This window comes from Oncorhynchus mykiss, chromosome 22, assembly GCF_057628025.1.
Source record: "Oncorhynchus mykiss isolate SJ-2025 chromosome 22, ASM5762802v1, whole genome shotgun sequence".
NCBI lineage: Eukaryota > Metazoa > Chordata > Actinopteri > Salmoniformes > Salmonidae > Oncorhynchus > Oncorhynchus mykiss.
The window spans coordinates 47,237,798-47,381,976 of NC_143043.1; the positions used below are offsets into that span (position 1 = coordinate 47,237,798).

At 42.4% G+C, this 144,179-nt stretch overlaps 1 long non-coding RNA gene across 1 annotated transcript; it reads right to left on the reverse strand.

The window, feature by feature from the left end:
* Window positions 1–5,617: 5,617 nt before the first annotated feature.
* On the reverse strand, window positions 5,618–106,222 carry LOC149972873 (uncharacterized). The gene is made up of 3 exons (XR_016490676.1): window positions 106,082–106,222; window positions 105,837–105,916; window positions 5,618–5,901 (listed from the first exon to the last, which is right to left on the reverse strand). It is a non-coding gene; the product is annotated as an uncharacterized LOC149972873 (long non-coding RNA).
* Between the last annotated feature and the right edge of the window lie 37,957 nt (window positions 106,223–144,179).

A 144,179-nucleotide genomic window follows, 5' to 3' on the forward strand; every position in this document is an offset into this window, starting at 1 on the left:
GTTTTTACTACTATAGTGTGAGTGTGACCCACTATATGTTTTTACTACTATAGTGTGAGTGTGACCCACTATATGTTTTTACTACTATAATGTGTGTGACCCACTATATGTTTTTACTACAATAGTGTGAGTGACCCACTATGTTTTTACTACTATAGTGTGAGTGACCCACTATATGTTTTTACTACTATAGTGTGAGTGACCCACTATATGTTTTTACAACTATAGTGTGAGTGTGACCCACTATATCTTTTTACTACTATAGTGTGAGTGTGACCCACTATATGTTTTTACAACTGCAGTGTGAGTGTGACCCACTAGACATTTTTAATAATATAGTGTGAGTGTGACCCACTATATGTTTTTGCTACTATAGTGTGAGTGTGACCCACTATATGTTTTTACAACTGCAGTGTGAGTGTGACCCACTAGACATTTTTAATAATATAGTGTGAGTGTGACCCACTATATGTTTTTACTACTATAGTGTGAGTGTGACCCACTGTATGTTTTTACTACTATAGTGTGAGTGTGACCCACTATATATTTTTCCACTATAGTGTGAGTGACCACTATATGTTTTTACTACTATAGTGTGAGTGTGACCCACTATGTGTTTTTACTACTATAGTGTGAGTGACCAACTATATGTTTTTACTACTATAGTGTGAGTGTGACCCACTAGACGTTTTTACAATTATAGTGTGAGTGTGACCCACTATTTGTTTTTACTACTATAGTGTGAGTGTGACCCACTATATGTTTTTACTACTATAGTGTGAGTGACCAACTATATGTTTTTACAACTATGGTGTGAGTGACCCACTATATGTTTTTACTACTATAGTGTGAGTGTGACCCACTATATATTTTTACTACTATAGTGTGAGTGACCCACTATATGTTTTTACTACTATAGTGTGAGTGACCCACTATATGTTTTTACTACTATAGTGTGAGTGACCCACTATATGTTTTTACTACTATAGTGTGAGTGTGTGTGTGAGTGACCCCCCCTTGATTTTACACTGCTGCTACTCGCTGTTTATTATCTATGCATAGTCACTTTATCCCTACCTACATGTACAAATTACCTTGACTAACCTGTACACACGCACATTGACCTGTATATAGCCTTTTTTTATTGTGTTACTTTATTTGTTCTAATATTTTCTTAAGTCTATTGCTTGAACTGCGCTGTTGGTTAAGGGCTTGTAAGTAAGCATTTCACACCTGTTGTATTCGGCACATGTGAGTAATACAATTTGATTGTTTTTACAACTATAGTGTGTGACCCACTATATGATTTTACTACTATAGTGTGAGTGTCACCCACTATATGTTTTTACAACTATAGTGTGAGTGACCCACTAGACATTTTTAATACTATAGTGTGAGTGTGACCCACTATATGTTTTTACTACTAGAGTGTGAGTGACCCACTATATGTTTTTACAATTACAGTGTGAGTGACCCACTAGACGTTTTAATACTATAGTGTGAGTGTGACCCACTATATGTTTTTACTACTATAGTGTGAGTGACCGTCTAGATTTTTTACTACTATAGTGTGAGTGACCCACTAGACGTTTTAATACTGTAGTGTGAGTGACCCACTAGACTTGTTTACTACTATAGTGTGAGTGACCGACTAGACGTTTTTACTACTATGGTGTGAGTGACCGACTAGACGTTTTTACTACTATAGTGTGCGTGATCCACTAGATGATTTTAATACTATAGTGTAAGTGTGACCCACTAGACGTGTGTCATTCCTTGTTTCAATTAGCCTAGAATGGATATTATGACACCGGAGGGGAAGTCTACCTTTTTTCAGGCTCCTAACCAACAGTGCTATTTTGTGGGGGTTTTTCCCCGCATTGTTTGTAACTTATTTTAAACATAATGTTGCTGCTACCATCTTTTTTGACCGAAAAAAATCTTCTGGATATCAGAATAGTATTAAGGAAGTCTTGAGGTGTTTCTTGCATTAGGCACAGTACATCATGATAAGCAGGAGACTACACTATCTACCTAGAGATTTTTCATCTACATTTTTCGTAGCCGTCTATTTACCACAACAAACCAATGCTGGAACTAAGACCTCACTCAACGAGTTATTTATGGCCACAAGTAAACAAGAAGATGCTCATCCAGGAACAGGGCTCCTAGTGGCTGGAGACTTTAATGCATGCGAATTTAAATACATTTTACCTCATTTCTACAAGCTTGTCACATGTGCAATCATAAGAAAAATAAACTCTAGACCATCTTTACTTCACACACACTTTAATTCCCAAGTTCTCCCTTGCTCTCCATTTGGAAAATCTGACCATAATTACATACTCCTGATTCCTGTTTACAAGGAAAACATAAATCAGGAAGTACCAGTGACTTGCTCATTAAGGAAATGGTCAGATGACGAGGATGGCACGCTACATTAATGTTTTGCTAACACAGACTGGAATGTGTTCTGGTATTCATCCAATGGTATTGAGGAGTATACCACCTCAGTCACCGGGTTCATCAATAAGTACATCGATAATGTCTCCCTCACAGTGACCACACGTACAAATCCCAACCAGAATCCACGGACTACAAGCAACATCCGCATTGGGCTAAAGGCAAGAGCTGTCGCTTTCAAGGAGCGGGACACTAATCCGGACGTTTATAAGAAATCCCGCTATGCCCTCAGATGAACCATCAAACAGGCAAAGCGTCAATACAGGACCAAAATTGAATCCTACTACACCGGGTCTGACGCTCATCGGATGTGGCAGGGCTTGCAAACTATTACGGACTACAAAGGGAAACCAAGCCGCGGGCTGCCCAGTGACGTTAGCCTCCCAGACGAGCTAAATGCCTTTAATGCTCGCTTCGTGGCAAGCAACACTGAAGCATTCATGAAAGCACCAACTGTTCTGGACGACTGTGTGATCACGCTCTCCATAGCCGATGTGAACAAGATCTTTAAACAGGTCAACATTCACAAGGCCGGATTACCAAGATGTGTACTCAGAGCATCCACAGACCAACTGGCAAGTGTCTTCACTGACATTTTCAAGTCTAGGTCCAAAATGCTCCTGAACAGCGTCTACCCCCAAGCCATAAGACTGCTGAACAATTAACATTAAATTGACCCCCCCTTGATTTTACACTGCTGCTACTCGCTGTTTATTATCTATGCATAGTCACTTTATCCCTACCTACATGTACAAATTACCTTGACTAACCTGTACACACGCACACTGACCTGTATATAGCCTTTTTTTATTGTGTTACTTTATTTGTTCTAATATTTTCTTAAGTCTATTGCTTGAACTGCGCTGTTGGTTAAGGGCTTGTAAGTAAGCATTTCACACCTGTTGTATTCGGCACATGTGAGTAATACAATTTGATTTGATTTGAATACATTAACTGCTATCAATGCTGTAATGTCAAGTTTTGATGCAATGGTCCCTTTATTCAGTATGAAAAGTCAATTGGAATCAGACCATACAATTTACAAGTAGATCCAGTTGAAGTCACAGTTTTAATGCTTACAGAGACGATCTACCTCATTTGGAAGTTCACTGAACTTTTCCAACTTCCGGGGCAATGTGTTACTGATAAATGCTTGGAGGCTAATAACCATTTCATTAGAACAGTCCTACTCTGAGTGAGTTTGTGATTGGCTGGATTAATGCATGGTTGAAGATTCCTCATCTCCAAGCCACAGCTGGGCCAATCGTGCATAAAGATGACCAAAATTGAAAAGCGTAATATTCATTTTGAATGCTATTTTTCCCTCTTGTGTAACATGTGAAGAAGTTAATTATGTCCACTATAATAACCACTTTAGGAGGTCATATCATTTTACCACACATGATGATTTGTCTGCTTAACATTTGGATGCTCAATGTCCATAAGAAGAACAAACAGGTGTGTCAACATCAATGTATTTAACAACTCTGATACAGCATACACATTACGGCTGATTGAACTCTGGAATTATTCTCATTCTCAGACCAGACGGGTTCACCAAGGGATGTTTTTTGTTTTCTTTCCTTTGATATGGACCGTTTTTGACTCAGTTTTAATTGATTAGATTCAGTGTGGCTTGATATGAGCTATATTCAGCAGAGCGTGACCTTGGGGATAGACGAAACATTTCCCTGCAATCAAATGCTTGCCTCTCTTGCTAGCTTCTGATTACATGTCTGAACACTCAGCTCTAGGTATTCTGCTTGTTGTCAGAAGCAGAACAGCAGAAGTACCTAGCCAAGTGCCAACTGTCATCTGAATGCTTATGATGTGTTGTGGTAAACAATTCAAACGATTTAGAATGATTGTCTCATATGATCATTGAATCATATTTGTGGAAATCTGACTTGAAGAACTGATTAAACTCTAATTGTGTTGAAATGATTTTGTTGAAATAGTTTTCTTTTCAGAAAATGTGAATAATTTAAGTTTTACAGTGAACAGTGGTGTCTACACACTGAATATGTTTTCTATGGCAGCCATCATTTTTATTAATCAAATGACCATAAACAATTGGTTTGAAAGTTACTGTTCCAAAATGTATAATCCATAATAGTTAGCATGCCACCCAAATCCAGAGTGTGAAGCTAGCTGACTGTTAAATGAGAATGGCTGGAGTGTACTTAAGGAGTACTGGGAGGTCGAGCCGGCATGCTTGGATGCAATTATGACAGCACATTAATAATTAGCCTGCCTCAGTAAAGTGGAGCACATTTCTCACCGACTGATGTACTTTACACAGTGGTCAAGTGTTCTGAGGAGATCGGCTATGAATTGGTGTAATTGTGTAAGTCTTTTGCACTATTATGAGGGCCTAACTGTAAAAGCCTTGGCCTTTCTCCCGAGGTCTTCCTCCTCAACAGTCATGTCCTCATAAATCACACAGCTATTTCTTTCAATTGGTCTATCTTGCCATCTTAATCCCTTCCAAATGTCCATACTGACCCTGGAGTGAACTGTGTTTCCTGCCTCCTTGTATCCAGTGACAAAATGTGAATGCCTAGCAAGGTCCAACTGGACAATGCCATGTGCCATTAGACTAGTGTCAGTGACTGCTGTAAGCAACACTGCTAGGAGCTTGGTAGGGGTCAGCTGGAGAGATTAGATGTCTCCTTCAATAAGTAGACGCTTGCAATATCCGTCACTTTGTGCCAGATCAATTTCACTAGACTTTAAGACAAAGTCACACCTTTTCTGCCAATGGAAGACACCTCCACCCACTACTACTTTCTCCCGAGTGGCGCAGTGGTCTAAGGCACTGCATCTCAGTGCAAGAGGTGTCACTACAGTCCCTAGTTCAAATCCAGGCTGTATCACATCTGGCCAGTGATTGTGAGTCCCATAGGGCGGTGCACAATTGGCCCAGCATCGTCCGGGTTTGGCCAGGGTAGACTGTCATTGTAGTTAATAAATAAAGGTTCAATGAAGTAAGCCAGTTTAAGGGCCCAGTGTGATCCAAAATTAAGCTTTGAAATGTCTTTTACAATTTGAATCTCTCCTGAATTATAATATGTTTTGCTTCAGTTTTCTTTCTCTCTGTTATGGTCCTATGAACCAAATAAGCCAGTCATTAATGAAGTCTAGTAGGGCAACATTTGTGCTTCTCAGTAGAATTAGTTTTATTCCTGCTGAGCATCAATTAGACACTAATTAGTAAGTCCAAATGCTTAAGGGTTACAGTCTGATTCAATATGTCTTTGAAATAGTGTCCGAAATTAAAATAACACCTGGAAACTTTCAAATAGCTACCGGTAATACTTCAAATAGTCCAACTGTGGCAATTTAATTGAACCATGTTAAACTCAGAGTGGTTGGTTGAAAATGAAAACCTGCACACACAGCGGGTCCCCTGTTGAGAAACCTGGAGTCCATGCTGCCCTGTGAAGGAGAAAGCAATTGTTATTGAGAGAACCATTTTATGACAGCTACAATTTCCAGGTTGGATGAAGTCAAGGTCAGCAGGAAAGTAGAGGACAAGGAGCAGTATGGTCTGCTAGGCTAAATGTTATTGATCAGAACACTAGGCCATTAGTGTTCTAAGATCTGGTGTGGGGAAGCCAACCCATGCTTCATCTGACCAGGTGACATTCAATGAAACCTCCAGATGATGACATATGAGGGGCCAAGGAAACAGTGACCTTTAGACGTTACCCCATATCCCCAATGAGGTTTGTCAAATGTTATTTTGTTCTCCCAAAGACAACCTTTATCATACTTGGCCAAGTCTTTTGTTGAGATGTGTATGAGTATCTCAAGTCTTTTGCATAAACAATGCCTTGATATCAATGGACGATTTGTGTTAAATGTTTTGTTGCCCACATACAGTATAATCATCACTATAATCATTATCATGATCATAATTGAGATAAAAAAGTATGCACATAATCATTATGCACATATGCGTGAGTGAAAACCACATGTGACGATTACAGGTGAGACGTGAAATAAATTGTATCTACCATGTAGCGCATTTTCTCTCTAGCAAATTCTTTAGGAGGACGGTAAATTGGTTTCACAAACCTTGGATTACAAACCCCCTATTATGGATGCTGTCTATGAGTGATTTATACATGCTGAGATGAAAGGGTAGCCTGGGAACTGAGGCGATGAGGCGAATGAGATGTGATAATGAAATTAAATGAAGCGTGAATATTGGCTGTGGCTGTTATCACTTAAGAACATGGGAAAAAGGGGAAGTAGAGTCCTACTGGAAGGACCTGAGTGATCTTTGCTGTTCAGCCCTGTTCCCTACCACCTTAATGTACCTGCTTGCATCTGGGAGTTTATCAGTTAAATATGCATTTTATCCCTCTTCCTTAGGGGTCAAAGGGAAAAGTGGAAATGAGTGAAGGGAAATGTGAAGTTCAAAGATTCTTTAGCTGCCTCTCTGTCTGTTTGAAAAACTTTCAGAGTTAAATAATCCTACTCAACTTCTAGGAGCTGTATTGCATCTTGTGATTTTAATTATAACAGTATTTTTCTTTCAAAGAAGGGACTTTTTTGGGTTGAAAATTAAGCAAAACGTTTTTTGAGTTTCCCATAAAGTTACTTTGATAGTCAAAACTTGACTTGAAAACACATCAAGAGGACGCAGGCGATGTGAGCACATATACCACTATTAATTATGTACTTTTGTCACACTAAAATACAGAAAACCTCTGATAAGACAATCACAGTTACCATCCATGAGGGCATGGAACTGGATTGTGCACGGCCTCTTTCCCTAACAATGCTTGATGAACATTTGAAATCATTTGAAATACTGCCAACATAGTTTCCAGCTAAAGGACTGTTACACTGCGTGATGCTTTGTCCTCTCGCTACACTTGCGGACCCAGATCCACGTGAATGAAATAGACACACGCGGTGGATTCATAAGGGATTTAATAATGGTCATTCTGATCGCAGACCAGGGTAAATTAAAAAAAGGTTGAGCCATAGCATAAAGGCATGCCTTGGTCAGTCCTGAAGGACCAATGATTATTACACCCTCGCAGATTTAATGAGGAGTCGATTTCTATTCTGCCCTTGATCAGACTGTTACAAGTCCACTAGCTCTTCGAAGGTTGCTTCTCTGGCCAGCCATACAGCCAGTGTGTGAGGGAGAGGTGCCTGAGGGAATGGCTACCGGACTACCAAGACATCATTTCTGACTTCCCTTACCCTCAGGAAAGACAAGTCAGGGGCATGCTGGGAAAGTTCTGCACTTGCCATAATAAGCTAATAAGATACACACCAACTTTTACCTAATCATTACAATAAGGTCAACTTTAGTGTAATTATTCGTAACAGTATACCTTTTGGCTGTGGTTAACTTAGGTTGGTGTTAATTATTTCACTTAATTTTACCATAAAAATCATGCCTTGATTGGACACTGTATGAAACATGAGATTTCACACAGGATTCCACACTTTGTTACATAGCAGCTTTCTTTTCATATCTGTGATGATGTTTTTTTTTTAAACAAGTTCATTATTAATATTCCTCTGTGTGATGTGAGCCTATAAAGTTCTGGTATTTGATCTTATCTACCCATTAATCGCTTCGTCTGTCTCTTTAACTGTGAGAAAAATTGAATAAAAAACAACGTAACTTTTTCATTTTAAGAGTTTATGCCTTATTGATGAATAAAGTTGAGGGTTGCCATGTTTGTGATTTATTGGGGTAAGTTTCCTGAGCAAAATATCTGAAAGGAAATTATGCAAAATACCCAAGATCAATCCCAAATTCAACAACAACGATCAAACAATCTCCTTTATTAATGCAATCTCCTTTGAGCTGTATAAATTGGTATTTGCTTCAATTACTTTCATTAAGCGACTAAACACTAAACCTTTAAGAAGGCTCTTAAAGAGGTAGTTCGCCATACAATGGTTTCAAGTCAAACTGAGTCCATATTCTCTGCTACCTGTTGTCTGTCTCCTACTATACATGTTAGGCCTCAATCAGAAATGAATAGGACTGATTGGCACCATCTACATGAAGTTGATTGTGTGATCTACCCAGTATTCATTTATGGTCTCACCTTGAATATGATAGCTTGTGTTTTGTACTATCTCTACCTTAATTTGGGGCGATATGTAGGCTACTGGTTAGAGTGTTGGACTATTAACCAAAAGGTTGCATGATCAAATCCCAGAGCTGCCAAGTAAAAGACTGCTGTTCTGCCCCTGAACAAGGCAGTTAACCCACTGTCCTAGGCTGTCATTGAAAATCAGAATTGGTTCTTGCCTAGTTAAAGACAAATAACAATTTCCAGTCTTACCTACCCAGATATTGTTAAAACACTGCTTCTATAATATATTCTAAAGGCAAGCATGTCTGTGTAAATCCTTTAAAACCTTGAATTTCAGCATTATCAGACTCTTGATTTATGGTGTCACATCCCCATTTAAATAATAGTTGTTACGAACACTGTGCCACTAACATAATGCATGGTAACTAACCACAAGCATCAGCAATTTACTCATGTTTTTGTCTCCTCTTTTGTCTCCTCGGGTAATCACTGAAGCTAACAAATTCACTCAATACATCTACTGGCAAATGGTAACTCAGCACAACACATTTTAAGAGAACGGAAGAGAATGATGGTATCCATTGAATTTCGGCCTATATGATTCATAAAGAGTGTTTCCTAAGGCCAAGTCTAACACTGCTACCAGGTTACAGTTTGAAACTTGAATGTCTGGAGTAGAAGCCAAAAAAGAGGTCACTGCAGTAACCACAATCCAGGAAAATATGATACATTTCACCTTAGCAAAGCAAGCGATGGATAAGAGCTGTTCTCTCAACATCATTTGTTCAGCTTTGTCTGGATACATTTTTTTTTATGTGAGACACAATCCCCTGGTTCTTGGACAAGATCATTTTGATCGTTGAACTCTCGAATGTCATGGTCTCTGACGGATTACTCTAACACAACCAACTGGGCACAGACGTCAATTCAACATCTATTCCACGTTGGTTCAACATAATTTAATTGAAATGACGTGATTATTTGTTGTTGATTCAACCAGTGTGTGCCCAGTGGGAAGCTCTTTCATTTTACCAGATACACCGCCCGCCATGCCATTTTAACCTGTATGAAAGCTAGTTGGCAGTGCGCGCTAATAACGTTTCAATGGATGATGTCACTCACTCTGAGACCTTGATGTAGTTGTTTCCCTTGTTCTGCGGGTGCTGCGGCTTTTATGGAGCGAAAGGTAACGATGCTTCGTGGTTGACTTTTGTCAATGTGTTCAGAGGGGCTCTGGTTCAAGCCCAGGTTGGGGCGAGGAGAGGGACAGAAGTAACACCGTTGCACTATTAAATTCAAGAGTTGCTGTCAAAACATGATTTATTGCAGCAACACACTGAGAGAGGAAGCCGGTTGGAATTGGAGGAGGCTGGTGGGAGGAGCTATTGGAGGATGGGCTCATTGGAATGGCTGGAATGGAATATATGACTCCATTCCATTGAATCTATTCCAGCCATTTCAATGAGCCCATCCTCATATAGCTCCTTCCATATGGTCCTAGTATGGCTATTGTGTTTCAGATGTGCTCACACTGTAGCATGGGTATAAATATCAGTTACTTGTCAATAATAAAACCTGCCACACATGGAAAAAAACTAGCTCCCAGATGGCTTAACACAATGTCAATCAGTCAGAAATATAATTTCTGGTATTTATTGGCCTCTTTTTTTACACTCAATTGATTGAGCAAGGCCAAAGCAACATTACATGTTCAATATCTAAGCATAACTCAATTTGAGCCATGAATGCCCTTGTTGCAGAAAAGAGGGCAATTAATCTTGTTGTTTGTGCACACAAACCATTTGACAGGTCCTTATTTGGCTAGGTTTTCATTATAACCCTGCATCCAGAAAGTAAAGGATTGCAATTGATTCATTGTGCAATTATCTACCCATCCTCATGTTGCAATGACTATGTAATGTGATAAAAGCCTGTTAAATGTGCAGTATAGTTCTCAGCTCGCTGGTATGCATTTCCTTGTGTGTTAATTCAATCTTAAGTGCCTTTTTCAAATAATAGAACTATTGGTTTAGTAGAGCAAGCAGAAAAGTGGATGTGAAGCTTCAGGTCCACCACACACTAAGACATGTGCACCGCTCCATTACCTATTGTCATTTCCATAACTGGATAGTCTTGTGTAGGTTGTATATCTTTTGTTGGCGTTTCCAACAACTCTAAAATGTGTGCCATTTTCAAATCCTACTCAAATTTCTAACGACATTAGAATGGAGTGTTGTTAACATGTGCAAACTGATACAGCCAGCATCAATCATTTTGACAGAGATTATCTATGAACTATTTTGAATATTGATTCAGCACTGGCTTGAGGGGTATCCCACGAAGCAGGTTTGAGGAGTTAACAAGGTAATTTTGGGCAAGTCAATTGGTTCAACTCGGAATAACTGGTCATACGAAAGTGGCTCACCTTTTAGCCAGGTACATTTCCTTGGCAACTAATCCTTCAGAACTAACCTACTCTGTGACAGGCTAACTCACGGCTACCTCCACTTACCCTGAATTAAATGACTGAGCCATGAGTTGAGGATAGAGGTCCACCGATTATAATTTTTCAACACTGATACCGATACCGATTATTGCTGCTGCCTACCACCGCTCTGTCAGACTGCTCTATCAAATATCAAATCTTATACTTAATTATAATATAATAACACACAGAAATACAAGCCTTTGGTCATTAATATTGGCAAAACCAGAAACTATCATTTCGAAAACAAAACGTTTATTCTTTCAGTGAAATACGGAACCGTTCCGTATTTTATTGAACGTTTGGCAACCTTAAATCTAAATACTGCTGTTACATTGCACAACCTTCAATGTTATGTCATAATTATGTAAAATTCTGGCAAAGTAGTTCGCAAAGAGCCAGGCCGCCCAACTGTTGCATATACCCTGACTCTGCATGCAATTAACGCAAGAGAAGTGACACAATTTCCATAGTTAATATTGCAGAGTCGCCCTGCAGCCCAGAGCCTCCAGTCGCCCTTCAGCCCAGAGCCTCCAGAGTCGCCCTCCAGCCCGGAGCCTCCAGAGGCGCCCTCCAGCCCGGAGCTTCCAGAGGCGCCCTCCAGCCCGGAGCTTCCAGAGGCTAGAGGCGCCACCTAAGTGGGCCAAGCCAGAGGTGGAGTGGGGTCTACGTCCCGCACCAAAGCTGCCACCGCAGATAGATGCCCACCCAGACCCTCCCCTATAGGTTTTTTGCAGCCGGAGTCCGCACCATTGGGGGGTGGGGTACTGTCACGCCCTGACCTTGGAGATCCTTTTAATGTCTCTATTTTGGTTTGGTCAGGGTGTGAGTTGGGTAGGCATTCTATGTTTTGTGTTCTATGTTTTCTATTTCTTTGTTTGGCTGGGTATGGTTCTCAATCAGGGACAGCTGTCTATCGTTTTCTCTGATCGGGAACCATACTTCGGTACCTGTGTTTGTGAGAAGTTGACTTTGTTTAAAGCACTTTGCTTTTGAGCTTCACGATTGGTGTTCGTAGTGTTTATTGTTTTGTTTGGCGTAATTTTTGATAATTAAAATAAAATTTACGCTCAGCACGCTGCACCTTGGTCCTCTCATTCCAACAGCCGTGACACATACATAAGGTATTTGGCCTTGAATAACAGATTCAGGGATGTTTGCTCTGAAATGTCTGTCCAATATCTTATTATTATTACATACAAAAAAAAGAAACATCCCTTTTTCAGGACCATTTTTTTTCAAAGATAATTAGTAAAATCCAAATAACTTCACAGATCTTCATTGTAAAGGACTTAAAAACACTGTTTCCATGCTTGTTCAATGAACCATAAACAATTAATGAACACGCACCTGTGGAATGGCTGTTAAGACATGAACAGCTTACAGACGGAAGGCAATTAAGGTCACAGTTATGAAAACTTGGGACACTAAAGAGGCCTTTCTACTGACTCTGAAAAACACCAAAAGTAAGATGACCAGGGTCCCTGCTCATCTGCGCGAATGTGCCTTAGGCATGCTGCAAGGAGGCATGAGGACTGCAGATGTGGTCAGGACAATAAATTGCAATGTCTGTACTGTGAGATGGCTAAAACAGCGCTACAGGGAGACAGGACGGACAGCTGATCATACTCGCAGTGACAGACCACCTTTAACAATACTTGCACAGGATCGGTACATTCAAACATCACACCTGTGGGACAAGTACAGGGTGGCAACAACTGCCCGAGTTACACCAGCAACGCACAATCCCTCCATCAATGGACTGAGGGCTTGTAGGCTTGTTGTAAGGCAAGTCCTCACCAGACATCACCGGCAACAACGTCGCCTATGGAAAATGTCCGGGAACTTGCAGGTGCCTTGGTGGAAGAGTGGGGTAACATCTCACTGCAAGAACTGGCAAATCTGGTGCAGTCCATGAGGAGGAGATGCACAACAGTACTTAATGCAGCTGGTGGCCACACCAGATACTAACTGTTGCTTTTGATTTTGACTCTCCCTTTGTTCAGGGACACATTATTCCATTTCTGTTAGTTACATGTCTGTAGAACTTGTTCAGTTTATGTTTCAGTTGTTGAATCTTGGTATGTTCATACAAATATTTACACATGTTAAGTTTGCTGAAAATAAACAGTTGACAGTGAGAGGACGATTCTTTTTTTGATGAGTTTATTTAATGTTTTATTTTTGTCAGTGAACATTCTCCATATATACTTGCATTCATTTTTAATCTGGTACCAGGGGACCTTCAGATGACTCTTGTGAGACCTGTGTTATCGTCCTAAAGCAAAACAACTGTGAGAGTCTCACCTTTCCACAGAGGGGTAATATTAGTGCATAGCCCAAACTTTGTGGACACTACAGATAGAAGTTGGCAGATCAGCTGTACCTACTTCAGACAGATTCCCAAGACGCTTGTAGGCCAAACCGTACAGATGCTACAGAGGATTTTGTGAGAAGACCAATTTTCGGGATGTCTCATGGTCTGACAAAAGCCTGCTCTCAGTATGTCACCTTTCATGCGGCAGTGCGACATAGGTGGATGCTTTGACGCATCCAATGCAAAAAAACTGAGCTGTAGCTTAAACGGACAGATTTTGATGGGGATTTTTTTATTATGCTAATTGGATTGGGAGGATAGGTTTGTGTATTAGGCGAACATCTCGCAACCCAAAAGTCATCATGGACAACTTTTGCATTTTTTCAACTTTTCAACTACTTACTACTTTTCAGTTATTTTGCATCTACTCTGCATGTTAGCGAGCCCTTCCCCTTCCCCTAACCCTTTTAGTTAACCCTTCCCCTTCCCCTAACCTAATTCCTAAACTTAACTCTAAACTTAACCCTAACCCCTAGCCCAAAGCCCTAGCCTAGCTAATGTTAGCCACCTTGCTAGAATTTGTAACATATCATACATTTAGGAAATTCGTAACATATTGTACGTTTTTGAAAATTCATAAAATATAACAGAAATGGTAAATTAGAACACATCATATACGAAATGGGTGATGGACATCCACAAATGAATACATACCATATAACATAGAATCCTAAATGGAGTGTTTCAGATTTACGTACAGAATAATACAAAATGCTCTGAGACCAGGTTAGCACAGTATTTGATGGGCAGTTATCACTTTTACTGAGCATGCCCATCAACTTATCAACTGATTGTCATCATTCACTAATGATTGAGGAAAATTCATGTTGGAATTGAACTTGGGGACGATTTAGAAAATCTATAAATATATAAGCAGTGAGTGAAAAACAAAGACAAACAAGAGATTAAGATTAGAAAGCCAATGCACATCAATGTATAGTTTTTTTGTTTGACAAAACCATATCAAACCAGGCTCCAGACAGAGAGGGGCTGCTTGACATTTGCTCCCCCCACAACGTTCAATCACGAGTTAGCCTGTGATTTCTTAGTTCCCCCCTGCCTGGCTCCTTACCTGGCCTCTCAAGACATGATGGATGAAAACAATCACCCTGGATCATCAATCAGGCCTGCTACTGCCCTAGGACAAAAAACATTATTACCAAAGGGTGATGCCAGGTGAAAGATTGATGTCTGTTGTTTTTTTTGTTTTTTTTTACAATCCACCACAACTTTCCCAAACCTTTGTGCAGCAAACCCAAGTCTTCACAATGGAACACAATGTGTACTTATAGAGAATGCTGCCAAAAAGCACATTAAATGCTTTCACGTTGCTCTTAATACCTACAGTTAGAATTAGCATATTTTAACCTTGTCTCTCTTGTGACATCAGCTGTATTTCCTGTTCCTTTTACATGCTTTACATTTATTCTGTTTTAAATATTTTTGGATATGGATATTGTCCCTCTTCCCTAAATTATTACATGTTCATTTGTATAGCAGACGCTGTTATCCAGAGCGACTTACAGGAGCAATTAGGGTTCAGTGCCTTGCTCAAGGGCACATCGACAGATTTCTATGCGCCTCTGAAAACAGATTCCCACAATGAAATTGGGCTCTTTCAAAGGTCATCAGTTGCTATGTTACTGGGGACGTTTTGTTCCACTGTCACTGGTCTGAAGGCTAATTCTGTACATCACAGACAGCTGTAGGATACTCAAAGTTCTGTCAAGATTGGACTACGATAAACCAGCCAATGGATGGGGGTGTCAGTCAACTAGGAAAAAGTCCCAGGATGCAGCTGTGCTCTGGACTGCTCAAGAGTAAAACCAATCTCTAGAATCAGGTCCAATAGCCACACTGCACAAAACACTAGCTACTTTACAACCAAGTCTCAGGGCCCTGGGAGATTGCCCACTTTTTCTTTGATTTAGGAATGTGTCAGTGCAGTGATGGAAATGCAATGTGTGCCCACTCTTGTTGCTCACCTGAAGATGTTTAAGTCCATATTTAATGTGGTAACAAACATTTGCAGATAACTTCATGTTGTTATTCATCTACATTTTGAGAGGATGCTGACTCATGAAAAAAGCCAGAGGGAGTCACTCAGTGAAAATATATCAATAATTAAACATTTCACTTACAAAAGCACCTTACTACCCCCATCAGGTGTGTAGATACCACACAAAAAAAGCAGCCATATCTGCAACTTTACAGGGCCTGTTAATCCCTGTGATAAGTTATAACAATCCTTGAATCAATTACAATTTCCTGATTCACAAATAAAGAATATAACGTATTACTTTCAAACGTATTACGATATTGTAGTTAGCCAGCTGTTAAGATCTACAATATACTTGTAAAATATGGTATTAGAGTAAATCTCATGATTTATGGATGTGATTCTCATTTTATTTGAAAAATAAATGAATAAAGTTGATTTAATGATGGAAAGTTATGCTTCTGTCTTAAAACATTAAACTTTACAGATTGAACTTTGAAGATGAAGTAAACTCACTGGGAAAAAAAAAGTCATGCTTCACTGCTATGAGCTTCTGATCCAGATTTCATATTGAGGCTGCCTCCTGGGCATGAGCCAGGCTCTGCGCTCAAAGCCCACGGTGAAGTTGGCTCAAAGGAAAAGTTGCGTAGCCTCGGCTAGAATAAGCACGTGGAGTAATGAGTAGGATTCTGTGTTGTCACATGCAAAAGTGATTGATTTTTTTATTTTCCTTCCCACTGAGAACTAGTTAGAAAATTAAAACATACAGTATATTCCATGTAGAAGAGATGTTATGTTTCTGAATGATGCACCATGCTGCTTTGTTGACAACATGACCGAGTGGCACAGATTACTGTTCCATTTGAGAAGGGCGCTCCTCCCTCCCCGTGTTTGCCCATTCACACCACAGGCCATAAACCGGTGCTCCACGGCTCCAGTTAATAAACCCTCTCTCATTATTGCCAAGAAGCTGTCACTGTGAAACACTATCTCTTGAAAAATTGATTTTATATAGCGGCTTGCGAAAGTATTCAACCCCCTTGGCATTTTTCTTATTTTGCCTTACAACCTGGAATTAAAATAGATTTTTTTTGGGGGGGGGTTGTATCATTTGATTTACACAACATGCCTACCACTTTGAAGATGCAAAAATATTTTTCATTGTGAAACAGACAAGAAATAAGAGTAAAAAACAGAACTTGAGCATGCATTACCATTCACCCCCCCAAAGTCAATAATTTGAAGAGCCACCTTTTGCAGCAATTACAGCTGCAAGTCTCTTGGGGTATTTCTCTATAAGCTTGGCACATCTAGCCACTGGGATTTTGGCCCATTCTTCAAGGCAAAACGGCTCCAGCTCCTTTAAGTTGGACAGGTTCCACTGGTGTAAAGCAACCTTTAAGTCATACCACAGATTCTCAATTGGATTGAGGTCTGGGCTTTGACTAGGCCATTCCAAGACATTTAAATGTTTCCCCTTAACCTCTCTACTGTAGGGGGCAGCATTCGGAATTTTGGATGAAAAGCATGCCCAAATTAAACGGCCTGCTACTCGGGCCCAGAATATATGATATGCATATAACTGGTAGATTTGGATAGAAAACACTCTAAAGTTTCCAAAACTGTTGCAATAGTGTCTGTGAGTATAACATAACTGATTAGGCAGGTCGAAAACCTGAGAAAAATCCATTCAGGAAGTATTTTTGTTTTTGTAGTTTTCTATTCAATGCCATTACAGTATCCATTGACTTAGGACTCAATTTGCAGTTCCTATGCCTTCCACTAGATGTCAACAGTCTTTAGAAATTGTTTCAGGCTTGTATTATTATAAATGAGAAAGTAAGACCAGTCTGAATGAGTGGACCCTACCGTGTCGCAGAGCTTTTTTATGCGCAATCCCGAGAGAGTGCATTTCTTGTTTACCTTTTATATTGATGACATTATTGTCCAGTTGAAATATTATAGGTCATTTGGGCTAAAAAAAAACAACCTGAGGCTTGAATATGAACATCGTTTGACATGTTTCTATGAACTTTACGGATACAATTTAGATTTTTTTTGTCTGCCTGTTTTGACTGAGTTTGAGCCTGTGGATTATTGAAGAAAATATGCTAACAAAACGGAGGTTTTTGGATATAAAGAGAATTTATCAAACAAAAGGAACATTTATTGAGTAAATTAATGTCTTCTGAGTACCACCTTATGAAGATCATCAAATATAAGGGATTAATTTTATCTCTATTTCTGAGTTTTGTAATGCTTCGGCTTGGCTGGTTACTGTTTGTAATAATTTGTCAACTGGGCAATGTTCTCGGCTAGGTATGTTCTGGGCTAGGTGTGCTTTCGCCGAAAAGCATTTTATAAGTCTGACACCGTGGTTCGATTAACAAGAAGTTCATCTTTAAACCTATGTAAAAAAAAAAAAAAAATCTGAATTTTTATAATGAGCATTTCTGTATTTGAATTTGGCGCTCTGCAAACTCACCAGATGTTGGCCAGATGGGACGCTAGCGTCCCACATACCCTAGAGAGCTTAAATAATTTGAGTTTTGCTTCAGCAGTATGCTTAAATTCATTTCCTGCTGAAAGGTGAACCTCTGTCCCAGTCTCAAATCTCTCGAAGACTGAAACAGGTTTCCCTCAAGAATTTCCCTGTATTTCGCGCCATCCATCCTTCCTTCAATTCTGACCAGTTTTCCAGTGCCTGCCAATGAAAAACACCCCCATAGCATGATGCTGCCACCACCATCCTTCACTGTGGGGATGGTGATCTCGGGGTTATGATAGGTGTTGGGTTTGCACCAGACATAACGTTTTCCTTGATGGCCAAAAAGCTCAATTTCTGTCTCATCTGACCAGAGTACCTTCTTCCAAATGTTTGGGGAGTCTCTCACATGCCTTTTGGCGAACACAAAACGTGTTTGCTTAATTTTTCTTTAGGTATGGATTTTTTCTGGCCACTCTTTCATGAAGCCCAGATCTGTGGAGTGTACGGCTTAAAGTGGTCCTATGGACAGATACTCCAATCTCCGCTGTTAAGCTTTGCAGCTCTTTCAGGGTTATCTTTGGTATCTTTGTTGCCTCTCTGATTAATGCCCTCCTTGCCTGGTCCGTGAGTTTTGGTGGCCGGCCTTCTCTTGGCAGGTTTGTTGTGGTGCCATGTTACTTCCATTTAAAAAAATCATGGATTTAATGGTGGTCTGTGGGATGTTCAAGGTTTCTGATATTTTTTAAATAATATAATCCATATTACTTCTCCACAACTTTGTCCCTGACCTGTTTGGAGAGCTCCTTGGTCTTCATGGTGCCACTTGCTTGGTGGTGCCCCTTACTTAGTGGTGTTGCAGACTCTGGGGCCTTTCAGAACAGGTGTATGACGTCGGTAGCCATTTAGTGCTTTGAAAGGCTGGTAATGGCTCACATCAACACTATTATCCCAGAAACCCTAGACCCACTAGTTTGCATACTGCCCAAACAGATCCACAGATGACACAATCTCTATTGCACTCCACACTGCCCTTTCCCACTTGGACAAAAGGAGCACCTATGTGAGAATGTTATTCATTGACTACAGCTCAGCGTTCAACACCATAGTACCCTCAAAGCTCATCACTAAGCTAAGGATCCTGGGACTAAACACCTCCCTCTGTAACTGGATCCTGGACATCCTGACAGGCCGCCCCCAGTTGTTGAGGGTGGGTAGCAACACATCTGCCATGCTGATCCTCAACACTGGAGCCCCCCCAGGGGTGTGTGCTCAGTCCCCTCCTGTACTCCCTGTTCACCCACGACTGCATGGCCAGGCACGACTCCAACACCATCATTAAGTTTGAAGATGACACAACAGTAGTAGGCCTGATCACAGACAACGACGAGACAGCCTATAGGGAGGAGGTCAGAGACCTGGTCGGGTGGTGCCAGAATAACAACCTGTCCCTCAATGTAACCAAGACTAAGCAGATGATTGTGGACTACAGGAAGAGTAGGACTGAGCATGTCCCCATTCTCATCAACGAGGCTGTAGTGGAGCAGCTTGAGCGTTTCAAGTTCCTTGGTGTCCACATCACCAACAAACTAGAATTGTCCAAACACACCAAGACAGTCGTGAAGAGGGCACGACAAAGCATATTCCCCCTCAGGAAACTAAAAAGATTTGGCATGGGTCCTCAGATCCTCAAAAGGTTCTACAGCTGCAACATGGAGATCACCCTGACTGGTTGCATCACTGCCTGGTACGGCAATTGCTCGGCCTCCGACTGCAAGGCACTACAGAGGGAAGTGCACACGGCCCAGTATATGACTGGGGCTAAGCTGCCTGCCATCCAGGACCCCGACACCAGGCAGTGTCAGAGAAAGGCCCCACCCCAGTCATAGACTGTTCTCTCTACTACCACATGGCAAGCGGTACCGGAGTATCAAGTCTAGGACATAAAGGCTTGTCAAAGTTTTTACCCCCAAGCCGTAAGACTCCTGAACAGGTAATCAAATGGCTTCCAGGACTATTTGCATTGTGTGCCCCCCCCAACCCCTCTTTTACGCTGCTGCTACTCTCTGTTTATCACATATGCATAGTCACTTTAACTATATCTACATGTACATGCTACCTCAATCAGCCTGACTAACCGGTGCCTGTATGTAATCTCACTACTGTTATAGCCTCGCTACTGTATATAGCCTCGCTACTGTTATTTTTCACTGTCTTTTTACTGTTGTTTTTATTTCTTTACTTACCTATAGTTTACCTAATACCTTTTTTGCACTATTGCACTATTGGTTAGAGCTTGTAAGTAAGCATTTCACTGTACGGTCTACACCTGTTGTAAACTTTGATTTGATTTGACTTCTGCAGGTAATTGGTTGCACCCGATCGTATTTAGGGGCTTCATAGCAAAGGGGGTGAATACATATGCAAGCATCACTTTCCATTTATTTTTATTTTATTTTTCTAATTTTTGTCATTTTCGGGGTAATTTTTTAAAATTCACTTCACCAATTTGGATTATTTTGTGTATGTCCAAAACCGCCAAGGGGGTGAATACTTTTGCAAGGCACTGTATCAATGAGACTAACCTGTATTAATAAAGGTGCCTATGAGGCAGTATTTGTTTAATGTTGTAGACATGGGCGTGGTTGGAAGCATGTCCATCCCACAGGTGCCATCTTGAATTCGGCGATATCGTAAAAATTAATGAAAACAAAAAGTAGCTTTTTTGGTCTTAATTTAAGGTTAGGGTCAGACATAAATTTAGCAGTATGGTAAAGGTTAGGATTAATGTTAGGTTTAAATCACATTTTAAGAAGAGAAATTGTGGAAATAGGTGGGCTTTATGACCTTGTGGCTGTGGTAACCCTAGCATTTGTTTCTCTTTTCTCCAGTATCTCACCCTCCTTTAGTGGAGAGTAGACATAGAATTTAAAAAATAAAATACTTTGTAGATTACATTTTTGGCCATTAGCTCTGACAGGACCATCCATTTACTCATTATTGAATCATTATTGTGTTGCTTTGTTGTTCATGATTTTGCTGTCAATACACCCACCAAGTTATTTCCGACAAGTTTGTGTGGTTTATGCAAGTGTGTTACAGTTCCATTTGAATGGTCAACCACATCATAGTGTTGTGTAGAACCCTCAGAATGGTCAACCACATAACACAGTGTCTGTGCATTGTCTAGTCCTGGCTGTTTGTCTTGTTTACTGACTGGGTGAAGGACATGTTTCTCATTAAGTACAGAGAGCTCCTTTAATTAGCCGTGGAGCAGGCGGGAGTCCTGCAATCTCTGTATTGACTGGGCCGTGTTCATTAACATGATGTCCCGATGGGAATAATTGGAATAGGAGTAAATTAGAACATTAGCAACAATGTTGATCTGATCTCCGTCAAACAAACTTCACAGAGGGGAAGGTTCCAAGGTAAATTGTAGTGCTGTGTTTGAATGGGAATGATTTTAGCACCTGCTTCAGTTAAGGCTTCCTGAATTTTCTCTAACCAAATTACAGTCTTACGTAGAGACAAACATACTCTCCAAATGGGTTGTCCACTTTCCATTTTCATAGGATATCCTCTTGAAACGAATGATATTTCAGAAATAATAACTTCACAGAATGCTATAACTGCCATCAAATATCATCAGAAAATTGTCAAATGCAACTTGCTAAGATGAAAAGAGGAGTGAAAACTAATGTAAGGAGTGACGGTGAAACTGACTGAAATATAACCAATGTATAGAATGACAGTGACTGAAATATAGCTAATGTATAGAATGACAGTGACTGAAATATAACCAATGTATAGAATGACAGTGACTGAAATATAACCAATGTATAGAATGACAGTGACTGAAATATAACCAATGTATAGAATGACAGTGACTGAAATATAACTAATGTATAGAATGACAGTGACTGAAATATAACTAATGTATAGAATGACAGTGACTGAAATATAACGAATGTATAGAATGACAGTGACTGAAATATAACTAATGTATAGAATGACAGTGACTGAAATATAACTAATGTATAGAGTGACAGTGACTGAAATATAACCAATGTATAGAATGACAGTGACTGAAATATAACTAATGTATAGAATGACAGTGACTGAAATATAACTAATGTATAGAATGACAGTGACTGAAATATAACCAATGTATAGAATGACAGTGACTGAAATATAACTAATGTATAGAATGACAGTGACTGAAATATAACTAATGTATAGAATGACAGTGACTGAAATATAACTAATGTATAGAATGACAGTGACTGAAATATAACTAATGTATAGAATGACAGTGACTGAAATATAACTAATGTAAGGAGTGACTGTAACTGACTGAGATATAACTAATGTAAGGTGTGACTGTGCAAATGACTTAAATAAAACTTATGTAAGGAGTGACTGTGTTGACTGAAAAATAACACATTTAAGAAGCAACTGTGTAACTGAAATATATTTCCAACTGTGAAAGTGGGGCATAAGTTGTGCCAGGCCCACAGCTTTAGAAACGCAGCTCTGATGAAAATTCTAGATCAATTGGTTTGTTTTTGGAAATTTGCTGGCTATGTTAACACCACCGAATAATGCAAGACGTTCCTGAGTGCATTCTATCGCACAGTATACTTTGATTTGATTCAACTCACAAAGTCCACTAGCTATTTCACTGAGGAACCACAGTGTTATGTATAACATTAATCCAATAGAGTTGAACTGGAGCAGAACTGTTGTTATCCCTTCACTATGGCTGACAGTAGCATTCATAGCAGCTCTCCAGGGCAGTCAAATTGTATGTTTCCTTAGGTTTTTACTCTTCTGCAGGACCCATGTCAATTTAGTTCCTCTTTACTAAGGACATGGACATGCTGATTTGGGGTGGGGGAAGGGCCGTCGGGTAGAGGTAGAAAATGGCATAATCTGTCCCCTGGGCCACTATTACAAACAGGGGCTCATCACAGTTGGAGAAGTCATTGGGGTACTCTTTCACCCTCTGTCCTCGCTTCTGCTCCATTTCCTGGCTTGTTTTCTGCACTCCCAGCGGCATAGTGGAATGGCCGGAAAGACTGCTTTTATCCTCCTCTGATGCCACATGAGGGGTGAGATGAAACACCTGGCATTAGGCTTGTTGAGAAGAGGTGCCAAGACCACCACCAAATCCCCAATGTCTGTGGTTCCAGCAAGGGATTTGAACAAATAGCGGGGTATGAATGCTTTTAACAAAGCCACCTCTTACTGGACAGACTCAGCATCTTGGCAACTTGAAGGAGGAAATGATAGATCCCCCACATGGTAGTAGAAACCTCACAGTGCACAGTGGCTGTGCACTCAGCTGAGTGGATGCTAGTCGAATCTATGTACTGCCTCCGGATTCCCCTCATGGCTATGAGTGGTATGATACTGTTGAGGGGATAAAGTGAGAGCCGACTGGTTGTGACAGGGCATGATGTACCAGAGTGAGCTGTAAAAGCCCCAAATGGCTCTTTTGACTCAAAGGTCAGGTTGTGATCATGGGCTAGCTCATCGAGGATAGAAGGCAGTCTGAGAAACTTGAGATGCTTGCTGTTGAGGCTTGGCCGAGAGAGCTGGTCTCTGCAGTGAGACGAGGGAGCATCAGGTGATTCATGTGGATGGATGGATGAACAGATCTGCCCATGGGGAGAACCAAACCGGATGACGAGTGAGAGAGGAGGAGGAGAGCAGGAGACATGTCAAAACATTTGACACACTACATCCATTAAAGAGCAAAAGGGTGGGATTCACTTTTGAACAAACTAGTAAGATCAACCGTCTAGTCAAAGAAAGAGGAATGGGGAGAAAAGATAGAGAGAAACCTTCTATGTTGCTCCAGACGGATTGTAAATTGTCATCTTATCTTCTGTTGTCTTCTTCTAATGCCCATGGATCATGATAGACCCAGACACCATATAATTAGCATAGACATAGCATCACGTCAGTGGTACTGAGAAGATATCCCAAGGACATCAGACATGAGACCTCAATGCAGTCCTAGACACCTGCATATCCAACGTAACCAGACACACTCCTTACACTGCAGCAAAATCAATTAACGAGGTCATCTATAATTTAAGAGTATTGATTTGCAGCAGCAGCTTAGCTAATTGCCAGAAGACTCATCTTGCATTGTGTGTGAAAAGCATGTCATATCATATAATGGCTCCGGAGGGCATGGCGGACGTTTACCGGGCTCCTGATCAATTGTGTATTTTGTGTATTTTTCGGCTCTGATCTTAACTTTTTTTTGTAGGTAAAGTTTCAGCCATCGTTTCCTATAACCAAAAATGGCTTCTGGACATCAGAATGGCTATCACTAACCTCCATTTGAAGACGTGTACTTTGATGAGTCAGTGGCGGAAGACGTATTGATTGAGGACCATGCCAAATCACTGACACACGAAGGAGGAGACAGCACTTTAGATGTCGGCACATGGGAGAGTGGATACATTTCCTCTAGCCTCCGTTCTATTGTGCAATCAGTGCCTGAAAAAAGTATTATAATAATCTAGAACACCTTGACTCCACACACATAGAAACACACACAAAGCTCTCCTTGCCCTCCATTTGTCAAATCTGACCATAAATCTATCCTCATGATACCTGCTTACAAGCAAAAACAAAAACAGGAAGTACTAGTGACACACTCAATACAGAAGTGGTCCAATGAAGAGGATGCTAAGCTACAGGAATGTTTCACTAGCTCAGACTGGAATTTGTTCCATCATCTGATGGCATTGAGGAGATTACCACATCAGTCACCGGCTTTATTAATAAGTGCATTGATGACGTCGTCCCCACAGTGACAGTACGTACATATCCCAACCAGAAGCCATGGATAAAATGCAACATCAACACTGAGCTAAAGGCTAGAGCTGCCACTTTCAATGAGCGGGTCACTAATACAGGACAAGAACGTATCCTTCTACATGTGACAGGGCTTGCAAATTATCACGAATTACAAAGGGAAACCCAGCCACTAAGTGTCCAGTGAAGCCAGCCTACCAGATGAGCTAAATACATTATATGCCTGCTTCGAGACTAGAAACACTGAACTATGCTTGAGTGTTTCAGCTGTTCTGGACGACCGTGTGATCACGCTCTCCGTAGCTGATGTGAGACCTTTAAACAGGTTAACATTCCCAAGGCTGCAGGGCCAGACAAATTGCCAGTATGTGTACTCAGAGCGTGTGCTGAGCAGCTGGCAAGAGTCTATTGTACTCCCTGTTCACCCACGACTGCATGGCCGTGCACGAATCCAACAACGATGAGACAGCCTACAGTGAAGAGGTCAGAGACCTGACAGCCACAGTACCAACACTACAACATCTCCCTCAATGTCAGCAAGACAAAGGAGAGGATAGTGGACTACAAGAAACAGAGGGCCGAGCACTCCCCCATCCACATTGACGGAACTGTTGTGGGACAGGTCTCAAGCCTCAAGTTCCTCTGTGTCCACATCACTAAGGAACTATCATGGTCCACACACATCAACACAGTCGTGAAGAGCCCCCTCAATAGGCTGAAAAGATTGGCATAGGCCCTCACATCCTAAAAAAGTTCTACAGCTACAACACTGAGAGCATCTTGCCTGGCTGCATCATCGCCTGGTACGGCAACTGTTTGGCATTCAAACACAAGGCGCTACATAGGTTTGTATGTACAGCCCAGTACATCACTGGGGCAGAGCTCCCTGCCATCCAGGCGTTCAATATCAGGAGGTGTCAGAGGAGGGGCCTAACATTTTTCAAAGATTCCAGCCCCCCAGGTTATAGACTGCGCCCTCCTCTACTGCACAGCATGAGGTACCGATGCACCAAGTCAGGAACCAACAGGACCCTGAACAGCTTCTAAGCTGTTTAGCTATGAGACTGAGACTGAGACTGCTTAACACTTTGTTAAAAAATTGAACCAATAGCTACACGGAATATCTGCATTGACCATTTATACACTAACCTCTGACTCATCACATATGCTGTTGTTACTGTGTATTATCTATCCCATTGCCTAGTCACTTTATCCCCACCTACAGTTGAAGTAGAAGTTTAAATACACCTTAACAAAATACATTTAAACTCGGGATTTCACAAATCCTGACATTTAACCCTAGTAAAAATATCCTGTCCTAGGTCAGTTAGGATCACCACATTATTTTAAGAATGTGAAATGTCAAAATAATACTAGAGATAATTATTTATTTAAGATTTTATTTCTTTCATCACATTCCCAGTGGGTCACAAGTTCACATAGACTCAATTAGTATTTGGTAGCATTGCCTATAAATTGTTGAACTTGGGTCAAACGTTTCGGGAAGCCTTCCACAAGCTTCCCACAATAAGTTGGGTGAATTTTGGCCCATTCCTCCTGACAGAGCTGGTGTAACTGAGTCAGGTTTGCAGGCCTCCTTGCTCACACATTCATTTTCAGTTCTGCCCACAGATTTTCTATGGGATTGAGGTCACTCCAATACCATCACTCCAATGTGATGGCCACTCCAATACCTTGACTTTGTTGTCCTTAAGACATTTTGCCACAACTTTGGAAGTATGCTTGGGGTCATTGTCCATTTGGAAGACCCATTTGTGACCAAACTTTAACTTCCTGACTGATGTCTTGAGACGTTTCTTCAATATATCCACTTAATTTTCCTCCCTCGTGATGTCATTTATTTTGTAAAGTGCACCAGTCCCTCCTGCAGCAAAGCGCCCCCTCAACATGATGCTGCCACCCCCCGTGCTTCATGGTTGGATGGTGTTCTTCGGCTTGCTAGCCTCCACCTTTTTCCTCCAAACATAACGATGGTCATTATGGCCAAACAGTTCTATTTTTGTTACATCAGACCAGAGGACTTTTCTCCAAAAAGTATGATCTTTGTCCCCATGTGCAGTTGCAAACCGTAGTCTGGCTTTTTTATGGCGGTTTTGGAGCAGTGGCTTCTTCCTTGCTGAGTGGCCTTTCAGGCTATGTCAATATAGGACTCGTTTTACTGTGGATATAGATACTTTTGTAACGGTTTCCTCCAGCATCTTCACAAGGTCCTTTGCTGTTGTTCTGTGATTGATTTGCACTTTCTGCACCAAGGTACGTTCATCTCTAAGAGACAGAACGCGTCTCTTTCCTGAGCGGTATGACAGCTGCGTGACACAAGGCACTGTTTGAGGGTAGGCCTTGACATACATCCACAGGTACACCTCCAATTAACTCAAATTATGTCAATTAGCCTATAAGAAGTTTCTTAAGCCATGACATTTTTCTGGAATTTTCCAAGCTGTTTAAAGGCACAGTCAACTTAGTGTATGTGATATTCTGACCCACTGGAATTGTAATACAGTGAATTAAGTGAAATAATCTGTCTGTAAACAATTGTTGGAAAAATGACTTGTCATGCACAAACTAGATGTCCTAACCGACTTGCCAAAACTATAGTTTGTTAACAAGACATTTGTGGAGTGGTTGAAAAATGAGTTAATGACTCAGACCTAAGTGTATATACAGTGCCTTGCGAAAGTATTCGGCCCCCTTGAACTTTGCGACCTTTTGCCACATTTCAGGCTTCAAACATAAAGATATAAAACTGTATTTTTTTGTGAAGAATCAACAACAAGTGGGACACAATCATGAAGTGGAACGACATTTATTGGATATTTCAAACTTTTTTAACAAATCAAAAACTGAAAAATTGGGCGTGCAAAATTATTCAGCCCCCTTAAGTTAATACTTTGTAGCGCCACCCTTTGCTGCGATTACAGCTGTAAGTCGCTTGGGGTATGTCTCTATCAGTTTTGCACATCGAGAGACTGAAATGTTTTCCCATTCCTCCTTGCAAAAGAGCTCGAGCTCAGTGAGGTTGGATGGAGAGCATTTGTGAACAGCAGTTTTCAGTTCTTTCCACAGATTCTCGATTGGATTCAGGTCTGGACTTTGACTTGGCCATTCTAACACCTGAATATGTTTATTTTTGAACCATTCCATTGTAGATTTTGCTTTATGTTTTGGATCATTGTCTTGTTGGAAGACAAATCTCCGTCCCAGTCTCAGGTCTTTTGCAGACTCCATCAGGTTTTCTTCCAGAATGGTCCTGTATTTGGCTCCATCCATCTTCCCATCAATTTTAACCATCTTCCCTGTCCCTGCTGAAGAAAAGCAGGCCCAAACCATGATGCTGCCACCACCATGTTTGACAGTGGGGATGGTGTGTTCAGCTGTGTTGCTTTTACGCCAAACATAACGTTTTGCATTGTTGCCAAAAAGTTCAATTTTGGTTTCATCTGACCAGAGCACCTTCTTCCACATGTTTGGTGTGTCTCCCAGGTGGCTTGTGGCAAACTTTAAACAACACTTTTTATGGATATCTTTAAGAAATGGCTTTCTTCTTGCCACTCTTCCATAAAGGCCAGATATGTCCAATATACGACTGATTGTTGTCCTATGGACAGAGTCTCCCACCTCAGCTGTAGATCTCTGCAGTTCATCCAGAGTGATCATGGGCCTCTTGGCTGCATCTCTGATCAGTCTTCTCCTTGTATGAGCTGAAAGTTTAGAGGGACGGCCAGGTCTTGGTAGATTTGCAGTGGTCTGATACTCCTTCCATTTCAATATTATCGCTTGCACAGTGCTCCTTGGGATGTTTAAAGCTTGGGAAATCTTTTTGTATCCAAATCCAGCTTTAAACTTCTTCACAACAGTATCTCGGACCTGCCTGGTGTGTTCCTTGTTCTTCATGATGCTCTCTGCGCTTTTAACGGACCTCTGAGACTATCACAGTGCAGGTGCATTTATACGGAGACTTGATTACACACAGGTGGATTGTATTTATCATCATTAGTCATTTAGGTCAACATTGGATCATTCAGAGATCCTCACTGAACTTCTGGAGAGAGTTTGCTGCACTGAAAGTAAAGGGGCTGAATAATTTTGCACGCCCAATTTTTCAGTTTTTGATTTGTTAAAAAAGTTTGAAATATCCAATAAATGTCGTTCCACTTCTTGATTGTGTCCCACTTGTTGTTGATTCTTCACAAAAAAATACAGTTTTATATCATTATGTTTGAAGCCTGAAATGTGGCAAAAGGTCGCAAAGTTCAAGGGGGCCGAATACTTTCGCAAGGCACTGTAAACTTCCGACTTCAACTGTACACATCTACCTAAATTCCCTTGTACCTCTGCACATCGACTCGGTACTCGTACCCTGTCTACGTTATGTAGCCAAGTTAGCGTTACTGATTGTGTATTTATTCCTTGTGATATTATTTTTCAAAAAATGTTTCTTCTCTTAATAAAATTTTCCTCTCTTTATTGTAATAATTTATTGTAATTTATTGTAATTTGGACCAAATGGAAGCATTTCACGGTTATTCTACACATGTTGTTAACGAAGCATGTGACAAATACAATGCAAATTGTGGCTCCTTGTCTTTTTCCCATTGAGGATAGAGTATGATATCTGAAGGTTTCTGTAAACGTGTTCTTTGAGACAATTCTCTTTGACCTTCTGTTCAATTGTGTCAGTATAAATGTAAAGTCCCCTGATTAGGAGATCTGCGTGGTTCAGGTACCGGTTCCGACCATCATTTTTAATTTTGATAAGACATCGGCCCATCTCCCAGCCTGCTCAGTGGACCCTATGATCAGTCGGCTACACAGCTGATGCCTCCCGGACTCTTCACTAACATGACTAGAAGCCACTACATCACCGGATTCCTGCCGTAAGCTCTGGACCTTTGCATCGCATCATCAGCTAGCACCAGTTAGCCTCGAGCCAGCCACATCTCCCGGCTAGCAAACAAAATTACTCCAGCTACAATACCTCTGGACCCTTTGTTGACACATAGCCCCGCCGTTCCATCACGACTGGTCTGCTGATGTAATTCCATCCGTTGTGCCCTAAACCGGCCTTAGCAGACGTCGGTGAAGACGCTTCTGCTAGCCCCGTGCTGCTATCTTTACGTACGCCGTGTTTATCGCTTGCTAGCATTGTAACGACTCCCTAATGGATTCCCTGTTTCATCTATTGCTGTTCAATGGACCCTATGATCACCTGGCTACATAGCTGATGCCTGTTGGCACTGTTCATTAATCATGGTTCTCCATTTTGTTTATTTTGTTTATCTGTCGGCACCAGCCTCGAACACAGGCCCTGTGTGTAGTTAAGTGACCCTCTTTGCCCATTCATCACCATTTTACCTGTTGTTGTAGTCTTAGCTGATTAGCTGTTGTTGTCGTCTTACCCGTTGTTGTGTTCGCTAGCTCTCCCAATCAATACCTGTGATTGCTTTATGCCTCGCTTTATGTCGCTCTCTAATGTCAATATGCTTTGTAAACTGTTGTTTAGGGTAGTTATCATTGTTTTATTTTACTGCGGAGCCCCTAGCCCCACTAAACATGCCTCAGATACCTCTTTTGTCCAACCTCCCACACAGGCGGTGAACTCACCTAGCATGACTCGAGCCTCCAGAGATGCAACCTCTCTCATTGCCACTGAATGCCTGGGTTTACCTCCATTGTACCCGCACCCTACCATACCGCTGTCTGCACATTATGCCCTGAATCTATTCTACCACACCCAAAAATCTGCTCCTTTTATTCTCTGTCACCAACGCACTAGACAACCAATTTTGATAGCCTTTAGCCGTACCCTCATCCTTCTCCCCCTCTGTTCCTCGGGTGATGTGGAGGTTAACCCAGGCCCTGTGTGACCCCAGGCACTCTTATTTGTTGACTTCTGTAACCGTTAAAGCATTGGTTTTATGCATGTTAACATCAGAAACCTCCTCCCTAAATTTGTTTTACTCACTGCATAAGCACACTCCGCCAACCCTGATGTCCTTGCCGTGTCTGAATCTTGGCAGAGGAAGGCCACCAAAAATTCTAAGATTTCCATTCCCAACTACAGCATTTTCCGTCAAGATAGAACTGCCAAAGGGGGAGGAATCTACTGCAGAGATAGCCTGCAAAGTTCTGTCATACTTTCCAGGTCTATGCCGAAACAGTTCGAGCTTCTAATTAAAAAAATGTATCTCTCCAGAAACAAGTCGCTCACTGTTGCCATCTATTATAGACCCCTCAGCTCCCAACTGTGCCCTGGACACCATATGTGAATTGATTGCCCCCCATCTATCTTCAGAGTTTGTTCTGCTATGTGACCTAAACTGGGATATGCTTAACAACCTGGCCGTCCTAAAATCCAAACTAGATGCCCTCAATCTCACACAAGTTATCAAGGAACCCACCAGGTACAACCCCAAATCCGTAAACATGGGCACCCTCTTAGATATCATTCTGACCAACATGCCCTCCAAATACAACTCTGCTGTTTTCAATCAGGATCTCAGCTATCCCTGCCACATTGCCTGCATCCATTATGGGTCCCCGGTCAAACGATCACCCCTCATCACTTTCAAACGCTTCTTAAAACACTTCTGTGAACAGGCCTTTCTAATCGACCTCCCCAGGTATCCTGGAAGGATATTGACCGCATCCCATCAGAAGACGATGCCTGGTTGTTCTTTAAAAGTAATTTCCTCACGATCTTAAATAAGCATGCCCCTTTCAAAAAAATGTGAACTAAGAACAGATAAGAGCCTTTGGTTCACTCCAGACCTGTCTTCCCTCGACCAGCACAAAAACATCCTGTGGCGTACTGCACTAGCATTGCATAGTCCACAAGATAAGCAACTTTTCAGGGAAGTCAAGAACCAATAAACACAGTCAGTTAGGAAGCAAAGGTTAGCTTTTTTCAAACAGAACATCCTGCAGCTCTAAATCCTAAAGGTTCTGGGACACTGTAAAGTCCTTGGAGAATAAGAGCACCTCCTCCCAAATGCCAACTGCACTGAGGCTAGGAAACACTGTCACCACCGATAAATCCACGATAATCGAGAATTTCAATAAAAAAAATTATACGGCTGGTCATGCTTTCCTCCTGGCAACCCCAACCCCGGGCAACAGCTACACCATCCCCCGCAGCTCCTTGCCCAACCCTCCCCAGCTTCTCCTTCACCCAAATCCAGATAGCAAATGTTCTGAAAGAGCTGTAAAACCTGGACCCATACAAATCAGCTGAGCTAGACAATCTGGACCCTCTCTTTCTAAAATTATCCACCGCCATTGTTTCAACCCTTATTACCAGTCTGTTCAACCTCTCTTTCGTATCGCCCGAGATTCCTAAAGATTGGAAAGCTGCCGCGGTCATCCCCCTCTTTAAAGGGGGTGACACTCTAGACCCAAACTGTTACAGACCTATATCAATCCTGCCCTGCCTTTCCAAAGTCTTCGAAAGCCAAGTTAACAAACAGATCACTGACCATTTCGAATCCCACTGTACCTTCTCTGCTGTGCAATCCGGTTTCTGAGCTGGTCACGGATGCACCTCAGCCACGCTCAAGGTACTAAACGATATCATTACCGCCATCGATAAAAGACAATACAGTGCAGTCACTGTACTGTTATCGGCAGACTCAACAGCCTTGGTTCCTCAAATGACTGCCTCGCCTGGTTCTCCAACTACTTCTCAGATAGAGTTCAGTGTGTTTAACCTGAGGGCCTATTGTCCGAACCTCTGGCGCTCTCTATGGGGCTAACACAAGGATAAATTCTAAGGCCGACCATTTTCTCTGTATATATCAATGATGTTGCTTTTGCTGCGGGTGATTCCTTGATCCACCTCTACACAGACGACACCATTCTGTATACATCTGGCCCTTCTTTGGACAATGTGTTAAAAAGCCTCTAAACAAATGCCATACAACACTCCTTCCGTGGCCTCCAACGTGGCCTAAAACTAAATGCATGCTCTTCAACCGATCGCTGCCCGCACCCGCCTGCCTGACCAGCATCACTACTCATATTATTAAGCATCTCCAATCCAAAATTAAAGCTAGAATATGCTTCCTATTTTGCAACAAAGCCTCCTTCACTTGCGCTACCAAACATACACATGTAAACCCTACCAATCCCCGACATCTGCAATGTCGTTTACAAAATAGCTTCCAACACTCAACACCAAATCCCCATTTACCACCCACCACAATGACCTGTATGCTCTCGACGGCTGGTCCTCGCTTCATATTCTTCCCCAGACCCACTGGCTCCAGGTCATCTATTAGTCTATGCTAGGTAAAGCTCCACCTTATCTCAGCTCACTGGTCAACATAACAACACCCACCTATAGCATGCGCTCCAGCAGGTATATTTCACTCTTCATCTCTATAGCCAAGACCTCCTTTGGCGGTCTTTCTTTCCAGTTCCTTGCTACCAGTGACTGGAACGATTTGCAAAAATCGCTGAAGTTGGAGACTTATATCTTCCTCACTAACTTTAAGCATCAGATATCTGAGCAGCTCACAGATTTATAAATAGCCCATCCAACTACTACCTCTTCCCCATATTGTTTTTTCTCTTTTGCACACAATTTCTACTTGCACATCATCGTCTGCACATCTATCACTCCAGTGTTAATTTGCTAAATTGAAATTACTTCGCAACTATGGCCTATTTATTGCCTTACCTCCTTACTCCATTTGCACACACTATATATCTATTTTTTTATTGTTATTGACTGTACTTTTGTTTATCCCATGTGGAACTCTGTGTTCTTTTTTTGTCGCACTGCTTTGCTTTATTTTGGCCTGGTCGCAGTTGTAAATTAGAATTGTTCCCAACTGGCCTACCTGGTTAAATAAAGGTGAAAAAAAAATGTATAATCAATTATGTTATTTTGTCCTATATTGGCTAGGTCATCAACAGCTATGGTTTCACTTCAACCCAGAATTCAACAAAAATAGACAATACAATAGACCTAGGGTTTGAAGCTCTAGTTGAGTTGAATTATAATGATATTGAATTGTGTTTGGTTGTTAACATGACCAAATATCAACATTTGAAGGAGATTTATCTTCTGCTTGCAGGGTTCTCTATAACGAATGTAGAAGGGACACTGTGGACCTAGTGGACTAGCTGTGCCACTATGTAAAAAACTATATTTGTTATCATATAAGGCCAGGCACTACACCCTAACATGTTTTCTTTGCTCTAGATTTCAGGAAATGGCAGTTTCAGAAGTTGAAAAATGAAAAAATCTCTGAGTCATGGGAAGAACCCTGTGCTTGGATTTTACCATCTCTGCCATTGACTTGGTCTGGCTTTTGTATACAAATTAATAGTTTATATGTTGAATTCACATCTACTGTACATATCAATCAAAAATCTAAGTTAAAAGAATAAGACTAAATAAAATTAAAATAAAAACAATTTCAAGTGCATTTAAAGGTTGATTTTCCTATTTTTTAACTGATATTATTTGTTGAGATGGAGAAGTGAATCCAACATATACAGTGCATTGCGAAAGTATTCGCCCCCCTTGAACTTTGCGACCTTTTGCCACATTTCAGGCTTCAAACATGAAGATATAAAACTGTATTTTTTTGTGAAGAATCAACAACAAGTGGGACACAATCATGAAGTGGAACGACATTTATTGGATATTTCAAACTTTTTTAACAAATCAAAAACTGAAAAATTGGGCGTGCAAAATTATTCAGCCCCTTTACTTTCAGTGCAGCAAACTCTCTCCAGAAGTTCAGTGAGGATCTCTGTATGATCCAATGTTGACCTAAATTACTAATGATGATAAATGATAAATACAATCCACCTGTGTGTAATCAAGTCTCCGTATAAATGCACCTGCACTGTGATAGTCTCAGAGGTCCGTTAAAAGCGCAGAGAGCATCATGAAGAACAAGGAACACACCAGGCAGGTCCGAGATACTGTTGTGAAGAAGTTTAAAGCCGGATTTGGATACAAAAAGATTTCCCAAGCTTTAAACATCCCAAGGAGCACTGTGCAAGCGATAATATTGAAATGGAAGGAGTATCAGACCACTGCAAATCTACCAAGACCTGGCCGTCCCTCTAAACTTTCAGCTCATACAAGGAGAAGACTGATCAGAGATGCAGCCAAGAGGCCCATGATCACTCTGGATGAACTGCAGAGATCTACAGCTGAGGTGGGAGACTCTGTCCATAGGACAACAATCAGTCGTATATTGGACATATCTGGCCTTTATGGAAGAGTGGCAAGAAGAAAGCCATTTCTTAAAGATATCCATAAAAAGTGTAGTTTAAAGTTTGCCACAAGCCACCTGGGAGACACACCAAACATGTGGAAGAAGGTGCTCTGGTCAGATGAAACCAAAATTGAACTTTTTGGCAACAATGCAAGACGTTATGTTTGGCGTAAAAGCAACACAGCGCATCACCCTGAACACACAATCCCCACTGTCAAACATGGTGGTGGCAGCATCATGGTTTGGGCCTGCTTTTCTTCAACAGGGAAGGTGGTTAAAATTGATGGGAAGATGGATGGAGCCAAATACAGGACCATTCTGGAAGAAAACCTGATGGAGTCTGCAATAGACCTGAGACTGGGACAGAGATTTGTCTTCCAACAAGACAATGATCCAAAACATAAAGCAAAATCTACAATGGAATGGTTCAAAAATAAACATGTCCAGGTGTTAGAATGGCCAAGTCAAAGTCCAGACCTGAATCCAATCGAGAATCTGTGGAAAGAACTGAAAACTGCTGTTCACAAATGCTCTCCATCCAACCTCACTGAGCTCGAGCTCTTTTGCAAGGAGGAATGGGAAAACATTTCAGTCTCTCGATGTGCAAAACTGATAGAGACATACCCCAAGCGACTTACAGCTGTAATCGCAGCAAAAGGTGGCGCTACAAAGTATTAACTTAAGGGGGCTGAATAATTTTGCACGCCCAATTTTTCAGTTTTTGATTTGTTAAAAAAGTTTGTCGTTCCACTTCATGATTGTGTCCCACTTGTTGTTGATTCTTCACAAAAAAATATAGTTTTATATCTTCATGTTTGAAGCCTGAAATGTGGCAAAAGGTCACAAAGTTCAAGGGGGCCGAATACTTTCGCAATGCACTGTAAATTATTAATTGTGGACAAACTGGAATCAAAGCAAGACTAAGTCAGTGGCACAGATGGAACTATCCAAGCAGAAGATACATCTCCTTAAAATGGTTGCGTTGATAACCAAACACAATTCAATGTCACTTTTGAAGTACAATAAATAGCTTATTAACTTGTCAACAGATTTTTCCATTAGTAATCTCAGAGAACATGTGCACTAAATGACATTTATGGACATGAATGGGTTAAAGGTTCCTTGAGGTACAATGAAAGTGCAGAGCTAAGGGTTTAATTTCTCCCGCATTTTAGCTTGCCTCTTAAGTCCAAACATATTGATCACAATCAGCCTTCACTGAAGCCATCGAACTTTAAGGTTTGTTTTGGTCTCTTCCCCCTTGATGAGTGACAGGCTGCTTTTACAGAGATTGCCTCCATTTGATGAACTACAAAGACTAGCGATTACGTTGTTCCCCAGACCACAGAATGACTCAAATGACTGGCCGATGTCTTTCATTGTATCGACATCGAGGCTATGCTTTGCATTTGATATTAAAAGACTTACTAGAGGCTTGATGATGTGGTGTTGGTCTATAAATTGGTTGGAGATAACAGGTCTGAGATCTTGGATTTAGTTGTCATGAAACGCCAATTGTCTTAAGAAAAGTTAATTAGAAAAGGGACTATAGCCTTCATCCTGTCGGTATTGATACCTACATATTGATGTTCTTAGCTCACACGAGAGTACCATTCCACCTACTGTAATCATGTCAATTAATGGAGTTCTATTACCATTGACAAAAGTATTGATACATAGAATCAATTAAACTCACATTATAATCAATCAATAAATCAATGATGTGCAGTTCTTGTCACCAATAAAGCAGACACTTTAGTACTATATGCACGTGATGCCTCAGAGTGAAGCAAATATTTACACTATGACCTAATGCTTTTCATGGACAGTTCTGGGCTTTTAAAGGGGAATGGAAACACTTGGCTATAGAACATTAGCTACCTGGAATTGTAAATCACTATATTGACATTGTTGCATCACTGGCAAAATGTCCCAAACATGGCTGAATCCAAAAACGTTCTGAAACACCATGAACTCTGTGTGCATTAATGAGCTAAATCTGCTGGTGTCAAACCATACACACTGCCGTTCAAAAGTTTGGGGTCACTTTTTTTTTTTTTAAAGAAAAGCACATTTTTGGTCCATTAAAATAACATCAAATTGATCAGAAATACAATGAAGACATTGTTAATGTTGTAAATGTCTATTGTAGCTGGAAAAGGCTGATTTTTGATGGAATATTTCCATAGGCAAACAGAGGGACCTTTATCAGCAACAACTCTCTTGTGTTCCAATGGCACGTTTTGTTAGCTAATCTAAGTTTATCATTTAAACTGCTAATTGATCATTAGAAACCCATTTTGCAACTATGTTAGCACAGCTGAAAACTGTTGTGCTTATTAAAGAAGCCACACAACTGGCAAAACACCAGTCTCAACATCAACAGTGAAGAGGCAACTCCGGGATGCTGGCCTTCTAGGCAGAGTTCCTCTGTCCAGTGTCTGTGTTCATTTCCCCATCTTAATATTTTATTTTTATTGGCCAGTCTGAGATATGGCTTTTTCTTTGACTGGTGTTTTGCGGGTACTATTTAATGAAGCTGGCAGTTGAGGACTAGTGAGGCGTCTGTTTCTCAAACCTGCCTCAGTTGTGCACCGGGGCCACCTACTCTTTTTATTCTGGTTAGAGCCAGTTTGCGCTGTTCTGTGAAGGGAGTAGTACACAGCGTTGTATGAGATCTTCAGTTTCTTGGCAATTTCTCGCATGGAATAGCCTTCATTTCTCAGAACAAGAATAGACTGATGAGTTTCAAAAGAAAGGTATTTGTTTCTGGCCATTTTGAGCCTGTAATCGAACCCACAATAGCTGATGCTCCAGATACACAATTAGTCTAAAGAAGGACCATTTTATTGCTTCTTTAAATCAGGACAACAGTTTCCATCTGTGCTAACATAATTGCAAAAGGGTTTTCTAATGATCAATTAGCCTTTTAAAATGCTAAACTTGGATTAGCTAACACAACGTGCCATTGGAACACAAGAGTAATGGTTGCTGATAATGGGCCTATGTGGATATTACATTTGAAAAAATCTGCCATTTCCAGCTACAATAGTCATTTATAACATTAACAATGTCTACTCTGTATTTCTGATGAATTTGATGAAAAAAATCAACTATGACAGACAAAATGAGAAGAAAAAAATGCAGAAAATCACGTTGTAGGTATTTTTAATGCTTGTTTGTAGGTGACCAAAAACTTATTTTCCACCATAATTTGCAAATAAATTCATAAAACATCATACAATGTGATTTTCTGGATTTTTTTTCAAATTTTGTCTGTCATAGGTGAAGTGTACCTATGATGAAAATTACAGGCCTCTCTCATCTTTTTAAGTGGGAGAACTTGCACAATTGGTGGCTGACTAAATACTTTTTTGCCCCACTCAATGCTAATTTGGTATAGAGCAGACCTAACGTACTCTATTAAATTAATCAAAACAGGAACATTTTAAATATGTCTGGAAATTAATAAGGAAATTCTCAACAGAGAAATATGTCCTCATGTGTGCTACCTATACCCCTCCAATAGAATCCCCATACTTTAATGATGACAGCCACTCCATCATCGAGGGAGAGATCAATAATTTCCAGGCCCAGGGACATGTACTAGTCTGTGGCAACCTAAATGCCAGAACTGGACAAGAACCTGACACCCTCAGCACACAGGGGGGCAAACACCTACCTGGAGGTGACAGCATTCTCTCCCCAATATTCCCTGCTTGACACAACTACGATAAAACAACCACCAAAAACAGGTCAGAACTCCTGCAGCTCTGTGGCACGTGGGTCTGTACCACAGGCGCCTTCTGAGGGGACCGGAACGAAGCAAATGGAATCGCATCAAACACCTGGAAACCTGTTTGATGAATTTGTACATTGTAAATTGTAGGCTTAGAGGGGATTCGGTAGGAACTCCTACAGCTCATCTCTTGGCATCAGTATTGCAGACTACTTTATCACCAACCTCAACCCAGAGTCAAACTGCAGACTATTGAGAAATTATGCAGATGGAAGGAAAGTAGTGTAGAAACTTACCAAAATTCAATTAGCCAACAACAAATTACATACCTTTTAGACAACTTCCCAGACAAAACATTTCACTGCAATAGTGAAGTTGTAAACTTGGCAGTAGAAAGCCTAAATAGTATATTTGATCTCTCAGCTTCCATATCAAATCAAAACAATTCAAAACAGACAACCTATGAAAATGAACAACAATGACAAATGGTTTGATGAAGAATGCAAAAAAATAAGAAAGTAATAGAGGAACCTATCCGATCAAAAACACAGAGATCCAGAAAACCTGAGCCTATGCCTTCAATATGGTGAAACACTAAAACAATACAGAAATACACTACGGAACAAGAAGGAACAGCACGTCAGAATCAGCTCATGTAATTGAAGAATCCATTTAACCGAAACACTTATGGGAAAATTGGAACACACTAAACACACAACAACACGAAGAGCTATATATCCAAACTAGATATGTATGGATAAATCCCTTCTCAAATTTTTTGGGCCCTATAACAAAGACCAAACAGCAAAAACATGATACATGATCAATTACAAATCTTAGAGTCAGCTATTAAAGACTACGAGAACCCACTGGATTCTGAACTACAGGGCGAAATACAAACCTTCCAATCCAAAAAGGCCTGTAAATGAATATATAAAATATACAGACCACAAATTCCAATTGGCGATACTTAAACTTTTTAATTTCATCCTTAGCTCTGATATTTTCCCTAATATTTGGAACCAAGGTCTGATCACCCCAATCTGCAAAAGTGGAGACAAATTCGACCCCAATAACTACCATGGGATATGCGTGAACAGTAACCTTGGGAAAATCCTCTGCATTATCATTAACAGCAGACTCCTACATTTCCTCAGTGAAAAAAATGTCCTGAGCAAATGTTAAATTGGCTTAACAAATGACCATACGACAGACCACGCATTCACACTGCACACCCTTATTGACAAACAAAACAAAGTAAGTCTTCATTGCTTTGTTGATTTCAAACGAATTTGGCGTGAGGATCTGCTATATAAATTGATGGACAGCAGTGTTGGGGGAAAACATACAACATTGTAAAATCCATATACACAAACAACAAGTCTGGGGTAAAAATGTGCAAAAAACACAGATTTCTTTCCTCAGGGCTGGGGGGTGAGACAGGGATGCAGCTTGAGCCCCACCCTCTTCAACATAATGTATATGCCAGGCCTGGGCAACTCTAGTCCTCGGGGGCCTGACTGGTGTCAGCTAACACCCCTGACTCCAATAATCAACTAATCATGATCTTCAGTTAAAAATGCAATTAGTTTAAATCTGTTTGCTAGTGATGGTGGAAAAGTGTGACACCAATCAGGACCCCGAGGACTGGAATTTCCCAGGCCTGGTATATACCAATGAATTGGCAAGGGCACTAGAACAGTCTACATCACCTGGACTCGCCCTAATAGACTCTGAAGTCAAATGTTTACTGTTTGCTCATGATCTGGTGCCTCTATCCCCAACCAAGGAGGGCCTACAGCAGCACCTAAAACAGATTCTGACAGTTCATCTCAGTAAGAAAAATATAATGGTGTTCCAAAAAAGGTCCAGTTGCCAGGACCATGAATACAAATTCCACCGAGACACTGTTTTTCATTTGATTTATTTCACCTTTATTTAAGCAGGTTGGCCAGTTGAGAACAAGTTGCCATTTACAACTGCGACCTGGACAAGGTAAAGCAAAGCTGTACGACAAAAACAACCGCACAGAGTTACACATGGGATAAACAAACGTACAGTCAATAACACAATTGAAAAATCTATATACAGTGTGTGCAAATGTAACACACACACAAAAACACACAAAAAACTATTCCTACTTTGGCCAAAGCATCAGCACCACAGGTAACTTCAACAAAGCTGTGAAAGATCTGATAGACAAGGCAAGAAGGGCCTTCTACACCATCAAAAGGATCATACAATTTGACATCCCAATTAGGATCTGGGTTAAAATACTTGAATCATCTATAGAACCCATTGCCCTTCATGGTTGTGACGTCTGGGGTTCACTCACCAACCAAGAATTCAGAAATGGATTGAGATCCTGCATTCAGAATTCTGCAAAAACACCAAATAATGCATGCAGAGCCGAATTAGGATGATTCCCACTAATTATCAAAATCCAGAAAAGAGCAATTACATTTTTCAACAACCTCAAAATAAGTGATTATCAAACCTTCCAAAATAAGCCCTCACCTACAGAGAGATGAACCTGGAGAAGCGTCCCCTCTGCTAGCTGGTACAGGAACTCCACTCACAAACAGATCGCACAGAGCACCAGGACCGCAACACAAATAGACCCAACCATGAGAAAACCAAAAGATAATTACTTGACACATGAGAAAACCAAAAGATAATTACTTGACACTTTGGAAAGAATCAACAAACAAACTATAATGTTATTTGGCCCTAAACAGAGAGTACAGAGTAGCAGAATAACTGACCACTGTGACTGACTCAGAATTAAGGGAAGCTTTGACTATGTAAAGACTCAGTGACCTTGCTATTGAGAGAGTCCGGTATTGGCAGACCTGGTTTTTAAAATCATGGCTATTTTTAATTGTTTTTTTTAAACCTTTTTGTGAAGGTAATATATTAGAAATCAAAACGAGATGGAAACCGAGCTGCACTTCCTAACCCCCTGCCAACTGTATGACCATATCAGAGACATATATTTATCTCAGATTACACAGACCCATAAGGAATTTGAAAACAAATCAAATTTTGATAATCTCCCATATCTATTAAGTGGAATACCACACTGTGCCACAACAGCAGCAAGATTTGTGACCTGTTGCCTCAAGAAAAGGGCAACCAGTGGAGCACAAACACCACTGTAAATACAACCTATATTTATATTGTTATTTATTTTCACTTTCATACTTCAACTATTTTCACATTGTTACAACATTGCCAATAATATACCATTTTAAATGTCTATATTATTTTAAAACCTTTCTGAGTGTTATGTTTACTGTTAATTTTGTATTGTTTATTTCCCTTTTGTTTATTTTATATTTCACTTGCTTTGGCAATAAAAAGCCTTTTGAATTGAATAGAGAGAGAGAGAGAGAGAGAGAGAGAGAGAGAGAGAGAGAGAGAGAGAGAGAGAGAGACAGAGAGACATTTATTAATTTTTTCAACTGATACTGAACCTTCAGATGAGTCTGTGTGGCCTGTGGGCGCCCTAGAGCCGACGACATGTGTGTGTTAGTGAGAGTCTCAACCTTTCCACATGGGCGTTATATTATTGTGTAGCCCAAGCTGTTTGGATGCTAGAGACAGAAGTTGGCAGATCAGCTGTACCGACTTCAGACGAGTCCCAAGACAGAGAACACTATCATGTTCGGGAGAGTCTCATCTTTCCATAGAGGTTTCCAGGCCAAACCATTCAGAAGCTAGAGGCAATTTTGTGAGAATACCTATTTTCAGAATGTCTCAAACACTACTCTAGCTCTGTCACCTTTCATCGCAGATGCGGAAATGCAACATCTAGATTAAATTGACACATTTTTATGGGGATTTTTGTATTATGCTAATTCGATTTCTGTGGAGGCTAGATAAATGTTTTTTTGCAGGGACTGCATCTCAATCCACAACATCGGCCTTCCACATCTGCGGTGTCCTACCTTGTCTCATTCTTTGGCTGACTATATAGTCTGCTTGTTATCAAAGGTTTATTCCATAGACTCATTTTATCAATTAGAAAAAAAATCTTTAATATGACAATATTATAATTTCAAAGATAAAAACAAACTGTATATAGTTTCTTAGCTTAATATTGTTGTCCTGATCTCAATAACAGAGCAGTGTAAAAGTTGTTAGAAAACGTGCTTGGAGAGTTGAGAGTTCAGATAAAAAATGTTGAGGGTGGAGAGGATCATGTTGATAGTGCCATTAATTGGCTAGCTAAATGGAAGGCAGGACTCATACAACTTGATGTTAACATCCCCAGGTCCGTACCTAACCAGTAGTCACATTGCAACATGGCGGATTCCCAAATCAAATCCAAGTTTATTTGTCACGTGTGCGGAATACAACAGGTATTTTCAACCTTACAGTGAAATGCTTACTTACAGGATCTAACCAACAGTGCAAAAAAACGTGTGTGTGTGTGTGTGTGTGTGTGTGTGTGTGTGTGTGTGTGTGTGTGTGTGTGTGTGTGTGTGTGTGTGTGTGTGTGTGTAGGTAAGTAAGTAAAGAAATAAAACAGTAAAAGACATTTGAAAATAACAGTAACAAGGCTACATACAGACACCAGGTAGTCAGGCTGATTGAGGTAGTATGTACATGTAGATATGGTTAAAGTGATTATGCATATATGGTGAACAGAGAGTAGCACTAGTGTAAAAATAAGGGTTGGCGGGTGGTGGGACACAATGCAGATAGCCCGGTTAGCCAATGTGCGGGAGCCCTGGTTGGTCGGGCCAATTGAGGTAATATGTACATGAATGTATAGTTAAAGTGACTATGCATATATGATAAACAGAGAGTAGCAGCAGCGTAAAAGAGGGGTTGAGGGGGCTCACAATGCAAATAGTCCGAGTAACCATTTGGTTACCTGTTCAGGAGTCTTATGGCTTGGGGGTAAAAACTGTTGAGAATACTTTTTGTCCTAGACTTTGCACTCCGGTACAGCTTGCCATGCGGTAGTAGAGAGAACAGTCTATGACTGGGGTGGCTGGTGTCTTTGACCATTTTTAGGGCCTTCCTCTGACACCGCCTGGTGTAGAGGTCCTGGATGACAGGCAGCTTACAGCTTATGCATGCCCGTGGGCCTCTTGCCTAAGCACTCCCTAGGTGCCTTCCCCTTCCCCCCTGGAAACAAATGAAACACAATAATACAAACTACTTCACAACAAAAACGGAGAAAAAACTAACTCAGGACATTAAAGAAGCTGTCTCTCTCTGAGCAACAAACTAACACAGAACATAAAAATCAGCTCTCTCAGCAACAACTAACATAGTACCAAATCTCTTTCTGAGAAACAACCAACATATGATATAATAGTTTGCAAGCCATGCCACATATGACGCGCGTCAGAGCCGGTGTAGTATGATTCAATCTTAGCCCTGTATTGACGCTTTGCCTGTTTGATGGTTCGTCGCAGGGCATAGCGGGATTTCTTGTAAGCTTCCGGGTTAGAGTCCTGCACCTTGAAAGTGGCAGCTCTACCCTTTAGCTCAGTGCGAATGTTGCCTGTAATCCATGGCTTCTGGTTGGGGTATGTCCTGTATTTTAGCATCTGCGTCATCTGACCACTTTTTTATAGACCGAGTCACTTGTGCTTCCTGCTTTAAGTTTTGCTTGTAAGCAGGAATCAGGAGAATAGAGTTGTGGTCGGATTTACCAAATGGAGGGCTTTGTAGCATCTCTGTGTGTGGAGTAGAGTACAGGTGATCTAGATTTTTATTTCTCTGGTTGCACATTTAACATGTTGGTAGAGATTTGGCAAATCGATGTGCTTCTTGTCAGGTAAGGAAGCTTGCTAGCTAATTCAGCCAAATGCTATTTCAACATGTTTTTGATGTTCTCATTTATGTAAAGATTTGTCATTGGATATCTGTAATAGTAAGTTAGACTCAGTAATTGCAGTTTAATACATTTGTATTATCTATAAAGACGATTAAAAAGCCATTAAATTGCTAGCTAGGTTGAAACTACCGGGGAAGAGATAGCTAGACAGCTAGCTAACTCCCACAATAAACAAAATACATCAATGTAGCTAAAATAGTTGTTTTAAAGACTTAAGCACACAACACCCAGACAGATGTACTGTAGAACTTTAAGGACCTCCCGAATACCAGGAACATCTCCTTGTTCTTGAGATTTATTCTAGAGTTTATTCAGGAAGGACCAACATGTTAGAAGAAGCCACTTCTGGTTATAGGTCCAACTCCTTATGGGTTTGGCTCCCTACTGATTCTATTTGAAGAACAAATACTCCACTCGTAAGGAGTGGAGAAGCCCTGTGCACCATAAACCTATACTGAACAAAAATATAAACGTAACCTGTAAAGTGTTGGTCCCATATTTCATGAGCTGAAATAAAAGATTGCAGAAAAGTTCCATACGCAAAAAAAGGCTTTATTTCTCTCCAATTCTGTACACAAATGTGTTTACATCCCTGTTAGTGAGCATTTCTCCTTTTAAAGATAATCCATGCACCTGATAGGTGTGGCATATCAAGAAGCTGATTAAGCAGCATGATCATTACAAAGGTGCACCTTGTGCTGGAGACAATAAAAGGCCACTCTAAAATGGGCAGTTTTGTCACACAACACAATGCCACAGATGTCTCAAGTTTTGAAGTAGCGTGCAATTGGCATGTTGACATCGGGAATGTCCACCAGAGATGTTGCCAGAGAATGTAATATTAATTTATCTACCATACGCTGCCTCCAACATCATTTGACAGAATTTGTCAGTACACCCAACCAGCCTTACAACAGCAGAACACGTGTAACCATGCCAGTCCAGAACCTCCACATCTGGATTCTTCACCTGGGGGATCGTCTGAGACCAGCCACCTGGACAGCTGACGAAAGTGAGGATTATTCATGTCGGTAACACAGCCATTTTTGTGGGGAAATAATCATTCTGTTTGGCTGGGTCTGGCTCAACACGGGCCAATGCCCTCCCAGGCCCACCCATGGCTACGCCCCTGCCCAGTCATGTAAAATCCATAGATTAGGTTCTAATTAATTTATTTTCAATTCACTGATTTCCTTATATGAACTGTAACTCAGTAAAATTGTTGAAATTGTAGCATGTTGTAATTATATTTTTGGTCAGTGTCAATACTGGAGTAACTTCCTGTCAGAGAGACTGTGATCCAGGCTGTATCATATCCGGTCGTGATTGGGGGTCCCATAGGGCGGCGCACAATTGGCCCAGCGTTGTCCGGGATTGGCCTGGGTAGGCTGTCGTTGTAAATAAGAATTTGTTAACTGACTTGCCTAGTTAAATAAATGTTAAATAAAAATAAAAGACGGTTAGACAGGAAGACCTGGGCCAACATTTTAGACCATTTCATTGGTCCTTAAGTGAAATGTCCACCCATCTTGGGCCATGCAAAACAAACTGGCCCAGTAAGATACAACTTGAACCCCAGAGTAAGTCTACCTTCAAATCAAAATGCATGTAACACATGTTCAACGAAGCAATGTTGTGAGATCGATACATCTTTGAAACTTTTATAGCCGTCTCTCCCAAAACACTCCACACATTGTTTTGCTGCGTCTTGTATACATCCATTTGTCTGATTTAAAGGCCACAACAATGTAGTACTTGTTACATTGTAACTATCTTGGTATTTCATTCAAGCACACCGTACTTTTATCCATCTCTCTCCAGTTGCTACAAAGACAGAATATTCCAAGGACCTCCAGAGCTTTCTGACCAACTACCTGCCAGAGCACAAAGAAGTAGGCTCCACTCATAATGGTATACGTATACACTGTCACTAGTGCTGTCCTTGTGATATAACAGATAATCAAGGTCTTCACTATTGCTGTCCATGTATCTGTGGGATTTAGCAGATAATCAAGGGTGTCTGGTTAGATTTACTGAACTTGTGCTCTCTCCCTCCAAGTCTCCCAGTCTTTAATAAAAACGAACATGTATCTTTCTTCCGGTCCCCAGGTGAGTCTGCTGAGCCATTGAACTCTAGAGCAGCACATCAAAACCATGTTTTCAGCTGTCAGCAGGCCGTGGAAGGATGCAATGGCCAAATTAAATGCAATAAAGCTGTGTAAAACAACGCATGTTAATTTTTAATAGTTAGGTTACAAAATAATAACTTTCATAGCCTGTCGGTCTTCACATTTCTACTAACTACTATGGTAACTTAAGCAAACATGCAGACTGTATTAATCAAGTTAACCGAGTTTATGATTCAAAAGTTCTGAAAATCAAGTCTCATGTCTAGGGTGAAGGCATTTTTGTTCATGTATATCAAACATCACACACAAAAAAAAATACACTGAAAATACATTTAAAACTGCTCTTTTAATTCCGTCCGGTGGGGGGAAAATAGTGACTCAAATAGTTCAGAAGTGAGCTGGGAGTATTTAGGCAGAAAAGTTGTTATAATCTACAATGACTTGTCAAGTGCGATCGAAAGGAATTTGCCTCGGTTGTGAGTCTATACTGGTGCAGATGGAAGGGGGGTAGGCTTCATAACTTAGGGAAGGGTGAAGATGCCTTAACGAGTGTGCAGCACAACGCAGTGGAGAGTTTTGGCAGGGAGTGTGTCACGTTCTGACCTCTACTTCTGTTGTTTTGTATTTATTTAGTATGGTCAGGGCGTGAGTTGGGTGGGCAGTCTATGTTTGTTTTTCTATGTTTTGGGGCATTTCTATGTTTTCGGCCTAGTATGGTTCTCAATCAGAGGCAGGTGTCATTAGTTGTCTCTGCCGGAGCCTCCCGCCTGTCCGGCGCCTCTGCCGGAGCCTCCCGCCTGTCCGGCGCCGGAGCCTCCCGCCTGTCCGGCGCCTCTGCCGGAGCCTCCCGCCTGTCCGGCGCCGCTGCCGGAGCCTCCCGCCTGTCCGGCGCCGCTGCCGGAGCCTCCCGCCTGTCCGGCGCCGCTGCCGGAGCCTCCCGCCTGTCCGGCGCCTCTGCCGGAGCCTCCCGCCTGTCCGGCGCCGCTGCCGGAGCCTCCCGCCTGTCCGGCGCCTCTGCCGGAGCCTCCCGCCTGTCCGGCGCCGCTGCCGGAGCCTCCCGCCTGTCCGGCGCCGCTGCCGGAGCCTCCCACCTGTCCGGCGCCTCTGCCGGAGCCTCTCGCCTGTCCGGCGCCGCTGCCGGAGCCTCCCGCCTGTCCGGCGCCTCTGCCGGAGCCTCCCGCCTGTCCGGCAGCGCTGCCGGAGCCTCCCGCCTGTCCGGCGCCTCTGCCGGAGCCTCCCGCCTGTCCGGCGCCGCTGCCGGAGCCTCCCGCCTGTCCGGCACCTCTGCCGGAGCCTCCCGCCTGTCAAGCGCCTCTGCCGGAGCCTCCCGCCTGTCCGGCGCCGCTGCCGGAGCCTCCCGCCTGTCCGGCGCCTCTGCCGGAGCCTCCCGCCTGTCCGGCGCCTCTGTCGGAGCCTCCCGCCTGTCCGGCGCCTCTGCCGGAGCCTCCCGCCTGTCCGGCGCCGGAGCCTCCCGCCTGTCCGGCGCCGGAGCCTCCCGCCTGTCCGGCGCCTCTGCCGGAGCCTCCCGCCTGTCCGGCGCCGCTGCCGGAGCCTCCCGCCTGTCCGGCGCCTCTGCCGGAGCCTCCCGCCTGTCCGGCGCCGCTGCCGGAGCCTCCCGCCTGTCCGGCGCCGCTGCCGGAGCCTCCCACCTGTCCGGCGCCTCTGCCGGAGCCTCTCGCCTGTCCGGCGCCGCTGCCGGAGCCTCCCGCCTGTCCGGCGCCTCTGCCGGAGCCTCCCGCCTGTCCGGCAGCGCTGCCGGAGCCTCCCGCCTGTCCGGCGCCTCTGCCGGAGCCTCCCGCCTGTCCGGCGCCGCTGCCGGAGCCTCCCGCCTGTCCGGCACCTCTGCCGGAGCCTCCCGCCTGTCAAGCGCCTCTGCCGGAGCCTCCCGCCTGTCCGGCGCCGCTGCCGGAGCCTCCCGCCTGTCCGGCGCCTCTGCCGGAGCCTCCCGCCTGTCCGGCGCCTCTGCCGGAGCCTCCCGCCTGTCCGGCGCCGGAGCCTCCCGCCTGTCCGGCGCCTCTGCCGGAGCCTCCCGCCTGTCCGGCGCCGGAGCCTCCCGCCTGTCCGGCGCCGCTGCCGGAGCCTCCCGCCTGTCCGGCGCCGCTGCCGGAGCCTCCCGCCTGTCCGGCGCCGCTGCCGGAGCCTCCCGCCTGTCCGGCGCCGCTGCCGGAGCCTCCCGCCTGTCCGGCGCCGCTGCCGGAGCCTCTCGCCTGTCCGGCGCCGCTGCCGGAGCCTCCCGCCTGTCCGGCGCCTCTGCCGGAGCCTCCCGCCTGTCCGGCGCGGCTGCCGGAGCCTCCCGCCTGTCCGGCGCCTCTGCCGGAGCCTCCCGCCTGTCCGGCGCCGCTGCCGGAGCCTCCCGCCTGTCCGGCGCCTCTGCCGGAGCCTCCCGCCTGTCCGGCGCCGCTGCCGGAGCCTCCCGCCTGTCCGGCGCCGCTGCCGGAGCCTCCCGCCTGTCCGGCGCCGCTGCCGGAGCCTCCCGCCTGTCCGGCGCCGCTGCCGGAGCCTCCCGCCTGTCCGGCGCCGCTGCCGGAGTCTCCCACCTCTCCGGCGCTACCAGGGCATTCCTCTTCTCCAGCGTTGCCGGAGCTTCCCGTCTGCCCAGCGCCAGCTGAGCTTCCCGTCTGCCCAGCGCCAGCTGAGCTTCCCGTCTGCCCAGCGGCGCCAGCGCCGTCCGTCTGCCCAGCGCCGCCAGCGCCGCCCGTCTGCCCAGCGCCGCCCGTCTGCCCAGCGCCGCCAGTGCCGCCCGTCTGCCAGGAGCCGCCAGTGCCGCCCGTCTGCCAGGAGCCGCCAGTGCCGCCCGTCTGCCAGGAGCCGCCAGTGCCGCCCGTCTGCCAGGAGCCGCCAGTGCCGCCCGTCTGCCAGGGGCCGCCAGTGCCGCCAGTCAGCCAGGGGCCGCCAGTGCTGCCAGTCAGCCAGGGGCCACCAGTGCCGCCAGTCAGCCAGGGGCCGCCAGTGCCGCCAGTCAGCCAGGGGCCGCCAGTGCCGCCAGTCAGCCAGGGGCCGCCAGTGCCGCCAGTAAGCCAGGGGCCGCCAGTAAGCCAGGGGCCGCCAGTCAGCCAGGGGCCGCCAGTAAGCCAGGGGCCGCCAGTGCCGCCAGTCAGCCAGGGGCCGCCCGAGCAGCTGCCCCTCTGTCCAGAGCAGCTGTCGCCCCTCTGTCCCAAGCTGCTGCCGCCCCTCTGTCCCGAGCAGCTGTCCCTCGGTCCCGAGCAGCTGCCCCTCTGTCCCGAGCAGCTGCCGCCCCTCTGTCCCGAGCAGCTATCGCCCCTCTGTCCCGAGCTGCTATCGCCCCTCTGTCCCGAGCTGCTATCGCCCCTCTGTCCCCAGCTGCTATCGCCCCTCTGTCCCGAGCAGCTGCCCCTCTGTCCCGAGCAGTTGTCCCTCTGTCCCGAGCAGCTGCTTCACCTCTGTCCCGAGCTGCCCCTCTGTCCCGAGCAGCCCCTCTGTCCAGTGGGGTCATTGAGAGGGGTGGCCATGGTGAGTAAGCCAGGGAGGCGGACAATAAGGCGGACTAAGACAATGGTGAAGTGGGGTCCGCGTCCCGCGCCAGAGCCGCCACCGCGGACAGACGCCCACCCAGACCCTCCCCTATAGGTCAAGGTTTTGCGGCCGGAGTCCGCACCTTTGGGGGGGGGGTACTGTCACGTTCTGACCTCTATTTCTGTTGTTTTGTATTTATTTAGTATGGTCAGGGCGTGAGTTGGGTGGGCAGTCTATGTTTGTTTTTCTATGTTTTGGGGCATTTCTATGTTTTCGGCCTAGTATGGTTCTCAATCAGAGGCAGGTGTCATTAGTTGTCTCTGATTGAGAATCATACTTAGGTAGCCTGGGTTTCACTGTGTGTTTGTGGGTGATTGTTCCTGTCACTGTGTTTGTTGTCACAGGATAGGCTGTATAGGTTTTCACGTTCCGTTTGTTGTTTTGTAGATTTGAGTTATTTCATGTATCGTTCAGTTTTCCATTAAAGAACATGAATAACCACCATGCTGCCTTTTGGTCCGCTTCTCCTCCTACAGACGAACGTCGTTACAGAGTGCTATCAATTGAAATGTTGGAAATTAACTATGAAGAGGTACTTAGCTTTGGGAAGGGTGACCCATTCACCCTCCTAATTTCCATAAAGGTCTCCTTGAAACGGAAACTGGTTGGTCTGCTCCAGCAACAGCACGCGTTCTCCTCAGTCTTCTAGGCTCCGGATCTGCAACCAAGATGCTCCCAGCTAACATAGATGGAGTCCTACTTCTGGCATTCACCTTAAATAAAGAACAGGTGCAAGCCACTCCCAGGTCCAAATTAGTGACACATCAATTGATTACTCCCGTGATCAACCGGGGGAAGAGTTACCATGGGCAAAAGAGGTGCACACCTTATATTTGTCTGGGTGAAACCCATACCAGCTGAGTTAGTTTCTGGGCATATAATGCAATGTATGGTGGGCAGCTTCTAAGAGATACATAGTGGCCTATGTGACATCACCATTCATCACCAAAACTCTGTTAGCATTTACTATTCATGTTGCTGAACAATCCAACCCTTTTGTCAGAGCCGATTAAATAAAGGGGCAATTCACACAATATTGCATTGACTGTAATACCTTCGCTGTGCAACAACCACTTTCTTCCTGGTCTGTCAGCATTCTCCTTTCTGGGGATCTTACTCTCTCTCCACCTGATATGCAATATCAACAAAACAACAACAATACACTAACAAAAAATGAATAACAACAACACTCAGTAACTTAGCTAACTAATTAATATATGTATATAGATGCATATAAAAAATATATTATTTAACCTTTGACAACCCTTCTCTCTCCCCCTGAAACATTCAACTTGACGTCACTTCTTTCCCTGAAACATTCAACTTGACGTCACTTCCCTCCCTGAAACATTCAACTTGACATCCCTTCTCTCTCTCCCTGAAATGTTTATTTACCTAGGCAAGTAAGTTAAGAACAAATACTTATTTACAATGATGACCTACCCTGATCAAACCTGGACAACGCTGGGCCAATTGTACGCCGCCCTATAGGACTCCCAATCATGGACGGATGTGATACAGCCTGGAACCAGGGACTGTAGTGACACATCTTGCACTGAGATGCAGTGTCTTAGTCTATTCTTTATCAGCCACATAGTACCAAAACAGCCTCGTTGCCACTTTTTCGTTACCAATTCATCAATAAACAGTCAGGGGAACTAGCTAACTCGTTTGGCAAAAAGTGTTCAATAGTCAGTAGCAAGTCTTTAAACATAGTTTGCAAATAAAGTTTTGATTTTATAAAATCATTAGCTAGCTACATCGATGAACTCAGCTGATGGTGGGAGTTAGCTCTTCCCCAGTAGTTTCAACCTAGACCAGACCAGACAGCCTGACCAGACAGTTTACTCTAGCTAGCTACCTAGATACCTAATGGCCTTTTTATAATCTTCATAGATAATATAAATGTATTTGTTATCTCCTCGAATCTGGAGCTGCATAATATAGCAAACCAGTTGATAGTAGCTTGGATGAATGCAATGTGTGACATTAGTAGCTACAGTATATCAAAGAGTTTTAGCTCATTGTTCTGTGGCAATATGGCCGGGCAACATTAAATAATTGAGTGAGATTAAATCAAAAGGAATGACTGATCACATCAGAAAAAGGATAGCTAAACTGGAATTACTGAGTTTACCATACAGATATCCAATGGCAAATCTTGATGTCATCAAAAACACGTACAAATGGTAATTGATCACATTGTTTGGGCCCCGCCTTCCATTTAACCAGCCAATCAATTGCATTGTAATAAAAAGAAGTGCTATGATTGCTCAATAAGGCTGCCAGTTATATTTGAGTAACATGTCATTGTAGATTTGCGAGCACACAGAGATCATATCGCGTAAGCATAGGTGAATTTCGAGAAGGCACAGGCAAGTATACCATGAGCAGGAAGAAGGGTGCTTGTAAGTCTTTGAATTGTGAGACGGAAGTGCAATCCGGCCAATGACACATTGGTGTCAGTCGTTACTATGGCAATTCAAGTTGGCGCTACCCATATCTCTAATAAACATTGTTCAATATCAAAATCTTTAAAAAACAGATGTTTCTAGAATACATCTCTTTGCTTTCTAATGTGTTATACTATCCTCGTCAAAGTGTTGATCATGATTTCTTATTTAAATGTCCTGCCTTTTGTATGTCCTGATTTTAACCACCAACCTTTCAGTTACTGGCCCAACGCTCGTAATCTCTAGGCTACCTGTGGCCCTTCTACTATGATGGCAAAGTACTAAATCTCTGAGAGTTGTCAGAAAAAGACATCTTGAATTTTTGACATATTGAAACCCTTTAGATTTAATTTTGACCCTAAGCCACCCAATCCTTCATGCAAGTGATGTGAGAAGCTTTTGAAGCTTACAGAAACTCAAAGAATTTGGCACTGCAATCTCACTTTGGTTATAAATCATTTAAAATCAAGACAGGCCTTCATTAAGTCCACTTTGAGAGCCTAATTAAATGTTTGTCTTTCCTCAATAGTTTCATTGCATACAACATTAGCAGCATAATGAAAAATGTATGGAGAAAATTATGGAGACCACAGAAGTGTATACTAAAGCCACGGAAGTGTATACTAAAGCCAGGGAAGTGTATACTAAAGCCACAGAAGTGTATACTAAAGCCAGGGAAGTGTATACTAAAGCCAGGGAAGTGTATACTAAAGCCAGGGAAGTGTATACTAAAGCCACGGAATTCAAAGTTAAAAAAACAATTGACACATTTACTCCATAAGATCCAATATCGTATACATATGCTACAATGTTTGTAGACGGTACATTACCTCTTGTAGTCGTTCATTGCATGTACTTTAAAACAACGACGGTGACATAATCATAACAATGATTGCTGAGACAATGACGGTATGTATTCTCCTAATCAACCTGTCAATCATTCATTCCAAAGCAATTCTAAAGTAAGTGTTATTGTGTGTCGATACAATGTAGCTCATTGCTTTGTGAATAGTAAGTACTGTTCTCGACAGAATCTACCCATTATTCTCAAATATGCATAAAGTATTCACCAATCATTGCAAGCTTCATACACAGGAAAACCAATTCTGATATTTTTCCACTAATTGGGCTTCTGACCAATCCGATCAGATCTTTTGCCAATAATTAAGCAGAGTAAATGCAGCCTCATAGAGAATTAATTTCACTAATGCATGCAATTTCACAGCACGGAATATAATAATTCTTGCCATGTAAGGGAATTTTGAACGTGCTCCATTTTGTGAAGATTGGTTATTGGCAGCATTCACAGTCTCAGCAGTTCTAGTCATGATAGATGTGCCAGGTGGCTCCGTCTGTCCTCTGGGTGCAGAGAGAATTGCTGCTCCATCATTTTTCATGACCTTACATGCTTAATTATGCCGCTTGCAGCAGGTTCTTTGTACTCAAACATTCCTGTCTGTCTGTCTGGCCGTTGCATTAAGCAAGTATCATTTTATATGTGCTGATATACCTAACGATCGAAATAGTACATCAGTGTTTGATGTCTGCAAATTCATGATTATTTTGTATTTCGTAGGATGATTGACATATTCTTCTTCTTCTTCTTATTATTATTATTATTATTATTATTATTATTATTCGTTATTCATTATTCTATTGTTCTGAACTCATTTCAAAGTGCTGTTCTGAACTCATGTCAAAGTGCTGTATCTTGTTTATTATGATGTGAGTGCATGACACTATAATCATAAACACTTCTTGGCACAGTGATTACGATGGGAAAGTCAAGAGTTTTGTTGGTTTGATTTTTCCTATACCTCTCTGCTCATAGTCGAATGGCTGTCCATCAAACCGCAGCATGCGGTGAGATCAGAAAACTCTGTGGGGGAGCGAAAGCCTGCTAATCAAATTACACTGGAGATAGTGCTGTGTTGTGGTGTGTAAAGGCATGACGTCTTGAAAACCAACGGAAGATGCTGGTGGTACAGCATTAAAACTACTACTCCTCCACACCGCACAGAGATTTGTGAACAAGATGCTGGAATAGAATGATATGTGATGTGAGTAGTGGACGGTTAGAACATCTTGGGTTTATCAATATATTACCAAATTAGTTAAGCGTTTTCCCTTATGAGTAATGCCGAAACAACACAAAAGTTTGTCTGTAGTAAAATGGCCTTGTGGTTGGTAAGGTAAGAGTTTCCTCTATGTGAGTCTAGAGGGGGATCATTAAGGGTCGCATACATCGCACCGAATGTGAATCCAGAGTTTGTCTGCCAATCTTTCAGCCTGCTGTGGGGACCACCCGCTATAGACGTCTGACTGCCAAAATATTTCAAGTGATTCTACATGTAAAATTGGTTCGCACTCGGTTCTCAAAATTATGTTCAGAGCTGCTAAGTGTTCTCATCCAGCAAACGCTATTGGCATGTCTGAGCCTTTAGAGACAAGAAACAGGGGATCCAGGAAGCCCATTATGAGACAACAGCTCCAGGAATGACAGTTTTTGGAGAGGCAACATTCTATCTGCTAGCAGGGCTCGAAAATGTTGCTACACCTCATATGAAACATGGTACCTACTGAAACTGCTGCACAAGATCATCATGGCATAATGATGCCAAATAGAACTCTGTTATCTTGCCTATGAGGTGAATGTTGTTTCTTGACACCCCAGAGACTGAGGAGTTAATGTTGGTACTATCCCCAGACATAAAATTACACTATTCCTGTGAGTAATTGCCAGGATGTCCAGTCCAAGATGTTCAAGTATCATTTTCTGGCCATCTGGCCATAATGTCAATGTTAACTTCCTCCAAATGATACGTCAGAGACGTAGGATGTGATCTATAGTGAGTGTATAAAACATTAGGCTTTTTCCGTGACATAGACAGACCAGGTGAATCCAGGTGAAAGCTATGATCCCTTATCCACTTGTTAAATCAACTTCAATTAGTGTAGATGCAAGGGAGGAGACAGGTTAAAGAAGGATTTTTAAGTCTTGAGACAATTGACACATGGAGTATGTGCCATTAAAAGGGTGAATGGACAAGACAAAATATTTCAGTGCCTTTGAACGGGGTTTGGTTTGAGTGTGTCAAGAACTGCAATACTGCTGGGTTTTTAATGCTCAACAGTTTCCCTTGTGTATCAAGAATGGTCCACCACCCAAAGGACATCCAGCCAACTTGATTCAACTGTGGGAAACATTGGAGTCAATGTGGGCCAGCATCCCTATGGAACGTTTTCAACACAATGTAGAGAACATGTCCTGACGAATTGAGGCTGTTCTGAGGACAAAAGGGGGTGCAACTCAATTTTAGGTACACTCAGTGTATAATTTTGATTTATTTCACATTTATTTAACCAGGTAGGCAAGTTGAGAACAAGTTCTCATTTACAATTGCGACCTGGCCCAGATAAAGCAAAGCAGTTCGACACATACAACAACACAGAGTTACACATGGAGTAAAACAAACATACAGTCAATAATATAGTAGAAAAATAAGTATATTTACAAAGTGAGCAAGTGAGATAAGGGAGGTAAAGGCAAAAAAAGGCCATGGTGGCGAAGTAAATACAATATAGCAAGTAAAACACTGGAGTGGTTGATTTGCAGTGGAAGAATGTGCAAAGTAGAGATATAAATAATGGGGTGCAAAGGAGCAAAATAAATAAATAAATACAGTAGGGAAAGAGGTAGTTGTTTGGGCTAAATTATAGATGGGCTATGTACAGGTGCAGTAATCTGTGAGCTGCTCTGACAGCTGGTGCTTAAAGCTTGTGAGGGAGATAAGTGTTTTTGTAGTTCGTTCCAGTCATTGGCAGCAGAGAACTGAAAGGAGAGGCGGCCAAAGGAAGAATTGGTTTTGGGGGTGACCAGAGAGATATACCTGTTGGAGCGTGTGCTACAGGTGGGTGCTGCTATGGTGACCAGCGAGCTGAGATAAGGGGGGACTTTACCTAGCAGGGTCTTGTAGATGACCTGGAGCCAGTGGGTTTGGCGATGAGTATGAAGCGAGGGCCAGCGAACGAGAGCGTAGAGATCGCAGTGATGGGTAGTATATGGGGCTTTGGTGACAAAACGGATGGCACTGTGATAGACTGTAACCAATTTATTGAGTAGGGTATTGGAGGCTATTTTGTTAATGACATCGCCGAAGTCGAGGATCAGGTACCATGGTCAGTTTTACAAGGGTATGTTTGGTAGCATGAGTGAAGGATGCTTTGTTGCGAAATAGGAAAGCAATTCTAGATTTAACTTTGGATTGGAGATGTTTGATGTGAGTCTGGAAGGAGAGTTTACAGTCTAATCAGACACCTAGGTATTTGTAGTTGTCCACATATTCTAAGTCAGAGCCGTCCAGAGTAGTGATGTTGGACAGGCAGGCGGGTGCAGGCAGCGATAGGTTGAAGAGGATGCATTTAGTTTTACTTGTATTTAAGAGCAATTGGAGGCCACGGAAGTAGAGTTGTATGGCATTGAAGCTCGCCTGGTGGGTTGTTAACACAGTGTCTAAAGAAGGGCCAGAAGTATACAGAATGGAGAAAAGAGTCGGCCCGAGAATTTAACCCTGTGGTACCCTCATAGAGACAGCCAGAGGTTTGGACAACACGCCCTCCGATTTGAAACACTGAACTTTATCTGAGAAGTATTTGGTGAGGCGAGGCAGTCATTTGAGAAACCAAGGCTGTTGAGTCTGCAGATAAGAATGTGGTGACTGACAGAGTCGAAAGCCTTGGCCAGGTCGATGAAGACGGCTGCACAGTACTGTCTTTTATCGATGGCGGTTATGATAACGTTTAGGACCTTGAGCGTGGCTGAGGTGTACCCATGACCAGCTCGGAAACCGGATTGCACAGCGGAGAAGGTACGTGGGATTCGAAATGGTCAGTGATCTGTTTGTCAACTTGGCTTATGAAGACTTTAGAAAGGCAGGGCAGGATGGATATAGGTCTGTAACAGTTTGGGTCTAGAGTGTCACCCACTTTGAAGAAGGGGATGATCACTGCAGCTTTCCAATCTTTAAACATCTCAGACGATACGAAAGAGAGGTTGAACAGACTGGTAATAGGGGTGGCAACAAGGGTGGTGGATAATTTTAGAAATAGAGAGTCCAGATTGTCTAGCCCAGCTGATTTGTATGGGTCCAGGTTTTGCAGCTCTATCAGAACATCTGGTTTGGGTGAATTCTCGATTATCGTGGATTTATCGGCGGTGACAGTGTTTCCTAGCCTCAGTGCAGTGGGCAGCTGGGAGGAGGTGCTCTCATTCTCTGTGGACCTTACAGTGTCCCAAAACTTTTTGGAGTTTGAGCTACAGAATGCAAATTTCTGTTTGACAAAGCTAGCCTTTGCTTTCCTAACTGACTGTGTGTATTGGTTCCTGACTTCCCTGAAAAGTTGCATATCGCGGGGACTATTCGAGGCTAGTGCAGACCGCCACAGGATGTTTTTGTGATGGTCGAGGGCAGTCAGGTCTGGAGTGAACCAAGGGCTCTATCTGTTCTTAGTTGTACATTTTTTGAAAAGGGCATGCTTATTTAAGATGGTGAGGAAATTACTTTTAAAGAACAACTAGGCATCCTCTACTGACATGATGAGGTCAATATCCTTCCAGGATACCCCGGCCAGGTCGATTAGAAAGGCCTTTTTGCTGAAGTGTTCTAGGGAGCATTTGACAGTGATGAGGGGTGGTCGTTTGACCGCAGACCCATAACGGATGCAGGCAATATGGCAGTGATCGCTGAGATCCTGATTGAAAACAGCAGATGTGTATTTGGAGGGCAAGTTGGTCAGAATAATATCTATGAGGGTGCTCATGTTTACGGATTTAGGGTTGTATCTGGTGGGTTCCTTGGTGATTTGTATGAGATTGAGGGCATCTAGTTTTGATTGCATGGTTTCCCTGTGGACATGGTTTCAATATTGCTTGGAAAAAAGTGGAACAAGGAATGCTTTCATAGAACAAAATGCAAAACCAGCTGTCAGATGGATTGCAGCGCTGACAACATATATTTTTAACCCAATTAAGAGCAACCACAGGGTACCTAGAACTACCATAGCCATTACACTGACAGTTCCAGCTGCTGACCTGCTGAGCTGTTGAGGTACTCCTAGGAAATATGCCAATATGCAGTAGGAGCTCGTACTTCTACGATAATTTAGCATATGTAGTTTCTCCCTGTGGAAAGTCACAAACTTGTGATCAGCCTCATATAAAGTGCTTGGCCAATCAGTTTCTGTAATCTCAGAAACTGATAACATCTATTATCTTTTATTTATCTCTCCTCTCTCTCTGCGTCTCTCTCTCTATGCCTCTCTATTTCTCTCTCTCTCTCTCTCTCTCTCTCTCTCTCTCTCTCTCTGCCTCTTTCTCCCTCTCTCTCTGCCTCTCTCTCTCGCTCTGCCTCTCTCTCTCGCTCTGCCTCTCTCTGATTCTCTCTCTCTCTGCCTCTTTCCCTGCCTCTCTCTCTCTGCCGCCTCTCTCTCTCTGCCTCTCTCTCCCTCTCTGCCTTTGACCCAGCACGCCTAAGGGATAAAACTACTTTCGCTGTTCTGCAAAGTTCAATACTTCAAAGAAGTATAGACTTAACCTATCAACAGGGCAGACGGGATGGAAAGGGACTGTTCGTTGAAGTCTACAGGAGCATAATAATTCATAACACTATGTCCTACTACATATTGATCTCAAACTATAGCCATTATACTGTATATCTACCTCACAAAGCTTTTAAATATATACAAATTCAAACAGTTAGGGTGTTTGTTAGCAATTAGCATCTATACAATTATGAAGAAAACAGGTAAACTGGCAATACCTCTGTAGGATTGCATCTTTTTTTTAACCTTCTATGTTGTGGTTTTCACACGATGACATCTCCACAGGTGTAATACCTGCTTGAGGTAGACAAAACATTAACACTTAGCATGGGGTTACTTTCGAAAGTCAGAGGAACAAGAGAACTGTATCATTGCAGTCCATAATAACACAGTTCAGTGTTCCCTGCTGTTTCCAGATTCTCCTTCTCAGGGGTGTAATCCTCACAATGGGGTATTCCTTCTCCTTCTCCCACTCCCCCACCCCCCTCTCTCTTTTGCCCTTTCCCACCACTCTATACCCCCATCACTCTCTCTCTCTCCCTCCGTCCCTCCACACACCCCTCTCTCCCCCTTTCCTCTCTCTCTCCCCCTTTCCTACCCTCTCTATCAACCCCCATCAATCTCTCTCTCCCTCCCTCAATCGCTCTATACTGTATCTGTTATCTGTACATTTATTTTCTAAACCAGTGGACTCTCTCCTTTGACCCACCATGGGTTATTGTTAGAAATATAAAGGATTTTCTGTTAGGATTAATCAAAAAAGGCAGCCTATATCTTCCATGATGCCAGTTAATCTGATACCAATGTGCAATCTCAGTAAACACTTTCCCAACTGTAGAAAGCCTGTCAGATTGTATTAGCCGTTTCACTCAGAAAATGGCAGTTCTTCAAGTTATCCTGATCATGCTAGTGCCAGCCTCATCTCCACTGACTTTCTGTTGCTGTCATCACATCAACAGTGTAGTTGTGTGGTTTTATACTCTACATGCAAAACGTCATTGTCCCAGAGGAAAATGAATGTCACCGAACAACTTCCATTCTTGTAAATCAGGAGTGAAGACCAAACGCTCAGCTTTGAAGGATCTGACAGCTGCTGATTGATCTTCAGCCTCATGCTGATTATGCTCACTTGATATTCAGATATGTTTTGTTTTTCTCTTTGTGTAATATTTAGTTTTCTTGAGAAAGGGAAACAACTGCCCCGATGATATTCACATCAAACAGATATTTTACAGTCAAATCACTCAATTTACATCATAACCTAACACTAATTATAAACCGGGTAGTTTTGGTCCTAAACGCTGACTGTGTTGTGGCGTAAAGCAGGTTAGCTACCAGGGGGAGACTCGTCGAGGCAATGGCTCCCTCTGCTGGACGTGCCAGGTCTCGACGGGCTCTCCGGCCAGGACTAATTGGGGCTGATTGTGTTTGGTGAGTAATCAAGGGGCTGATTGCTCACCAGCTGGACTATTCCCATGGAGCTGCCGGAAGGGCAGCACTGGGGGAAGAGAGGTTACCCCCGTATAGTCGTGCTCAGTATCAGAGATAACGGAGGGAGCTCGGTTTTGTTCCCCACAGGATACAGCAAGACCCCAGAAGACGGTACCCAGAGGTCTCCTGGAGGAGACCTATTATTTTCTCTTTGTTTGTTATTTAAATAAACACCTTTGAATCCGAGGTAATACGACTTTGTCCATGTCTGATCTGTGTAAACATCTTGACCAAACCCCTTGGTCTGCCACAAGTGGTGGAGAATGCAGGCATTCTGATAACGTGGTCAGATCAGGGTTGACGTTTACGCAGCATCAGCATGGACAAGTTGATAGCTCAGTTTGCCTGGGCCCAAAAAGTACAACTGGCGGTTCAGGGACGAACGCTGGAGAAACAGTGGCTCCAAAATGTCCGCCTCGTTGTGGAAATCAGGAAACTACAAGGACGAGCGTCTACTGAATTGCATCCAAACCAGTTATTAATCAAGCTAATGGAGAATGACGACATCGTTTGAATGGACAGCACTACGGGAAAGATGGCCAAGCCCGAAGTGGGAAAGTCTGCTGGCCCCATTCCTGTCTGTGAATGCACAACAGGCGTATTGGGACCTTAACTACGAACAGGCGGCTAACTATGATTGTCTCAAACGGAAGATACTCAGCCCGAGTGACTGGCGATACCCCCATTTCCAAATCAAGATTAAGCTTTCGTATCCTGTGTCGCGCCAAAGGGGGAATTTTGAGAGTTACTGTTGTTGCCCGGACTGTACATGGGAACCGATCTTCAGTTGGTCCACACCCATCTCTTGGGGGCATACCTGGGAATGGAGAAGACCCGGGAACGGATCGCCGCCCGATTCCACTGGCCAATGACGAGGGTCGTGGAAGACTATTGTCGCAGCTGCTTAAGTGTCAAATCACTGCACAAAAAGCACACTTCCGAAACCCACTGGTCCCCCTACCAATCATCAGGGTGCCCTTTGAACGCATCGCCATGGACATACTGGGACCCCTGGTTAAAACGGCGTGAGGACACCGGTACATCCTGGTAATAGTAGACTATGCCACCCGGTATCCCGAGGCCATTCCCTTACGGGCAGCGGTCTCCAAGGGAATCGCCTGGGAGCTGTTCCACCTCTTTAGCCGGGTGTGCATCCCGAACGAGATCCTGACCGACAAAGGTATCGAGTTCACGTACCGCCTAATGAAAGATTTGTGTGATCTCCTGCAGATCAAGCAGATCTGGACCTCCGTATTTCACCCGCAGACAGGTGGGCTCGTCGAGAGGTTCATTAAAACGCTCAAACAAATTCTGCTGAAGGTCATGAGGACGGGAAGAACTGGGACCAGCTACTACCCTACCTAATGTTCTCAGTCCGAAAAGTGCCCCAGTCATCCACCAGGTTTTCCTCTTTCCATCTCCTCTGCGGGAGGAGGCCACGCTGACTACTGGACCTCGCCAAAAAGTACTACCCTTAGCAGTGTGGTAGAACATGTGGAAAGGATGAGGGAGTGGAAGACAGTCATATGGCTGTTGGGCCAGTAACCAGAAGCTTGCTAATCTGAATTCCCGAGTTGACAAGGTAAAAATCTGTCATTCTGTCCCTGAACAAGGCAGTTAACCCAGTGTTCCTAGGCCATCATTGTAACAAATAATTTGTTATTAACTGTCTTGCCTTGTTAAATAAAGGTTAAATTAGAAAAAGAAAAAAAGAAAGAGAAGACTCAATGCGTCCAAGCTCAGGTCTACAATCAGGGAACCCAGCCCAGAGAATTCCAGGTGGGAGATAAGATACTGGTCTTAATCCCCATGGCAGAAAGTAAGTTCCTGGTAACATGGCACGATATGATAGAGAAGCTGGGACACGTCAATTACCGCGTTTGGCAGCCGGGGAGATGGAAACCCCAACAGATTTACCATATGAACCTATTTAAGAGGTGGCACAAGAGGATGGCCTTGGCTGCGTTATGGCCGGGACCCAGGATTCCAACATTACCAGTGGTGGTCCCGAGCAATGAGGACCTCGACCAGGCCCAGAAGCAAATGCTCCGGGAGCCCAATGATCGGAACATGGCAGTGTTCTCCGAGAAGCTGGGTCGCACAACTCTCATTGAACACCATGTCCACATCTGGCCCGGGGAAAGGGTACGAAACAGGCCATACCGGATCCCGGAGGCCCGAAGGAAGGCCGTGAAGCAGGGACTGGAGGTTACCCTGAGGATGGGGTCATCGAAGAGTCCCACAGCACATGTTGCAGCCCCATCGTGTTGGTGCCCAAACCGGATGGTAGCCTGCTTTTCTGTAATGACTTCCGGGGTGTGAACGACATCAGCTTGTTCAACACGTATCCCATGCCAAGGGTGGACGAACTCAATGACCGATTTGGACAGGTCCGGTACATCAGCACCCTCGACCTGACCAAAGGATATTGGCATGTACCGTTGGCAGCCTCCTTGTGGGAGAAGACAGCGTGTTCAACACCAGAAGGCTTGTAACAGTACCGGGTGCTCGCATTCCGTCTCCACGGAGCCCTGCCCACGTTCCAGCACCTGATGCACCAAGTCCCCACCAACAGCACGCAGTGGCCTAGTTGGATGATATCATCATACACAGCCAAGGTTAGGAAGAGCACCTGACGCACCTCCAGGCGGTGCTGGACGCGCGTAGGCATTCCGAGTTGACAGTGAACCCCAAGAAATGCAAGCTAGGGTTTGAGGAGGTGGAGTACCTGGTGTATTTGATCGGCCGGGGGAACGTCAAGCACCAGGAGAGGAAGATCTATGCGGCACGTGACTGTCCCGTTCCATGCACGAAGACAGGTCAAGTCCTTCATGGGACTGGCAGGATACTCCAGCCGGTTTATCCCCAACTTTGCGAGTATAGCCTCCCCCCTTACTGATCTAACCAGGGCGCGCATCCCGAAGACAGTGAAATGGACGGGCGAGACTGAAGTAGCATTCAAGCGCCTGAAGGAAGCGCTGTGCTCCCACCTGAATCTCGTAATGCCCAATTTCCAGTTACCGATGTTGGTCCAGACAGACGGATGTGAAACGGGACTCGGGGCTGTCCTGTCCCAGGTACACGATGGGAAGGAGCACCCCATGATGTACATAAGCCGAAAGCTGATACCTAGAGAAAAAAATGACTCTATTATGGAGAAAGACTGCTTAGCGGTTAAGTGGGCGTGCTCCCCTGGTCTGGATGGCCAGCGGAAGGGACACAAACGATCGGGTCACAAGGTGGTTCTTTTCCCTTCAACGCTTCTCTTTTTCTGTTCTGGACAGGTCAGGGGCAAGGCATTGGAACGCGGCTGCCCTATCGAGAAGGGAGACGTACACCACCATTCAAAAGATTGGGGTCACTTAGAAATGTCCTTGTTTTTGAAAGAAAAGCATCTGTTTTGTCCATTAAAATAACATCAAATTGATCAGAAATACAGTGTAGACATTGTTAATGTCGTAAATTACGATTGTAGCTGGAAACTATTGGTTTTAAATGGAATACCTACATAGGCGTACAGAGGCCCATTATCAGCAACCATAACTCCTTTGTTCCAGTGACACTTTGTGTTAGCTAATCCAAGTTTCTCATTTTAGAAGGCAATTTGATCATGAGAAAATCAATTTGCAAATATGTTAGCACAGCTGAAAACGGTTGTTGCTGATTAAAGAAGCAATGAAACTGGCCTTCTTTTGACTAGTTGAATGTCTGGAGCATCAGCATTTGTGGGTTTGATTATAGACTCAAAATGGCCAGAAACAAAGACCTTTCTTCTGAAACTCGTCAGTCTAATCTTGTTCTGAGAAATGAAGGCTATTCCACGCGAGAAATTGCCAAGAAACTGAAGATATCGTACAACATTGTGTACTACTCTCTTCACAGAACAGCACAAACTCGCTCTAACTAGAATAGAAAGAGGAGTGGGAGGCCCCGTTGCACAACTGAGCAAGAAGAAAAGTACATTAGGGTGTCTAGTTTGAGAAACAGAAGTCTACAACTGGCAGCTTCATTAAATAGTACCCACAAAACACCAGTCTCAACGTCAACTGTGAAAGGGTGACTCCGGGATGTTGGCCTTGGCACAGTTGCAAAGAGAAAGCCAAATCTCAGATTGGCCAACAAAAGGAAAAGATTAAGATGGGCAAAAGAACACAGACACTGGACAGAGGAACTCTGCCTAGAAGGTCAGCATCCCGGAGTCGCCTATTCACCTATTCGCCTATTCACTACTCACTGTTGAGACTGGTGTTTTGCGGGTGCTATTAAATGAAGCTGCCAGTTGAGGAAGTTGCTAACTAGCAATTGCTAACTACTGTAGCATTAGCGCAATGACTGGAAGTCTATGGTAGCATGCTAGTAGATACCAAAGACTTCTGTTTAATGCGCTAACGCAAGTTAGCATTCACTCGCGACACTACACCTAACCTCCTTCATGCAGATACATACTAATGGTATCAGTGAGTTCATCTGACTCTGGGGAAGTAGATAAAAGGATTTATTGTAAAAATCCCAACGTATCCCTTTAAATGTACCACACCCCCCTGGGCCCTATTGCTCAATAATGCCACACTTTTTGTATTTATAATTGATCTTCTTAGTTTTGTCATCCCCATTGTTTCACCAAGTAGTTCAGCTACTTGTTTCAGGGTTTGCATATGATTCCAGGCAGGCATAGGAAGTACTGGGACGTTTTCATAGTGAGAAGAAGCTCCATCTGGCTAGTTTTGAACGGGGCTCTATGTTCCTAGTGGGAACAGCTGCTTTCCCAGCTGTTATCATTGCCTCCATCCAGAGTGCTTACTTTACTGTGGACCACCTGAGAATTCCAGCTAATATGAACTGGTGATCTGAAAAGCATCGCTGAAGCATCGGGATGCGTTTACAGTTTAACAAAGTAAAATAAATGGCAACCCTCCAAAATGTAAATACAATTGTTTAAATTAAACCACTATATGGATATGGTCAGTTGAATGACATTCTGCTCTTGTGGTTTACATATTGAATGAAAGAGTGACAGTGAAAGGTGCGGGGAGGTGTACAGTATATATCTTATCACTGGGTAATGACAGGTCTCACTCTGTGGTCCTGCCCTCCTCTCCTCTCCTCCTCCCTCCTCTTGTCCTCCCTCCTCCCCTCCTCCCTGCCCTTCACCTCCCTCCTCTCCTCCCTCTTCTCCTCTCCCTCTTCTCCTCCTTTCCTCCTCTCCTCCTGCAGGTGGGGGCACAGTCAGCCGCAGAGGCAGACCATGTACTGCTGGTTAATGAGCCATCGTCTAAGAGACAGAACTCAGCCATGCGGCACTGAAAACTCCTCAGCTATAGCTCCTATACAGCTCCAGGCTAGAGGAGGTACAGTTCTGAGACTAATCTAATCCAGGGACCAATGTTGATTTCTGTATGCTTTTTGTCCTCGTACATAACACATGCTTGTGCATAAAAGCTTTATTTTTGCTGTACTGTAGCCTGAGACAAAGCAATAACATGCTGTGATGATTGAACAGCAAGCCAATAAAACAACCCAGTATCACAGATTATTGGGGAATTGACACAAATTGTTTATTGGAAATTTGTTACAGAATTGTTTATTTTTCTCATGCAGTACACGATTTTGTGTATTTTAATCACAGATAAAGACAGTAGGTTGTGGATGTATATGGGTAGTTGTATAACACAACTGTCTTAGCTAATTAGCAACTTTTTTAAACAATTTACTACTTTTTAATTACTTAGCTAGCATGTTAGCTAACCCTAACCTCAACCCTTTAACTAATGTTGCTTAGCAAACATTTAACCTAATCATAAACTTACTCTAACCTTAACGCCAAGCCCCTATCCCTAACCCCTAACACTAACCATAACCCCTAGCCCAGCTAATTTCCACCAACTAGCTAACTTAGCTAACGTTAGCCACAACAAATTGGAATTTGTGTAAAGTACACGTGTTATGGAGAATTCAAGTTGTGTAATACATTGTGTGTGCCTGTCATGAATTCCGAATAAGTCATCTGTGTCTGTTTCACAATAAGCTGTGATAGTGCATTGCAATACGAAGATGACATGATGCACTTGTTGGAAAATTCCCCATTCAAGTTCACATGTGTTGTGTTCGAAGATAGCTACATAAGTATTGTACATCCACATCACTCTCAGTAGCAGCATCATCATCCAAAGGTTTCTTTTTATTTTGTCATATGGGCCTTGCTAGTATATTGCTGCTTAGAGATGAAATGGCTAGAGGACAAGCAAATGACTGATCTCATATTAACCTTCGAGAAACAAAATGGAGAAGCCTTGGATCTGTCATGGGAGGTTTGTGTGGCCCCTGTGTCAGGTGACAGAGATAATGGCAGCCACATCCTCTCAGAGAAGCATGTCCTCATTGCACTCCACCCTTGTCCTTAGCTCCGTCTACCCCATGAAAGCAACTCGATCTGCTGTGGTGTGGCTTTTGGGACCGTGGAGAAAGCCCCTACATGACTGATAAGCCCTGCTTTAGTCAAGAGGGGAGACAAGAGAGTAAAGGCATCCGCATGCTTCCAGCCAAAAATAGTTTGGAGAGTTTGTGAATATGTTATGATGACATTTTTGCTAGTTTTGGACTTCGGTAAGGGTTTTTGAGGCCGTTTGGGCACACAATGTTTTTTCTTGAGGCAAGATGATGTTGGTAGCTGTAATGCGTCAGTGTGTAGCTGGTAAGATGAGTCAGGCACAGGACAGCAGATAAGTGTAATGAAAGCAATTTTACTCAATAAATTAACAATACACGTCGTATGAGTACAAGGCCGCAAATACGGACCGCAATACAATAAACAATTACTCACAAACAAACATGGGGGAACAGAGGGTTAAATAATGAACAAGTAATTGGGGAATTGAATTGAAACCAAGACATTGAAACCAAGACAAAGACAAAACAAATGGAAAATGAAAAGTGGATCGGCGATGGCTAGAAGGCCGGTGACGTCGACCGCCGAACGACCGCCCGAACAAGGAGAGGGACCGACTTCGGCGGAAGTCGTGACAGTAGCCGAAGTCTACACCCCTTCGTCTGCGATTGGTCACCAATAGGGATTCTTCAATTAAGTCTTTGTTGTCGTTCAATGAGAGACGACTAATTTTCATGCACTTTTCTTCATTGAGAAATGCACCAAACATCTTAGTTAGATGTAAAATTGAATCACTCAGATCTCCTTGGCAAAAACGTTTCAATTAATGCCAGATTTCTTGAGTTATCTGAGTTTATTTCAAACTATTCTGAGGCTTCTCAAAATGGACAAACAGTACTATTGCCACATTTTTCAAGCGTTGGGAGTAAGCTGAACCGAAGCACGTTGATGCATTTAGGTGGCCTCAGACTAATGGTGGGGCCATTGTTTCGCACCCTCACATTTTAAACAATCCCCACTCAGCCTCCATCACAGGCCTGACAGCAGGGACAAGGAGGACCCCTGGCTATTACAGACGGTCTATGGAAATGTTCCTCTCAGTGCTTGAACCTCAATGGGATCTTGGTTTGATTGTCATATCGGTAATTTTCTCTGCTATGCTTGGGTCCATATCCTACCTCTATGGATAGTTGCCATCATTTGACCAGACCATCAGTACCATGAAGTCATTTGCTTTAAAATGTTCCTGTCAGTGTCAATAGTGTCAGTTTGAAAGAGAGATGCTAAGTATGGTTTAGAAATGGAAGCAGCGTGAGTTTTTAAACCTTTGACACGCTTTATGAATGGCTATGAAAAATGCCCAAAGTGTGCCAGCCAGTGGCATCATTACTGATCTGTTAGAAATGAAGAAAAACGCTTTAATTTTAAATATAAAAACGGTTGAAAACAAGGTCAGGGTGACGTTTCTTTGACATTTGTTGGAAGAATCTGTAAAAAGAAGAAAGGAAAAAATAAGTAAAAGAATAGTGTTACATCCCAGTGATATTTTAAATTGGTCATATCAATATTTTTTAAGATACTGAGCTATCTGGCTTTAATGGAGTCATATAATGAGGAGATGTGTCATTATAGACCGCAAAGTTCCGTTTTCAGCAGGAGATCTCTAAAATTCCCATGCAGATTAATGCAAATGTTCTCTGTTTAGTAATTCAGACTGTGGCACTGAGCCCGCGAATGGCTGATGAATTCATCAGGGGAGAAATGAGGCAGAACTCCACACCAGTAGTTGTCAACATTCCACCACAAGCTCTAAAATGCAACTATGTGAGACAGATGCTACAGATACTGTACCACTGTTGTTCACTCTTTGGAGATCCAGACTGGGTTTTGAGCCTGTATTTTGGAACATTGTCTATCTGCTCTAAATCCAGTAGACGCGTGCAAATTTCTCCCTAGTGCTTTATTCGCTGTAATTGAAAACCTATTGAGAGATATTGAGTCACGGCTGTGGTTGGTGACCTAACGTTCAAAACCCAATGGCTAAAGTCAACATGGTCATCTGTACTACAACAAGTACCCTGTGGCATGAGCAACATCAAGGGCAACAGCACGTGTGCTTTTTTCACACAGTTGTGCAGTTAGTCAATGCAGTCTCACATGAATCATGAAACAACTAAATCAGTGGTTTAGCCTGGGAATATTCTCTGTTTATGACCGACCACTATATTGTACAGTAAATGTAGGATCAAAGTATATCTGATTGTATCTGTCTCTAATAAGGTTTTATAGTCATCAGGATTAATTTTCCTCCACATGCTCGACAGTCAATAGGATAATTTTGAACAAATCAAACTCCAATCTGATCCTTTTTTAAAGTGAAAACCAGTGTTGGCATTGTATTCAGAGAGCCTTTAAACCACAGATTTTATAAAGCCATTGGAATTGTCATATTCACAAGCCTCAAGGGGATTCAGTAAAGCCAGCATTTTCAACCCCAGGCCTGTGAAGATCCTCTTTATTTGAGGTTGGCGTTTTGGTCAGGCTTTGGATTGATTTTTAATCGGCACCATTATCTCCCTTCACCATCCCACATCAGCTGATGTGACTGATATTGTCATTTTTTTGTTGTACAGGTAGAGAATGTGGCAATACGGCCTCCCCAATAAATGGTATCACACTATGATGAGCACTCCCAAATCAATGGCATCACACTGTGATGAGCACTCCTAGATCAATGGTATCACACTGTGATGAGCACTCCCAGATCAATGGTATCACACTGTGATGAGCACTCCCAGATTGACGGTATCGCACTGTGATGAGCACTCCCAGATCAATGGTATCACACTGTGATGAGCACTCCCAAATCAATGGTATCACACTGTGATGAGCACTCCCAGATCAATGGTATCACACTGTGATGAACACTCCCAGATTGATGGTATCACACTGTGATGAGCACTCCCAGATTGATGGTATCACACTGTGATGAGCACTCCCAGATCAATTATTATTTGTTTAATATTTTTATTTATTCCACCTATATTTAACCAGGTAGGCCAGTTGAGAACAAGTTCTCATTTACAACTGCGACCGGGCCAAGATAAAGCAAAGCAGTGCGACAATAAACAACAACGCAGAGTTACACATGGGATAAACAAAAGCACAGTCAATATCACAATAGAAAAATATATATACAGTGTGTGCAAATGGAGTAAGGAGGTAAAGGCAATAAATAGGCCATAGTAGCGAAGTAATTACAATTTAGCAGATTAACACTGGAGTGATAGATGTGCAGATTATGATGTGCAAGTAGAAATCTTGGTGTGCAAAAGAGCAAAGGGTATAGTAATTAATAACAATATGGGGATGATGTAGGTAGTTGGATGGGCTATTTACAGATGGGCTGTGTACAGCTGCAACGATCGGTATGCTGCTCAGGTAGCTGATGCTTCAAGTTAGTGAGGGAGATATAAGTCTCTACAACACGTCTAATGGAAGTTGAAAGCCGTCTAAAGCTAAGCCTGCTTCAGTTGGTCTACACACATGTTGCCTGAACATCTCCTCCGGACCGTCAATCACCAATAGCTAATGATGTTTCTCATTGGGTTTTTTTTCTCCGACTTTACATTTTGGTTAGCAAAATGTGCATTTGAATGTGTGACAGAAAACAAGCACAAATAATGATCTACACAACCTAAACATGTCATATTTATCTTTTTTCTGTGGCTCCGACTCTGGTTTGATATGCTGCATTCATCTGCTCCCATGGTGGTGTGTCCCAGCCCTAAGCAGCTGAGTAATGAACCTTCCTGCCAGAGCTGACCTGTTTCTTCAGCTTGATGAGTGAGCAGCTGTGGGGCTTCAACAGATCTTTATAGAACAACGCAAGGAGTTACGGTGTCACCTCTCCTCTCTATTGGGGCAATTCAATAAACACCCTGGACTCAGGGTTAGACGTAGCATAGTATACCAATTAATATGATATTTTAAGTTTCGTACGGTATATATATTCATTTGTGGATGTCCATCATCTATTTCGTATGATACGTTACGAATTGCAATTCGTACAATTTGTTATGAATTTGCTAAACATATGATATGTTACGAATTCCAATATGTTGTGGCAACGTTAGCTAGTGTGAAACCACAGTGTGATACCATTGATTGTAGGATATTAGCGCAGAAGTAGAAGCACAAGCATTTCGCTACACTCGCATTAATTTTTTTTTTTTGTGGTGGTGTGGTTTTCATACATTGATTTTATCTGTATTATTTGTGTTGTTTATCACTTGTTTTATTTGGTGCAAGTAAATTAAACTTAAACTAAATCTAATGTTATCTAGGCTCGGGATTAAGGTTAGGGTTAAGAGTAGGAGTTAGGGGAAGGGTTCGCTAACATACTAAGTAGTTGCAAAGTAGCTAAAAACTAGTAAATTGTTGCAAAGTTGCTAATTAACTAAAATACTAAAGTTGTCCATGATGAGATTTGAACGTGCTATACATTTGTGTTATACGCCGACTCATCCACTCTACTTTTGTTTTTGCCTCAAGTAACTTTCTGTCTTATGTAACCGTACTGTATCAAATGTAACATGCAGTGCATTCAGAAAGTATTCAGACCCCTTCACTTTTTCCACATTTTGTTACATTCCAGCATTTTTCTAAAATGGATTAAATTAAACATGTTCCTCATCAATCTACACACAATATCCCATAATAACAAAACGAAAACAGGTTTTTAGATTGTTTTGCACATTTATTAAAAATAAAAACAAAAATACCTTATTTACATAAGTATTCAGACTCTTTGGTATGAGTCTCGAAATTGAGCTCAAATGCATTGATCATCCTTGAGATGTTTCTACAACTTCATTGGATTCCACCTGTGGTAAATTCAGTTGTTTGGACATGATTTGGAAAGGCACACACCTGTCTATTTAAGGTCCCACAGTTGACAGAGCATGTCAGAGCAACAACCAAGCCATGAATCCGAGACAGGACTGTGTCGAGGCACAGATCTGGGGTAGGGTACCAAAAAATATCTGCAGCGTTGAAGGTCCCCAAAAACACAGTAGCCTCCATCATTCTTAAATGGAAGAAGTTTGGAGCTACCAAGACTCTTCCTAGAGCTGGCCGTCCGGCCAAACTGAGCAATCAGGGGAGATCCAGATGGTAACTCTGACAGAGCTCCAGAGTTCCTCACATGAATATGGGAGAACCTTCCAGAAGGACAACCATCTCTGCAGCACTCCACCAATCAGGCCTTTATGGTAGAGAGGCCAGACGGAAGCCATTCTTCAGTAAAAGGCACATGACAGCCCGCTTGGAGTTTGCCAAAAGGCACCTAAAGGACTCTCAGACCATGAGAAACAAGATTCTCTGGTCTGATTAAACCAAGATTGAACTGTTTGGCCTGAATGCCAAGCTCCACGTCTGGAGTGAAGCATGGTGGTGGCAGCATCATGCTGTGGGGATATTTTTCAGCGACAGGTACTGGGAGACTAGTCAGGATCGAGGGAAAGATGAACAGATGATACAGAGAGATCCTTGATGAAAACGTGCTCCAGAGTGCTCAGGGTCTCAGAATGGGGCAACGGTTCAACTTCCAACAGGACAACAGCCAAGACAATGTAGGAGTGGCTTTGGGACAAGTCTCTGAATGTCCTTGAATGGCCCAGCTGGAGTCCGGACTTGAACCCAATCAAATATTGCTGGAGAGACCTGACAGAGTTTGAGAGGATCTGCAGAGAAGAATGGTAGAAACTCCCCAAATACAGATGTGCCAGCTTGTAGCGTCGTACCCAAGAAAACTTGAGGCTGTAATCGCTGCCAAAGGTGCTTCAACAAAGTACTGAGTATAGGGTCTGAATACTGATTAAAAAATTGTATTTGTTATAAATTTGCTGAGATTTCTAAAAGCCTGTTTTTGTTTTGTCATTATGGGCTATTGTGTGTGGATTGATGAGGAAATAAAACATTTGAATCCATTTTAGAATAAGGCTGTAACGTAACAAAATGTGGAAAAGGTCAAGGGGTTGGAATACTTTCCGAATTTGATTGTCTCAGATTTACGTTTACTATGTTGCGACAAGTCCAGACTAATATGTGGTTGTAAAGGGCTGTAGATAGAGTGGATCCAAATTTGTCAATATGCTGCAGAATTTCATGGCTGAGGAGCTAAACATTTTGAGATAGTCATACCCACAAAAACCAGACAATAAATGCACCCACACAAGCAATGCAGAGTTGTCTGACTGAGTGCTCGGCAACTCAAGTTTATGCAGCACAAGCCCTCTGAGAAGTGGTTATGATAATTCATTCCCATTTTAGCAAAGTATTGTAAATCAAGAGAAGCTCCTCGAAGTGTTGGATTTATCAGTTATTATTGTTGTTGTTGTTTAAGCTCTGTTGATCAGAATGTAAAGCACACCATGAGACAGACCGGGTATAGTCATGAATCTGATTCTGTGCCAGACCACAGAAGGATGTTTACCACAGACTGAATAAAAACAAAATTGTTTGATCTGGTAGGCGGCTGAGAGTGGCATTCACAGCTTTACCTCGTCTGATGCTGAAGTTTAAAGTGTAACGAAAGTTCTCAGACAAAGCAGGAAATACAGCAATAGCCAAAAAAATCTGGCCCTTTTCTATGTCTCCCAAAATGTACTTTATATCATTTGAAAAAAATGTTTCACCTTTCGTGTATTTTGTTTATCTGTGATGTCATGGGAAACTAACTTCGTGACAAGGGATATTTCTGTTGTTTGGGCATTGAACCTGTGTCTTCCAGCATCAAATAAGTACATCAAACTCCTCTTTATGCTGCATCATCATCTCATACATTTAAATAGGAGTTCATATACCCCGTAAGTTAACAAACACCAGTCAGGTTCCATCCAGCTGTGTCTACTCTCTAATGGGGTCAGAATGTAGATAGCAGCAATGCTTTCCAGCAACCAGAGAGGACAGACATACTGTTGTTCTGTTTCCACTTGCCATTTTTACCTCTGATAAATCTACAGTGAGCACTTTGTGAGAATGATTAAGTGCTCAAAGCCTTCAAAGTTCCTTCCTAGGCAGAGAGGGTTTTGCTATGACTAATTCAACTAAGCATAGTAAGAGATGAGAGGATGTTTTAATCTGGTTTACTGGGACTCCCTTTGGCCTCTCACTGACTCACCTCTTCTCTACCTCTCAACAGTCATGTTCAAACATTCCTACAGGCCATAACACTGGCTCGATGCATAATGCATTATTCTCAGCATTATGGCTATAGCTTTGGACAAGGTGCCAATTATGCAGTGCTGCCTTGTGCATAGGGTTGCATGGTGCTTCTCCGCCCAGATAGAGAGAGACTGCTGTGTCAAGCTGCACTCTGGGTTTCGTTACCATGTGTGCATAATTGAATTTAACGGAGGAAAAATAAATCTGTTTGTTCTTCCCACTGTTGGGGTGTAGGCATGAATACCTCATACCCCATTTCGATGCCCCAGTTAAGTGAAGTGCTAAAAAAATTACTACAGCTGTTGGCACCTGGAAAAAAAGAAGTTGACAGTGGAAAAAGTGTGCTTGATACACCTCTGGCTTCTGCCAGTGCTGGTAATGAGCTCCAGAAGTATTGGGACTGTGACACTTTTTGTTGTTTGGCTTTGTAGTCCAGCACTATGTATTTGAACTAATACAATAACTATGAGGTTGAAGTGGAAACTGTCAGCTTTAATTTGAGGGTATCATCATCCATATCAGGTGAACCGTTCAGAAAATATAGCACTTTTTGTACATAGTCCCCCAATTTTAGGGAACCAAAAGTATTAGGATAAATTCACTTATATATATGTACTGTACATAGTCCCCTCCAGTATTTTGTGCCCAATAGAAATGAATGGTAAATTATGTATTGTGTCATTTTGGAGTCTATTGTAAATAAATAAAAATAGAATGTGTTTCTAAACACGTTTACATTAATGTGGATGCTACCATAATTATGGATAATCCTGAATAAATTGTGACTATAAATTGTGAGTGAGAAAATTACAGAATCACAAATATCACGCACCCATTACATGCTAACCTCTCACAATTACAACAACGGTGAGGTTAGCATTTTTGGGGAGGTATTATAGCATTATTCATGATTCATTAAAGATGATCTGTAATCATGGTAGCATCCACATTAACCTAAGAATGTTTAGAAACATATTATATTCTTATTTATAATAAAAGTGACTGCAACAATTCTCTACTCCTCATGGCAAATTGCAGGAAATTGAGTTTAAAACTAAAATGTTTCTGTTCACTGTCAAGAGGGAAGGGGGGGCCTTAAAATGTCCCCTTTATTTGAACCAGTCTGAATTTGTATAATTTAAAATCCAATGTGCTAGAGTACAGATTCAAAACAACAACAAAAAATGTCACTGTCCCTTTACTTTTGGAGCTCACTTTACTTTAGGAGCCAAGAACAGTAAAATCCTCACCAATATATGTATTTTCTGTTGTCTTGTATGTTCATTTGTATGTATATTATGTCCAAGGACAGTGCTAGTCATTGTGAAGAGATTTGCAGTGACACTACATTATAGAACTTTGAGGGGAAGACAGCACTGAGGTTCACAGTCTGTAAAGCCAGAGGTGACATATCTATCTCAGGGGTGACATAGCTGTCTCAGAGGTGACACAGCTGTCTCAGAGGTGTCAGAGCTGTCTCAGATGTGACATAGCAGTCTCAGAGGTGACAAAGCTGTCTCTGAGGTGACACCGATGTCTCAGAGGTGACATGGCTGTCTCAGAGGTGACAGAGCTGTCTCAGAGGTGTCATAGATGTCTCAGAGGTGACAGAGCTCTCTTAGAGGTGACATAGCTGTCTCAGAGGTGACAGAGCTGTCTCTGAGGTGACAGAGCTGTCCCAGAGGTGACAGAGCTGTCTCTGAGGTGACAGAGCTGTCTGTGAGGTGACATAGCTGTCTCAGGGTTGAAAGAGCAATCTTAAAGGTGACAGAGCTGTCTCAGAGGTGTCATTGAGCTCTCTTATAGTTGATATAGCTGTCTCAGAGGTGACAGAGCTGTCTCAGAGATGACAGAGCAATCTTAAAGGTGACAGAGCTGTCTCAGAGGTGTCATTGAGCTCTCTTATAGTTGATATAGCTGTCTCAGAGGTGACAGAAATGTCTCAGAGATGACAAAGCTGTCTCTGAGATGACAGAGCTGTCTGTGAGGTGACATAGCTGTCTCAGAGGTGACAGAGCAATCTTTAAGGTGACAGAGCTGTCTCAGAGGTGACAGAGCTCTCTCAGAGGTGACAGAGCTGTCTCAGAGATGACAAAGCTGTCTCAGAGGTGACAGAGCTGTCTCAGAGGTGACAGAGCTCTCTCAGAGGTGACAGAGCTGTCTCAGAGATGACAAAGCTGTCTCAGAGATGACAGAGCTGTCTCAGAGATGACAGAGCTCTCTAAGAGGTGACAGTGCTGTCTCGGTGGTGACAGAGCTGTCTCTGAGGTGACAGAGCTGTCTCTTGAGGTGACAGAGCAGTCTCTGAGGTGACAGAGCTGTCTCAGTGGTGACAGAGCTGTCTTAAGGTGACAGAGCTGTCTCAGAGGTGACAGAGCAGTCTTAAAGGTGACAGAGCTGTCTTAGTACCTCAACAACTGCAGTAATCTTTTTGAGACAGTGTATAATATGTGGTCCACATAAACCATTGGGGAGCTGTTCATTTCCTAGATGGTGGAATTAATCATTTGTGCATAGATACTTATGTAAATTGTGTGTACTTAAGTCATCTAAGGTCTACATGAGCTGGCACAAAATGTCCCAGTGTTGAAAGTTCATAGTTACTAAGCTGAAGTATAATCACTGGAACAACTTCCACAGAGACTATTTTATTTTTACCTAAAAGGGATCTTCCATGTATGTCATACCTGTTTAATTACAGAGGAAAATAGAAGGTGAGTGTAAGAGATGGTTGGATTTCACCTGACAGTAATCCATGCAATCCCGGCATAGACCCTTTTTGAACCTGGGACTGTAATGTATTCAAGCGTCCCAGGCCTCAGCCTCACACCGATGTGGGCAACTGACAGTAGCATCTCCTCTTGGGCAGGGGCTCCTGAGGGTCAGCACCATATTCACACTTTGCATTTTGCGATTAACAGGCTGTTGCCATGGCAGCTCTCAAGGTCAGGCTCATCCTTAGAAATGCCACATCTCATTGGCATTTTAAATCTCCAGCTTCGTAGATAATGTGTGTTCCGTAGTACATTAAATGCTACCAGTTATCTTTACAGATATTTGAAAATGCTTAACTCTGTCTTACTAGAGGCACGTAAACATATTACAATGAAATGTAGTTGCAGTTCTGTGGGTTTAGCCAGTGATGAACATGGTCTCAAGTCATAGAGAACGTTGGTATTGCCTAATACTCAATACCTGCAAAGAAATAAACTACCTAAGCACTTCTGCAGCCTATTACATGATAATCAATGAAGAGCCATATATCAGAGTAATACCCAGTACTTTTAGTCGTTAGAAGATCATATTATAATCAGTCCAGGCGTTGGAACATTAGATCAAATAAGGTGTACTATCAAACTGCCAGTCATCTATAGTGTAATGCTTCAGGGGGGGTTCAATTACAAGAGGTCTGCCCTAAAAGTCTTCTCCTGAACGACAGGGAGTGTAATCACTCCTCCACTGACAGTAATGACATTGTCAAATGTTAAAACAGTAATTTCTGGCGGACAACATACAGCTTTAATGGAGGCATGTGTCTGTGTATGTCATACCTTTGTTCAATACATGTTCAAGATAGGTGAGATGGACGTGTCACTATTCTTTGTTTCATGCAAACATTCCAACAGGCTTTGCATAGTTTTAATATTTAATATATTTGTGATGCATAGCAACATAGAAATACATATACGTTATGGAAAATATAAGAATATTTGGCGTTCGTACTGTCCACTGTTAGCCATTATCTAAGATGACACAAGATTGTTTCTCAAAGTAACTATTATTTTGTTCCATTGCCATCCCACAGTTCTCCATGAGATCAGCTTGACATTCCAACCGAGAGGTGATTTGTCAGACAGAAAAATGGAAATTTCAGTAAAAAACCTCACGGAAGGTAACAATTCCATGAATATCGGTCAAATATCCAGTGCTCTCTTGGCAACATGCAGGATGTAATTCTTACAGTATATATGCAGATTGCTTCTCACTTCAATATATTTGAGCAAATCTTATCTGGGATACAGTAGTATTGGCACTTCAGACTTAAATGACTGCTTGTAGTAACTTCAGATGGATAGTTTCAGCCACAGTAAATGGATGTTCTAAATGCCAAAAGAAGCTGTTTCATCGATTTAGGTTCTGAGAACGGAGCACAAACTAATTTAGCAGGAATATTCTAGACTGCCAAGACATTTCCATGCATCTTCAAGCCAAATCAAAAGTGTGAAATGTAGATTTCACAATGCCTGCCGTTTGTGAAACAAGACCCCATATCCAATTTCCATCAAACAATTTTCTGTGCCATCCCGGATGCATCTCAATTTCCCTCAATATCACTGTTTTATTTCAAGAATTTCATGTTACTTTTCATTTGAATTCCTCACACACCTTGTGGATGAGTTTATTGTCCCGTCTCTATTGGGAGTTTTTAGAAGGACACTGACACTGTGGACAAAGTGCTCCAGACGCAACACTGGCATGGATTGATTTATTTATTTAATGAATGTATTAGATATTTAGAAGTAGTAAGCTACTCCAGACATTTGCGACATAAGCAGTCACTTAGGACCCCTGTCCACTAGGAGGCACCGACCGGGCTAGCCAAAAATAAATAAATATACAGTATACAGTTGAAGTCGGAAGGTTACATACACTTAGGTTAGAGTCATTAAAACAATTTTTTCAACTACTGCACAAATTTCTTGTTAATGAACTATAGTTTTGGCAAGTCGGTTAGGACATCTAATTTTCCAACAATTGTTTATAGACAGATTATTTAACACATAATTCACTGTATCACAATTCCAGTGGGTCAGAAGTCGGCATACATTAGGTTGACTGTGCCTTTAAATAGGTTGGAAAATTCCGGAAAATGATGCCATGGCTCTAAAAGATTCTGATAGGCTAATTGACACCATTTGAGTTAATTGGTGTATTTGTGGGTGTATTTCAAGGCATACCTTCAAACTCAGTGCCTCTTTGCTTGACACCATGGGAAAATCTAAAGAAATCAGCCAAGACCTCAGAAAAAAAATTGTAGACCTCCACAAGTCTGGTTCATCATTGGGAGCAATTTCCAAACGCCTGAAGGTACCACGTTCATCTGTACAAACAAGCCGAAGCACACCATCCCAACCGTGAAGTACAGGGGTGGCAGCATCATGTTGTGGGGGTGCTTTGCTGCAGGAGGGACTGGTACACTTCACAAAATAGATGGCATCATGAGGCAGGAAAATGATTTGGATATATTGAAGCAACATCTCAAGACATCATTCAAGAAGTGAAAGCTTGGTTGCAAATGGGTCTTCCAAATGGACAATGACCCCACACATACTTCCAAAGTTGTGGCAAAATGGCTTAAGGACAACAAAGTCAAGGAATTGGAGTGGCCATCAAAAAGCCCTGACCTCAATCCTATAGAAAATGTGTAGGCAGAACTGAAAAAGCATGTGAAAGGAAGGCGGCCTCGAAACCTGACTCAGTTACACCAGCTCTGTCAGAAGGAACGGGGCAAAATTCACCCACCTTATTGTGGGAAATTTGTGGAAGGCTACCCTGTCACGCCCTGACCATAGAGAGCCTATTATTCTCTATGTTGGTTAGGTCAGGGTGTGACTAGGGTGGGTAATCTAGGTTGTTTTATTTCTGGTAGGTTTCCCAATCAGAGGCAGCTGTTTATCGTTGTGTCTGATTGGGGATCATATTTAGGCAGCCATTTCCCCACTGTGTTTTTTGGATCTTGTTTATGTGTAGTTGCCTGTGAGCACTCCATAGCTTATAGTTTGCTTTTTATTGTTTTGTGCGTTTCACGTCAATGAATATGTGGAACCCATATCACGCTGCACTTTGGTCCGAATGTTCTTACAACGATTGTGACATACCTGAAAAATTTGACCCAAGTTAATCAATTTAAAGGCAATGTTATCAAATACTATTTGAGTGTATGTTAACTTCTGACCCACTGGGAATGTGATGAAAGAAATAATAGCTGAAATAAATAATTCTCTACTATTGTTCTGACATTTCACATTCTTAAAATAAAGTGGTGATCCTAACTGACCTAAGACAGGGGATTTTTACTAGGATTAAATGTCAGTTGTGAAAAACTGAGTTTAAATGTATTTGGCTAAGGTGTGTGTAAACTTCCGACTTCACATGTATACAGTATATATAAACAATGCACACACATACACTAAATGACCATGTTCGTCGAACATCTCATTCCAAAATCACGGGCATTAATATGGATTTGGTCCCCACCATTGCTGCTATAACAGCCTCCGCTATTCTGGAAAGGCTTTCCACTAGATGTTGGAACATTGCTGCAGGGACTTGCTTCCATTCATCCACAAGAGCATTAGTGAGGTTGGGCACTGATGTCGGGTGACTAGGCCTGGCTTGCAGTCGGCGTTCCAATTCATCCCTAAGGTGTTCGATGGGGTTGAGGTCAGGGCTCTGTGCAGGCGAGTCATGTTCTTCCACACCAATCTCAACTAATAATTTGTATATGGACCTCACTTTGTGCATGGGGGCATTGTCATGCTGAAACAGGAAAGGGCCTTCCCCAAACTGTTGTCACAAAAGGGGAAGCACAGAATCATCTAGATTAAGATTTCCCTTACACTGGAAAACACCGGTCTAAATGTCAACAGTGAAGAGGCGACTCCGGGATGTTGACCAGTGTCTGTGTTCTTTTGCCCATCTTAATCTTTTATTTTTATTGGCCAGTCTGAGATATGGCTTTTTCTTTGCAACTCTGCCTAGAAGGCCAGCATCCTGGAGTTGCCTCTTCACTGTTGAATTTGAGACTGTATTTAATGAAGCTGGCAGTTGAGGACTTTAGAGGCGTCTGTTTCTCAAACTAGACACTCTAATGTACTTGTCCTCTTGCTCAGTTCTGCACTGAGGCCTCCCAATCCTCTTTCTATTCTGGTTAGAGCCACTTTGCACTGTTCTGTTCTGTGAGTAGTACACAGCGTTGTAAGAGATCTTCAGTTTCTTGGCAATTTCTCACATAGAATAGCCTTCATTCTTTAGAAGAAGAATAGACTGACGAGTTTCAGAAGAAAGTTATTTGTTTCTGGCCATTGTGAGCCTGTAATCGAACCCACAAGTGCTGATAGTACAGATACTCAACTAGTCTAAGGAAGGCCAGTTGTATTGCTTCTTTAATCAGAACAACAGATTTCAGCTGTTCTAACATAATTGCAAAAGGGTTTTCTTATGATCAATTAGCCTTTTAAAATGATAAACTTGGATTAGCTAACACAACGTACCATTGGAACACAGGAGTGATGGTTACTGATAATGTAACTCTCAAGCTCTGTTGGGTTGGATGGGGAGAGTCGCTGCACAGCTATTTTCAAGTCTGTCCAGAGATGTTTGATCGGGTTCAAGTCCGGGCTCTGGTTGGGCCACTCAAGGACATCCAGGGACTTGTCCCAAAGTGACTCCTGCGTTGTCTTGGATGTGTGGTTAGGGTTATTGTCTCGTTGGAAGGTGAACCTTCGTCCCAGTCCGAGGTCCTGAGCGCTCTGGAGCAAGTTTTCATCAAGGATCTCTGTACTTTGCTCAATTCGTCTTTCCCTCGATCCTGACTAGTCTCCCAGTCCCTGCCGCTGAAAAACATGCTTTGCCTTAGGGATGGCGCCAGGTTACCTCCAGATGTGACGCTTGGCAATCAGGCCAAAGGGTTATATATTGGTATCATCAGACCAGAGAATCTTGTTTCTCATGGTCTGACAGTCCTTTAGGTGCTTTATGGCAAACTCCAAGCAGGCTGTCATGTGCCTTTTCTTGAGGAGTGGCTTCCATCTGGCCACTCTAAAATAAAGGCCTGATTGGTGGAGTGCTGCATAGATGATTGTCCTTCTGGAAGGTTCCACAGAGGAACTCTGGAGCTCTGTCAGAGTGACCGTAGGGTTCTTGGTCACCTCCCTGACCAATGTCCTTCTCCCCTATCTGCTCAGTCTGGCTTGGTGGCCAGCTCTAGAAAGAGTCTTGGTGGTTACAAACATATTCCATTTAAGAATGTTGGAAGCCACTGTGTTCTTGGGGACCTCCAATGCTGCAGAAATGTTTTGGTACCATGCCCCAGATCTGTGCCTCGAGACATTCCTGCCTCGGATCACTACGGTCAAATCCTTCGACCTCATGCTTTGGCTTATGCTCTGACATGTACTGTATACTGTGGGACCTCATATAGACAGGTGTGTGCCTTTCCAAATCATGTCCAATCAATTGAATTTTCCACAGGTGGACTCCAATCAAGTTGTAGAAACATCTCAAGGATGATCAATGATCATTTTCGAGTCTCATAACAAAAGGTGCATGTTTGTGCTATGTGAGAGTGTGTGTGGTGTTTGTGAATGTGTGTGGTTGTGTCATTGTAGTGTATGTCATTGAGTGTGTATATTGGTGTGTATATACTACTGTATAAAGTGAGCTCCAAAAGTATTGGGACAGTGACACTTTTTTAGTGTTTTGTCTCTGTACTCCATCACGTAGGATTTGAAATGATGCAATGACTACAAGGATAAAGTGCAGACTGTCAGCGTTCATTTGAGAATATTTTCAACCATATCTGTAAACCGTTTAGAAATGACAGTCATTTCTGTACATAGGCGACCAAAAGTATTGGAACAAATTCACTAAATTAAAGTAGTAAAATGTTAAAGGGGAAATTCATCCTGGCAGATTCTGGGCTTGTTTTCATCATGTCCCAGGCATTTCTAGATCAGTGAGATGTCTTTCACACATAATTGCCCAGGAGGAAGGCAGGTGTGGGCTTCGAATGCTGAATGATAAGCCCTATTGTGTCTTCAAGCTAACTAGCGATTAGCATTAGCGGCTAACACGATTTACATAAAACTTGCGAAAAGACAAACTAGCTGTTTGCAGATATAAGAAACACAAAGTAATTGTGTGAGTATATAACTCTTGAGGATTTATATTAATAAGTGGAATCAACATTGTTGCATGTGCTGCATTGACCATGCAGACTGAACACAAGTGTCTCGTGGTCAAGCAACAACACATGTGATCCTTGAGAAACAGGGGCCGGGGCTGTGAGGAAAGTGACAAGGAGAGAGAGAGAGAGCGGAGAGGGATGACTAAAGTAACGGTTTAACTAATAAAAATGGACTTTACGCACGGAATATGATATTTAACAAACTAAACATTCAAATACCTTTATAAAAGGTAAAGTAAACACCCAAACCGGTCCGTGCATCAATACCGGTATATAGTAAAATATGGTATACTGCCCAGCCCTATACTGAGCCAGACTTTTTTCCACTAATTGGTCTTTTGACCAATCACATCAGAGCTTTTTCAGAACCGATCTGATTGGTCAAAAGACCAATTCATGAAAAAAATATCTTAATTAAGATTACCTGTGTAAACATAGCCACAGTCCTTCATCCAGCTTTGGTACACTGGCAATGGTGTTTGGAAGCTGAGACTCTTTGTGCATGTGGCGAATGGTCTTGTTCTGTCTACGGTATACGGACAGTTAGACAAGACTCTGCCGGAAGTGATGTAGGGATCGTAGACCTTAATAACCACCAACTGTTTGGACCCCTTGCAGAAGATGTGCTGGTACTGCACGTCTCCTGGAAAGACATGGTTGTGTTGTTACCATTTTATTGACGTAGGGCAAGACACTTTTGTTTATTTATTAACCTTTTATTTATTCAGCGAGTTAAACTGAGACCAAAGTATATTTTACAGATGAGCTTTGAATGACATAAATTACAGAAAATACACACATCAACATGTAAATACAAAATGCAAACAGAAAGAAAAACACGGTCATAAAAACAAACACTTTCATCAGTAATAAGGTCCTCAATCAGCTTTCTGAATTGCCCCAGAACAAACACTTTCATCAGTAATAAGGTCCTCAATCAGCTTTCTGAGTTGCCCCAGAACAAACACTTTCATCAGTAATAAGGTCCTCAATCAGCTTTCTGAATTGCCCCAGAACAAACACTTTCATCAGTAATAAGGTCCTCAATCAGCTTTCTGAATTGCCCCAGAACAAACACTTTCATCAGTAATAAGGTCCTCAATCAGCTTTCTGAATTGCCCCAGAACAAACACTTTCATCAGTAATAAGGTCCTCAATCAGCTTTCTGAATTGCCCCAGAACAAACACTTTCATCAGTAATAAGGTCCTCAATCAGCTTTCTGAATTGCCCCAGAACAAACACTTTTATCAGTAATAAGGTCCTCAATCAGCTTTCTGAATTGCCCCAGAACAAACACTTTCATCAGTAATAAGGTTGGTAAAGGTGTCAACTGATTGGGACCCAAGTGTTTAGAGACAGACTTGTGAGTAGTTTAGGGACAATCAGGGACATGGGGAGCTGCTTTTGAGAGGAAAGTTCAGTCAACAAAGTTAATTGGCAGTTATTACACAGCTTGAATTGTTGTGTATGGGAGATAGTAGAAGTGGCACCATTCAATAGTTCTCATACACAACAATACATGAACTGTCTCTAATCAGAACCCTGCACAACCAAAAACCCCTTCCTTATTTCAAAGACCTAAATGTAAACCTCCCCCAACCCATTGACTTTCACAGATCATTCCTGCCAATAGTAGCCTGTGGCAGGGGATTTTGTACACATGTCTTCCTATTGTGTTTTGAAAATCTGCAGCGAGGAGGTGGTTGTGTCATTACTGTTTTAGTCTTGATTTTATACCTTACAGTGTCCCTTTCTGGTTTCTGTACCACAATGTTGTTTTGCTCCAGAACCGCAAGGCATGTCCCCTCCTTCATGCTCGTGCACCCAAAATTCTGCCGCTTTGGGGTATTTTTCAGTAGGGCACTGTGGAAGAACTCCAGAGTTTTACAAAAATAAATATTTTTGGGGGGACAATTTCCTTTCACCTTGTGCAGAGCTAGGGGTTGAAAGCCCATACTGGTGGATCAGATTCTATACCACCTACAACAAAGTACATCAATACACTATTTAACCACCCCACTAATTGTATTGATCTCTATTAGACTGGCTAGCTTAGCATACCTAACATGAACATATCAATATTGTCAGCTTGCTGTTAGCTAACTAATACCACTAAATTGGCAGCAAGATTGCTAGCCAGCTGAGAATGAACTAACAAACCTTAGACAATTTATACACATTCATCAGTGCTACCAACACACAAATAGAGCTATATCGACAATTCTATTTTTAGTAAAGGAGTGTTTTCCAGACAAGGGTGGAATAGATGGCTACCACATTGAACAAATAAAGAAACATGTTTACTTTGCTGAAGGGACAAGTGAGTCTAGCAATGACATATGTAAAATGTATTGACAGTATTATTCAAATGATAGTTATGATATTGCTGATGGCTTTCAGAGTTAAATAGAGGACTGTAACGTTAGCTAGCTAACTTACCTATTCCATATAGGCTAGCATGCTAGCTAACGTTACATTATCTCTAATCTAGAATCTTCAGTTTTGTTGTGAAGGGGGGAATAAATGGTATCAGATCACTTCTCAGCTGTCATCAAAATGGATTCCCCTTCAATTCAGCCTGAAAATCCTTATTATAATCTTTGGTCACTATAAGCTAGCAGCAGGGCGGTATCTGGATTCGCTGTAAATGCTGGACTTGGTGGATCACTGTGAGCAGCCAAATACACAGGTAGTCGAAACTTCCCTATTCTACCCGTGAAATGAAAATGCTCTCGTTCTAGCTTATGGTTTTGATAATTGTAATGTTTATGACGTAAACATTTATGCCAGGGTGAAATTTCCCATTAACTATTTGGTCCCATATTGAAAGCACACAATGACTACAAATTTGTTGGATGCATTTGGTGTTCGTTTTGGCTGTGTTTCAGATTATTTTGTACCCAATGAAAATGAATGTTAAATAATGTATTGTGTCATTTGGAGTCACTTTTATTGTAAAGAAGAATATAATATGTTCAAATCAAATCAAATTGTAATTGTCACATGGGCCGAATACAAGGGGAGTAGACCTTACAGTGAAATGCTTACTTACGAGCCCCTAACTAATAATGCAGTTTAAAAGAAGAATAAGAAGTAAAAGTAACGAGTAATTAAAGAGCAGCCATAAAATAACAGTAGCAAGATGATATAGAGAGGGGTACCGGTACAGAGTCAATGTGCAGGGGCACCGGTTAGTTGAGGTAATATGTACATGTAGGTAGAGTTATTAAAGTGACTATGCATAGATGATAACAACAGAGAGTAGCAGCAGTGTAAAGGTGGGGGGCAATGCAAATAGTCTGGGTAGCCATTTGATTAGGTGTTCAGGAGTCTTATGGCTTGGGGTAGAAGCTGTTTAGAAGCCTAGAATTGGCGCTGCAGTCAAGAGTGAACAGGGAATACAGGAGGGGACTGAGCACGCACCCCTGAGGGGCCCCTGTGTTGAGGATCAGTGTGGCGGATGTGTTGTTAACCTAACCTTACCACCTGGGGGAAGTCAGGAAGTTCAGGATCCAGTTGCAGAGGGAGATTTTGTCCCAGGCTCAGCTTATTGATGAGCTTTGAGGGCACTATGGTGTTGAACACTGAGCTGTAGTCAATTAATCACATTCTCACATAGGTGTTCCTTTTGTCCAGGTGGGAAAGGGCAGTATGTCTCTTGTCTTTTTGTCTTTCTCCTTCTGCCTGTGGCTATGGAACCCTGACCTGTTCACTTGACATGCTACCTTGTCCCGGACCTGCTGTTTTGGACTCTCTCTCTACAGCACCTGTTGTCTCTAACTCTGAATGATCGGCAATGAAAAGCCAACTGACATTTACTCCTGAGGTGCTGACCTGTTACACCCTCTACAACAACTGTCATTATTATTATCTGACCCTGTTGGTCATCTATGAACGTTTGAACATCTTGCCCATGTTCTGTTTTAAAATCTCCACCTGGCACAGCCAGAAGAGGACTGGCCACCCCTCAGAGCTTGGTTCCTCTCTAGGTTTCTTCCTAGGTTCCGACCTTTCTAGGGAGTTTTTCTTAGCCACATCTCCATTGCTTGCTGTTTGGGATTTTAGACTGGGTTTCTGTACAGCACATTGTGACATCGGCTGATGTAAAAATGACTTTATAAATAAATGTAATTGATTGATTGTGGAGTGCAGTAGAGATTGAATCATCTGTGGATCTAAACACTTCTACATTATGGATGATGCTACCAAGGACAATCTTGAATGAATCGTTAATAATGATGAGTGAGAAAGTTAGAGACGCACAAACATCATACACCCAAGACATGCTAAACTTTCACCATTACAATAACAGGTGAGGTTAGCATGCTAGCCTTTCACCATTACAATAACAGCGGTGGTTAGCATTTTTGGGGAGGTATTATATCATTATGCATGATTTATTGAACATTATTTGTATTCATGGTGGAATCCACATTAATGTAGAAGTGTTTAGAAACATATTATAATAATGACTGCCAAAATTCTCTACTAGCAAGATTAGCATTCTCTATTCCAACAAAAGAGTGATCCGTTGTTTATCACTTTTTTATTTTAGTTGAAGGCTGATCTCTTCAGTTTCACTCTCATATTACCAATAAGAGAACATTTCAAAATTGCGAAAATTCCAGAACCTTCTTCAAACAAGCAGCCCTGGACTTTACACTCTCAAGTGAAGAGGGGGCAGAGGTTGAGTTTGACAATGATGCCACCCACTCAATTATCTAACTAGGTACTCCTCTTTTCTGTCTGATTATGTGACTCATCCTTCAATTGTTACAACCATCCATTGCTCCTTCAACCCACCCCAACAACCTCTCCCTCAACATCAGCAAGACAAAGGAGCTGATCCTGGACTACAGGAAACGGAGGGGTGAGCACGCCTCCATCCACTTCGATGAGGTTGGAGTGGAGCGTGTCAAGAATATCAAGTTCTTTGGTGTCCACATCACTAAGGACACCATACACCCACACATTTGTTACGAGGGCAAAACAGCACCTATTCACCCTCAGGAGACTTAAGAGATTTAGCATGGGCCCTCAGATCCTCACAAAGTTATACAGCTGCACCATTGAGAGTATCTTGACTGGCTCCATCACCACTTGGTACAGCAACTGCAAGGCACCCGACTGCAAGCCACTACAGAGGTTGATGAGTTTAGCCAAGTACATCCCTGTGGCCGAGCTCCCTGCCTTACCAGGTGGTGTCAGAGGAAGGCCCCCAAAAATTGCCGATGACTCCAGCCACCGAATAAATAGACTCTTCTCTCCGCTACTGCACAGCAAGCAGTACCAGTGTACCAAGTCTGGGACCATCAGGACCCTGAACAGCTTCTACCCCCAAGACGTAAGATTGCTAAATAGCTAGTCAATGGCTGCCCAGCCTACCTGCGTTGGGAAAGGGAAAGGGTGATGCCTAGTATGTTGTAAAACTGAATGCATTCAACTGAAATGTGTCTTCCGCATTTAACCCAACCCCTCTGAATCAGAGAGGGGCGGAGGGCATTGACTCTTTTTTACTAACTCCCTTGCACACTCACACTAACACACCAACACACGCACACGCACACGGACACGCACACGCATACAGACAGATAATGTTGAGATAGGACAGATAATGTCGAGATAATGTCTTTATAGAGATTAATTTGATATGATTTGAAAATTGTGTCAAATACTTTATAATTTATTAATTTATTTTTATTTAACTAGGCAAATCAATTAAGAACAAAAATCTTATTTACAATGACTACCTACCCCGGCCAAACCCTATGGGACTCCAAATCACGGTCGGGTGTGATACAGCCTGGAATCGAACCAGGGTCTGTAGTGACGCCTCTAACACTGAGATGCAGTGCCTTAGAACGCTGCACCACTCGGGAGCCCAAAACACTGGCAATGCTTTAATTTACCATAAAAGGTAGGAAATCTATGTTTTAACCAGTAGATGTTTGCCTGGAGGAGTAATGTATGCAAACCTCAAAGGGAGAGTTGTTTATTTTATTCTAAATACATTAGTGGTATATATTATCCCTGCTATTATGGTGCCAGGGCAGTGGATGACAGAATAATAATAAGGCAAGTGACTACATGTAAGTATGGCTCTACCTCCACAGTTCTTGTGATCACTTTCATCTTTAGATTAGGTTTAATGGAGGCTGAAAGTACTTGAGGAAACATTGATGTGGAGTGCGTGTTGAAGACTACACAAGGCTGCATTTCGTGACAGCATGAGATGTTTTCAACATTTGCAAGTACAAGAACCCACAATCTTTCATCTTTTCAATAACTGAAAGAAAAAAAGACTCCCAAGAGAGGAGTTTATTTTGATTATCTAACATGATAGGGTATCATAATTATTTGAATTCTAGTGGAAAAATGTAAGTAGGTGATACTGGCGAGTTGCTGAGAACAGCCCAGCATGTTGATTCAATAGGGCATTTTCAGTAGAGATGGTCACATGTTTACATTTCACGGGCGCAAAGTACATCCTGAGCTCGCACCTCCAGCTCTGGACGAGATGTTCCCACGGACTCCTGGGGTGACTGAGTGACTGACGCCAGGAGAGTGACTGGATATTATTTGTTTGTTAGCTGATCACTTACCAGATGGGGCCATTCCTGTGTCCTGTTGTTATCATTGTGTTTGAAAATGTGTTAATGAGACTGGGTGTGTTGTTCCTGCCTTGTGTTTTCACTAGAAAACTGCAAACAAAAAAGTTTTTTCAGGTTAGGGGTGAGTTCCCGCTTGAATTTGGTTAAAAGGGCAGTGAATTCACTGATACTTTGAGATCTTGTTTCCAAGCACCTGTGCATACCAGACATACAGACCTTCTTTCTAGAGATTATTTTAAAGACACAGCTGATGATAGTCATTTACTCTGTTGTATTCTGTTGCATCATGTATTTCATGTCATTGTTTTGCACGCCATTTCATTCGTGACCAGTTTATCGTATTAGTTGATTTGAGTAAATGCATCCCTCATGTATAGAGTAACTCTGATTGACTATTCATTATGCTGTATTGGTAAGATGAATGGTATCTACACTATACACAAAGCATAAGGCTCTGCATTGGTTCTAACTTCACATCTCTGGCTAGGATGGACTTGATCAAATAAAACGTGGTCTGTGGTTGCTATAAACAGCTCACAAGTACTATAAGCCTCTTAATAATAATCTTAAACATGAAGTTATCTTAGAACAAACAAATGTTTTTATAGTATTTGAGTGTTGACGCGTAGACTTGCAAGCTGGCTAGTTTCATCAGTATATGTTAATGAATGTAGTTTATTATTATTCAACATAATTGTTTACCTACCTACCTACTAAGTTAGTCTCTGTAATATTACAGGGTAAACATATACAATGCCTTCAGAAAGTATTCATACCCCTTGACCTATTCCACATTTTGTTACTGCCTGAATTAAAAATTGATTAAAAAAAAGATATATATATATATATATATATATATATATATTCACATCTACACGGAACACCCCACAATGACAAAGTGAAAACATGTTTTCAGAAATGTTTGCAAATGTTTTAAAAATGAAATACAGAAATATCTAATTTACATAAGTATTCACACCCCTGAGTCAATACGTTGTAGAATCACCTTTGGCAACAATTGCAAGGTCTTTCTGCATACGTGCTTTCCACACCTGGATTGTGCAACATTTACCCATTATTCTTTTCAAAATTCTTCAAGCTGTCAAATTGGTTGTTGATCATTGCTAGACAACCATTTTCAGTTCTAGCCATCAATTGTCAAGCAGATTTTAAAGTCGAAACTGTAGCTCGGCAACTCAGAGTGAGTTCATGCAACTTATTATGTGACTTGTTAAGCACATTTACACTCTTGAATTTATTTAATCATGCCACAAAAAAGGGGTTTAATACATATTGACTGAAGACATTTCGGCTTTTCATTCTTAATCAATTTGTAAACAAATTGAAGAACACAATTCTACTTTGACATTAGGAGGTTATTGTGTGTAGGCCAGTGATAAAATATCTAAATGCAATCAATGTTAAATTCAGACTGCAACATAACCAAATGTGAAAAAACTCAAGGGGTGTGAATACTTTCTGAAGACATTGTAAATAAAGCTGATGATAAGAAAAGTACATGCTCTGTTGTTAGGTAAATCATAATGTGTCGGCCATCACTCTTGTCATATAAAGCTCTCATGAAGAACATATTTGTAATGGCCATTAGGCATTGAGAGTTGGGAGTCTGAAACTGAACCTTCCACCAGAATTATCCCTCATTAACTTGTTACTATTTGGAGGGTGTCAAAGTTGGAGATGTGTTAAATGTCAAATGTCTGTAAAATATTGGGCTGTCTGAGAGTGAGGCGAGCGAGGGCACATGCCTTTGTCACGACTTCTGCCGAAGTCAGCCCCTCTCCTTGTTCGGGCGACGTTCGGCGATCGATGTCACCGGCTTTCTAGCCATCGCCGCTCCATTTTTCGTATATCCACTTGTTTTGTCTTGTTTCCATACACACCTGGTTTATATTTCCCCAATTAAGCTACTTGTATTTAACCCTCTGTTTTCCATCATGTTTTGTGGGTAATTGTTTTCATGTCAGGTGGTGTTAGTTTACACGCTCTACTTTTATGTTCCGTTTTTTGATCGCGTTTGTTTCAAGTAGTGCTCTCGTTTTTGGAACGAGAGACTTCGCCTCCAATACACCATCCTGACAGCCCTCTGTTCTTTAGCCTCTGTTAAGGCATACCATTGGAGAGCGCCCAGGCGATCTACAGCAGCCCATCAGCCTAAATGTCAGGCTGAATTAAAGCAGTGAGTGGGGCAGGGTCGGACACCTGCAGAAATCCCTTAAATTACGTGAATAGAACATCACTGGCTTCGATACATCCATTAACCTTTGTAAATAGATTTTTAGTTCCGTTAGGTATCGTTGTATGTTAATGTTCTGGAAATGTTAGTAATACGCTTTTAAAGTCTGCAAGTATCTGTTTTTCACAGAACTAGGAATCACCTGTTGAACGAAAGATAGTATTAAATTGACTCAAAACGTGTGTAATGAAAGATAATTGGCATCTGTTTGAGCAAATATAATTCGAACGTAGAAATACACACCATTATAATCCAACACTTTACTTGTGAATGCCCTGTGGTGATCTCAATATCCTGATATTGAGTAAAATTAAGTGAAAGTTCAGCCAATTGCATAAGGATGGAGATAGTGTGCTTCTGCAAGATAAATTATAGTGGGAATAAGAGAGGACACTTGTAGGAAAGGAGGAACATGTTCTTTAATTTTCAGAGAAATAAGTCACAAATGTAGGGTGTCAGATCAGGTTCTGTCATGGGAGTGTCTGTCTTGCCATTTGGAAATACTTCACATCTGAAACATCCCACTGGGCAAAAATAGTTTGAATCAACGATGTTTCCACATCATTTCAACAACAAAAATCTTTTGTTTTACCCAACTTTTAAACCTAAATCCACTGAGATGGATAATTTTTTGTTGATTTCATGTTGAATTCACATTAGTTGACAACTCAAACAACGGTAAATCAAAACTAGATGTTGAAATGACGTCTGTGCCCAGTGGGATATTTTGTGTTATTGGGCTCAGTGCTAAGAATTGTAAGAGGTTAAAATTTTAAAGATAGATAGCATTTCTGACTTTTCTTGTTTTCCATTTCCACATTTATATTGTATGTGTTTTTGATGAAATCCAAGGTCTTCAAAGTCCTTGATGCAGAATCCACTCAGGCTTTTTTCCAAACAGATGCATTTATTTCATTTTCAAAATGTCTCTGCTCTAAATGATTAATAACTTATTATTTTTTCTTGGCAAATGTATTTTTGAACCAGCGGAAAGCAAAAAGCATTAAGACTTTCTATAAGACAACTGTGATGTTTTATCTCTAAAATACATTGAAACAAACGTCAAAGCATTCAAATGGACTAGAACACTCTCCTGCCGAGTGCTTTGAGTAGGAATACAACTTCTCTGTAGGTGCTTTAATGGATATGGCCGGTTCGAAAATGAGGAATCTCTCCGGCTATGCTGAAAGTCTGTGGATAGCTGCCCACTTTAATATAAACAACAACAACAACAACACCCACCTGTGCTGCGCAACTTATAGGTAACACACAGGTTTCGAATTATACCGTGGCCTTTGGGTGGATTACTAACACAAATACATTCCCTATAGCGTTTGAAATGAGTAAATTCAGCTGACTATCATACATATATCAACCGGAAGATGTGTGTAAAAAATTCTGACACATTGTATTTCAAACAAGTGCTATATAGAGCACAAGCCTAAGGAAGAGGAGAAATCTCGCTCTGTTTTCCCAAGCCCTGTGGGTGACAAACAGGCCATTAAAATGTAACTGACTCAGCAAGCTGAAGTAGCCATCCATAAAAATGTCAATTGAAAACCCCTGAAAGAGATATTGATTATGCAATCCATGCATTATCGATAGAGGAAAAGGGTGTTTTGTTCATGTCAGGATGGTAAATGGTATGGTGATGGAACACACAATGCCAGACGTACACAGGCCAGTCATACACAGGTCAATAGTACACAGGCCAGTCGTACACAGGCCAGTCATACACAGGTCAATAGTACACAGGCCAGTCGTACACAGACCAGTCTTACACAGGTCAGTCGTACACAGGTTAGTCGTACACAGACCAGTCGTACACAGGTCAGTCGTACACAGGACAGTCATACACAGGTCAGTATTACACAGGCCAGTATTACACAGGACAGTCATACACAGGCCAGTTGTACACAGGACATTCGTACACAGGACAGTCGTACACAGGACATTCATACCTTATACTGTACAGTCTAAGCATTTGCTTGGTCATTAATGGTTACAGTAGGCCAAATTCTAAATACTTCTCTCAAGCACATAATTAGGAACGAAAAAAGCTTGCACACGAAACCATCAGCCAGCGGATTTCTTAATTTGATCATGTTAATAAGTTATACGGATACTGGAGTTATTCTATTGGAGGGTAGCTTCCAAGGGACACGGCTGGCGGGCACACATGGGTATCCCTCTGCAGTAAATAACAGTGCTTACTCTGGATGGGTGGAGGCTCAGCTTCACCTGGTAAAAAATGCAGTAAGTGCTATCCCGAGTTTACAGCCACAGTTTCATTTCAGACCAAAAAAGATCCACACTATGCTCTCAAAGCACATTTAATTGCTGTGGTGGGGATATGCTCATTTCTCAAAAGGCAATGTTATAACATTTGGTTCAGCCATTTTCATACCTGAGGAAAGGAAAACTTAATTTGATCATATCTCAGCTCGGCTTGATTTATTATTATGGGAAGGGGTTGCGATATGGCAATCTCATATTCACAACCCGGGAACAAGCAGGGCTTATTTTTAGACCAGCAGCTGCCAAGAGTCACATTTAACTAAGATTTCCCAACTAGGTGACAGGAATCTTCTCTCTGCCTCCTCTTCAGATAAGGATGAAGTTGTCAGTTTGATGGCTGAACTCCTGTGTGCAGAAGATACCTCAAATTGTGTATATATTTCAGGGACATTTCCCTATCTAAACATCCCCTCTGAGAAAGAGTGCAAAGTCCATTTTTTGTGATTATTCAGATTCACGCTAGTGTTGTTCTCAAGGAAAGCTAGACATTCAGGCCTTAATGATATTTGAACTTAATGATAGTAGACCTATCATCAGGTGCTGATAGAGTAAAGCAATCTAATACAATCTACTCTCCTTTTGTAAACAGCATCTTCTAAGTAAATTGGCTAAAAGAAATGTGGACGTTTTTTTTTTCTTTTCCGTAACATAATTCATTAATGATTATCACCACTATAATGAAATATTTTGACTCTGTCCCCATCAATGGCTTTTTAAAAGGTATTACCTTGGTCACTGATCTTCATGATTTATTTTGTCTCCTCTTCAGAGGTAGAAACACAGCGGCTGGGTTGAAGGAGGTGAGAGACTGCGTTTTTTTTAACTGGTGAACCAGTGTCTCTCCCAACAATGATTAATAGTTCCAGAGCTCCAGTCTTACAATAAACAGGAAAAGTACACCTAAGGGTTCTATTGTTAGCGGTGCAGTAGAGAGGAGGATCAAATCAAATTAAATCTAATTTTATTCATCACATGCTTCGTAAACAACAGGTGTAGACTAACTCTGAAATATTTACTTATGGGCCCTTCCCAACAAGGCAGAAAGAAAGAAAATAAAGAAATAATAGAAAAGTGAAACACCAGTACCGAGTCAATGTACAGTGGTACAAAGTAATAGAGGTAGATATGTACGTATAACTAGGAATAAAGTAACAGATGGGAAACAGAAGCAGCAGTATGTGATGAGTAAAAAAAAATTACAGGCCTCTCTCATCTTTTTAAGTGGCGGAACTTGCACAATTGGTGGCTGACTAAATACTTTTTTTGCCCCACTGTAGCTACCCGGACTAACTAGGTAGTAGTCTTATGGCTTGGGGGTAGAAGCTGTTCGGGGTTCTGTTGGTTCCAGACTTGGTGCATCGGTACCGCTTGCCATGCGGTAGCAGAGAGAACTGTCAATGACCTGGGTGGCTGGAGTCTTTGACAATTTGTAGGGCCTCCTCTGACACCGCCTGATATAGAGGTCCTGGATGGCAGGGAGCTCGGCCCCAATGATGTACTGGGCTGTACGCATTACCCTCTGTAGCACCTTGCGCTCGGATGCCAAGCAGCTGCCATACCAAGCCATGATGCAGCCAGTCAAGGTGTTCTAAATGGTGCGGCTGTAGGACTCTTTGATGATGTGAGGGCCATGCCAAATCTTTTCAGTCTCCTGCCCTCTTCACAACTGTGTGTGTGTGTGTGTGATAGACATTGAGAGATTCTTTGTGATGTGGACACAGAGGAACTTGATGCTCACGGCCTTCTCCACTACAGTGTGGAGGATGCGTGCTCGGCTCCCCATTTATTGTAGTCCACGATCAGCTCCTTTGTCTTGCTGACATTGAGGGAGAATTATTGTTCTGGCACCACACTGCCAGGTCTCTTCCTATAGACTCTCTCACTGTTGTGTCATCAGCAAACGTAATAATCAAATCAAATCACATTTTATTTGTTACATGCCCCGAATACAACATCCGTAGGCCTTACAGTGAACTGCTTACTTATAATGATGGTGTTGGAGTTGTGTGCAGCCACTCAGTCGTGGGTTAGCAGAGAGTGCAGGAGGGGACTAAGCACGCACACCTGTAGGGCCTCTGTGTTGAGGGTCAGCGTGGCAGATGTGTTGTTGCCTACCCTCACCATCTGGGGGCGCCCCGTCAGGAAGTCCAAGATTCAGTTGCAGAGCGAGGTGTTCAGTCCCAGGGTCCTTAGGTTAGTTTTGAGCTTGGAGGGCACTATTGTGTTGAATGCTGAGCTGTAGTCAAATAACATACAGCGTACTCAGATACTGTAGGGATTCCTCTTGTCCAGTCTGGAAAGGGCCGTTTTGTGTGCAATAGAGATTGCGTCTTCTGTGGATTTGTTGGGACTTGGAGTGGGCCAGGGGTCTAGGATGATGGTGTTTATGTGAGCCATGACCATCCTTTCAAAGCATTTCATGGTTACAGATGTGAGTGCTACGGGGCGATAGTCATTAGACAGGTAACCTTGGCATTTTGGGGCACAGGGACTATGGTGGTCAGCTTTAAAACGGAGTGGCAGGAAGCCTAGTGGTTAGATCATTGGACTAGTAACCTAGATCGAATCCCTAAGATGACAAGCTAAAAATCTGTTGTTTTGCCCCTGAACAAGGCAGTTGTCCCACTGTTCCTAGGCTGTCATTGAAAATAATAATTTGTTCTTAACTGACTTGCCTAGTCAAATAAAGGTAAAAAAAAAAAAAAAAAAAAAAAAAAAAAAAACATGTAGTTATTACAGACGGGGTCAGCGAGAGGTTGAAAATGTCAGTGAAAATAGTTACCAGCTGTGCAGCACTCAGAATATGCATCCTGGTAAACCTTCGGGACCTGCGGCTTTGTGAATGTTAACCTGTTTAAATGTCTTACTCACATCGGCTACGGAGAGCGTGATCACACAGTCATCCGGAACAACTGTTGCTCTCATGCATGACTCAGTGTGGCTTGCCTCTAAGTGAGCATAGAAGGCATTTAGCTCATCTGGTTGGCTCGTTTCACTGGGCAGCTGGGTTTTGCTCATTAATCCGTGATAATTTGCAAGCCCTGCCACATTCAACGTGCGTCAGAGCCTGTGTAGTAGGATTCGATCTTAGTCTTGTATTGACACTTTGCCTTTTTGATGGTTCGTTGGAGGGCATGAAGTGATTTTTAGTGCGGATGTTGCCTGTAATCCATGTCTTCTGGTTAGGATATGTACTGTACGTACTGTCACCGTGGGGGCGTCATTGATGGACTTATTAAGGAAGCCAGTGACTGATGTCAGAAACTCCTCAATGGCATCGGATAAATCCCAGAACATATTCCAGTATGTAAGAGCAAAAGAGTCCTGTAGGTTAACATCAGCTTTATTGGACCACTTCCATGTTGAGCGCATCACTGGTACTTCCTGTTTGACTTTTTACTTGTAAGCAGGAATCAGGAGGACAGAGTTATGGCCACGACTCTGTGAAACATAGGATATTACAGATTTTCAGGTCCCGTTGATAGGATAGTCTCAAACGGAGCTCATCTAGTTTGTTCTCCAGTGATTGTACTTTCGCCAATAGAATAGAGCTTAGAGGTGGTTTATGTACTCGCCTACGTAGTTTTTTCAAGGTGCCCGCACGTCAGCCTCTCTCACGCTGTCTTTTTATTTTCCGTGCCGCTGCACTCTTCAAAAAAAGGATTTCAAAAGGGTTATTCAGCTGTCCAGGTTAAAAAAAATGTTTGGTTACAGGTAAAACCATTTTGGGTTCCATGTACTCTGTATAAAGGGTTGTATGTGGAACCCAAAATGGTTCTACATGGAACCCAAAACGGTTATACATAAAACTAAAAGGGTTCTACCTGGAACCAATAAGGATTCTTAGTAGGGTTCTCCTATGAGGACAGCCAAACAACCCTTTTAGGTTCTAGACAGCACTTTTTTGTCTAAGAGTATAGAATTAGAGCCTGGTCAGGGTTGAGCAGTATGTCCTGAAGTAGAAATCATTATTAAGGATGTGGCTGAAGTCTGATGTGTAATTGTGTGTTCTGCATCTCCCCGTTGACCTAGTCCCTAAAGATTCATTGTCCTTTGCTAGACATGCCAGCTGGTAGCTCCTGTTCCCTCAGGCTCAGTACCAGTTAGACCAAGTAGTTGTGTGACCTTTAATATTGAATACAGCGTTCACTTTAGGGAGAAAGTACTGTACAAAATTGTTTTCTTAACATGAGTGTTGAGAGTACACTCTTCAAAAAAAGGTGCTATCTATACCCTTAAACATGCCATCAGACTGTTATATAGTCACCACTAGCAGGCCTCCACCCAGTACCCTGCCCTGAACTTTAGTCACTGTTACTAGCCGGCTACCACCCGGTACGCTACCCTGTATCTTAGAGGCTGCTGCCCTATGTACATGACAGTGGCGGTTAGTGATGTTTAAAATTAGGGAGGATGATTTTTTTTTAATGAGTGTGGACTTGTTTCTATTACAGCATATTGGATGACTGTCATTCATATTCCATTCACCCAGCTCAATGTAACATTGATAGGTTAAAGATACTATATGATACTCAAATTTTCCCAACACCCATCATCACAGCCTGCGAATTAATGCTTATAAGACAGGTCGAGTAATCAAGGTGACAGACAGCGACACATTCAAAACCGCCTTGCACACTCTTGCCTGCATCTAGCTGATCTAGGGTGTAATCATTAGTCCATCAGTTGCAAACAAGATTTTCTATTGGACAAATTCAGGTAGGTTTATCCGCGTTTCATTCCTTTTGCTTCCCTTTAAGAAACGTTTTTCAACAGAGTCAACGGAATGACTACTCCCCTGATCATCTGCACAAAAGGGTTCTACCTAGAACCAAAAAGGGTTATAAAATGGATTATCCTATGGGGACAGACAAAACAACCTTTTCAAATTAAATCAAATCTACCAAAGAACCCTTTTGTAACCCTTTTTTATAAGAGTGTAGAGAACTGGTTTCCCTCAAGAGTGCTTTTTAAAATGGAGATATTACCACAAGGCATGGAACTGATTGTAAACTGTGGTTGAACGCTTTATGAGGGAAGTTATTTAGCTTCCCATGAGAATCTCAATTATGTCGGTAGACTTTTGATGATAATAAAACTAAGCTAAATGCATATGCACTTTGAAGTGTGTACATAGTGTGTTTACAATAGAAATGTTCAATACTCTGTGTACTTAAAAGCAAGCCGGTGCTCTTGAGTGTGTTATTCCAATGTGCCAGTTGTTCCCCAGACAGAATGCAGTCTTCTGATCCATTCTCTTTCCTTGATTTATGATGAAAATAATACTACAAGCATCTCTTTGTGTAGCTAACGTTGGTCACCTTTGACTGGTTGAAAGACCCTGAATGAAAAGGAGGCATGGGAATCATCCATTTTAGCACTAATCTACAGATAAAGGAGTTGGTTCAAATTGGAGCAATGTGTCTGTAACTTTCTACAGAAAACATCCAGGACAGAGGACCTGTTTGACCATGGTGCTCAGCAATAGACCAACAACACCAAATTCCTGACCAAACCGGCCACGCACCAGCAGTGTGGATGAAATGATTGAATAACATGTATGTATTTCCATTTCACAACATTCACACACGTAACGCGACCTGTTTGGTTTGTGGTTGGGAACATCAGTGACTTGAAGACCATAGGCAAGCATCAAAGATTGAAGAATAAACAGGATACAAAAATGTGTGGAACACAGGAGGACTTCCTGCTGTGTGTGTGTGTGTGGGGGGGGGGGGGGGGGGGGGCTGTGCATATGAATAGTTTATGAATAATCTGATCAATGAATAAATTCACGATTTTCTCAGAAATATAGAGAATATTGAACATAAGGTGGCCACTAAAAAGTATCCAAATCACCCCCTCATAGCAATATAGATCTGTTTCAAATCATAAGGCTAGAGTCTACAAGCTTCAACATAAATTCTTAAACATGGTAACATAAATAACATACACAGTGTACAAAACATTTGGAATGTCTGCTCTTTCCATGACATAAACTGACCAGTTGAAGACGGGTGAGGCTATGATCCCTTATTGATGTCAGTTTTTAAATCACTTCAATCAGTGTAGATGAAGTGGGAGGAGACAGGTTAAAGAAGGATTGTTAAGCCTTGACACAATTTAGACATGGGTTGTGTATGTGTGCCTTTCAGAGGGTGAATGGGCAAGACAGAAGATTTGAGGACCTTTGAACGGGGTATGGTAGTAGGTTCCAGGTGCACCGATTTGAGTGTGTCAAGAACTGCAACGCTGCTGTGTTTTTCGTGCTCAAAAGATTCCCATGTGTATCAAGATTACGTCCACCACACAAAGGACATCCAGCCAACTTGACAGAATGGTGGGAAGCATTTTCAACATGGGCTAGAATCCCTGTGGAACGCTTTCGATACCTTGTAGAGTCCATGCCACAAATAATTGAGGCTGTTCTGAGGACAAAAGGGGGTGCTACTTAATATTAGGAAGGTACTCCTATGTTTTTGTATACTCAGTGCACATCAACTGAAGGATAACACCCACTGTACTCACCACCATTCCTAATGTCCTAATTATGGTGTACACACCACCATTTCTGATGGCCAGAGGTGTGGACTTGAGTCACATGACTTGGACTCGAGTCTGACTTAAGTCACAAATTTGATGACTTGAGAATGTACTTGAACTAAATAGAATAACTTGAGACTTGACTTGGACTTGGAGCCTCAAGAATCAGCAATCAACTTTGTCTTGAGACTGATTACTTGAAAGTGTCTGGCCAACATTTTGTCACTCATTTCGTGGCACAGATTCCGTGGATTACTCTCCACGCAGCCAGAGACATAAGCCGCAACATCGTCCTTGCAAAAAAAAAACGTCAATGACCATAGGTCATTATTCTTTTTTAACTTGACTTGAGTCTTGACATGGAAAAACATGTGACTCAACTTGATTTAATCTTAGAATGCACAAAGTGGACTTGACTCGAGACTCGACCCGCTCTACTTGGGACTCGACTTGAGATTTGGACCTTGTGACTTGAGACTTGAGACTTGAACCTTGTGACTTGAGACTTGAGACTTGAACCTTGTGACTTGAGACTTGAGACTAAGACCTTGTGACTTGAGACTTGGACCTTGTGACTTGAGACTTGCCTGTATGAGACTTGCCTTTATGAGACTTGCCTGTAACTCAAATAATAGTGATTTGGTCCCACTTCTGGTGTACACGCCACCAAGTCTAAAGTTCGACTGTGGGGAGTGTTTTTAAAATTATTTTATTTGATTTTACATTTTTTTAATTAAGCCCTCCCTCTTCGGAGGACAAATATCTTAGTTTTTTTTGTACAACTTTTTTTGCTTCATATACATACATTGTACATATATATTGTACATATACATTTTACATGTACATGTTTACATACATGGTACTTTTATATAAAGCAGTCACATAACGATTATTTTGGTTTCCATGTGCTATATATTTTTCAATTGTGCTGTGATGTTTTACAACATTTTTTAACCTTTCTAATGGAAGTTTAGATGGGATGCAGACATTCATTCTAGATATCAGGCTGTTTTTTTGTCTCAGGTGTGAAGTCATTATTAAACGTGTGGCATATGGCCACCCTCCTCTAAGCCAGAGTCTACTTTGTTCCAAGTCCTCTCCTCTGAGCCTGGCCCCCCAGTGAGAGCATATGCTGAAAGCCTGAGTGACATTCCATCACTCTTTTAATCTCTCACAACCCAGAGTCAGTCAGGAGTTTGAAATGGGTGTCACAGTTACCAGCTTTATCAACCATGACACCCTCTACAGAGTCCTAATACAGCACAGATGGTGTGTCGGAGGATGTCCCCCCCATTTTTCACCAAAATACAAGAGTGACAGGGTCTTCACCAGTAGAATTCAAAATAGACGACCAAGTATTAGTTGACAACGTTGTAACAAATAGCCACCTGTTCTCAGCTGATAAGTAAGAGAGCGAACTCATAAAAGTGGCATTTGTGAGAATCTGGGGTATTGTTGCCAAGAATACCATGACCTGTTAAGGTTTTAATTAGGCCAAGCAGGAGAAAATGAGGAACTCCCTGACTTAGTGCCCCACACAGACATTGGCAGGGGCAAACAAGTTTTCAGAATGATAGGCTGCATAGTTTGGTAAAAGGCTTGTAAATATTTTAAAGACCAGCCAAATATTTCACGTCTCTAAAATACTTTGCAGGACTTTGTCTGGCCATTGAAATATTTTGCAGGTAAATTAAATATTTCACAGGTAGATTAAATATTTAGCAGTTATTTTACTAAACTTTGCACGGAAAAATATTTGAAAGGCCTTTAAAGTAATTTGCAGGTATTTAAAATATTTCACTGATATTTGAAATATTTTGTATGTGTTTTAATTTTTTTGCAAACTATACCAAACTTTGCAAACTATACCAAACTTTGCAAACTATACCAAACTTTGCAAACTATACCAAACTTTGCAAACTATACCAAACTTTGCAAACTATACCAAACTTTGCAAACTATACCAAACTTTGCAAACTATACCAAACTTTGCAGGCCTTTCAAATATTTTGACACATGTAACCAAACTTCGCAGCCTATTGTTTTGAAAACTTGTTCTCCCCTTAGGGCCACCGTAACATTGGGACTCATCTCCTCTTCCAGAGTAGGAAGACATGTTTTACTCATCCTTTTGTGTAGCAGTACAGTATCTCTCTGTATACATGTATCCTGGTATGTACTAAAGAAAGATTCACAGAACAAATTTGTTGGAGAAAGATACACTTAAGACATTAAATAATATCTGCCCCCATATCAAAAAGCATTTAGGAGAACTTGATCAATGTCAACAGAATTAGGATTAGGGGGAGCTTTTCCATTATGACATTGACTGCCTGTAGTGGCTATGCTCATAGGCCTGTGATGGTTATGTGATGTTTAAAAAAATTCTTATTCAAATCCCAACTGGACTTACCCTGTTGGGGATAAATGAACCAACTGCATCAATGACAAAACAACATGGGACTACAGTATACTGTAGGTGCATCAAAGCTGGGACCTTGAAATAACATATGTGGAATCACATAGAAACCAAAAAAAACGGTTAAAACAATCAAAATATATTCAATATTTGAGATTCTTCAAAGTAGCCACCCTTTGCCTTGATGACAGCTTTGCACACTCTTGGCATTCTCTCAACTAGCCTCATGAGGTAATCACCTGGAATACATTTCAATTAACAGGTGTGTCTTGTTAAAAGTTAATTTGTGGAATTTCTTTCCTTCTTAATGCCTTTGAGCCAATCAGTTGTGTTGTGACAAGGAAGTGGTGGTATACAGAAGATAGCCCTATTTGGTAAAATAACCAGTCCATATTATGGCAAGAACAGCTCAAATAAGCAACGAGAAATGACAGTCCATCATTCCTTTAAGACATCCGGAAAATGTCTAAAACTTTGAAAGTTTCTTCAAGTGTATTTGCAAAAACCATCAAGCACTGTGATGAAACTGACTCTCACGGCAACCATTTATATATACAGTTGAAGTCGTAAGTTTACATACTGTACATCTTAGCAAAGTACATTTAAACTCAGTTTTTCACAATTCCTGACATTTAGTCCTAGTAAAAATTCCCTGTCTTAGTTAAATTAGGATCACCACTTTATTTTAAGAATGTGAAATGTCAGAATAATAGCAGAGAGAATGATTTGTTTAATTTTTTATTTCTTTCATCACATTCCCAGTGGGTCATACATTTACATACACTCAATTAGTATTTGGTAGCATTGTCTTTAAATTGTTTAACTTAGGTCAAACGTTTCGGGTAGCCATCCACAAGCTTCCCACAATAAGTTGGGTGAATTTTGGCCCATTCCTCCTGACAGAGCTGGTGTAACTGAGTCAGGTTTGTAGGCCTCCTTGCTCGCACACGCTTTTTCAGTTCTGCCCACAAATTGTCTATAGAATTAAGGTCAAAGCTTTGTGATGGCCACTCCAATACCTTGACTTTGTTGTCCTTAATGCCATTTTCCCACAACTTTGGAAGTATGCTTGGGGTCATTGTCCATTTGGAAGACCAATTTGCGACCAAGCGTTAACTTCACGACTGATGTCATGAGATGTTGCTTCAATATATCCACATAATTTTCCTCCCTCATAGATGCCTTCTATATTATGAAGTTCATCAGTCCCTCCTGCAGCAAAGCACCCCCACAACATGATGCTGCCACCCCCGTGCTTCACGGTTGGGATGGTGTTCTTTAGCTTGCAAGCCTCCCCCTTTTTCCTCCAAACATATTGATGGTCATTATGGCCAAACAGTTCTATTTTTGTTTCATCAGACCGGTGGACATTTCTCCAAAAAGTATGATCTTTGTCCCCATGTGCAGTTGCAAACCATAGTCTAGCTTTTTTATGGCGGTTTTGGAACAGTGACTTCTTCATTGCTGAGCGGCCTTTCAGGCTATGTCAATATAGGACTCGTTTTCCTGTGGATATAGATACTTTTGTACCTTTTTCCTCCAGCATCTTCACAGGTCCTTTGCTGTTGTTCTGGGATTGATTTGTACTTTTCGCCCCAAAGTACGTTCATCTCCAGGAGAGAGAACATGTCTCCTTCCTGAGTGGTATGACAGCTGCTTGGTCCCATGGTGTTTATACTTGCGTACTATTGTTTGTACAGATGAACCTGGTACCTTCAGGCATTTGGAATTTGCTCCCTAGGATGAACCAGACTTGTGGAGGTCTACAATTTTTTTCTAAGGTCTTGGCTGATTTCTTTTGATTTTCCCATGATGTCAAGCAAAGAGGCACTGCATTTGAAGGTAGGCCTTGGAATACATCCACAGGTACACCTCAAATTTACTCAAATGATGTCAAAAAGCCATGACATCATTTTCTGGAATTTTCCAAGCTGTTTAAAGACTCTGTCAACTTAGTGTATGTAAACTTCTGACGTACTGGACTTGTGATACAGTGAATTATAAGTGAAATAATCTGTCTGCAAACAATTGTTGGAAAAATGTATTTTGTCATGCACAAAGTAGAAGTCCTAACCGACTTTCCAAAACTACAGTTTGTTTACAAGAAATGTGTGGAGTGGTTGAAAAACGAGTTTTAATGATTACAACATAAGTGTATGTAAATTTCCGACTTCAACTGTATATGCAGTACAGTGGAGGCTGATGACTTGAAAAAATTAGGAGGATGGTAGACCCACGGTATAGGTGCGTAATGCACGGAGACGACAAAGTGTGTTTCAAAAACCTAAAGCATCTAGTAAAGACATGTATAGTACAATATTATGGGGAATGGGAATGAGAGGGCTACTTACACCGTGTGGGAAAGGGATCACAGCAGTGATTGAATAAGTTGAGGTTTTCAGAGACTTGACCAGTGTAGGACAGGATTTGACTGGGAAGACAAAAAACAATAACACAACACACAACACAGTTAGACAAAAGAGCTCAGAATTAGTTAGTCCAAGCATGGAGTAAAATCACTGATAAGTAATCATGTGATTGTGTATAGGATTGACTCTATATACAGGAATGAGAGGAAATGTATAGGGGTACCCACAATGCTTGTAGGGGAAACATTCAATGTGCCAGTGGGCAGATGAGATGAGGCTTCAGTTCATGTCAGTTCATGTCAGGAGAAAGTTGACAATGGTAGTGGAGTGGAGTAGTCGTCACATCTTACTCAGGAACAGGAGGGGACTTAGCTGTAAATACAAATAGCAGATACATTCCATTACAGCTGTGCCATTGTAGGTTTGGACAACGAGTTTCTTTATGAACTTAAACTCAGACATCTCAAAATTCATGAAGTCAAACACAGACTGTGCATCTCACCCACTTGACACATCAAAGTAGCCCAAGAAACGCTCCTGAATAAAGCCCTGATTAACCACATCCCTGACAATAACTGACAACTGCAAGCAGACTGGTAGAACCATAGGTCCCAGAGCGGTGGGGCAGTTTTTACCCCCTGGGGCCTGAAGTTTTTCATTGTATGTTAACCTAACTAGGAAAACTCTGGACCCTATAAGGTATGACAGTGATTAATCAGTTGTAAAAAGGTTTTATATTGGCTATGATGGGACCAGTTTTTCCTAATCAGGTCACATGATTTTTTAAAACTCATTTTTTTAAACTCAAAAAAATCTCCTGTCCCTGGGGGGGATGAAAACCCTGTAAAACTGCAGATACCTTATATTTGTTCATATAAATTATATTTAGACTAGATTAGCAGGGGGATTTCCTCGACCCAGACACATAGACAATAACTGAAACGACAATAGAACTCACAGGGCTGAGCTTGCTTTATGCATGTTTGCATCATGTAGGCCTAAGCAACTGTAGGCCTTACAAACCATTTACTCACATCCGTCATCACTATTATGTTGATTAACTCGTTCCAGTTAATTATTATGGATTAAAAACATATAGGCAGCCAGGTTAGCCCAATTTTGAACAAAAACTAAATTTGATCACGTTCACATTTTCTCCTGACACACAAATGGACTATAAATACATAATGTTACCAATTAGTTTACCCTGACCAGTTGGACAGGGCACATAGGCTGTATGCAGCTGCTCTTATTAGTAGCCTACAGTTGATTAGACTGAAAATCAGTCTCGTTTTCATCCTATACAGCATGTCAGATCTCCAATGTTTAGGTGTAGCCTAGGCTGCTGCAACATTTATATCATGAGTGTTTGCTTGTCTGTCCGGAATGATTATATGTTATCATCTTTACTAAATAAATACAAAAAATTATGAAACTGTCTCTCATGAGTACTGCCACAGGAAAGGAATGCCCAGAGTTACCTCTGCTGCAGAGGGTACGTTCTTAGAGTAACCAGCCTCAGAAATTGCAGCCCAAATAAATGCTACAAGTAACAGACACAACTCAACATCAACTGTTCAGAGGAGACTGTGTGAATCAGACCTTCATGGTTGAATTGCTGCAAAGAAACCACTACTAAATGTGTAATTTGCTCTGGAGTCCAATTGGGAGATTTATGGTATCAACAGTCGTGTCTTTGTGAGACGCGGAGTGGGTGAACGGATGATCTCTGCATGTGTATTTCCCACCGTAAAGCATGGAGGAGGAGGTGTATGGTGTGGTGTGCTTTGCTTTGCTTGTGACACTGTCTGTGATTTATTTAGAATTCAAGGCACACTTAACCAGCATGGCTACCACAGCATTCTGCAGCGATGCGCCATCCCATTTGTTTGGGCTTAGAGGAACTATCATTTGTTTTTCAACAGGACAATGACCCAACACACCTCCAGGCTGTGTAGGGGCTATTTGACCAAGAAGGAGAGTGATGGAGTGCTGCAGCAGATGACATGGCCTCCGCAATCTTCCAACCTCAACCAAATTGAGATGGTTTGGGATGAGTTGGACTGCAGTGTGAAGGAAAAGCAGCCAACAAGTGCTCAGCATATGTGGGAACTCCTTCAAGACTATTGGAAAAGCATTCCAGGTGAAGCTGGTTGAGAGAATGCCAAGAGTGTGCAAATCTGTCATCAAGGCAAAGGGTGGCTATTTGGAGAATCTCAAATATAAAATATATTTTGCTTTGTTTAATAACACTTTTTGGTTACTACATGATTCCATATGTGTTATTTCATAGTTTTGATGTCTTAACTATTATTCTACAATGTAGAAAACAGTAAAATTAAGGAAAACCTTTGAATGAGTAGGTGATTTAAAACTTTTAACCGGTAGTGTATGAATATATTTAATAGTCTTAATTAACTAAAAAGGATAACTTTTTTATTGTTTCACTATTTTACTTTTTATGAAATATCACTGAGGAGGAGGGTCCTCCCCTTCCTCCTCTGAGGAACCTCCACTGATACAGTGCCAATCAAAAGTTGACACACCTACTCATTCAAAGGTTTTTCTTTATTTTCACTTTTTTCTACATTGTAGACTCTGACATTGCTTCATTTCTTCTTGTTTAAAAAATTTAAAAAACTGCGTTATTTGTGTTGTTTCTAGATAATACTGCACTGTTGGAGCTAGAAATATAAGCATTTCGCAACACCTGCTATAGCATCTGTAAATCTGTGTACGCAACCAATAAACTTTGATTTGATTAGATTTTCTTAATGTATTTAATCATTTACAACATTACTTTCCTTTTGATCTGTCTAATGTTTTATTAATGCCCTTAACAAGTTATTTCACAGATTGCTGAAGATAAAGGAACACTGTTTCATTCCCTCATTAATCAAAGAAAAAGTCACCCAATGGGGAATGTATTCTCTTTCATCTTGGAGGGAGCAGTAGGAATCTGTGCCACCATAATAGGTATGCCCAGAGCTTGTTTGTTTAAGTGTTACTTAGATGTGTTACTTACCATGAGAGGCAAAGCTGCCGGGCTATAGCCTGGTGTAAAATACACCTCCATTGTTTTTATTATTCTAATAAACCTCGTCTCATGTGTGGGTATTACTATTAATGAGCCCAAATACCCCGCAGCACAGTTCCTCTCAGTCTGTAGGCTATTGGAATGCTCAACCACCTACATTTATAAGCATATTTGAAGTGAGAGTTTGAGGTACTTTTTCAAAGGAACGAATTTACACAGCTTTGAAATTATTTTTGGAATCACAAAATAATTCCATCCCTGGCACCCTTACCTTACCCGCGAGCATGCACACGGACCTGAGAGTGTTTCCTTATACACAAGCCCATTACAGCTGTTACCAATACACTTCTATTCCCAGACAGTCCTGTGAGATTTAATGATGAGGTTGGACTGCACCAGGAAGTTGGAAATAAATCAGGAAATAAATCAAATTTGATTGGTCACACACATATTTAGCAGATGTTATTGCAGGTATAGTGAAATGCTTGTGTTCCTAGGTCCAACATTGTAGTAGTATCTTGCAATTCACAACAATACACACAAATCTCAAAGTAAAATAATGGAATTAAGAAATAAATAGATATTAGGACGAGTAATGTCGGAGTGGCATTGACTAGAATGCAGAAGAATACAGTATACACAAATAATTAAGCAGTATGTAAACACCAGGAGGTTAGACTGAACCAGGAAGTTAGACTGAACCAGGAGGTTAGACTGAACCAGGAGGTTAGACTGAACCAGGAGGTTAGACTGAACCAGGAGGTTAGACTGAACCAGGAGGTTGGACTGAACCAGGAGGTTGGGCTGAACCAGGAGGATAGACTGAACCAGGAGGTTGGACTTAACCAGGAGGTTGGACTGAACCAGGAGGTTAGACTGAACCAGGAGGTTGGGCTGAACCAGGAGGTTGGGCTGAACCAAGAGGTTGGACTGAACCAAGAGGTTGGACTGAACCAAGAGGTTAGACTGAAACAGGAGGTTGGACTGAACCAAGAGGTTGGGCTGAACCAGGAGTTTGGACTGAACCAAGAGGTTTGTGAGACAGTAATTCAGCGCAGAGGTCAAGGTGTCACCTGCACCCAAGGATGCCATGCGTCACTAATGAAAGGTTTCACTCTCGCCGGCAACCGCCATCTCAGTCCTCCCTCCGTCAGCCAAAGGCTCTTTTTTCCCCTCTCCAATGGGAGCAGCTACAGTGTGATATTAATGGCTGTCGTGATCACTCTAGCGTATAAAATCTAAAGATGGGTATAGTCTACCGCTCGAAAATGTCTAACAAAAAAGCATGTACAGTGGGGCAAAAAAGTATTTAGTCAGCCACCAATTGTGCAAGTTCTCCCACTTAAAAAGATGAGAGAGGCCTGTAATTTTCATCATAGGTACACTTCAACTATGACAGAAAAAATGAGGAAAAAAATCCAGAAAATCACATTGTAGGATTTGTTATGAATTTATTTGCAAATCATGGTGGAAAATAAGTATTTGGTCACCTACAAACAAGCAACCTGTATTAATGGCACCTGTTTGAACTTGTTACCAGTATAAAAGACACCTGTCCACAATCTCAAACAGTCACACTCCAAACTCCACTATGGCCAAGACCAAAGAGTAGTCAAAGGACACAAGAAACAAAATTGTAGACCTGCACCAGGCTGGGAAGACTGAATCTGCAATAGGTAAGCAGCTTGGTTTGAAGAAATCAACTGTGGGAGCAATTATTATGAAATGGAAGACATACAAGACCACTGATAATCTCCCTTGATCTGGGGCTCAACGCAAGATCTCACCCCGTGGGGTCAAAATGATCACAATAACCGTGAGCAAAAATCCCAGAACCACACGGGGGGACCTAGTGAATGACCTGCAGAGAGCTGGGACCAAAGTAACAAAGCCTACCATCAGTAACACACTACGCCGCCAGGGACTCAAATCCTGCAGTGCCAGACGTGTCCCCCTGCTTTAGCCAGTACATGTCCAGGCCCGTCTGAAGTTTGCTAGAGAGCATTTGGATGATCCAGAAGAAGATTGGGAGAACGTCATATGGTCAGATGAAACCAAAATATAACTTTTTGGTAAAAACTCAACTCGTCGTGTTTGGAGGACAAAGAATGCTGAGTTGCATCCAAAGAACACCATTCCTACTGTGAAGCATGGGGGTGGAAACATCATGCTTTGGGGCTGTTTTTCTGCAAAGGGACCAGGACAACTGATCCGTGTAAAGGAAAGAATGAATGGGGCCATGTGTCGTGAGATTTTGAGTGAAAACCTCCTTCCATCAGCAAGGGCATTGAAGATGAAATGTGGCTGGGTCTTTCAGCATGACAATGATCCAAAACACACCGCCCGGCCAACGAAGGAGTGGCTTCGTAAGAAGCATTTCAAGGTCCTGGAGTGGCCTAGCCAGTCTCCAGATCTCAACCCCATAGAAAATCTTTGGAGGGAGTTGAAAGTCTGTGTTGCCCAACAACAGCCCCAAAACATCACTGCTCTAGAGGAGATCTGCATGGAGGAATTGGCCAAAATACCAGCAGCAGTGTGTGAAAACCTTGTGAAGACTTACAGAAAACTTTTGACCTCTGTCATTGCCAACAAAGGGTATATAACAAAGTATTGAAATAATCTTTTGTTATTGACCAAATACTTATTTTCCTCATTTGTAAGTGGGAGAACTTGAACAATTGGTGGCTGACTAAATACTTTTTTGCCCCACTGTATTTGTTCCAAATTGATAATTACATTGGCTACAGTACATGTGAAGATTGAGCTGAGGGGATTTTTATCCTTCACATTACAGTAGCTAGATCATCTCCTCACAGCTCCTCTGAACTCAGTCAAGTCTCTGCTGACTGAGGAACAGAAAATAGTCATTTCCACTTAAATTATATAATTCCCCATAGCTTAGGGAAGACCTGGTACACAGTGTGTGTATTATTTATTGTGTCTGTGTCTGTGTCTATGCCTTAGTCTGTGTGTGTGTGTGTGTGTGTGTGTGTGTGTGTGTGTGTGTGTGTGTGTGTGTATGTGTGTGTGTGTGTGTGTGTGCTGCAGAAATGTTTTGCTACCCTTCCCCAGATCTGTGACTCGACACAATCGTGTCTCGGAGCTCTACGGGCAATTCCTTCGTCCTCATGGCTTGGTTTTTGCTCTGACATGCACTGTCAACTGTAGGGCCTTATATGGATAGGTGTGTGCCTTTCCAAATTATGTCCAATCAATTAAATTGACCATAGCTTAAGATCACCAATGCGCAATGCTAAGCGTTGGCTGGAGTGGTGTAAAGCACTCCGCCATTGGACTTTGCAGTGCAAACGCATTCTCTGGAGTGACAGACAGACAGACAGACAGACAGACAGACAGACAGACAGACAGACAGACAGACAGACAGACAGACAGACAGACAGACAGACAGACAGACAGAGCCATGTCTCACCATTCACTGATACAGAAATGGTTGAGAATGCTGCCAATGTTATGTGTCAAATCAAATCAAATCACATTTATTTATATAGCCCTTCTTACATCAGCTGATATCTCAATGTGCTGTACAAAAACCCAGCCTAAAACCCCAAACAGCAATCAATGCAGGTGTTGAAGCACGTTGGCTAGGAAAAAAAGTCCCTAGAAAGGCCAAAACCTAGGAAGAAACCTAGAGAGGAACCAGGCTATGAGGGTTGGCCAGTCCTCTTCTGGCTGTGCCGGGTGGAGATTATAACAGAACAGGGCCAAGATGTTCAAATGTTCATAAATGACCAGCAAGGTCAAATAATAGGTCTGGGACAGGTAGCATGTCCGGTGAGCAGGTCAGGATTCCAGAGCCGCAGGCAGAACAGTTGAAACTGGAGTGTCAGTGTGACAAATTGAAAATGTAGAGTTTCCATCAACCTCACGCGCAATGTAGATGTCAAAGAACACCGCAGTTCGTGGGTAGAGTAGTGGGTGAAACCATTCACTTCAGGAAAAAGTGTGTTATAAATGAAATGTCCTTTCATTATGTGTTGTCAAATTCATAAAAGTTTTGGCTGCCATTGTAGGAAGGTTGACAATACGAGAGGTCTTCGGACTTGTCATTTTTGTATTATTTTCCTTGAATGAATAACTAGTGGGTTTGGAGTGCTTCTCCCCTATTTGGAAAGTTGGTTTGCCTGCTCTTCAGTCAGAGAGATATTCTGAGAGCAGGTTCGTGTCTCATTCCTCTGTACAGAAATAAATGTTTAAAACTGTAACACAACAGCGTCTTTGGAAAATGGGTTTATATTCAATAGTGAATGTGACTATGTATATAATTATCTTACCGTTAATGTATTTAAGGCCCATTTCGGCAAGTTAACCAAGTTTTTGTTGGCTTAGCTAGCCATGAGCTGACTAGCACCGTCAGTCAGTGCACTGTAATGTCACGGTAGCTATTGCTAACCGGTGATTTGCTAGAAGGAAATTTATCAAAATATTAAGTGAATGCTTATTTTCTTACTATGTTAAAATGTTTATATGAAAAGAGTTGTACTTGTGCTCTGTTTTTATGGATTAATATCACTTCACATTGAGGGCATGTATCATTACTGTTGTTCCTATCTGAAAGATATCTTGTATCCTACCTAACCAGTGAACGTGTGGCTGTGACCTTCCTGTCAATGCCTGTCATCACTGTTTGAATTTTTTTTACTGCAGGTATGCTTTACAGTTTTTTTCTTATTTTCTAAACACAACGCATGTATACTATATGATCACTTTGTGGATTGAGTCTGAGAGAGACATTCTGAGAGCAGTGAACATGTGGCTGTGACCATCCTGTCAATGCCTGTCATCACTGTTTGATATCTTGTACTGCAGATAAAAACCAAGTGTGGGTGTTCGTGTGTCTTGTTTCTGGGGGGCTATGTGAAGTTGGTTACATCAGCACTACTGCCTGTGTCTAAGTAGGTTGTGTAGGTTAACTTCTTGGTGACTTGGGGCAGTATATTTACGTCCGGATGAAATGCATGCCCAAAATCATCTGCCTGCTACTCATCTCCAGAAGATAAGATATGCATATTATTAGTAGATGTGGATAGAAAACACTCTGAAGCTTATAAACATGTTTGAATCATGTATGTGAGTATAACAGAACTTATTTAGTAGGCGAAACCCCGAGGACAAACCATTCAGATTTTGTTTTGTTTTGTGGTCACTCTATTTTCAATGGCGTTTCATTGGGAATCCTGATTTCTAAGGGACCTTCTTGCAGTTCCTATCGCTTCCACTGGATGTCAACAGTCTTTAGAAATTGGTTGAGGTTATTCCTTTGTGTAATGAAGAAGTATGGCCATCTTGAATGAGGGTCAATTGAAGTGTACTGTTAGATAGAGGCCCGTGACCAGAAAGCATGCTTCAGTTTGTTTTCTTCCTGTATTGAACACAGATCATCCCGTCTTCAATTTTATTGATTATTTACGTTAAAAAATACCTAAAGTTGTATTACAAAAGTAGTTTGAAATGTTTTGGCAAAGTTTACAGGTACCTTTTGAGATATTTTGTAGTCACGTTAAGCAAGTTGGAACCAGTGTTTTTCTGGATCAAACGCGCCAATTAAATTGACATTTTGGATATATATCGACATAATTAATCGAACAAAAGGACCATTTGTGATGTTTATGGGACATATTGGAGTGCCAACAAAAGAAGCTCATCAAAGGTAAGGCATGAATTATATTTTTATTTCTGCGTTTTGTGTCGCGCCTGCAGGGTTGAAATATGCTTTCTCTCTTTGTTTACTATGGTGCTATCCTCAGATAATAGGTTAAGATAATAGCTTTAAGGGTTGTTTTTGTTGGGATGGGATGTGCGTGTTTTGCTGGTGACCCGCCGGTTGGGTGAGTTGGCGGTGCTCGCAGTAATGTAGGCCGGTGCGAATAAAATGCCAGGGCCGAATTCTTGTCCTAGTCCGCCCCTGTGTAGGCATACTTTGAGCAAGTAATTGTCTGTTATTACATGTGTTTTGACATAAGCTACATTTCCAGTCGAATCATGTTATTTCAGTTGTAATATGTCATATTCTTCCATTTATCCATTTTATTGTTCATGATATGATATATTACTTCACTGGGGCGGTAGTTGTGAACTCAGAGGATGACCATTTCCGCTGTCTAGTTTTAAACCGGCTTGATCAATTGGTTTGCTAATTTAGTCCTGTGTTTTTTTCGTTGCAACAACAGTTATTTGAACTCGGACCTCTGCGTAATCTCCCAGGCTATTAGCCCCCTGCTGCCTTAAATCCTCTTTCCCCTAGCGTTTTAAAGGAAACCGGCTTTAACACAGTGGTACATACAAAGTTCAGCTTCTTAATTCGTTGCAATGCAGCGTGCAGTGTGTTTTTCTGAGTAATCCATGTTATTGTTGTGACATTCTGTTTGTGTCCCTATTCCACAGGTTACCTACCATCTGCAGGCTTTTCAAAACTGGAGTTGTTCCATTTCTCGAAAACAAAATTGTGGCAATTAAAAAAGCGCTGTGCTTACGGATCGCCCACCTTAGTTCTCATCCCACTCAGTCAATAGATATGTAGCCATAGTGTGGAGGGCAAGGAAGCAAGGCAACACTCCTAAATCATGAGAAGCATTACAACTAAACACTTAACTCAATTCTATTAATCACAAACCCGCTCAGTTGAGCATAATGCTTTTTTATTTACCCACTACTCTGGGAAGCATAACAAAGTAATGACTTATAGTGGTAGAGATCGGTCAGTTTGATACTTACTGCCAAGGCTCTATAAATGAGGGGCACATTCAATAATGTATGCTCTTCATTTAAGGAGCTACTCTGGAACTAATTGTTTTCACACCTGGTCCATTTTCATTTTCTAGCTAGAGTTACAGCTTAGCTGGGGAACAATCACTTGGGTATTCATCAAGTTGAAGTTCAGGCTCAGTGCGCTGTTTATCATTCCCACCAGGTGATTTGATTTAGAATAAGAATGTATTTTTTACAACGGCCTGGGAGACGCTCTCAGGAGTTACAGCAGAGCAATAGCTGAGCAAGAAGGAAACAATAAAAGGAGGGTTATAATTCTACATTATGTCTGTCATCGCTAAGAATGCATAGACTATTTGTGTGAATAAGGGGTATGTGTGTTTGCTCATGATGATGATGGTGGGGGTGGTGGTAATACCTTATACTGTTTTAATTAGACTTGACACTTGGTACTTACTGCCCACTGTGAGAGGTGTAATTAGTTTATGGTCTTTTTCTAATGTAGAAGAAGCTTTGGTCATACTAATCCATTTACCTTGAGTGTTTTCTTACTTGGCCCACCATATGACCGTATGTGGCTGGTCCGTATTTAATTCACAGATCAAATTAGAACAATGAAACATTTGAAACCTGGCTTCCTCTCATCTATACATAGTAACAAGGATGCATTCTCCCTCCTGGTGTACGACATCTCACAGGCAGGGAAGGTGGCCTTAGCGTGCCTGCCATTCAAGAGTAATGCATGCCTCAATATGTTTCTGTTCTATGGCTATTTAATTCTGCCACATAAGCAGTTCCCAGATAAATTGCTTCATAACGTCAGCCTCTCACTGTGTGAAGGCCTTCAGCACTCAATCAACATTTCAGCCACTATGTGTCAGGAGAGGAGACTATGTGTATGTGACTAGTGTGTGCAGGCATATCTGTGGTTGGGTGATTTAAAGGGGAGGGGGTGGGCACCAGTACTGTCTGCAAGGTAAGCTAAGACAGCACATTGGCTAGCTAACCTTAAATTATGCAAAAGAAGGTTGGCTTATGCACAGCAAAGACGCCATCGAAAGACAAGGACAGGTAATGTGGACAGGTAAGGTGAACCCTTGCTAGGACAGGGAAGGTAAGGTGAACTCTTGCTAGGACAAGTAGGGTGAACCCTTGCTAGGACAGGGAAGGTGAACCCTTCCTGGGACAAGGAAGGTTAACCCTTGCTGGGACAAGGAAGGTGAACCCTTGCTAGGACAGGTGGGGGGTGGGGGGGGGGGGGGGGACCCTTGCCACTTTAGTCTAGTGAGCTAATAGAACACCATGACCCTGCCTTTTAAATGAAGCCCCAGACCCCAGATAAATGTTGCCTAATTAGTTTCAGTTTTCCCATTGTGTTGGCTCAATAAAATACATTAAAGCTTATTTTACGATACGCATCAGAGATCTGAGTAGGGTGACTAATTGAAAAAACTAAGAAGCAAGGAAAGTAATTTACTCTGTTTGAAATGACTTTTTAGCATAACAATGCCATGATCCAACGTGTTCTGCTCTGGTTTGGTTAGGAAAAGGAGAAATAAATCTAGCTATAGTTTATCCTGTTATTCACGGAAATGTGTACATTCGGTGAATTCAAGCAGACATTGCAGATTCTGTAAAATTTTACAGGCCAACAGGTTTTGTCTACTTACTGTATGTCTGAACACACAGGCCTCTCCACCTAGCCGGGTTTCTCAGTCAATGGGAGTGAAAATAACAGTGGCTGATGCACAGATGCAGATAGACGAAAGCATGGAAATAATTGTATAACTTATAATCACTTATACAGCAGGTCTCAAGAAACATACCTAAATAATTAGCATTGAGTAAATTGAGTATTTGCATGACATTTGAATGATAAATAAATGGACCTCCCTCCAGAAGGGATTTGACATTTAGATGATCCCTACCCTGTGGAACATAGAATCTAATATGCATTAATAATATAGGTTACTGTAGATGGGCAATATGGGTATAATATCCACACATTATGCGTTGGTGAACAGACAGTGAATTACTTTCTCAGTAATTGCATCTCTAAATGAGAGCTCTTGAGTCTAAGCCTTTGGGGGAGTTCTACAGAGCTAACATTTGGAATTGTTTTAATATGGTCATACCATCGATCATTTAGCTATTTGATTTTGAAATATAGGACCCCAGTAGGTACAATAAACATTAAGGTGGTTATACAATGGATCAATTAGCTATTTTATTTGGAATTTTAGGATCTCTGTAGGTAAAAAAAAAAATATGAAGACATTTTTTGATAAGACATTGAATTTGGCCTTACTGCCCATAGACGTGCATTAATTAACACATTAATATATGGCAAAACAGATTTATTTTTATTTTTATATAAATATAAACAGTCTGTTGTAAAGTGCCTGATGGTGTCTGATAGTGGGCTCATATTAGCATTTGATAGTGGAGTCCAAATCATTTCTAGCTCAAACTGTTAGGACTTTACAGATGATTTCGTGAAAATGAACTTTTCGTCATCCTCTCATGTCTGACAAACACAGACCTTGGGCCTGTCTTCCGAGTCGGTGAATGGCCTACAACAGCGGAGTCAGTGGATTGCGATGTCGCCCATGCAAATAACTGGGTTTTGTTTTAATAAAACGTGATGACGCATAGGCATAGACATCGACCTCTATCTAATGTGCAGCTGTAGCAAATGAAGTTTAACAGCCAAAAGCTGCAACCAGCAACCTTCAGGATAAAAGCCCTTACCTGTGCAGTATAAAGACCACACTTATTAGTAGACGTCATAGTACTGTTGACACATGCAGTACATCAGAAAAATACACCAATAAAACACACAGACGGAGAGGTCTACAACTAATGTTGTTGTTATTTTTCCCATTCATAGACGCTATTTTGTTACAGTAGTGATTTTTTTTCGTTCAGTTGTTTGTGAAAATCATAGCTTCAGACACTTAAGGAGAAATGGAGAAAAGAATGATATATCTTGAGCAGCATCGCGACCTGAAGTGTTCCACTTAGTACACACCGACGTGTTGTGCGGCACACCATTACCACGAAGAAGATGTTTTATAACACCAATGTCTGACATATATACAGCACGTACATTCCTGCCAGTGACAAATCCTCCTTTTCTTGAGCGACTCCCATTCTTGAAAACAGCCATTTTTTTTTCTGCCTCAAAGCTTTGAGTGAAGAAAGCAGTATAGTCAAATTGATTAAAGCGCTTGAAGCTGTAGAACCACAATGACCAAAACTGTCCCTCACAATAGTTCTTCTGTTGATCCTGAAGCTACCAAGAAATATTAAGGAGAAAAGGAGGGAAAACAATGTCTCCAAACCACAATGTTCTGAAGGCACCAGCAGATACTCAATTGTTTTCCCTAATTGCTGGAACAGTGCAGCTGGACTCATTATGGCTGTATTCAACAATACTGCCATAAAAATTTCACACACTCTTTTGTTGACACAATGTGTGGGTGTGTATAGCCGTGTGGTTGTCTATGGCCGTGTCGTTGTGTATGGCTGTGGGGGTGTGTAAGCCTGATATAATGGTGATTAGCCTATACATCACACTGCTTCCTTGGAGTCACCATTGGATATGCATGGCAAGCCCATAAACTTGACCGGGAATGCCTCCATATATGTCAGTGCACTGTTGCAAAGATAGAGAGAAGCTCATGATTTCTGCAATGTCATGAAGCTTTCGAGTAAACAAGATCGGTCTCTTTGGTTCACTGACATTCAGGCAAAATCGTCATTGAAGCAGGGTAGACAGTTTTGGCACACAGTTTCCTGCTTACCATGGGTTTTTGTCTGGGCTTATTGAAATCACTATTTTTGCAGACAGCCTAAATAGGAGATATGAGGTCAATTTAACAGAAAGACCTTAATCTGATCCCCTGGTTGTTAGAACCAAGCTTTACTAAACAATTTTGTGGAGGAGGGTGTAAAAAGTCATGCCTTTGATGAGGGCACCGTTGAAATTGATATGAATTCCTAGACTTGAGAATTTAAGTGATTAAGTGATAGAGAATGACTAAATGCAAATGGCTTCTCCATAATGAACTCCTACATCATCATAAACAAGTAATGGTGCATGACATGTTGCCTGGAACCACACTAAACAAATACAGTGTATCTCACACAAGACTATTTCAAACCTTTTATGAAAAAAAAGGTTTTCAGTGTCACCACACAGTTCATCATCTTACTGGTATTGACTAAAAAGCAGCCAGCAGCTTTTCACAATTAAGTTCCAAAGAGATACTGTATGGATTGTGTTAAATGAAATACCTAATTTATTCACACTCATGCCTGTCTTTGTAATTGGATAATAATTTTATTTTGCATTCCCTTTAACTCAACCAAGAAAATGTCAATATCTTGAGTCATCTGCATTGTTGAGAAGATCATGTGCAGTAGTCCCCACAAATGAAATCAATAACTTTTCTTTATTTTTCATGCCACATGTGAAATACATACAAAACTCTCTGAATCTTGAATGACTAAACTGAATCACTAACTAACTGTTCTCAGTTAGTTAGTTTGTTTCTCCAGATATGCAGGAATGGTCTATTCATTATGAACATCCATTAAAAGATCTCCCTCTTCAGCAAAGCATTTCCCCTATCTAGAGAAGCAGAGGATATTTCAATTTAAGCGAGCCAATACTGCAAGTCAATGAACTAATCTTCTCTTTCTACAGTCCATTAAGGAATTGCCCATCCATGCAAACAGCAACACTCCCTCAAGACTTGCAAGAGTAATATGAGTTTTGTTACGTGTTGTAATGCGCTCAGTTTAATGTATGTTATATCTAAAATAAATACAAATAGATTTTTCTGTCACTGGTGTTTTGGAATGAGTATCTATTGACTCTTGACATTTAGTGGCAACAGCTAATCCTCTGCATTAACTTCCTATTGATGAATGTAATGTTGCTCTCAAATTATGATAATTTCATTCAATCATATTTTTTTTTTGCCAGTGTTATACAGATGTCAGGTTGTTTGTACAATTGATTTCACCAAAGCCCTTGTTGTGAATTGCTCTCCCATCCTGCTGTACTTGTGTCTACATTGTATATGTCTTCACATCTTCTGGACTCCTTCCAAGAAGTAACATGTGGGACTTTGAGGCATGGATTGTGTATGCGTGCAATTCAGAGGCAAGGGGGTGGAGGGGGGATTCAATATTACGAACGTGTTCCTAACGTTTGGTATGCTCAGTGTATGTCTAACAAGAGGAAGCATCATGTCTTTCCAGATCTGCCACCAGATGTTTTTGAACTCAAGTTTATGACTTTCAAGCTCTGAAAACAAAGGTTTAGCTCACCCTTCCGAATACTTATTACACAGGTTATTATTACAGCTAAAACGCACAAAGTCAAGAGCTGTTGAGAAGATCTGTTGGTCCCTTCTCTATGGTATCACAGAGGTGATAAGATCACTGTGGTCTACAGGAAACTGTGTGGTTTCTAATATAGAAAGTTGCTCCATTGAGGCCCTATGAGGTCAGTCACTTTCGACTCCAGCAAAGTCCTTGTAGCAAAGAGAATTAGCTGGGGAGACAGCAGTACTGGCATGTTGACAGAAAGTGAAGAGACTGGTTATAGCAACCAGCTAGATAGGCCTTGTTATTCCCAGGCCCGCACTTCAACCTCAGAGATGATGGGTTCAGCTACTGAGTCTGTAGTGTCAGCCAGAGGGGTCTCTCTAGTCCCGGTTCATCTATCATATCTGCCAGCAGGGTCAGCTTGTCAGCTCCCTATGGCTAATGCTGTCTATGGCTCAGCGGGGACCATGCGCTGCCCCCTCACCCCCTGGGTAACCCCATGGGTAACAGAGGGAGCTGACAGGCCTTGAATGAGGAAAAGCCAACCAAATATCATCAGCAGAATATAATGAATGTGATGATATTACTGGATAGCCTATGTGATTAGAATGTGATTACATGACTGGAAAGCCTAAGTGATTAGAATGTGATTATGTGACTGCAAAACCTAAGTGATTTGAATGTGATTATAGAACTGGAAAGCCTATGTGAAAAGAATGTGAATATATGACTGGAAAGCCTATGTGATTAGAATGTCATTATAGGACCAGAAAGCCTAAATGATTAGAATATGATTGCACGACTAAAAAGCCTATGTGATTAGAATGTGATTATACGACTGGAAAACCTATGTGATTAGAATGTGATTATACAACTGGAAAACCTATGTGATTAGAATATGATTATACAACTGGAAAGCCTATGTGATTAGAATGTGATTGCACAACTAAAAAGCCTATGTGATTAGAATGTGATTATACGACTGGAAAACCTATGTGATTAGAATGTGATTATACAACTGGAAAACCTATGTGATTAGAATGTGATTATACGACTGGAAAGCCTATGTGATTAGAATGTGATTATACAACTGGAAAGCCTATGTGATTAGAATGTGATTATACGACTGGAATGGATCCCTCGGTTTTGAAGGCTAATGAGCGAGCAGCATTACAATAGTTTCAAAGCAAAAGCAGCATGTGAGGTCAGTTACTGTTGAAATGGACTTACTGAACCTGTTCTGTGCACCTTGATTACATATCTCTACAGAATATGAAAAAACTCTCACAAACCATTATTATGAGGAAGATGTTCGATTTTAATGTACTGCACACATGCCTTAATGAAAACTCACAGCCTGTTAAGACTTCTCTCCTCTTCATTACCTGTAAGTGAAGAGTTGACCCTGCATGGTGGAGGGTGTTCTTCAGTAATTAGCTCTCTGTGTGTTGTGTTGGGAGGGTGGGTGGGAGCTGAACATGTGCTTTGTCTGCTTGCTTCCATTAGCTTAATGTTCCATTTGTTTCTGATAAGTGCTGAGGTTAGCACTGCTGAGGGTCCGTTAGGTACACCAGACTGTTGGTCGGAGGGATGTCCAGGCATTCCAAAGCAATCCCCCCATCCTGCCGCAGAGTACACATCTTTGCCAATTGTGCAGAGCAAAGCTACATTAATAAACGCTTAGAAAAAAATAGTTTGAAAAGGGTTCTGCGTCTGTCCCCATGGGAGAACCCTTTTTGGTTCCAGGTAGAACCCTTTTTGGTTTCAGGTAGAACTATTTTGGGTTCTATGTAGAATCCACTGTGGAAAGGGTTCTGCATGGAACCCCAAAAGGTTCTCCGTAGAAATAAAAGGATTCTACCTGGAAACAAAACGTTCCACACCAGAGTCGCCACTGTGAAGAGATTCCCACCGGGACCCTCCCCTTTAGAGGCAACATTTGCGGCCGGAGTCCGCACCTTTGGGGGGGTGGGGGGGAGGGGGGGGGGGGGGGGGGGGTTACTGTCACGCCCTGGCCATAGAGAGGCTTTTATTCTCTATTTTGGTTAGGCCAGGGTGTGACTAGGGTGGGCATTCTAGTTTCTTTATTTATATGTTGGTGTGGTTCCCAATCAGAGGCAGCTGTCTATCGTTGTCTCTGATTGGGGATCATATATAAGTTGTCCTTTTTTGGTTGGGTTTTGTGGGTAGTTGTTTTCTGTTTAGTGTCTGCAACTGACAGGACTGTTTCGGTTTTCCCTCTTTGTTATTTTGTTCGAGTGTTTTGAGTATTAAATTTAGCCATGAACACTTACGACGCTGCGTTTTGGTCCACTCCTTCATACGACGATCGTTACAGCTTAGGGATGAATTGGAAGCAGATCCTCAGATACATCAGAACAGACTTTGTTAGAGCTACTCCAACTGGCTGGTTCATTAGATGATGGAAAATGTGATGCATTTGGTACCTGTGAGAGAATTAATTGAGATATTACTTAACACACGATTGGAAAACAAGTTAGCGCTGTACAGCACTAGAGCACGCATTCCCTCAAGATGAATAAGTATGAGTCAAAATGCTTAGCCCTAGGGTAAGGACTTCATATTTCAAGACCACCCTGGAAACAGTTACATGCTCATCTGAAACAGATTGACAAGACCATTTCTGAGAAGTTATGTGAAAAGGAGCCAGAAAATGAAAGTGTTCCGTTCTCTGTTCTCTCCTTTTCACACGTTTTTGTTTATTGTTGTTCTGCATGTGGAACAGGCCTAGCCTGGGGGGTAGCAGAGAGAGATTGGGTCTGACAGTCACAGGAGTCAGTGGGCCATCATCTGGATGTGCAGCGAGAACATCTGGACCACTCAACATCCAGGGAACCACAGCTGTTCTCACACCTGAGGAGTAAACGGAGTGAGGTATCCATGAACACCTCGCAACCCTCAGACACAGTGTCTATTTTCGGTAATCATCTGATGTAAACACCATAGTGCGCTCAAAGCTCAGCACTAAGCTAAGGACCCTGGGACTAAACACCTCCCTCTGCATCTGGATCCTGGACTTCCTGACGGGCCGCCCCCAGGTAGTAAGGGTAGGTAATACCACAACACTGATCCTCCACATATGGGCCCCTCAGGGGTGCGTGCTCAGTCCCATCATGTACTCCCTGTTCACTCATGACTGCACGGCCAGGCACGTCTCCAACACCATCATTAAGTTTGCCGATGACACAACAGTGGTAGGCCTGATCACTGACAATGCCGAGACAGCCTATAGGGAGGAGGTCAGAGGCCTGACCATGTGGTGCAAGGACAACAACCTCTCCCTCAATGTGATCAAGACAAAGGAGAGGAATGTGGACTACAGGAAAAGGAGGACCAAGCTTCAAGTTCCTTGACGTCCACATCACCAACAAATGAACATGGTCCAAGCACACCAAGACAGTCGTGAAGAGGGCACGACAAAACCTGTTCCCCCTCAGGAGACTGAAAAGATATGGCATGGGTCCTCAGATCCTCAAAAAGTTATGCTGCTGCACCATCGAGAGCATCCTGATGGGTTACATCACTGCGTGGTATGGCAACTGCTCGGCCTCCGACCGCAAGGCACTACAGGGTGGAGTGCGAACTGCCCAGTCCCTATCACCGGGGCCAAGCTTCCTGCCATTCAGGACCTCTATACCAGGCGGTGTCAGAGGAATGCCCTAGAAATTGTAAAAGACTCCAGCCATCCGAGTCATAGACTGTTCTCTCTGCTACCACATGGCAAGTGGAACCGGAGTGCCAAGTCTAGGCCCAAGAGGCTTCTAAACAGCTTCTAACCCAAGCCATAAGACTCATGAACATCTAATAAAATGGCTACCCAGACTATTTGCACTGCCCCCCCACCCCTTACGCTGCTGCTACTCTCTGTTATTATCTATGCACAGTCACTTTAATAACTCTATCTACATGTACATATTACCTCATTACCTAAACTAACTGGTGCCCCGCACATGGACTCTGTACCGGTACCCCCTATACTGTATATAGCCTTGCTATTGTTATTTTACTGCTGCTCTTTAATTATTGGTTACTTTTATTTCTTATTTTTTTAAGTATTTAAAAAAAACTGCATTATTGGTTAAGGGCTTGTAAGTAAGCATTTCACTGTAAGGTTTACACACCTGTTGTATTCGGCGCTTGTGACAAATAAAATTTGATTTAATTTGACATTTTGAAAATAGAACAAAAGGTAATTAAGCTTTAATAACACATTAATAATCTATATTATGTCATGAATAGGTGGTATTATATAATGTGGCATGAATAGATTAATAACAACTACAGTAGGCTACAGTGAAGAGTATAGGGGAAGTCAATAGCAGACCTTCCTTGGAACTTCTCCTTCAAGCCTGGTTGTTCTGCTCTGCCATTGAGATGTCGGAGTCACTATGCAGGTGCCTAAAATGAATGGGCCTCTGCATCGTTAGAAAGAACTCATATAATGAAAGTGAACCTGGTAATTCCAAACACTGAAAGAAGCCAACGTTCCTAGTTGTCCACGGCATTGTGACATCACTAATCTAAGCTTCAGAAAGCTGAATCAGTCAATCAATCTTCAGTGAAACAATCTTCCCGACCACAAGTAGCCTAGTTCTTCTTACAAGATTCGTATTACTACTACTAATCATTAGTCCCCCTGATTCTTCAACATAAATGTCAGTGGGAAGTTTTATGTTCAGATTACTGCTATTACTTTCACTACCATCTACTACTACTCAGTGGAGGCTAGTGGGAGTAGCTATAGGAAGACAGGCTCATTTTAATGGGTGGAATGGAATAAATGGAAAGGTATCAAACATCAAACATATGGAAACCAAGTTTGACTTGGTTCCATTGATTCCATTCCAGCCGTTACAATGAGCACCTCCTATAGCTCCTCCCACAGCCTCCACTATTACTACTACTACTATTACTACTACTAATATTACTACTACTCTTGCTAACAATAGTAATACTAGTACTATTACTTTACTACTACTAAAACTACTATTACTAGTATTACTACTACTAGTTTTACTACTACTACTACTACCACTACTCCTACTATTACTAGTATTACTACTACTACTCTTACGATTACTATTATTACTACTACTACTTCTACCACTACTAGTACTACTACTACTACTATTACTACAGCAATTACTAGTATTACTACTACTACTACTATTACTATTATTACAGCTATTACTATTACTACTACTACTACTACTACTAGTAGTAGTACAATTACTACTACTGTTATTCATATGACTATTATTACTACTACTACTACTACTACTACTACTACTACTACTACTACTACTACTATTCCTACTACTGCTACTACTGCTACTTCTACTGCCACTACTACTACTACTACTACTACTACTACTACTACTACTACTACTATTCCTACTACTGCTACTACTGCTACTTATACTGCCACTACTATTACTACTACTACTACTACTACTACTACTACTATTACTGTTACTATTACTAATACTGCTACTACTACTACTACCACTACTACTATCATTACTTTTACTACAACTACTACTACTCTTCTACTACTACTAATATTGTTACTACTACTATTATTATTATTACTGCTAACACTACTATTACTATTTTTTTTTAAATACTTCTTCTGCTACTACTGCTGCTATTATTATTATTATTATTACTGCTACTACTACTATTAATAGTATTACTGCTACTACTTCTGCTACTCTACTACTATTATTACTACTACTACTACTACTATTACAATTATTACTACCACTACTACTATTAATACTATTGCTACAACTACAGTTCTCTATGGTGTTTAAGTCAGAGCGTGACTGGGGGGGGTTATCTAGTTTCTAGATTTCTCGGTTGGTGGTTTGTGTGGTTCCCAATTAGAGGCAGCTGGTAATCATTGCCTCTAATTGGGGATCATATTTAGGTAGGTTTTTTCCCCACCTGCATTTGTAGGATATTGTTTGTGTTAGTGTGTTTGGGCACTACGTCATCATGGTCTTTTTAAGTTTTGTTATTTTGTTTTTGTTAGTTTCACTTAAATAAATATGTGGAACTATTGGTCCGCTCATTTCCAAGATCATGACAATTATTATAATTACTATTACTACTACTACTATTACTATTACTTCTCCTACCACTACTACTACTACAACCATTACTACTACAACTACTACAATTACTATTAATACTACTACTACTGTTATTATTATTACTACTACTGCTACTACTGCAACTACTACTATTAATACTACTACTACTGTTATTATTGTTACTACTACTGCTACTACTGCAACTACTACTACTTGGTACAGTAGCCTATAGTAATCAGGGGGAGCTGTCACCCAGGGAGGCAGTCAGGTCTTGGGTTTGTGGTTTTCATAAGCAACTCAATAATGGCAGGGCTACAGGCTACAGAATGCTGTGCATTTTATGATACTTAATGTTAATGCTCTAGTTTTGGAGCATAATTCTACCACGCACTATTTTACATTTAATTGCTGGCATTTTTAACCTCTAATTTGCCACCATCAGTCCCTTTCTACGGGAAGGAGAGATTCCATCTCTGGTGGATGAGCAAGCATATTTCATTCATTGGGCAGTCCATCTCACCCTAACCTGTCAATTTAGCCCTTCAGGTGTCCAAACACAAAGGAGGCCAACCTCAGTAACTCTAGTGTGGTTTAAATGACAGACTTTCTTCTCACCATAGAGTTACAGTTATCTGATCACACTGCACCACATGCAGTGATTGACAGCTTGTCAGCTACACGTAGAGAGGAATAAGTAAGACACATTGGACAATTTATTGTGTCATCCTCCAACAATCGTCTGGAGTTTTTACATAATAAGAGTTAATATCTAACAGCTAAAGTTACCTCACACTCACTAAGGCCTGTCCGATGTCTAATTATTTACTTCCAAGTATGGCAATTCCACTCCATGACCAACACCTAATGTACCATACAGGATTACATTTCATGATATATGTTATGACCACATGGTTGCAACTAATTACTAGACTTCCTTCCAACCAGAGGACAAGATAATGTTGCAGAAAGCAGAGGGTAAGTCAGCTCTGGTTGAGAGTTACCTGTTTAAGCACAATATTGGGACCATTTGGCTGGTGGAACAGGTATGTTATTTCCATGTACACAAAATGCATGATTATCAAATGCTTTTGCTCTTTGTCTTACATGGACACATGTTTCCCATGAGAGATATTGTGTTTTGACAGAAATGAGGACTTAATGAAGAATATAGTATTCCTTTGATTGTTGTTAATTTGAGAGTATTTTCATCCATATCCGGTGAACCGATTAGAAATGTCAGTACGTTTTGTACAAAGTCCCTCCATTTAAGGGGACCAAAAGTATTGGGAAACATTCACTTACACTGGGTATATCAAACGTTAGGAAAACACCCCCAATTCCTGCAGACCAGCCTCAATTCATCAGCGTATGGACTCTACAAGGTGTGGAAAACGTTCCACAGGGATGCTGGGCCATGTAGGTTTTTACATTATTTGTAGCATGTGTTGACATCTGTTGAGGAAGATGTAAAAAGCATTTGGTTATTTGTTTGGACTCACGTGTGTTGCTAGGAGGCATTCCATCATTGTATACCATGATGACAGATCATTACATTCCCTGCCTGTTTGCATTACTTTAGATCCACAGCAATAGCAACATGGAATAACAGTATTTTTATATTCAGCTTGTAAACAAGGATAGTAAGAACACATTTCTCTTTCATAATGATAATCTTATATCTTTCTTAACTTGTGTTTGTTAGGAATATTTTTCACATCTCCAGAGCTAATGCATGGCCTCAATGACCATTGTGAAACATCTTAGAAAGTGTTTTTTATATAAACTCAGCAACAACAAAAAAACATCCCTTTTCAGGACCCTATTTTTCAAAGATATTTCATAAAATTTTTCCCATGCTTGTTGAATGAACCATAAATGAACATGAACATGCACCTCTGGAACGGTCGTTAAGACACTAACAGCTTACAGACGGTAGGCAATTAAGGTCACAGTTATGAAAACTTTGGACACTAAAGAGGCCTTTCTGCTGACTCTGAAAACACCAAAATAAAGATGCCCGGGGTCCCAGCTCACCTGCGTGAACGTGCCTTAGGCATGCTGCAAGGAGGCATGAGGACTGCAGATGTGGCCAGGGCAATAAATTGCAATGTCCGTGCTGTGAGACGCCTAAGACAGCGCTACTGGGAGACAGGACGGACAGCTGATCGTCTTCGCAGTGGCAGACCACGTGTAACAACAGACCTGTTGTAAGGCAGGTCCTCACCAGACATCACCGGCAACAACGTCGCCTATGGGCACAAACGGATTTGCGTTTATCATCGAAGGAATGAGCATAACACGGAGGCCTGTACACTGGAGCAGGATCGTTTTGGAGGTGGAGGGTCCGCCATGGTCTGGGGCGGTGTATCACAGCAGCATCGGACTGAGCTTGTTGTCATTGCAGGCAATCTCAACAATGTGCGTTACAGGGAAGACATTCTCCTCCCTCATCTGGTATCCTTCCTGCAGGCTCATCCTGACATGACCCTTCAGCCTGACAATGCCACCAGCCATACTGCTCGTTCTGTGCATGATTTCCTGCAAGACAGCAATGTCAGTGTTCTGCCATGGCCAGCAAAGAGCCCGGATCTCAATCCCATTGAGCACGTCTGGAACCTGTTGGATCGGAGAGTGAGGTCTAGGGCCATTCCCCCCAGAAATGTCTGGGAACTTGAATTGAGGAAAGATTGATCAAGCATTTTTTCTCCTCAATGTCATCTTAAACCGAATGTATCAAGCATGGTTAAAGTCCTGTAAGCAAAGCAGCATTTGTTTAAAAACACGTCTCTATGGATACCTATGTTTAACATTTAGACACATTTTGGACAGATTCCTTCCTTCATCCAAATGTCGACATTTGAATTGTGATCTTTGACATGTGAAAATAAATCCCAGAATGTTACATGTTGACAAAAACTGCCCAGACCATTTTACTAGGCAAGTGAGTTAATAAGAACAAATTCAATTCAAGATATTAGTTCTTAAAAATGGGTTTCCTAAGTATTGTTTCCTCCAGAGCTACCATTTTCATGTAAGATAGATAACATTTTGGCATATTGATGCATATGAATCCTGTTCATGTAAAAAAAAGACCAGACAAAAAACAAGTTCAAATTGATTTGAACTTGTTGTGAAATGGCTCCTGCTAAAGATCTAAAAATCACAGTGCCTCTTGAGTTGTTGGGGAACCATCCCACTGGGCAAAAACTGGTTGAATCAGCAATGTTTCTACGTAATTTCAACCAACAAATGTAAGGTGATGACGTTGAATAAACGTGGAAAACTGATTGGATCTAAAAAAAAACATATATTTAATTTAACTAGACAAGTCAGTTAAGAACAAATTTGTATTTACAATGACAGCCTATCCAGGCCAAACCTGGGCCAATTGTACACAGTCCTATGGGACTCTCAATCACGACCAGATGTGATTCAGCCTGGATTCAAACCAGGGACTGTAGTGAGGCCTCTTTCAATGAGATGCAGTGTCTTAGACCGCTGCTCCACTTAGGAGCTAATTAATGTATGGGAGCCCACTAACGTGATCAACGTCTGGGAATTACGTATTTTTATCACCCAACTTTTAACCTAAATCGAATGACATGGTGACATCTTTTCTTGATTTCACGTTGAATTCACGTTAGTTGACAACGTCAACTAAATGTTGAAATGTCTGTGCTAAGTGCGATTTCTCTTTCTTGAACAAGCATTCCACCTCCAAAAGATACTGTACAGTGTCCGTTCTCCCTAAAGATATATTAGGGTAGAAGTGTTTCAAAATCAGATGGTAAACTCTGCCATAAATGGATATGCATAGCTTTATTTTACTTGTATCTCTTCCATTTTATCATTTTGAATGTTTGTTGGAACGGAGCCATTCTTAAAATCACATCATCACACTGGTATTTTCTCCGGTTACCTTTTGAAAATGAAGGTATGGCAAGGTAATTTATTATAATGGTGGCTTGAAAATAAGGCTCTCTGAGCTTGACTCCAGGTTTTAATCAATGAGACACAAAGCAATATTTCATGAACTCTAACACATTGTGGTAGATTAAAGCTACGGTGCAGGCTTGGTTAAAAGCGAGGCACCACAGGTTGAAATTACATTGCATCAACTTATCAATTCTAATATTTGGGGGTATTTGGGTCCTTTAATATTAGAACTTTCAAAAAGATACACATTTTACTTGATGTAAATGTATATTTTATTTAGTTTATTATACTACCGTCATCATCTTTTCATGAATTTTAACCACATGAAAATGACACTGTCATGATCGTCGTATGAAGCGGACCAAAGCGCAGCGTTGTATGAATGCATTATTTTATTGAATGACGAAAAACACGATGTAAACTGAACAAGCTAACAAAACAACAAACGAACATGACTGTTAATGAAACATAGTGCTAACATGCAACTAGACATAGGAGGGTCTGGGTGGGCCTGTCCGCGGTGGCGGTTCTGGGGCTGGACGTGGACCCCACTCCATCATTGTCTTTGTCCACCTCCTTAGCGTCCTTTGAGTGGCGACCCTCCCAAATGGCCCACTGGACTGAGGGGCAGCTCCGGACTGAGGGGCAGCTCAGGACTGAGGCGCGGCTCTGGCAGATCCTGGCTGTATAGCGGCTCTGGCAGATCCTGGCTGAATGGCGGCTCGGGCAGATCTTGGCTGACTGGCGGCTCTGGAAGATCCATGCTGACTGGCGGCTCTGGCGGCTCCATGCTGACTGGCGGCTCTGGCGGCTCCATGCTGACTGGCGGCTCTGGCGGCTCCATGCTGACTGGCGGCTCTGGTTGCTCATGACAGACTGGCGGCTCTGGACAGACGGGAGACTCTAGCAGCTCTGGACAGACGGGAGACTCTAGCAGCTCTGGACAGACGGGAGCCTCTAGCAGCTCTGGACAGACGGGAGACTCTAGCAGCTCTGGACAGACGGGAGACTGATGGCGCTGGGCAGACGGGCAGCTCAGGCGGCGCTGGGCAGACGGCCAGCTCAGACGATGCTGGGCAGACGGCCAGCTCAGACGAAGATGGGCAGACGGCCATCTCAGATGGCTCTGGGCAGACTGGAGACTCCGGCGGGCGCTGGAGAGGAGGAAGGCTCTGGCAGCACTGGACAGAGGAGCTCTGGCGCCTCTGGACTGAGGGGCGGAAGCTCTGGCAGCGCCGGACAGGCGGGAGACTCCCGGCAGCGCTAGAGAGGAGGAAGGCTCCAGCAGCCCTGGACAGGCGGGACCACCTGTAGGGATGAGACTGAGAGACAGCCTGGTGCGGGGGGCTGCCACCGGAGGGCTGGTGCATGGAGGTGGTACTGGATAGACCGGACCGTGCAGGCGCACTGGAGCTCTTGAGCACCGAGCCTGCCCAACCTTACCTGGTTGAATGCTCCCGGTCGCCCTGCCAGTGCGGCGAGGTGGAATAGCCCACACTGGGCTGTGCTGGCGAACCGGGGACACCATGCGTAAGGCTGGTGCCATGTACGCCGGCCCAAGGAGACGCACTGGAGACCAGATGCGTAGAGCCGGCTTCATGGCACCTGGCTCGATGCCCACTCTAGCCCGGCCGATGCGAGGAGCTGGTATATACCGCACCTGGTTATGCACCCGCACTGGGGACACTGTGCGCTCCAAAGCATAACACGGTGGGGCGGCAATATTCTCCTGGCAATATTCTCCTGGCTGTGCCCAGGGTCCTTTACCGTCCAATTCGTCCTCTCATGTCCATTCCTTCTTGCGCTGCTCCTTCTGCCGCTGCCTGTCACCACGCCGCTTGGTCCTTGGTTGGTGGGTGATTCTGTCACGATCGTCGTATGAAGCGGACCAAAGCGCAGCGTGGTATGAATGCATTATTTTATTGAATGACGAAAAACACGACATAAACTGAACAAAACAACAAACGAATGTGACTGCTAATGAAACATAGTGCTAACATCCAACTAGACATAGACAATCACCCACAACCCACAATGACAAAACAGGCTACCTAAATATGGTTCCCAATCAGAGACAACGACTAACACCTGCCTCTGATTGAGAACCATATCAGGCCAAACACAGAAACAGACAAACTAGACATCCAACATAAAATGCCCACCCAGCTCACGTCCTAACCAACACTAAAACAAGGAAAACACAAAAGAACTATGGTCAGAACGTGACAGACACTGTAAATCTAAAATTTCTAAGCTCACTACATGTAATCAATCACACATGATTTAAAAGCCCATATAATATATGTGTACTATATATAGTAAGTTACTGTGAAGGGATCGTGTTTGGGTTAAAATAGGTATTTGGCAATTGGTAGGCAAAATTTGGTGTACTTCAACTGCCATTTCCCAAAAGTCTGACTCTTCCCACATACTATTTTCACAGCTTCAGAAGCATCTGCATTCAATACATTGTGTGTGGTTATTCTTACATATATCCTTCAGACTTGTATTGGGGGAATTATTGATAAGTTGTCAAATTTTGATTCTGCATAAGATTTCATTTGGAAAGATGCACAAAAAAATGCAGTTTACGTGCAGTACCAGTCAAAACAACTCATTCCAGGGTATTCTTTATTTTTTTTAAACTATTTTCTACATTGTAGAATAATAATGAAGACATCAAAACCATGAAAAACACATATGGAATAATGTAGTAACCTAAAGACTGTACGTCTTTAGTATTTTACAAATAGAAAGATGAAAAAAGTATAAAAAAGTGTACTTTAGAATGGTCTATACAAGTCATGTCATGGAGGGTTTAAACTAAATTAAACCAAAAATATTTAGGGTGACTTCATCCAGTCTTCAGAAAAACGTATTTGAGGTACTTGCAAATATATTGTATATTTCAGAGATGTCACTTAATTTGCATATATTTCAGAAAAGTTTTATGCAAAACAAAGTGTTATATTTTTGTCTATATTCAACTGGTAAAGTGTCAATGTGATATGATTAAGGTGGTTGGGGAATTACCCTAAGAAGGTATAGTGCCTCACCTTAAACTAGTGGCACCTCGACCTACCTCCTACATAGACACTAAATATCCATACTAATTTGTGACCAACCGCCTTGATTCAGTCTTATGTAGCAAAATTTGAAATGGAAGATGTAAAAGCATTTGGTTATTTGTTTGGACTCACATGTGTTGCTAGGAGGCATTCCATCATTGTATACCATGATGACAGATCATTACATTCCCTGCCTGTTTGCATTACTTTAGATCCACAGCAATAGCAACATGGAATAACAGTATTTTTATATTCAGCTTGTAAACAAGGAAAGTAAGAACACATTTCTCTTTCATAATGATAATATTATATCTTTCTTAACTTGTGTTTGTTAGGAATATTTTTCACATCTCCAGAGCTAATGCATGGCCTCAATGACCATTGTGAAACATCTTAGAAAGTGTTTTTTATTTATTTTTACATCGGATAAAGGCAGAGACACAGCTATACAATTATATATCACGCACTGCATTGATAAACTTTTAAACTCCCTTTTGAGAAAATGGACTTGGAATGTTTTGGTACCAATTGGAGAGCTCTTCTTTGTCTACACCCATTCAGCATCGTTCACACCCTCTTAAGCCTTAGCCTGACCCATCTATTTAAGGGTTGATCCGAGTGTTCCGTACTAACAACAGCAGTCAAGCACCGTAGCTAACATTACTAACTTGCTTGTTATTTCCAGACACCAATGAGAGAACAGCTCACTGAACATTACTCGTCCTAGCAGAGCTGGTTAGGCTGTTTTTATGTTATCCAGAGCGTTGGTGACTACAACTGTGCTGTCAGACTGTCCATTATGGCGTTCAGAACGCACATTGGACGCTCTGGCCGATAAGTAGGGTTGATCCGAGTGTTCTGACCTCACAACGGCAGTCAAGCACCCAAGCTAACTGGCTAACATTGGCTAGCTTGCTAGTTACTTCCAGACACATATGAGAGAACACCCCACTCTGGCCATTTTAGTCGCCCTAGCAGAGCTGATTAGGCTGTTATCATGTTATCCACAGCAGTGCTGCTGGCATAATTGTATTACGTTTTTTTGCAGAAGTTTACTGACACCGGCCATATTCAACAGGTGTTGAGCGTTCATAAATTCATCAGTTATTCTCCGCTCTGGTACACTTAGATGAGAGTGCTCTGAAATCGGTGTAGACGGCCAGACTGAATTTATGCCCGAATGCGCCCGAAATGGTGACTTGCATAGTGGAGTCTTTTGTTAAGACATGTAGCTAGCTAGTTAGCTAAACAACGAACCATGATCCCAACTCATGATGTTACTACGCTGCATGAATCTGCAGGTAGCTAACCAACCAGGTCCAATGTTAGCTAGCTAACATTAGGCTATAACTAGCCAAGCAAATGGCTCTGAGATATGAATAATAATATCATACGCGTAATGTTAGCTAACAAGCCAGCCAGCTAACAGTTTCATCAACTTGAAATGAAAATGACTTTGTCAAAATTAGAACCGTGTAATATCTCAAAATGCCGCTTCTTCCTGTCATGGATGCCATGGTTGCCTTTGGTTTGATGATGCAATCTGGAGACAGGTGTTTTCTCCATCTCCTTTGGCTATCATACTCTAATTACACTGATTTCAAAACTCGTTCCTCAAGGAAGTCACAGGCAACAATTATGCAGTTCTACTAACGCATATATATTTTTTAATCGGCGTTAGACAGGATTACCTACACATACTAACCAGCTCAAATAGACAGAAATATGCTATATGGCAGACCGATCTGAACTCATCTCTCGGAATGGCTAGCGGGAAGGTTGCTCACTTTTTCTGTGGCTTAGCTAACTAGGCTCGTAATTTAACAATTGTATTCGTATTTACAGATGGTATACAAGTTTGTTATTAAGGCACATGAAAGTTTACATGTTCCAGAAGGCATTTCTACCCCCAAAAAATGCGTTTTGATTTAGAAAAAAGATTACGTTAAAATGGCTCTCATTTGGACCTCCCGGGTGGCGCAGTGGTTAAGGGCGCTGTACTGCAGCACCAGCTGTGCCACCACATACCCTGGGTTTGCGCCCAGGCTCTGTCGTAACCGGCCGCGACCGGGAGATCCGTGGAGCGACGCACAATTGGCCTAGCGTTGTCCGGGTTAGGGAGGGTTTGGCCGGTAGGGAAATCCTTGTCTCATCGCACACCAGCGACTCCTGTCCTCCTGGGCGCAGTGCGCGCTAACCAAGGTTGCCAGGTGCACAGTGTTTACTCCGACACATTGGTGCGGCTGGCTTCCGGGTTGGATGCGCGCTGTGTTAAGAAGCAGTGCGGCTTGGTTGGGTTGTGTATCGGAGGACGCATGACTTTCAACCTTCGTCTCTCCCGAGCCCGTACAGGAGTTGTAGCGATGAGACAAGGTAGTAGCTACTAAACAATTGGATTGGGGAAATTGGGGAGAAAAAGGGGTAAAATTATAATAAAAAAAATAAAAAATAAAATGGCTCTCATTTGAAGTACTGACGTGCGACAAAGGCCTAGTTTCCTGAAACGGGGCACATTTGTCACCATATGTCAAATTTTGGCCTGTAGAAACTTCAATAATCTGTAGTGATCTTTCCAAAATGAACTACGGATGAGTCATAAATCATAAAGGCCAGAAGTAATCTAAGCTTAACTTTGGATTTGAAAAATTACATGAAGTCAAATCTAATAAGCTACAAAGCAATAGGAGCTCATTCTTAATCTATGTATGCCTCAAATGGATTGTTATTCAGTAGGTAAAATAAAAAGTTAATGGGGTAAAGTTTCAAGACAGTAAGTTATCTTTTTGAGATTTTAATTTTTACATTCTGAGACAACGTTATTGTTTATAGCAAATGACTTATTGGATAACTTTTCTTAATGTTTTTAAAACTAGATTTACAATCACCAACATCAACTGAGTTCCATTTGATGCTGTATTGTACCAATATTTGCACAACCATAACATGCATAGACAATGAACATGCGGCAGCTAATTTGAGACCCACTGAGGTGGGTCTTCTGAGCGAGACCAGAGGTTCCAAAACAGCTGGGGAGAAAATGTAACAGTGCCAGTCCATAGATTGTTGAGCGAGCTGTGCAGACACGGTGTCCTGCTGTATCTTGTTGTGTGCATTGTTCCTCATTACCAGTTGGAGAGAGAGAGTTTCCATACATCAATTACAGCAGAATTCAGATACTTAAATGTTCCAGGAAGACTTGCATTTCATTACCGAAAAACTGCAATGCAGAGCATACTGTTTTTATGTCGATATAAGGATTATACTTTAACGTATTCAAGGGTTCATACAGTCACATTTGAACAGAATGTATGTAGCTGTAATAAATATGTATATTGAATTCATTCTTGAAAACTGAACAGCCAAATTCTTTCAAATATTTTTTTTCTTCATTGTACATATTCCTCACTGTTTAATATTATGGTGATGGAGAAGTGTATTTTATTTATATTGGTGTTCAACTAACAAACTGAGAGATTATTTTCTTACCAATACAATACGTTTTGATTATCCTCCAACTGAACCCCACCTTGAATTTAACTGAAGTAGTCATGAGTAGTCACATTCTTAAGAACATGAGTAGTCACATACTTAAGAACATGAGTAGTCACATACTTAAGAACATGAGTAGTCACATACTTAAGAACATGAGCAGTCACAGGTAGCCTAGTGGTAGCCTAGCCTAGTGGTTAGCCTAGTGGTTAGAGCGTTGGACTAGTAACCAGAAGGTTGCAAGTTCAAATCCCTGAGCTGACAAGGTACAAATCTGTCGTTCTGCCCCTGAACAGGCAGTTAACCCACTGTTCTTAGGCCGTCATTGAAAATAAGAATGTGTTCTTAACTGATTTGCCTAGTTAAATAAAGGAAAAAATTAAAAGTACTTAAGTAAAGTATGTTACAGTTTTTCTTAACTGCTAAAACACTAAAACCCATTGGCAGAACAAAGTTCTCAGTTGCCTGGAATCATTTAGCTAATTTTGCAGTCTGTTGTCAATACCTTAAACCATTTCACATGGTAAAACACAATTTGCAGATCTCACATAGACTTTTCAGCAAAACTCTAAACACATTCTCATTCTCAAAACACATTCTGCACTCTAATGCACATGTCAGCCATACTGGTAAACACAAGTGGCAACAATGAAATACAAATAGAGAACACATGTCATTGATTGAACACAACCACTCAAAATTGATTTAACCTGTTTCAAATGACGTGACACAACCAATATAAGCCAGTTCAGAGAGCAAACAGGTTGTTGAAGGTGGGAAGGAGAAAGTCTGAGAATGGATAGAAGAAACAATGTGAGAGGACGAGGACGAGTGCGTATGCGAGGTGGGCGACGAGGAGGAAGAGGAGGAGGAGGGCAAGAAAGAGGAAGAGGAGGACGAAGAGGAAGACAAAGAGTGGAAATATCTGATGAAATTCGAGCAACAGTTGTAGACCATGTTCTTGTCCATGGACTGACAATGAGGGAAGCAGGACTTAGAGTGCAACCCAAATTGAGCCGATTTTCTGTGTCCACCATAGTAAGGACATTCAGAGAAGAGAACAGGTACAGTATACTACTGTATTTTTGTAATTGCAAATTTACTGTACTACACTATATGCAGCTGTTTCAATAGACATTTGTAAAATGTAATCACTGTATGTATTGCACTGCATGCGTATGTTTTGTAACTGCACAACTACTTTTTGTAGAATTGCAAGGATGCCACATGCAGGTGGGAGGACAGCTATATTCACTAGGGAGCAAGAAGCCGTTATAGTTGGCATGGTCCTTCAAGATAATGCAATACGACTCAGAGAAATCCAGGAACGAGTGATACAAGACAACACACGCTTCCAGGGAATCGACAGTGTGAGCATTTCCATCGTAACAGGATGCGAAACAAGTATACAGAGTACCTTTTGAACGCAACTCACCAAGGGTGAAAGAACTGAGAGCTCAGTATGTGCAAGTAAGTGTACATTCAGAAACATTTACTGCAATCCAGATAGTCTACAGTACTAACACATACTATGTGAATGACATTACTCTTCTGTACATACAATGTATGTGAATCAGAAGCCTAATTGTACTCTACAGTATAGCACTGTCTCTGTACGACTTACAAAATCCTACATACTGTATATTGTATTTCTACACAGACAATATTTGACTTGGAATCCTTGGACATGTCATGTACTGTCATGTTGTCTTGTCTCTGTCCTTTCCCTTCACCCTGTCTCCCTCTGCTGGTCGTGTTAGGTTACCTTTTCTCCCCCGCTTTCCCCCAGCTGTCCCTTGTCTCCTCTAACTACCCATTCACCCCGTTCCCCACCTGTTCCCTTTTTTCCCTCTGATTAGGTCCCTATATCTCTCTCTGTTTCTGCTCCTGTCCTTGTCGGATTCTTGTTTGTTTGTGTCATTCATGCCTGAACCAGACTGTCGTCATGTTTGCTGTAACCTTGTCCTGTCCTGTCGGAATCTGCCGGTCCATCTGAGCCTACCCATGTTTGGTAATTAAAGAAACTCTGTTTAAGTTGATTCGCTTTTGGGTCCTCATTCACGCACCGTAACAGAAGAATCCGACCAAGAATGGACCCAGCGACTTCGGATCCTCTCCACTCAGCCGTTGAGATCCAGGGAGCGATGCTAGGCAGACACAAGCAGGAATTGTCTGCTGCTCGACATGCCGTTGAGACCCTGGCCACCCAAGTCTCCAACCTCACAGAACAGGTTCACCATCTCCGCCTCGATCCACCGGCCACTTCCAGGGCTTTCGAATCTCCGGAGCCCAGAATCAATAACCCGCCGTGTTACTCTGGGGAGCCCACTGAATGCCGCTCGTTCCTCACCCAGTGTGATATTGTGTTTTCTCTCCAGCCCAACACTTACTCCAGGAGCACTGCTCGTGTCGCCTACGTCATATCTCTCCTTATTGGACGGGCTCGTGAGTGGGGCACGGCAATCTGGGAGGCAAGGGCTGAGTGTACTAACCAGTATCAAGACTTTAAGGAGGAGATGATACGGGTTTTTGATCGATCTGTTTTTGGGGAGGAGGCTTCCAGGGCCCTGTCTTCCCTATGTCAAGGCAATCGATCCATAACAGACTACTCTATTGAGTTTCGCACTCTTGCTGTCTCCAGTGGCTGGAACGAGCCGGCCTTGCTCGCTCGTCTTCTGGAGGGTTTCCGCGCAGAGGTAAAGGATGAGATTCTCTCCCGGGAGGTTCCTTCCAGCGTGGATTCCTTGATTGAACTCGCTATTCGCATTGAGCGACGGGTTGATCTTCGTCACCGAGCTCGTGGAAAGGAGCTCGCGCTCTCCGTCGCCTCCCTCTCCGCATCACTACCATCTTCCTCTGCCGGCTCGGGTGCTGAGCCCATGCAGCTGGGAGGTATCCGCATCTCGACTGAGGAGAGGGAACGGAGAATCACCAACCGCCTCTGTCTCTATTGCGGTTCCGCTGGTCATTTTGTCACTTCATGTCCAGTAAGAGGCCAGAGCTCGTCAGTAAGCGGAGGGCTACTGGTGAGCGCTACTACTCCTGTCTCTCCTTCAAGATCCTGCACTACCTTGTCGGTCCATCTACGCTGGACCGGTTCGTCAGCTTCCTGCAGTGCCTTAATAGACTCTGGGGCGGAGGGCTGTTTTATGGACGAGACCTGGGCTCGGGAACATGACATTCCTCTCAGACAGTTAAAGGAGCCCACGGCCTTGTTCGCCCTGGATGGTAGTCCTCTCCCCAGGATTCAGCGTGAGACGCTACCTTTAACCCTCACTGTTTCTGGTAATCATAGTGAAACCATTTCTTTTTTAATTTTTCGTTCACCTTTTACACCTGTTGTTTTGGGCCATCCCTGGCTAGTTTGTCATAATCCTTCCATTAATTGGTCTAGTAATTCTATCCTCTCCTGGAACGTCTCTTGTCATGTGAAATGTTTAATGTCTGCTATCCCTCCTGTTTCCTCTGTCTCTTCTTCACAGGAGGAGCCTGGTGATTTGACAGGGGTGCCGGAGGAATATCACGATCTGCGCACGGTGTTCAGTCGGTCCAGGGCCACCTCTCTTCCTCCACACCGGTCGTATGATTGTAGTATTGATCTCCTTCCGGGAACCACCCCCCCCCGGGGTAGACTATACTCTCTGTCGGCTCCCGAACGTAAGGCTCTCGAAGATTATTTGTCTGTAGCTCTTGACGCCGGTACCATAGTCCCCTCCTCCTCTCCCGCCGGAGCGGGGTTTTTTTTGTCAAGAAGAAGGACGGGTCTCTGCGCCCCTGCATAGATTATCGAGGGCTGAATGACATAACAGTGAAGAATCGTTATCCGCTTCCTCTTATGTCTTCAGCCTTCGAGATCCTGCAGGGAGCCAGGTTTTTCACTAAGTTGGACCTTCGTAACGCTTACCATCTCGTGCGCATCAGGGAGGGGGACGAGTGGAAGACGGCGTTTAACACTCCGTTAGGGCACTTTGAATACCGGGTTCTTCCTTTCGGCCTCGCTAACGCTCCAGCTGTCTTTCAGGCATTAGTCAATGATGTCCTGAGAGACATGCTGAACATCTTTGTTTTCGTTTACCTTGACGATATCCTGATTTTTTCACCGTCACTCCAGATTCATGTTCAGCACGTTCGACGTGTCCTCCAGCGCCTTTTAGAGAATTGTCTTTTTGTGAAGGCTGAGAAGTGCACTTTTCATGCCTCCTCCGTCACATTTCTCGGTTCTGTTATTTCCGCTGAAGGCATTAAGATGGATCCCGCTAAGGTCCAAGCTGTCATTGATTGGCCCGTCCCTAAGTCACGCGTCGAGCTGCAGCGCTTTCTCGGCTTCGCGAACTTCTATCGTCGTTTCATCCGTAATTTCGGTCAGGTGGCAGCTCCTCTCACAGCCCTTACTTCTGTCAAGACGTGCTTTAAGTGGTCCGTTTCCGCCCAGGGAGCTTTTGATCTCCTCAAGAATCGTTTTACATCCGCTCCTATCCTTGTTACACCTGACGTCTCTAGACAGTTCGTTGTCGAGGTTGACGCGTCAGAGGTGGGAGTGGGAGCCATCCTTTCTCAGCGCTCCCTCTCTGACGACAAGGTCCACCCATGCGCGTATTTTTCTCATCGCCTGTCGCCGTCGGAACGTAACTATGATGTGGGTAACCGCGAACTGCTCGCCATCCGGTTAGCCCTAGGCGAATGGCGACAGTGGTTGGAGGGGGCGACCGTTCCTTTTGTCGTTTGGACTGACCATAGGAACCTTGAGTACATCCGTTCTGCCAAACGACTTAATGCGCGTCAGGCGCGTTGGGCGCTGTTTTTCGCTCGTTTCGAGTTCGTGATTTCTTATCGTCCGGGCTCTAAGAACACCAAGCCTGATGCTTTGTCTCGTCTCTTCAGTTCTTCAGTAGCCTCCACTGACCCCGAGGGGATTCTCCCTGAGGGGCGTGTTGTCGGGTTGACTGTCTGGGGAATTGAGAGGCAGGTAAAGCAAGCACTCACTCAAACTCCGTCGCCGCGCGCTTGTCCTAGGAACCTTCTTTTCGTTCCCGTTCCTACTCGTCTGGCCGTTCTTCAGTGGGCTCACTCTGCCAAGTTAGCCGGCCACCCTGGCGTTCGGGGTACGCTTGCTTCCATTCGCCAGCGTTTCTGGTGGCCCACCCGGGAGCATGACACGCGTCGTTTCGTGGCTGCTTGTTCGGTCTGCGCGCAGACTAAGTCCGGTAACTCTCCTCCTGCCGGCCGTCTCAGGCCGCTTCCTATTCCCTCTCGACCGTGGTCTCACATCGCCTTAGATTTTGTCACCGGACTGCCTTCGTCAGCGGGGAAGACTGTTATTCTTACGGTTGTCGATAGGTTCTCTAAGGCGGCTCATTTCATTCCCCTTGCTAAGCTTCCTTCTGCTAAAGAGACGGCACAAATCATCATCGAGAATGTTTTCAGAATTCATGGCCTTCCGTCAGACGTCGTTTCGGACAGAGGTCCGCAATTCACGTCTCAATTTTGGAGGGAGTTTTGCCGTTTGATTGGGGCTTCCGTCAGTCTCTCTTCCGGCTTTCACCCCCAGTCTAACGGTCAAGCAGAACGGGCCAATCAGACTATTGGTCGCATCTTACGCAGTCTTTCTTTTCGCAACCCTGCGTCTTGGTCAGAACAGCTCCCCTGGGCAGAATACGCCCACAACTCGCTTCCTTCGTCTGCGACCGGGCTATCTCCTTTTCAGAGTAGCCTCGGGTACCAGCCTCCGTTGTTCTCATCTCAGTTCGCCGAGTCCAGCGTTCCCTCCGCTCAGGCTTTTGTCCAACGTTGCGAGCGCACCTGGAAGAGGGTCAGGTCTGCACTTTGCCGTTATAGGGCGCAGACTGTGAGAGCTGCTAATAAGCGTAGAACTAAGAGCCCTAGATATTGTCGCGGTCAGAGAGTTTGGCTCTCCACTCAGAACCTTCCCCTTAAGACGGCTTCTCGCAAGTTGACCCCGCGGTTCATTGGTCCATTCCGTATCTCTCAGGTCATTAATCCTGTCGCAGTGCGACTTCTTCTTCCGCGATATCTTCGTCGCGTCCACCCGGTCTTCCATGTCTCCTGTGTTAAGCCCGTTCTTCGCGCCCCCGCTCGTCTTCCCCCCCCCCCCCCATCCTTGTCGAGGGCGCACCTATCTACAGGGTCCGTAAAATCTTGGACATGCGTCCTCGGGGCCGTGGTCATCAGTACCTAGTTGACTGGGAGGGGTACGGTCCTGAGGAGAGGAGTTGGGTTCCCTCTCGGGACGTGCTGGACCGTGCGCTGATTGATGATTTCCTCCGTTGCCGCCAGGTTTCCTCCTCGAGTGCGCCAGGAGGCGCTCGGTGAGTGGGGGGGTACTGTCATGTACTGTCATGTTGTCTTGTCTCTGTCCTTTCCCTTCACCCTGTCTCCCTCTGCTGGTCGTGTTAGGTTACCTTTTCTCCCCCGCTTTCCCCCAGCTGTCCCTTGTCTCCTCTAACTACCCATTCACCCCGTTCCCCACCTGTTCCCTTTTTTCCCTCTGATTAGGTCCCTATATCTCTCTCTGTTTCTGCTCCTGTCCTTGTCGGATTCTTGTTTGTTTGTGTCATTCATGCCTGAACCAGACTGTCGTCATGTTTGCTGT